The 144,179-nt window shown below is 34.0% G+C and overlaps 7 protein-coding genes, 4 long non-coding RNA genes and 1 pseudogene across 31 annotated transcripts; 5 read left to right on the top strand and 7 right to left on the bottom strand.

Annotated features, from left to right (window-relative positions):
• Positions 1 to 1,845: 1,845 nt before the first annotated feature.
• On the top strand, positions 1,846 to 2,672 carry LOC147382290 (kunitz trypsin inhibitor 5 pseudogene; annotated as a pseudogene).
• A 4,133-nt stretch (positions 2,673 to 6,805) lies between these two features.
• On the bottom strand, positions 6,806 to 10,740 carry LOC147382289 (uncharacterized). Of its 2 annotated transcripts, XR_015174069.1 has the most exons (5): positions 10,328 to 10,740; positions 10,020 to 10,070; positions 8,807 to 8,891; positions 8,592 to 8,637; positions 6,806 to 6,861 (listed from the first exon to the last, which is right to left on the bottom strand). It is a non-coding gene; the product is annotated as an uncharacterized LOC147382289 (long non-coding RNA). The 2 variants fall into 2 exon arrangements; XR_015174068.1 differs by lacking the exon at positions 6,806 to 6,861 and having other exon boundaries at positions 8,432 to 8,637.
• Positions 10,741 to 17,771: 7,031 nt separating this feature from the next.
• LOC147382288 (uncharacterized) lies at positions 17,772 to 21,255 on the top strand. Of its 2 annotated transcripts, none has more exons than XR_015173809.1 (4): positions 17,772 to 18,278; positions 19,488 to 19,543; positions 19,654 to 20,494; positions 20,618 to 21,255. It is a non-coding gene; the product is annotated as an uncharacterized LOC147382288 (long non-coding RNA). The 2 variants fall into 2 exon arrangements; XR_015173810.1 differs by having other exon boundaries at positions 19,488 to 19,572.
• A 677-nt stretch (positions 21,256 to 21,932) lies between these two features.
• Positions 21,933 to 24,134, bottom strand: LOC147382287 (uncharacterized). 2 transcript variants are annotated; one of them, XR_015173808.1, is made up of 5 exons: positions 23,687 to 24,134; positions 23,064 to 23,153; positions 22,817 to 22,975; positions 22,619 to 22,682; positions 21,933 to 22,318 (listed from the first exon to the last, which is right to left on the bottom strand). It is a non-coding gene; the product is annotated as an uncharacterized LOC147382287 (long non-coding RNA). The 2 variants fall into 2 exon arrangements; XR_015173807.1 differs by lacking the exon at positions 22,619 to 22,682 and having other exon boundaries at positions 23,687 to 24,112.
• An 8,037-nt stretch (positions 24,135 to 32,171) lies between these two features.
• On the bottom strand, positions 32,172 to 34,017 carry LOC147382286 (endochitinase EP3-like). The gene is made up of 2 exons (XM_086428209.1): positions 33,483 to 34,017; positions 32,172 to 32,688 (listed from the first exon to the last, which is right to left on the bottom strand). The coding sequence occupies exons 1-2, from the start codon at positions 33,940 to 33,942 to the stop codon at positions 32,276 to 32,278; spliced, it is 873 nt and encodes a 290-aa protein (XP_086284335.1). The 5' UTR covers positions 33,943 to 34,017; the 3' UTR covers positions 32,172 to 32,275.
• Positions 34,018 to 42,713: 8,696 nt separating this feature from the next.
• LOC147382285 (endochitinase EP3-like) lies at positions 42,714 to 44,936 on the bottom strand. Its single transcript, XM_086428086.1, has 3 exons — positions 44,809 to 44,936; positions 44,052 to 44,517; positions 42,714 to 43,305 (listed from the first exon to the last, which is right to left on the bottom strand). The coding sequence occupies exons 2-3, from the start codon at positions 44,506 to 44,508 to the stop codon at positions 42,893 to 42,895; spliced, it is 870 nt and encodes a 289-aa protein (XP_086284212.1). The 5' UTR covers positions 44,509 to 44,517; positions 44,809 to 44,936; the 3' UTR covers positions 42,714 to 42,892.
• A 6,752-nt stretch (positions 44,937 to 51,688) lies between these two features.
• Positions 51,689 to 59,994, bottom strand: LOC147382284 (signal recognition particle 14 kDa protein-like). The gene is made up of 4 exons (XM_086428087.1): positions 59,952 to 59,994; positions 58,634 to 58,727; positions 58,419 to 58,522; positions 51,689 to 52,011 (listed from the first exon to the last, which is right to left on the bottom strand). The coding sequence occupies exons 1-4, from the start codon at positions 59,952 to 59,954 to the stop codon at positions 51,853 to 51,855; spliced, it is 360 nt and encodes a 119-aa protein (XP_086284213.1). The 5' UTR covers positions 59,955 to 59,994; the 3' UTR covers positions 51,689 to 51,852.
• A 23,729-nt stretch (positions 59,995 to 83,723) lies between these two features.
• LOC147382283 (uncharacterized) lies at positions 83,724 to 91,856 on the top strand. 2 transcript variants are annotated; one of them, XM_086428295.1, is made up of 7 exons: positions 83,724 to 84,072; positions 87,005 to 87,076; positions 87,189 to 87,256; positions 87,802 to 87,949; positions 88,038 to 88,121; positions 90,662 to 90,751; positions 91,638 to 91,856. In XM_086428295.1, exons 1-7 carry the CDS (start codon positions 83,815 to 83,817, stop codon positions 91,641 to 91,643), a joined length of 726 nt encoding a protein of 241 aa, XP_086284421.1. In that variant the 5' UTR covers positions 83,724 to 83,814; the 3' UTR covers positions 91,644 to 91,856. The 2 variants fall into 2 exon arrangements, with proteins under 2 accessions (XP_086284421.1, XP_086284422.1); XM_086428296.1 differs by lacking the exon at positions 83,724 to 84,072 and adding an exon at positions 85,539 to 85,825.
• A 16,573-nt stretch (positions 91,857 to 108,429) lies between these two features.
• LOC147382281 (signal recognition particle 14 kDa protein-like) lies at positions 108,430 to 116,179 on the bottom strand. 6 transcript variants are annotated; one of them, XM_086428094.1, is made up of 8 exons: positions 115,780 to 116,179; positions 114,805 to 114,879; positions 114,471 to 114,553; positions 114,107 to 114,315; positions 113,519 to 113,586; positions 112,236 to 112,329; positions 112,020 to 112,123; positions 108,430 to 108,751 (listed from the first exon to the last, which is right to left on the bottom strand). In XM_086428094.1, the coding sequence occupies exons 5-8, from the start codon at positions 113,519 to 113,521 to the stop codon at positions 108,593 to 108,595; spliced, it is 360 nt and encodes a 119-aa protein (XP_086284220.1). In that variant the 5' UTR covers positions 113,522 to 113,586; positions 114,107 to 114,315; positions 114,471 to 114,553; positions 114,805 to 114,879; positions 115,780 to 116,179; the 3' UTR covers positions 108,430 to 108,592. The 6 variants fall into 6 exon arrangements, with proteins under 6 accessions (XP_086284220.1, XP_086284218.1, XP_086284215.1 ...); XM_086428092.1 differs by having other exon boundaries at positions 113,519 to 113,630; positions 114,107 to 114,168; XM_086428089.1 differs by having other exon boundaries at positions 113,519 to 113,599; positions 114,107 to 114,168.
• LOC147382282 (uncharacterized) lies at positions 108,803 to 112,013 on the bottom strand. The gene is made up of 2 exons (XR_015173486.1): positions 110,233 to 112,013; positions 108,803 to 110,151 (listed from the first exon to the last, which is right to left on the bottom strand). It is a non-coding gene; the product is annotated as an uncharacterized LOC147382282 (long non-coding RNA).
• Positions 116,180 to 119,356: 3,177 nt separating the features above from the next.
• On the top strand, positions 119,357 to 123,386 carry LOC147382280 (endochitinase EP3-like). The gene is made up of 2 exons (XM_086429366.1): positions 119,357 to 120,127; positions 122,713 to 123,386. Exons 1-2 carry the CDS (start codon positions 119,893 to 119,895, stop codon positions 123,120 to 123,122), a joined length of 645 nt encoding a protein of 214 aa, XP_086285492.1. The 5' UTR covers positions 119,357 to 119,892; the 3' UTR covers positions 123,123 to 123,386.
• An 8,651-nt stretch (positions 123,387 to 132,037) lies between these two features.
• On the top strand, positions 132,038 to 140,341 carry LOC147382279 (endochitinase EP3-like). 12 transcript variants are annotated; one of them, XM_086427885.1, is made up of 8 exons: positions 132,038 to 132,511; positions 133,417 to 134,519; positions 134,621 to 134,658; positions 136,050 to 136,180; positions 137,969 to 138,055; positions 138,153 to 138,282; positions 139,010 to 139,237; positions 140,068 to 140,341. In XM_086427885.1, the coding sequence occupies exons 1-2, from the start codon at positions 132,094 to 132,096 to the stop codon at positions 133,827 to 133,829; spliced, it is 831 nt and encodes a 276-aa protein (XP_086284011.1). In that variant the 5' UTR covers positions 132,038 to 132,093; the 3' UTR covers positions 133,830 to 134,519; positions 134,621 to 134,658; positions 136,050 to 136,180; positions 137,969 to 138,055; positions 138,153 to 138,282; positions 139,010 to 139,237; positions 140,068 to 140,341. The 12 variants fall into 12 exon arrangements, with proteins under 12 accessions (XP_086284011.1, XP_086284010.1, XP_086284007.1 ...); XM_086427884.1 differs by having other exon boundaries at positions 136,010 to 136,180; XM_086427881.1 differs by having other exon boundaries at positions 135,680 to 136,180.
• The last annotated feature ends 3,838 nt before the right edge of the window (positions 140,342 to 144,179 follow it).

The following is a 144,179-nucleotide window of genomic DNA, read 5'->3' as shown; positions in this document are numbered from 1 at the left end:
GGGGAGGAGGGTCCTATTAAAACCCAGATTACCGATAAAAAAAAGAAAAAGAAAAAGTGATAGCACATTCATCTTAATTATCATTGATACATATAATAACATACATACAAAGTAACATAGAAGATTCACACTAGTGTGTTACACATAAAGACATACATACATATAATGAGGGGACTAAGAGTTGGCTTTTGGCTCTTAAACAAAAACCACTTTTTATGCCCTCTTAAACGTAACCTTAAGTGCTTGATCACTTGTAGCCAAACGTCTCACTCCATTATCAGTATAAATACCAATGTCTGTACAAAGGACTTGAAAGGTGGTGTCACACACAGTAGGACAAAAAACAAGCTTGTAAGCATCCTCGTAGTTCTGAATCTTAAATCAATTGCTCAAAGTTGAGCAACCTGGGTTTCCTTCAACGCCACCCATTGTCACCAATAACTGCCTGATTGATTCATCAAAATCAGCAAGCTGCCACACCGTTGATTGTGTACAGATCGTTGCACCGGAGAACTTGATATTGAGATCGGTGGTAACATGAATGATTCCTTTCTTTGGGTCCACTGGAATGAATGTCAATGGGAGCCCGTTTGATGCCTCGTTTTGATCCTGGATTACATCAAATGGACATGAGCCATTCCTGTTGGGAGCTAGGGTTAACCTACCACTTCTTCCAAGAGTGATAGGTAGTATATAGTACTATAGACCTGATCGGACCTCATTGCCCGATGTGTCATGCACTGCTTCAGGTGCATTATGGGGACAATTTGATCGTAAAGGTTAAGAGTAGCTATGGAAGAAGAAGAATAATGGAAGAAGACTACATTGTAACTTATTATGTGATATGAGTGATGATGATGATGAAGAAATGCTAAGTGATGATGATGAATAAATGAAGGGAACGTCCCCTATTCATAGAGTTTGCAACTTCTTTGCATGGCACATTATTGGGTTTAACACGACAAGTTTCTTTTACCTTCATTCACTTTCATATTGTAAATATTTGATAATGACTTATGAGTCACCATTTAAGTGTACTAGAAATGGATAAGCCCATGTGAAGAATTAGGGCTGGCAATGGATGGATCGGATCAGGTCAACTTGGTATCAATCCAATCTTAATTGGATCGGATCTGAAAATGATCCAATAAGTATTGGACAGACTCTATCGGATTGGGTGTTCATATATCTAAACAAAGATATTTTCATACATTTTATCGGATCACGACATGGTTGATCTAGAACTATCCGATGATATATTGGAACGAATGTGAAATTTGTAATACTTCAAATTTGAAATTTGAATGAAGAAAAATCAACCAACTTAGATTCTTGGACATTATTTCTTATCTTATCCTATAAACCGTGGGATCATGCAATTTCAAGATTTTTACTAGTCAAAGTCATTATTCTTTCGAACATTGTTTTCGTATCAAAGTAGGTAAGTCACCAATTTTGATTTTAAATAATTAAAAATATTTAATTATTAATAAAATATGATTCATCCAAGCTAACTTATAAGCCATTGAGTTAACTCAACTTCATATCTCTCGACATATCAGGTGCTTTCTTCTTGAATCTTAAACATTGATCTAGAACATCAAAATAAGTTAATGAAATTTAACTTCTAGAAATTTGTTCCATATAACACTATTTAATTATAAGCACAATAAAATAAGTTATTTGACTTTGGACTTCTTCAAAATTTTGACTTAATGATCAAATGTTACAATTGTCAAATAAGAAGGCAAAGAAAAGTGTCTCCTTCAACATAAATTTTATCTATTTGTACTTTGTACACGATATGTGTCATGCAAACTCTATAAATAGGAGACGTTCCCCTCATTTCTTCTTCATAACTACTCTGTAACAACTCATACATTAGTTACGATGAAGACATCTTCCCTTCTTCATCTTCTTCTTCTTTCTCTTTTGATCTCCACCGTTACAATCAAAGCATCACGGGTGTTATTAGATGATGATGACTTTGAAGACGTTCATGACACATCGGGCAACGAGGTTAAATCAGGTCAAGAGTACCATATACTACCCTCCATTCGTGGAAGTGGTGGTGGGGTGACACTAGCAAGCACAAGGAATGGCTCTTGTCCATTGGATGTCGTCCAAGATCAAGACGAGCTATCAAATGGTCTTCCATTGACGTTCACTCCTGTGGACCCAACAGAAGATAGCGTTGAAATTAGCACCGATCTCAACATCAAGTTCTCTGCTTCGACGACTTGTGTGCAATCAACAGTGTGGCAGCTTGGCAATCTTGACGAATCCACAGGGCAAAGGTTCGTGACAACGGGTGGGGTTAAAGGGAATCCAGGTCGTTCAACTTTGAGCAATTGGTTTAAGATTGATAGATATGAGGATGCTTACAAGCTTTATTATTGCCCTACTGTGTGTGACATCTGCAGACCCCAGTGTGGTAACATTGGCATTTATATCGAGGATGGAGTTAGACGTTTGGCATTAAGTGATCAACCTTTTAAGGTTGTGTTTAAGAAGGTGTAAACGATGGTTCTTGTTTAAGAATCAAAACCCCCTATGATGTATAAGTTTTATTTAATATAATAATGATAATAAAGAGGGTTCGAATATATTAATTAAACTTTGGAGGATAAACAATTGCAGGAACTATTATTATTTGTTTTCAATAATCTAATTTTTGTTTCTTCTTTATTGATAGAAACTGAAAACTTTGTTGATTGTTGTATGAGGATAGTAGAACCCAATTAGTAGGGTATATACAGAGAATAATTGAATGAAATTATAGTATATATATATCCCACTGAATTGCTGTAAGAGTGTTACTTCTATCATATTTAATCCTCAAAAGCCAAAAGGTGAACAAAATAAAACACGCTTGTGGTTTGGTCCAAAAACTTAGGTTTCCCATGTGAAGATTATTTATAGAGGTGTAGAAAAGGCTATGGGCCTGAAGCCTGACCCATCTGAAAATGTAGGCTTGAGGCCAGCATGACCCATCTTTGGAGTCAATGTGAGGCAGGCCTGAATTTATATATCTTACATTTTTTATTTGAAAAATTAATTTAAAAATATTTTTTTAATAATTATTATTAACAAATCTCTTTTTTATTTCGATTCAAGCGGATACGTCTTTTCCTATATCGTTTCACACTCTTTTTAAAAATTAATTTAAAATTATTTTTTTTAATAATTATTGCTAACAAATCTCCTTTTTATTTCGATTCAAGCAGACACGTCTCTTAAAAATCTAGAAATTGATTCTTATCAAATACATATATAAAAATATACTAAAATTAAAACTCTAAACATCAAATAAATCTTTAAAAAGTCTATAAATTAATTTTTTTTATTTGTATTGATTTTGTCTATTTTCAAATAAATATTTAAAAACTAAAAACGTCATTACATAAGTACCGATTTTAATAAATAAATTCTATTAAAAATTAAAAATAAAAAATAAAAATCAAATGAGAATCCAATTTTAAACTTTAGTTAATAGTTAAATAAAATTTTAGAAAATCTGGAAATTGATTCTTATCAAATATATATAGAGAAATATACTAAAATTAAAATTCTAAAAATCGAATAAATCTTTAAAAAAATATAGAAATTAATTTTTTATTGGTATTTATATTTTCAAATAAATATTTAAAAACTAAAATCGTTATTACTTAAGTACCGGTTTTAATAAATAAATTCTATTAAAAATAAAACATAAAAAAGTTCAACGTGAATCCAATTTTAAACTTTAGTTAACTGAAATCTTAGAAAATCTGGAAATTGATTCTTATCAAATATATATATATATATAGAAACATACTAAAATTAAAACTCTAAAAATCGAATAAATCTTTAAAAAAATATAGAAATTAATTTTTTTTATTTGTATTGATTTTTTATATTTTCAAATAAAATATTTAAAAACTAAAAACGTCATTACTTAAGTACCGATTTTAATAAATAAATTTCATTAAAAATTTAACGAGAATCCAATTGTAAAGTTTAGTTAACTGAAATCTTAGAAAATCTGGAATTTGATTCTTATCAAATATATATATATATATATATATATATATATATATATATATAGAAACATATTAAAATTAAAACTTTAAAAATCTTAGAAAATCTGGAATTTGATTCTTATTATAGAAACATATTAAAATTAAAACTTTAAAAATCTTAGAAAATCTGGAATTTGATTCTTATCAAATATATATATATATATATATATATATATATATATATATATATATATATATAGAAACATATTAAAATTAAAACTTTAAAAATCGAATAAATCTTTAAAAAGTATAAAAATTAATTTTTTTATTTGTATTGATTTTTTCTATTTTCAAGTAAATTAATTAAAATATATTTTGACCTGTAATTTTAATTTTTTTGGTTCGGTTTTAAAAATTAAAAAGTTTAACGAGAATCCAATTTTAAAGTTTAGTTAACTGAAATCTTAGAAAATCTAGAAAATGATTCTCATCAAATATATATAGAAATATACTAAAATTAAAACTCTAAAAATCGAATAAATCTTTAAAAAATCTAGAAATTAATTTTTTTAATTTGTATTGATTTTTTCTATTTTCAAATAAATATTTAAAAACTAAAAACGTCATTACTTAAGTACTGATTTTAATAAATAAATTCTATTAAAAATAAAAAATAAAAAAAATCCAACGAGAATCCAATTTTAAACTTTAGTTAACTAAAATCTTAGAAAATCTGGAAATTGATTCTTATCAAATATATATATATATATATATATAGAAATATACTAAAATTAAAACTCTAAAAATCGAATAAATCTTTTAAAAATATATAGCAATTAATTTTTTTTTATTTGTATTGATTTTTTCTATTTTCAGATAAATATTTAAAAACTAAAATCATTATGAATCTTGAATCCTTTATGTACAACAATCTCCTTATAAAACCCATCAATCTCTCTCTCTCTCTCTCTCTCTCTCTCTCTCTCTCTCTCTCTCTCTCTCTCTCTCTCTCCAGTGGTCTTGCAACCCCATTTACAGATTCTCAAACAATCTCAAATCCCTCAAATAGCACCCAAAAATCACTCCCATTTGATTCTAACAAAGCTTAAAATTCCAAAAACGGAGAAAAAAACAGAGTCCCCTCGAGAAGAACATGTATCTTCTTATTTCTTTGGTTTGCTTATCAAAGGTAGATTAGTATCTAAATATTTTATTTTATCCTCTTGTGGGTTTGTTTTTCTTCCCCTCATTTTATTTTGTGGATAACCAGTTATTTTAGTTCTTGATATCTGTATGGTTTCATTGGGTATGAAATTAGATCCGAATATTATCTAAAAAAGGATCAGATTCTTTAGTTACTGTTTTATAGATTTTTCTATGCTTCATGTATGTTTCTTTATTTGTTCTTAGAATTTAGAATTCACGTATTGTTTTGTTTTTTTTTTCTTGGAATTATGGTGTGAAATATGAGAATTTTTTGGGATATACTTTTATCTCTTTCCAATGCAGATGTCCACTTAAGAATTTATGTTTGTTAGATAATTAATTAGGATCATGATGCTTCTTATTTATATTTGGCATTGGATATTGGGTGAGTGACTCTTATCCACTATGTGAAAAAGGCTCATATTTGACGGTCTTAGCCCATGGTTGATAGATGCTAACAGAATAATTCGGGTAGAGTTGTACCAATTGCAAAAACTTAGATATTTCTTCATAGTGATCAGATGAAGATCCCTTACCATGGACAAGATGTCTGCCTAGCAATTTACTACATTAGGGAAATTGCCAAACATTCAAAAGTATGAGAAGATAATACAATTAATACACGCTTACGTGGAGTGCTAAATAATTGGTTTACTCACTTGATTCTACATTCACAAAATACTTGACTTTGCATACCATGTTAGTATGCAAAGAAATATTGGAAAATGGAATTTGATCATAAAAGATCAACAATCTAAACGAGCTGAATCCCAAAAAGAGTTTTGAAAACTAATTAGAAAATTGATATGAAGTTGAAACATTCTCCACGATCACATGTTTTATGGTTTAACATCCAATATTTTAGTCATTTATCAAGTATTTAAAGGCCATAGAGCAATAAATTGTTCTCATTGGGGAAATCATCACAGAATAACATACAAAACCCTATTTTATAGTTTATCTACTTAAAATCAAACATTCAAAGTGATAGAAACTTGAAGAAAGAGAGGTTACATGTGCTTTGCATTGAAAATATGCTAAGTAACAATAGATCTACAAATAAATTTAACTTTTTTCAATGAATCAAGGACCTTTTCCCATGAAATTAAAGATGATGGCCATGATGGTCTCGATCCAACTTGTTTATCATAATAATAAATCATCATGGTTGCCCAAAGTATTATCAAATGATATTAGCAAGGTCCTTCGTACAATAATAATTCGTTAGGTTAGGGTTTCATTGCAAGTAACAAAGACAATTTTTTACTATTAGAATTTCATTGAGAGAGAGAGAGAGAGATTTGTCTAAGAGCATGGGTATTTTTGCTCAAACAAAGTGGTTATTGTAGTAAATTGCCCGATTTCCCACTTGAAGGCCATTGTAATAATGAGTTTCACAAACTCAGCAGGGTAACCAAGCTTATCAAGTTGAAAATGAAGACATCCTTCCCAAACCAAATCCAAGTTTTCAAAGCCTTGTTCTTATTTGCAAACTCAATTCAATAAGAATAATGAAATCTATAAATAGTCCATGAAAATATTTTTGTCAAAATTAATCTTATATAACTATAGCAATATTATCGTGTGAAGTTACAAACCTTCTATTGGGTCCATCATCCTTAACAAGTATGTGTGTCGCAATGTCAACATCAAGCTGCCAAAGAAAAAGAAAAATGTCAATAAGTCTATTTATGTTGGTAGAGACACTAGGAATGGAAGTAAACATGTGTCTACACTCTACATAAGACTTAAAATGCACAAACAGATGGCTAGGACAAGTGAAATAACTCATCGAACAACTTAACCCGAGCCGGAATTCTAATTCGTGTCAATTTGTTGGAGTAAGCTGAGAAGCAAATTATTTAATTTAACAACTCTAGCGATCAACTCTAGTAATTGAAAAGAAGGCAATTTTTTTTTTTTTTTTTTTTTTTGAAAGGTCAACAGGGTTAAGGCAGACCCAGACCAGCTACAACCTTAAGAACGGAAAACCCCTACGATCCTTATCAATGATAGAACCGAGATTACAAGGGAGAACTCCACTATCTATTTCAGAACAATCCATAGAGTCTTGGGAGGAAGCAAGATAATCCGCTGCTTGGTTAGCTTCCCTGAAAACATGAAAGAAGGAGTACCTGTGGAAACTAGGAAGGAGCCTTCTAATGGCAATGACTAAGTGTATAACACTCCATGGAATACTCCATCGGTTGTTAAGGATATTGACAGCCAATAATGAGTCTGCTTGAACCCGAATGTTGAGGCAACCTTTTGCGATACACAACTTGAGCCCTTCAAGAATAGCTTGTATTTCGTGATAAATGATTGAGACTGGGTTCACTCGGCGAGCAATAGCAGCAATTATCATACCTTCATGGTCTCGAATGATAGCTCCAAGACCACCTCGAGATTCTGAGTATGAGCCATCAGTGTTGAGTGCCCACGTGCCAATGTCTGGTTTTGGCCATGAGCAATAAACTCTCCTCGGCTGAGAGAAGGTCGCATTAAATTCCCAGGCTTGAAGGAAGTGCCTATTGTAGTCTGTATCCTCAATCTCTATCAAGGAGTCTTCAAACTTTAACCGAATTTCTTCTTGGATCATAGAGACAATAGAGTTGTGACTATTAAATTTGTTATGAAATATCCTGTTGCACCTCTCTCTCCACAAATGATAGATGAAGGCACAGAAAATAACTCTTTTGATATCTTGAATGGTTGAGTTGCCCTTGAATTTAGATGCGGCCCACATCACCTCTTCTTCCCAATTGCCCAAGGTACGATTGTGCATACATCTCTTAAGGATTTCAGTCCATAATTGCCTAGAATAGGAGCAGTCATAAAATAAGTGGTTCGTGTCTTCTTCATGGTTGCCACAGAGTTTGCAAGAAGCCTCAACTCTTAACCCCCAATCTTTAAGTTTTCTCAATGTTTTTAGCCTTCCTTTAAGCGCAAGCCATGCTATGAAGCTATGTCTTGGAATTCTAGCTTTGCTCCAAACAAGATGGGCCCAAATGGGCGAGATAGAGTGAGTCATGTAGTTCTTAACAGCTGAATTAATTGAGAAGGTGCCATTGGACTTTCCTTTCCAAACTACAATGTCTTCTATGCCATGATGGATGGGAACTTCATTGAGATAATGGGCGATCTCTTGGAATGAAGCTTCTCTACCTGCTGGAATTCTCCAATTGCCATTTCTAATGATGGCAATTTGTTTTTACAAATTATACATTCAAGAAATCAATCAATCAATGGGGTGTTTGTCGGCCTGACGAGATGTGTAATGTGCAGAAAACAGAAGCAAAGAAACGAAAGCACTGGCTACAAAGATCGCATCCTGTGGTACAAGTCAAACTGAATGTCTCCCCTCAAAACATCAGTAATGATTACCCTGCCAAATTATAGTGTCTGAGGCAAATCCATAAACATAAGAGCCCTACAAGAAATGATTGTATCATATTGTTAGCGTACAAGAGCTTTCAAGTAGGAAACTAAAACCTCTCAAAGGGAAAATAAGAATTAGAACATCAATTCAGCATAGATGTAGTGCTAACAAAAATAAATAAAAAGAACAAAAACAAATATAAAAAAAATCAGTTTATTACCTCGGACTTTTCAATTACTAGGGGATGAAAATCGGTGGTCTGCCACCCAGAAGTGAATGGTGCCAACATGTCATGCCCTTTAAACCTGAGGTTGAAGATATAATTTAACGAAGGAAACAACATTGTATAAATATCATCTGGATATAATTACATAAATAGACAAAAAAAAATAATTTTGTGGTGCCCAAATAGAGATAAGGACTGATTCTTGGCGAGAATCATCTCTTTACCATGGAGATAATACTAACAAAAAATTACCTCATATAGGGATCATAGCAACCATATCTCTTTGTAGGGATCATAGCAACCATATCGATGACTGCTTGGGAAAAGATGGTTTTCTTATGTTCATTGCATATATGACACTTATCTCTGTCAAACTCCTTAATGAATATTTTTTAATTAGCTCTCATTTCTTTACTCTTCAGCAATGTCATGATACCATAGATGAGAGAAAAAAAAGATATATCCTTATTGTTGGGGATATTGGGTGTTCTAAGAATGCTTCACAAAAAAGTTAGGCTTCTTTGGATTATGGTTTCTAAATATATATATATATATAGTTAGCCTATATTTACTCTCCATTCTTACTTTCATTTTCTAGGGTCCACGTAAATAATGTATTGGACGATCCCACAGCATAATGAATTTATGAGCCTCAATGTATCCTTTTGGGTTGCCTTGGATCCTAACCAATACACCCCCACACACATACCACTCATTCATTTTATGACCTAGCTAGCCATGTCTATTAGCATAATGGACCATTGCATTTGAATCGACACAATTCCTTTCTTTGTGCTTGGTTTTATTCAAGAAATTTAGTCCAAATCATCACATTGTTTAAGGCTTGATTGCACATTGGACAAGTGAGACTGAATCAATCCAACACATACTAATGGTCAATTAATCAATCAATATCGGTATGAGATTTTGACAAATAGAAAATGTCCGTCAGCTTTGCAATGCCAAGAATGCATCTCAAAAGATTGTTCAAGCGCACTAAACATAGACAAACAAATGCCCGATTGCGATGCATTAGCCTATTTATAGCCTTACACTTAAACAAGTAAGAATATAAATCATGAGAATCTATATATTAGGTAGAAAAAGAATATCTACTTGTACTTACATCTATAATCTATATCATCAATGACTCAGTTTTTTTAGGTTGTGAAAATAAACTTGATTTTATTCAGGTTGGAGAGTTTACCTGTAATGAGTTCAGAATCCAGTATTTGGTAGAACAAGTAGCACTGTAAGTCTGCACAATCAATCAGAATTAATATTATTAAAAATAAAAACCTGAGATGTTGGTCAGAAACATTAGATCCAAGATTCAATCATCAAATTTTTATTTGTTTTTAGGTTTTGTTTCGTGTAAAATTAACACATTTGGGAAACAAAAAATCAAAATTAATATATTTTGTGAAATCCAAAACCCTAGATCTCATCCTCATCAATCTGAACAACACTATGGATCCATCAACCTGAGAGAGAGAGAGAGAGAAAGAGAGTCACTTTAAAAAACAACAGATCACTCCATCGTTTCCAATCTTGAGAGATCGAGAGATCACTTCGAGCGATCAAATAGAGAGCGATTGAGCGATGACATCGATCCAAAGATGAGATCGATATAGAGATGAGATCGAGGGAGAAGGGAGAGAAATCGATCGACGGTGAGAAAGCAATGGAGAAATCGATTGATTGAGTGAGATAGAGAGAGAGGCAGAGAGTGAGAGGTCGATCGATCAACTGTGAGAGAGAGACAGTAAGATTCGATCGACTGTGAGAGAGAGACAGTGAGATTGAGTGAGATAGACAGAGAGGCAGAGAGTGAGAGGTCGATCGATCGACTGTGAGAGAGAGACAGTAAGATTCGATCGACTGTGAGAGAGAGACAGTGAGAGAGGGAGAGAAACAACTCGACTGTGAGAAAGGGAAAGAGGGGCAGAGTTCAGGTTTAAAATTCGACCAAAAACGAGGTCCATGGGCCGCGGAATTTTGGGTTTAAAATTCGACGGGCCAGGCCCAACAAATTTTTTTAGAAAAATTTGTGATTTTCACGTAGTGATCGTCATACTTTTAAAAATGAGTGGATCTCCACTTATGTATTTGTGAAGTTAAGGATATAAAATAAAGAGGGTATTGGATTTAATCTTCAAATCCAATATTATTTACTTAAATTAAAATCAAGATTGTTTAATTCATAAATGTCTTCACCCTATTAAACATATTGTTTAATTTATTATTTTTCAGTTTGAATTTTGGGTCATACAGCCTGCACGTGCAGGACCCACTAGTATTATAAAAGTAAAATGTGCATAAAATATAATAGAGGTGATGCCAGATGGGGTTGCTTTTATGATTTCCGTGCAAAATGGGTTTTCAAGGTAGATGGTAAGAATTTCAGCAAATTCAATCCTCTTATGACCTCTTTTCAATTAAGCTAATTTGTTTTTGGTTTCTTGTATTTGAATTCAAAAAAAAAAATCTTAGGAAATATTTGAGTGACACAAGGGAATTCTTTGAAATTCCAATCTGCTTTTTTAATCATTGATTGGTGAAAAATATTTAATGTATTGGTAACAATTAATGAAATTTCTTCTAAGAATCTATTTTGTAGTGATAACAATATTTTTCATTATTCCACAATTTCACTATCATTGTCTTTTGACTTCTTATTGCAAGATCTTAAGTGTTTTAGGAAGAAAGAAAAATACTTAATATGATAAATATGGAGTGAGATTCTTCATAAAAAGTGGGTTCCCAATATTTTGGAAACAAAGATTGGAGAAGGATCAACTCTTAAAGTATCAGAGCGAGGTTGGAGTGTGGATGCATTCCTTTAGTCTGAAGAAGTAGACACTAGTCTTGATTACTTAATCAAGGAACCATGACAACAAGTGTACTTTTCAATCGTTGTTTTCAAGTTCGACAACATTCATGAGGATGAGAGAGTTTTCCAATTGCTTCCGAGGACGAGGGTGATCCAAGTAATATTATCATGGATGTTATTGCAAGTGGGTTGGATTTAGAATTTTGTAATTTGATGCAAATCATCGAGATCTTGTAATCTAAGCTCTCAACCTCGACAAAGAATTGAGACATTATTAGTGCTTCCATTAAAGTCCGACCTTTGCACCACTACGCCATCAATGAAGTCACCAAGGAGCTACTCTAGCAAAATGTTAGGATTTCATGAGAGGATAAACAAGATTTGAAAAAAACATAAGAGGATAAGAAAGATTTAGAAAAACAAAACCGTCCGATAAGCATGGAGATCTAGTATAGCTTCCGACAGCACACGTCACAGTGCCAACCATAGTAACCAAGTCCAGATTTGGCAATTATTTGGGAGGGGTCAGTTCGGTTTAATTAAGATAAACCACAAGAAAGTTTCGAAAATTAAAAATTGGGACTATACAAATGATGTTTTGGATTTCTTTTAAAAAAAAACCATCACAACTCAAAAAAAGCCCATATTTGAAGGGCCAAGGCATTGAATTTCATAATGTTTGATGGACCAAGCTGCTGAATTTTTATTGTTGATTTATTTTGGCATGTCGAAATCGTCAAATTAATGGAGGATGGGAGAAATTTGACAGTTCTAAGCCATCGAATCTGGGGAATATAAAAAATTTTAACTGCTCTAGGCCGTCTAAATTCAATTGCTAAAATTCATGGGCCTTGGCCTGTTGAATTTTTCCGTTTTCACGTAGTGCATCAACTTTAACCTCCCTAAAAATCCTATCTTGTTCTTTATATTTAAAGGTTTAAAATATATAATCTTGAGGTGAAAGGCTTTTGGGTTGGGGTAGATTAATTGGCAAATGGTCGATTAAATTGGATGGTCCCTTGTTCAGATATTTTTTTCCAAATGTTGTGATACTGGTGCCAATAGGATGTGCATAGTTCTAAGTTGGAGATAAAAGTAAACTTGAATCAGTCTAAGTTTAGTACACTATGTGAAAAATGAAAACTTCGATGGGCCAAGGTCCTCGAATTTAAGAAACCGGATTTTGATAGTCCAGGGCCATTGAAAATTTTTGTCCCCCTTGTTCGATGGCTTAGAGCCATCAAATTTCTCCCATCCTCCACTAATTTGATGGTTTTTAGCCTGTCGAAAAAAAAAATTTGACAATGAAAAATTCCACACCTTAGTACGTCGAATATGGGCTTTTTTCATGTTGTGATACCAAGTTGATGTGCTCCTTTCTATTGACCCGTAAACCTGTTTTAACGGATTAGTAACTTGGTGCTTGTGGGAATTGAACCCACAAACTTTACCACCAAGCTAAGACACAATATCTAATTGTGTTACATGAAGCACGTAAAAGGATCAAATGTTGGTCAGCACAACCTAACATTACATTGGGAATAGCTAACAATTCAACCCAACATCTATGATAAATAGTATAACAATAGAGAAAGAGACTTGTAAAGTTAGCTTCCATTATATTGTAAACAAGTTTGATTTTCTTCTGTACCTCATAAGGTTGGGATGGTTATGTTCATACATTAATGGAGGAATAACATCAGTTCCCCTAAACAAAAATGAGAAAGATTTATGAAAAGTTGAGTTTACTATTTGGGTGATGAGCTAATAGAGAAAGGGGTAAATGCAAAACTAGAATTATGGAGGGATGCATGCATTGGAGTTGAAGGGGTCTAAAATAAGTTGCAATAGGACAATATATTAACTTTATTAATGGAAAAAAAAAATGATTAGGCGATCATTTCTAAATATCCTAGTTCAATTGTCTATGGGGAAAAAGAGATCGAGGATGCCGTTGTTCATAGAATTAGAGCTAGCCAACCAAAACAAAAGATCACAATTATATCAAGTGTACTTTTTCGGGAGAGGTGCTGAGTTCAAGCCCCTTCGTTGGTATTGCATGTACCTAGAGGATTTGGGCGAGATTGGGTGCTCTAAGAGGCCAGTTGCCTTGTCCTACTAGTCGAACTAGAGCCCTCATAATAAATAATAAATAAATAAATAAATAAAATATGATCATAAAATGTCAATAACTATGATAATTGTGGAAAGGTTTTTTATACATTTGCACTCCCTCAAGATATACATTAATGCAGATGATGTTGATGATCTTAAGTGCAATGTTAATGTTGATCAAGATCCTCCTCCTTGACTCTTCTTGGATCCTAGTAACTTAAGATGGCTATAGAAGGACAAAGGCCTCAGAATAGTGCCTACCAACATTCTTTCGACAATCTTGTTAGTGTTGTAATGTGAAAAAAAAGATATAAGATCGAAAAGAGAGAGAAGATATGAATAGTCAAATTTCAATGTATTTATTCTTGGTTCTCTATTTTTTTTTTTTTTGTTCAACCCTCTCTCCTTATACTTATTGTCTCTTTATAGGCTTACTTACTTGGATAGGTGTTACCACATGACTTACTTAGATTAGGTGGGGATCAACTGACATTTTGGGAACGATGCGAATATCTTCATTAATGCTTCTTTCATATTAATGTGTAGCGTCCTACTCTCATTAATGTGGAGTGGGTAAGATTTCACTGTTTGGCGGTTGATGCGTTAAAAGAAATTTCACTCGTTCCCTATGTTGATAAGTGTCTTTAGATCTTGCGTTTAATGACAAGATTTCTATACAGAAGAATGCATATTGCATTTAATTTTTTGTTTTATTAAGAGATAGGCTCTCGACCCGAGCTACCTTTAGATCGGCTGGTAGGTCTGTAAACAAAGAAAGTTCCATCGAGCTTACACATAATCCATTACATCGAGCTTCGACCCCAACTTCTCCTTTTAATTTTCATTGTGATACTCAAATGCGTGCTTATAATCGCCAATTTTTTTCATTCATTTTTGAACAAACAAACAGAGCTGGTGACTCCATTAACTCTCCTCAATTCGTCGCCATTAATTTACTTCCTCTTCTTAGAACAGTGATGTCTAACGTCCAAACTCAAACTTTTTGAGTACCTCGTGTTTTGTACTCCTGATGTTGAAAAATGACACTTTTCTCCTTCACTGCTATATCATGTCTTGCTTTAGACACGTGGCTCGATCGCCCCTTGCCATCGGGTCTTATCCTTTTGATTGATTTATTTTTTTGACATGTGTCCATATCGTATGACTGAAATTGCCTCCACAATAATGATGTTGAGATATGCTTTTAATCCGTAAAACACTACATAAAAACACTAGACCAAGAAGCAAGAATTCAAACTCCGAAACCAAAGATCTCCTATCATGCCAAAAAATACCTCTATTTTGTACAACATATTTATCGAGAGGCAATGTCATCAATTTCCCAATCCTTAGCATTTCACTTAAGATGTGATTCTAGGAATTTCACATTCACCCTCGTGCAACAAGGCCACATTCTTCTTGGATATCAACCACTCCAGCTATGAATTGTGTGCATTTCTTTTAATAGATTTAACTTTAAATCACATGTCTTTTTAGAAAACATCTCCAACCTTGGAGGCATGGGTGGAGTTATGATTTTTTTTTAGTGGGGGCAAACTTATAGTTAAATGAAGGGGGAGGGGGTAAAAATTGGAGGAAGATGAGGGGGAGTGGAGGCAACAGGGTCAAATGGGACATGTCAATAGTTCAAAATGTAGGGGTATCTCAAATTTAAGCATAAATTCAAAGGTATCTAAAATGCTCAAAAAAGTTGAGTGGGGGCAACTGCCCCCAATGTCTCCATACTAGCTTCAACCTAGCTTGGAGGGCAACCAACCCAAACAACGGACACCATACTTTGACTATAACACTAAACTTTTCATGAATACTAAGTAGACAAAGTACTCGTGTAATCAATACGAAATTGTAATCTTAGTGTTATTTAGTGAATCAAAATTGTTGAAAATAAATTGAAGCAATTCCACAAAGATTAGTTGGTACCATGTAACACAAATTAGAGTTTCAGATCAAGTTAAAGAGTGGGGTATTACCAGTACTTAATTATGCCATCCCAACAAGAAGTTGCCACTTTACTCTACTATAGCGGATGCCACTCGCACCCAATGCCAACACCTTCATGACACATTAGAGTTCGAGAAGCTGTGCAACTCTTTCAATTCCAAAACCAACACTTTCCTTCACCATCTCTTGACATTACATATTGTTCTTCTGGAGAGATTAATTTGGCATGCATAACCCACGGTTATTTACCCCGCAAACATCTTCTTCTTGTTTAGCTGAAACCTTTTCCTCGTACTACATATAAGAATCTGATTATCTAAACTTTGTGCAGCAAGCCAATTCGAATTGTGGTGAAGTAGGGCTACAACCCATGCCCAACCATCCGACCTAAGCTCCCATATCCAACCTAAACTTGATCTTCCATGTCGGGTTAGCCCGGATTAGGTAATTTTAGACAATTTGGTCGGGTTGGGCTCGTTGAATAATCCCAATTTCATTTTGATTAGCAAATAACTTATATATTTAAAAAAAAAAAAAAATACAACATCAAAAAGAAATCATTAGTAAATAGAATCGCATCAACCTTCAAATCCATCATTAAGATCATATTTAGGCAAACCATACTAAACCAAAGCTATATTAATAATATTCAATTGTCCACAAACCATAATAATAAGGTGGAATAAAAAGTTTAAAAAAAATCTATTTCAAATATAAAAATATTTATGTATTAGGACGTAGCATCTGGTTCGGGTTGAGCTGGGTTGCCCGAACCCTCAACCCAAGGTCAACCCTTATTGAGGTTGGGTTGAGATATTCTGACCCAGACTCAACTCATGTTTTACATAACCTAGCCTAAAACTCTCACCCATTAATTGGGTTGAAGCCGATTTGAGTTTGGGCCAACTTGCCTCAGTCCTAGGGTGACGTGCAATTGATGGCATCGAGTGAATTTATTAAAGGGAAAATTGTGGAGTCTTGCTATAATGGTAATCTTCATGGTTGATTTAGATGAAAAAAAATATTCATTATTCTCTTGTTATAATAGTACATACATTTCCACATGTTTTCTTAATTTCTGTCCTCTTCATGGTTGTGCCTATTTTCTATAAATAGATATATTTATAGAAAGAAATCTCAAATAACTAAATATATTCTCCTTGGAAAATAATTAAAGCCTATGCCCATTGCTTGGATCTAGGGTTGTCAATGGATCATGTTCCAATCAAATTGGCACCAATCCGATAAAAAATTATTAGACCTAGACCTAATCTAAACCTAATCAAACATGTAAATTTTAAGTCCGGAGCAATCCAACATGATATTATTTTTCTAGATCTGGCCGGATCAATTCTACTCCAATCCAATTTGATAAATCTATATATATATATATATATATATATATATATATATATATATATATATATATATAGGGAAATGTTCAGCAACAAACATTTTGACAAACATTTTGGCAAAACATTTTTCAAAATATGGGTTAGAGGTTTTGGAATGGGCTGATTTTTGGTGAGGATGATCTCTACGGTGAGGAGATCATCATCACCAAAAATCAGCCCATTTCAAAACCTCTTACCCATCAAAAATGGCTTACAAAAAATGGACGGTCCACGATTTCCCAACTTGTAAACATGGGGTTAGAAGTTTTGGAATGGGCTGATTTTTGATGAGGATGATCTCCTCACCATAGAGATCATGCTCATCAAAAATCAGCCCATTCCAAAACCTCTAACCCATGTTTTGAAAAATGTTTTGCCAAAATGTTTGCCAAAATGTTTGTTGCTGAAAGGGACCCATATATATATATATATATATATAGGGAGGCGTTCGGCGCAAAACATTTTGACAAACCTTTTGGCAAACATTTTAAATCCGTCGGATATAACGCAAATGAACGGATCAGATTCAATCTTCTCGATTTAACGTATAACTTATCTATTTTTAATTAATTACAGCGCCATCCTTATAAGTTTAATTATTTAGTGTTACCTCCCTCTCTCATTAAACATAAAAAACAGAGTGAGACTCTTTCCCTCTCTCTCGAATGAACTCTCTCCCTCTCTCTCTCAAACCCTCTCGCTCTCGACAGAATTCGACAGAGAGTGAGACTCTCATTCTCTCTCGAATGAACTCTCTCTCTCAAACCCTCTCGCTCTCGACAGAATTCGACAGAGAGTGAGACTCTCATTCTCTCTCTCGAATGAACTCTCTCTCTCTCTCTCAAACCCTCTCGCTCTCGACAGATTACGATAGAACTCTCCTCTTTCAAACCGATCGAACGAAATAAGGTTAACTGAATCCTTTCTCCTCTGTCGAACCCCTCTCCCATTCTCACTCTCGGGTCTCAACAGAACCCCACTCTCTCACTCTCACTCTCTCTCTCTCTCACTCACTCTCTCACTCTCGCTCGACCTCTCTCACTCTCGCAAACCCTCGCTCGAGCTTTCTCTCGCGAACTCTCTCGGTTTGATCTCGCTCTCGTTCTCAGTCTCTCATCATCGCTCGCACGAACGACGAAGACTCCATCTCCCTCGCAGACAGGTACTCTCTCCCTCTCTCTCTCTCTCTCTCTCTCTCTCTCTCTCTCTCTCTCTCTCTCTCTCTCTCTCTCTCTCTGTTTAAGCTTTATCTCCTTGGATTAATTTGAGTTTCGATTTGGTGAAGACAAAAAATCTGAAATTATTTAGGGCTTTTTTATTCTGATTTGAGAATATTTCATCTGTGAAATATTTCACATAAAAAATTATAAGGATTTGTTGTTGTGTTTCTTGATTTTAATCTCGTGAGCAGGGCTAGTATAAAAAATTCCGGCTTTTTTATTCTTCACTTGGTAAAGTAACAATAGACTGTGAACCTGATTGAATAACAATTTAGGTATTAATTTGAGTTTCTGTTCTTTGATTTGAGAATATTTCATCTGTGAAATATTTCACATAAAAAATTCTGATTAGTTGTTGTGTTTCTTGATTTTAATCTCGTGAGCAAGTGAAATTTTTTAGGTTCTCTATTGGTCCCAAGTAACCAACCAACAAGATCACAAACCCACAAACATAAATTTGAATTTAGTTTATCTACCAGACTCATAACTAAAACACATGAGAAATTCATGACATACTGATTTGGAATAGCAGATGTGCACAAAAATAGTAACTTTATGAAATTGGCACCCACCATGCCTAATTCCATGTTTACCATCCACACACATCACATTAACTGTTTTCAACTTATTTTAATTTAATTACACTTCTCAAGATCAGGCAATAAAATTAAGCTAATTTACTCTTGTGATTTTCAATTAGTGTATACAATTCTTGCTTGGCATGACTAGATGACTTGTTTCAGATATAGCTCATTCTTTGGAAAACTGAGCAACTATAGCTCATTTTGATTAGGTTTCAACTTTAGAATGCTTGCTTTGTGGCCCAAACTTTTTTCATTTTCCAACTACTTTGAGTTTATCGAGTATTTGGCTGAATGGGGTTTAGTGCACACTGAATGGTTTAGTTTATCGAGTTTATATTCTTACGGACTGCTTTGAAGTTATTAGTCGGAGAGGATCAAAATTTGATACACGTAATTCTCATTCTCCTTGGCTGCCATGAAGAATATATTTCTGAAGGAGTATTTGGCTGCCAAGAAATTATTAATATCAATGGGATCAATAATATGTTTGTCCTTGGGACTTGTATTTGGAATTCATATCCACGGAAGGAGTGAAGTATTTGATGTCTAGTTCTCCTACTCTTGCAGCAAATACAAGGATGAGCAGCAAAAGAAGAAGAGAGAACAACAGAAGAAAAGTGCTGGTGAATGTCTCTTCCCTTTGATATTTTTGGTATATGCAATTGCACTTGTTTGGGTGTTTAAGTTTTATCTGTGCCATGAGCATGGCTTATATGTGCTTTCGGTTATGCAGCCAATCGTGTGGATATAAAGGAGCTCAAATGGGGTATTATTATGTTCCTGTACCATTTTCCTAGATTTCCTAACTTTATCATTGGCTTTGGTTTTCAGACTCAAGTTTAAATCTTAAATGTCATATTATATTTTGGAAAAGCTCGAGCACCTCCTTTAATAATATTATTTTTAAATTGGAAGAACATTACTAAGTGACATGAGTACTTGAATAAGGTGTTATTTGACATGGAATGGGTAGCTAAAGGACATGCATGTTCATGCTTGTTCAAGCAAGTATGAACAATGTGATTCTCTTGAATAAAAGTTACACTTCAACTGACTTCATCCGTTGCACTTCAACTCACTTAATCTGTCACTGGCCAACACCATTATGACCGACTTTTCACCCGTTAGTATTTTCATTCTTTACATCTACACCAGATCAGTCATTGTATACCTTGTCCATGGCATGATCCTCTTTAAAACAGATATGTGTTAGATATCTAAATCTGACCTGATCCATTTCATATGTGTTGGAAAGCTTGCTTTGTGGCCCAAACTTTTTTCATTTTCCAACTACTTTGAGTTTATCAAGTATTTGGCTGAATGGGGTTTAGTGTACACTGAATGGTTTAGTTTATCGAGTTTATAACTCTTCAGACTGCTTTGAAGTTATTAGTGGGAGAGGATCAAGATTTGATACACGTAATTCCCATTCGCCTTGGCTGCCATGAAGAAAATATTTCTGAAGCAGGAATCAAAGCACCCAAGAAACCTCGACTAAAAGTTAGGAGATGCTCTCAAAGTTAATAAAGCAGGAACCAAAGCACCCAAGAACCTCGACTCAGGATCAGAGAAAGGTAAAATTTTAAGAAAACATGTTCAATTCAATTATCCAAGTTACTATTATACATCAATTTTGTACCTTTCATGGAAGTCGAACTTTATAGTATCGAACCTTGATTTAATTGTTTCATGGTTAGTCATCGATAGGTTCCGTCTGTTGAAACTTGGGGTTGGAGCTTTTCTCTTCTTTTGCGCTTGCTATGACATTGCATTTGGGAAGAACCATTACTCCATATACCTTTACCTACAAGCCATGGCATTCTTCATCGTGGGGTTTGGTTACGTTGGCACCTTCGTCCTCAGCTCTTAGCAGGACCCGTGTCTGTGGTGGTATCTCTCTCTTCGACAACGTATATTAATGATATTTTAGAAACATTTATGCCGAGGGGACGCACTCATCTCGTGCCTCAAAGAATTCTGTGAATACTCGAGAAGTCAAGAAGATACACAAACTTAAGAAAGAACACATCATATAGAAGCAAAGAAAGAAGCATGCATAAGCAGCATATGGGTTTTGACCCCCAAGTGGATGTGACATCTTTGAATGGATTGCTTGTAATTGTTGGATTTGTAGTTTTTTCTTTTTTCTTTTCTTTTTTCAATCCCTTTTGTTGGGTTTTGTTTTGGAGGGATTCAATAAGCTGAAATTATCTTTCCTTCCCTTTACACTCTGTACACATTAAAGTAAATGGAGAATGAAGTTCACAGCAAAGTTGTTGATTTGCTTTGACAATGTATTAATTAGAAAACTATCATGGAGATCTTTCCAATGCTATTTTTTCTTAAGTATTTCTATCATTACATATGCATATTTCATTTTAAGTTGCAATTTTGCATTTCTTAACATGCAGTTCCATTTATTTAATCTCAAGAGCATCATGCATGCCCTCGGGTGGTTTATGTGTGTTATGCGTTTGTATCTAGTTTTGGCAAAGGCATGGGTATAATGAAAGCACCACATATCGATATATGCAGCACTTCACAACCTTTAGAATTCAATGACTAAAACAGCCTTAGTGAATAAAAGTGCTTTGTTTGATAAATATTAAAATTAGTTCCTACAAAAGTGAGAAGTCCAAAACATATCCGATTTTAGTTTCTAGATTATGTGGATATTCTTTTGGAAGATAATGTCCTCACATTTTTTATTCAATGACTAAAACAGCCTTAGTGGTTGTTTCTAAGTGTTACTTTAATGATCACTCACAACAACATTTACATCAGAACTCAAACTGTCACACTTGGTGAAACAACCTTTCAAATACATACAAATGCAATAAGCGTTGATGCCAAACAATGATCCTTTATAACATAACATCTCAATGAAATTGAGGATAATTATTTGACATCATAGAGTGATAGAGATACCACACGACATCAAGAAATCTGAAATTCCAAAACACCTGGTTGAGAATGGTTACTAGCTTGAAATTTACTTCCCAAAAAGCCGGGTTGAAAATAACTAACCAACAATCCTTCCTTGGTGCACCTTATAATATAAGCTTATACAAAAGTCCAGAATGAAAAGCTGACACTACAACTTAAAAACTGATGGACTAAATCCACACCTAATACACAAAATACGAGGGAACAATTTATTTCCACGATATGTTAGCCACGCCTTGTTGGTTGTTGTTGTTATTGCAGGCTCCCATGCTCTAGTTGAGGGGGCTGCCAGGACCACCAGATGACTCACTCATGGTCCCTCATGATGGTGGACTACCAGACCCCACCATTCCACCGCCACCCGATCCATGCTTTGGCACTGCAGAAGAATGCTCTGATCGGTTTAACTTTGACTATTTGCGCCCATCAGCAATAAAACTACCCACAACTACCTGAAATGAACCAAGCAGATCAAGTAAGCAAACATATACATGATTTTCTCCAGCACATTTAAGCAAAACATATACAAAAATATAAGGAGAGACGAAGTAAAAAAGAATAATGTTGAAGTTACCTCAAGATTGTACCTCAAATATCATGTTCAATATGTTTTATAAGTAAAGCAAAATAGACAAAATAGATTAAATTTCTATGTTCCACGATACTATTTTTCAGGTTTGTATACAATATAGTTTGGTTCCCAAATTGATTGAAACTTATACATAACAGAAATTTACAACCTTAATCCTTACTTGCAACTTGGACTTCAAAAATTGTTATCATAACCATCAAAAAATTTCAGCTCACATTCAAAATCTGGTAACAAATGAAGGTATCAGCTTTTGAAATAGTGCAAGCCTTCAATGATATCAGATGTATTCAATAAATCAATTCCCTTTTGAAATAGTAAAAGAGAAAATAAAAATGTGCTAATAAAATCATGTGTGTACCTCAATATTTGGGATTTGGGACAAGCTAAAGAATGCACATATTAGCACGTACACCAGACAAGCTTTTCCAACTGGATTCACTAATGTTCCTTAATAAGAATGGATTGAAAATGTCTACATTCTGCAGTATCAAGATTTGGGCTCATGCTTTCCCTCTCCCTGATTGTTAACACGTCACAAAGAAATATTCAATCGTATTCGATGCATACTGAAACTTATGAGATTGAGCTTCATATCCAAAGCCTACCTCTGCTAACGCATGGGCAGCCAAAGCCAACATTCTAGCAAATATAACTCTTTGGGGCCTTTTCCCTCTAGCAAACTTCCTCCATTCTCTCTGAAATATAACAAAAATAAGAAGTAAATAATCACCTTATTAGTGCCCTCTCTAGTATGCAGCAATGTTCAAATTAATTGATAACATATGCAAATACAAAAGAAGCACTGTGTTTTTTTTTTTTAAAGATGAGTACAATTTATGGCAAGGTGAGATGTAATTATGAAAATGGTTTTCCATTCTACTACAATGAATCTAAATGGATCATTCTGCCACTCTGTAATCTATGATATAAAAAGAGTATCCTTAAATGTTTCCAGCAATTTTACAATCATTCTGCCACGAGATTAAAATAAAAAAACACAACTAATCGGATTTTTTTATGTGAGATATTTCACAGATGAAATATTCTCAAATCAAAGAACAGAAACTCAAATTAATACATAAATTGTTATTCAATCAGGTTCACAGTCTATTGTTAGTTTACCAAAGTGAAGATAAAAAAAAAACCCCTAAATAAATCCGGATTTTTTTTCTTCATCAAATCGAAACTCAAATTAATCCAAGGAGATATATATATAGAGAGAGAGTACCTGTCTGTGAAGGAGATGGAGTCTTCATCGTTCATGCGAGAGAGATGTAACTTAAACAGTGAGAGCGAGGGCGAGAGGGTTTCAGATCGATGGAGCCGTCGAGTATTGATCAAGAGTGAGAGAGAGGGTTTGAGAGAGTGAGAGAGAGGGCACGAGAGTGATAGAGAGGGGTTCTATCGATCGCGAGAGGGTTTGAGAGAGTGAGAGAAAAGGGCGTTTGTCGAGAGAGTTCAGTTCGATGGAGTCGTCAGATTTGATCGAGAGTGAACGAGAGTGAGAGAGAGGGTTTGAGAGAGTGAGAGAGAGTGAAAGAGAGTGAGAGAGATGGGTTATGTCGATCGCGAGAGGGTTTGAGAGAGTGAGAGAGAAGTGCGTCTGTCGAGAGAGAGAATGAGAGACTTCTCACTCTCTGTAAAAATATGTTGGTTTTAAAGAAGAGGGATGGGGCACTAAATACAAGAAAGAATAAGGGTGGCGCTGTAAATATTATATAACTTATGATTTATACATTAAATTGAATCTGATCCGTTCATTTGCGTTATATCCGACGGATTTAAAATGTTTGCCAAAATGTTTGTCAAAATGTTTTGCGCCGAACGCCTCCTTATATATATATGGGAAATGTTCAGCACCCTAAGTTTTACCACACACTTTAACAAACGTTTTTTGTCCTACATGGGTTAGAAGTTTTGGAATGAGCTGATTTTTGGTGAGGATGATCTCTATGATTAGAAGATCATCCTCCCCAAAAATCAGCCCATTCCGAAATGTTTAGCCCCATGTTTACACGTTGAAAAATCGTGGACCGTCCATTTTTTGTAAATCAATTTTGATGGGGTTAGAAGTTTTGGAATGAGCTGATTTTTGGTGAGGATGATCTCCTCACCATAGAGATCATCCTCACCAAAAATCAGCTCATTCCGAAACTTCTAACCCATGTAAGACAAAACGCGTTTGTTAAAGTGTGTGGTAAAACTAAGGGTGGCGAACATTTCCCATATATATATAGGGAGGCGTTCGGCGCAAAACATTTTGACAAACATTTTGGCAAACATTTTAAATCCGTAAGCATGTGATACTGTCCACTTTAAGTGTATACAGCAAGGCTGTGTGTCCATAAGTGAAATCCTTTTGAGTGTTATATTATTTGGTAATGTTGAGATAATAATTTTAGACAAATCTTTTTAATGTTTGAAAAGTGTGTTTTAATAGTTAATTGGAGTGTGATATATAGTTGAAGAAATTATGGTGTAATAAGTAAATTTTGAGGTGTCAATAGCGATTCTTTGAATTTTTTTTTTTTTTAAAGAGAATTTCTATTGATACTAACTTTTAATTATAACACATCAATTTCGATATAAACAATCCTTCAATCTCAAAAGAATTGGTGAGTTATAAGTAAAAGTTGGTGTGCCAATAGAATCTCTCTATTTTCATCCCTAAATAGCCAGGACCATGTACATCAGGGAGGAGCATTAAAATCTGCTTGCCTCACGCCCGATCTTGCCACATATGTATCTAAATTTCTTTTTTCCGACGCATTTAATGAGAGATCTATGTAGCAAGATCTAAAGCGTGGGAAGCGAGTTTTATATACGTTTCGGACTCTTTCGTAAATTCAAATTGATGTTCCATATATGATCTCAAAAATAATAAATAGCTATTGATTTTTTTTATTTTATGGAAAACTGAAAATTTTGTGAAGATTAATAATAGACCAAGAACAATCAAACACACTTGGAAACCTTTTGATACAATGTGTTAGGACAACCAAGCGGACGAAGACTTCAAGAAAGTACAATCAAACCTTGTCTATTTACCTTCATTTTCCTTCCACTTCCACAAACCGTGTTGCAATTTTCCTTGACTTTAAGGGTTTGGAAAGAGACTTCAAATGGGTTGAGAATAGTTGCAAAATGGATCCCCCATGAAAGTGCCCATAATTGTTCCTTGACTTCAAATGGGTTTGGAAAGAGAATTCAAATGGGTTGAGAACAGTTCCAACTTTAGGTTTACGTCGGGGTGGGAGTTGATCCTGGACTCCATGATCTTCGATAGTTATCTCTTTCTACACCCCACCTCACAAGTGATACAATTTCGGGTAGGTTGACCCTTGAAATGTTTGACTCATCTCATGATGAATATATTAATATTAATTGTTCAAATGGAAAATCATTTTTGAAAAACATCAATATTGGGGTTTGATGTTGTGTATGTGAATACCTTTATGAAACTCACTTAGTAATTTGATCAAACACCTTATATGTCACACCTTCCAAAACATTGTTTGATAATGATAATGAAGAATAACTCAACTAATAGTAATAAATACAAAGAAGATAAATAACCACACAAAGAAAGAGTAAGAATACAATACTCCTAATATGAGATTTTAGTAGAAAATTAGGGGTGTAACTTGATTCGATTTGGTTTGGTTTGTGGCTAAATAAGAACCGAGCCAACATAGGCCGGGTCCACTAAATAAGAACCATAACCGAATCAAAATGCCAATAGAACTGAACCAACCCAAATCAAACTAACGTCAATTTGTTTCGGTTTAGTTCCATGATTTGCCAATATCCTATAAACTTAGTTGGAAACGACATATTTTCATTAAAATTAATAATAATAAACAAACAAAAATTGTATGCTAAATCATTAGTCTATTTATAAAAATAAAATCATTAATTTACCCTTAAAGAAATCATTAATCTATGTCCTACCTCCTAAAATAATTCATATAATTGAATAAATTTATTTATTTGTTTATTTATAAGGTTCAGTTCATGGTTTGATTTGGTTATTTACAAGTCTTGAATTGGAACCAAACCAAATTGATTAGTTCTTCATTTTCTAAACCTAGAATTGAATTGCAACTTGTTCCAAATTGAACAAAACCAACCCAAAACTATCGGTTTAGTTCGATTCTCAATTTGAATCGGACCAAATTGCATCCCTATAACAAATGTAAAAAAGATAAACAATCACACGAAGAACAAGTAAGAACACAATACTCACAACACGAGATCTTATGTGGTTCATTCAAAGATTACGTCAACGGAGCTATAAATGTTGAAGCTAAATTTCACTGTGAAAAAAACAAGACAAATCGATACAAAGAAATATCTCTATCACTTAGCTTCACCTTGTTCTACATCTTAACCTTCCTAAACCTCTTAACCTCTCCTCTCTTAAGTTTTCTCTTTTCCATTATTCACTTCTATAGAAAAGATTTAGACTTGAATTTAGACTTTCAATAAATAAATAAATAATCTCTTTTTAGAAACACCATATAAGTGGGTCACTTACATAAATTACAAGTCCAACCCAAAATTATCATGGACCAACCCAAAAAACACACATACTTAGATCGATCGAGCTTAATTGTTTTGAGCCATACTTCAACACTTATATTAATTATGTCATCAATGACTCATATAAAATCTGATTTATCACAGTAGAGATTTGAGAATTTCAAGCGAGTTTTAAAATTTCTGCACAAGTCGACTAGTTTGTGATATCCATATAAAAACTAAATGTATTTTTCAGGTCCTTTAATTTTACTTGACCCTTCCATCTTGATTTTTCTTTCCAGTACTTTGAATCTCCAATCAAATTATCGAATTTGTGAATATATTTCAAGTCTCAAACAATCATGTCATATATAAATCTGATGAAGTTTTAATTGGAAATAATGTAAATTGTGTAGCTTTGCATTTGTTGATTAAGTCGTTATCCCCTAACAGTATCCCGTTCCAATTAGAAAATACAATGTCTATGTGACACATGTTTATTAGATAATAAACACATTGGGGTATGTGCCATATAAAAAAACGACTTGGTTAGGAGTCCAATCTCTCTTAAAACTCCAACCAAAAACGTCTCATTCTATATCAGAAAATGCTGATTAACCATTTATACTCTTGGAGCCTTTGATTTTAGTGCATGTTTGTTTGACTGTATCAATTACAATGATGTCGACAGGTGCTCGCTTGTAGATTTTTCATCATCTTTGTGGTGTGTCGGAAACCTGGCCTATCACTCTGGCACACTCAAACTCAAGAATTGTTCAGATTTGACAATGAATCAAGCTGTGTATTCACTTAGGGTCCATATGGTTATGTATGAACTACAGGCCAAGGCCCATAAATTTTAGAAACTGAATTTTAACTGTCTAGGATCGTCGAAATTCTTGATGTTCCAAATTTGACGGCTTAGAGCTGTCGAATTTTTCTCTCATCCTTCATTAATTTGACAGTTTCAACCTATCAAAAAAAAATGACAATGAAAAATTCGACACCAATTTGACCTCTTGATCCGTCAAATTTGGACTTTTTCACATTGTGGAAAATGGCTAAACCAATATTAATCTCTTGTGAGATTGTATTAATAATCTTGTGAGATTGTATTAATAAAGATAGGTCACACAAGTAGTTACATAATTTGATACATAGCCGCATAACTACATCACCTAATCCTAAAATAATGATCATGTGCATCCATGTACACAATAATACAATACATCCTATGCTAATGCTCTAATACCCTCCCACAATCGAATGTTCCTCTAAATAAAAAATGATCAATTGATTACATAATTTCAATACACTTGATTGTGCTTGTTGAAGATCACCACCAAATTGTTGACGAACATGATTGTCAATTGCATGTTAATGAAACGAAGAGGTCCTCTCTATTGTTGTTTGAGACGATAAGTCCATGCACATAAAAGATGTGGAGCATTTTACTCAATTTTGATGGACCTCGATTGGCCAAGATCAGTTTAGGCTAGACTGAAACTAGGCGGATGTTAATCCAAATTGATTTGGCAAAGAGAGTGAGAAAGAGAGAGAAAGAGAGAGAGAGAGAGAGAGAGAGAGAGGGAGAATCGACAATGAGCAATGTGCTCAACTCAGATGGGCGTCGATTGGGCCAATTGTCGGTTTAGGCTGGATCAAAACCTAGTGGATTTATTTATTTATCTGAAAAAATCTGATGATCAAGGTCTATAATGGAGTAATAAATATGCTCAATGTCGACTCTATATGGGCTCCATCATTGGCAATGACTTCTATGGGCCTTGAAAAAAATTAGAACCATCATGAGCCAATTGGACTCTGGGTTATTTTGTGATTCTCAAAAGCAGTAGTGGAAATCTATCCAGTCTGTTTTTTACAAATAAAGGTAGGGATAATTTCACCATTGGGCCCACTAGTTATGAAACTGGTAACTGAACATACACAAGTAAATCAAATTGGGACAAAGGACAGAGCTTAGGACCAATTCAAGAGTGGGTATTCACAATTGGGTAAAATGGACCTTTAACAAAATTAAGTAGGCTTTGATTTAAGAATAACTCGTATTCTCAAACTCCTAAGGATACACATGTCGAATATTTTAAAAATAAAATTTACATTTTTGTGGGTTGATATTTTTTTTTTTTCTTAAGTTAGATTTTGCATATATAAGATTTAGTCCCACATTGCTCACAAGTGAAAAAGTGAAGTACCTTATAAGAAGAAACCAACATGATTAGTTGTATTTGTGTCACATTTTTAAGGTTTTGATCTAATGTTTCGAGATAGTACAAAACACTACCCATGCACTTGTATCATGTTAAATGACGATTGGGAGATGGTGGTGAAAAGGTTGAGAGAGTGAGAATGAGTGAGAGAGAGGAGAGGTCGAAATTCTTTTTTTTTTTTTTTAATCGTTGTTTGTCAGAGACAAAGAAAAAGAACTCTCTATTGTATAATTTTGTTTTAGGTTTTAAGTAATTGAGGGAGGTGGAACTAAATACATTAAATGTAAAGGAGGGCAGTAAAAAATGTATAATTTTTTTACTTAAACGAAATCAGATTTGAGTCGTTAGATTGAGCATGATCTAACAATTGAGTTCGTTTGTGTGGATTTGAGTTAGCTTATACATCTGTGAATCTCGAGCGATCAGCAACCAATGTTAAGGATCCCACATTGGGAGTAAAAATTTGTCCTATATGACTTAAAAGTTTTAGATTGAACTGATTTTTGTGAAGAAGATGTATGCGGTGAGGAGATCATCCTCACACATCATCAATTTTTTATCATAATTTGTAAATCACTTTTGATGGAGTTAGAAGTTTCACATTGAGCTGATTTTTTGTGAGGATGTTTTCTTCAAGAAAGAGATCATTCTCACAAAAAATTAGCCCATTTCAAAACTTCTAACGCATATAGGACAAAGGCGTTGGCTCCTAAACGTTGGCTAGTGAATTTTGTACATTTTCCAATCTCAACCTATGATGCCTTATCACAATATCATTCAAGACTACTATTTTTGTTTCTTTTACATTTTAGCCTAAATAATGTTTCTAGCTTTCCATAAAACATACATTGACTATAATTGCTCCCCCAGCCCACCCCACCCCTTCTCAAAAAAAAAAAAAAAAAAAAAACATATATCTAGATATATATATATAGGGTAGCGTTCAAGGGCAAACTTTTTGGCAAAACATTTTTCAAAACATAGGTTAGAGGTTTTGGAATGAGCTGATTTTTGGTGAGGATGATCTCTACGGTGAGTAGATCATCCTCACCAAAAATCAGCCCATTCCAAAACTTCTAACCCCATCAAAAATAGTTTACGAAAAATGGACGGTCCACGATTTTTCAACTTGTAAACATGGGTTAGAAGTTTTGGAATGGGCTGATTTTTGGTGAGGATGATCTCCTCACCTTAGAGATCATCCTCACCAAAAATCAGCCCATTCCAAAACCTCTAACTCATGTTTTGAAGAATGTTTTGCCAAAAAGTTGGCCATTGAACGCCCCCCCCCCCCCCCCCCATATATATATATAGGGAAATGTTCAACAACAAACATTTTGGCAAACATTATGGCAAGACATTTTTCAAAACATGGGTTAGTAGTTTTGGAATGGGCTGATTTTTGGTGAGGATGATCTCTACTGTGAGAAGATCATCATCACCAAAAATCAGCCCATTTCAAAACTTCTAACCTCATCAAAAATGGTTTACAAAAAATGGACGGTCCACGACTTTTCAACTTGTAAACTGGGGTTAGAAGTTTTGGATTTTTGGTGAGGATGATCTCCTCACCGTAGAGATCATCCTCACCAAAAATCAGCCCATTCCAAAACCTTTAACCCATGTTTTGAAAAATGTTTTGCCAAAATGTTTGTTGTTGAACGGGACTCATATATATATAAACATTTTTCAAAACATAGGTTAGAAGTTTTTGAATGAGCTGAATTTTTTTGTGAGGATGATCTCTATGATGAGGAGATCATCCTCACCAAAAATCAGCCTATTCCAAAACTTCTAACCCCATCAAAAGTGATTTACAAAAATTGGACGGTCCACGATTCTTCAATTTGTAAACTAGGATTAGATATTTCAAAATGAGCTGATTTTTGGAGAGGATGATCTCTTCGCCGTAAAGATCATCTTCACAAAAAATCAACTCATTCCAAAGCTTCTAACCTATGTTTTGAAAAATGTTTGGCAAACTTTAGGGTTGCTAAACCGCTATATATGAGAATCCTAGCTCTACCTGCTTGGATGTATTTAGGAGTGTCAATGGGTTGGTTCCGATTCAGTTCCTATGAATATTGGAACCATAACATTTATATTTTATCGGTTTTGGTTTTAAAATAAGTGGAACCAGAACCATAAAAAATCACAGGCACCTGTCGATTCCGGTTCTCAAGAATTGAATGAGAAAAATTATTTCAAAATTATTATTAAAAAAATCTCTTTAAAATATAACATATTATTTGTAAAGTATCTACTTACTAATAATTTCTTCCACTAAAATGATGATTTAATGACTTTTATTTTTAAATATTAAAATTTATTTCATTTACAAGTAATAAATTTAAAAAGAAATGACTCATCTTAAGCTCAAATATTTAGTTTATATGAAATTTGAAGAACTTTATATTATATATGTTAACTTTAAAATATAGGATTACCTTGAATCATGCATAATGTAAAAAATAAATGACAAAATAAATCGGTTTTGGGTACCCACAGGTACCCATTGTATAGAACCTAATGGTTCTAGTTCCTATCGGTTCGCTTCTATTTTAGACCCGACTCTAATTGGTTCCAATAAAAAGGGAACCGGAACGAGGGTTTTCGGTTTCGGTTCCAGTTCAGTTCAATTCCAGGAAAATGGGTACCCATTGACACCCCCAAAATGTATTGTTGTTGAGATAAGTGATTTTTTGCTCACAGTCCTATACCCATTTGACATGTGGTGCGAATAACATCAGCAATAGAGAGAGAGTTTCTCTCTTGTGCCCAAAAGTCCTCTGTTCACTGATTTATTTTTTAAGATTTCAAATCATAAAAAACGGTTGTTGGGCTGCCCACATTGATTATCACATTGCCAATCCATCAACACAACTTTCTAAATATCATGAAAATATTCATATTCAAAACAAGAAAAAAAAATTTTAAAAACTACTTTAGTTATACATATCAATGTGAAGACATTATTCTTGAACTATACAACTTTAGTTAAACATATACTACTCTTTATCATGCCTCATAAAGAAAACAAACATTTAGATCATTTTATCCAATTTCTAGCATCTAAGGTTGTTACCTGGTGACACACCCAACTTGTCACAATAATCGGTATAGTATTGAACCCTTGCATCAATAGTTTCAGGGTTTCCACCATTACATTCAATAGCACCACTGATCGGTTGAATTGTAGCACCAAATCCTTTGCCCGATGTTATGCTTGAATGAACATACTTCATCCAAAACCACAAGGCGGTCTTGAACGAAATGATGGGATCGTTGGCCACGGTTTCTGGAGCATTTAGGCCATCAAATCCAATGTCGTTTCCTGCCGCACCATAGTTGCAGTTCCCTGTGAGTTGAAGCGGTCCTCGGCCGTAGTAAGCCTTTTTGGCTACACATGGGTACTGAGTACAGTTCTGATCACAGTTGTTATTAGATGCACGATGTATCGCTTCTATGAAGCAAAAGCCTACACAAATAGAAGTTTTCAAAGGCCATTTTAGTCATTTACAACTGTTATAATTCATCAACTTGACTAGGATTGATTGAATTTAGAGTGGACTTGACTCTAAAACTCATTTAAACAAACTCGAATGGGTTGACTGTTCAATTGATTGAATTAATTCCGATTGTCTGGATCCTTAAATTTGTTTGAAGAAACTCAGCTGAGTCAATTGGGAAATATACTCAGTTGGATTATTAGATATCCAATCGAGCTAGCTATATATATAATGTGGTCTAAGAAAAAAAACAGAAACAAAAAATATATAATTTTTAGTTTGAAGATATTGATGGACATCTGAACCGAGTCAAGTTTTAATGAGTTTCAAAACTATGGTTCTAAAAATCGATGAGTCAGATGGAAGCACATCTAAGTTAACGACATTCAATAGAATTCTGAGGTGAATCTTCACCGAATTTGATCAGTTGTAAAATCTTATTTTAAGTGATAAAAACATTTTAACTCATTCAAAAATCAATTAATTATACATTTGAGATAAAAAAAGAATGTAAAACTTTATCTACTCTTGATCGAGTTTTTACTAACTCAATCAATAATTTCAAAATGTTGGATGACTAGACTAGTTATCTTGGATATTGAATGAGTTAATGTGATAGATGATCCACACTGATAATCTCGTTCAGTTCCTACCGAGACTGGGATTGCTTGCCTATGTTAATTATCTAAGTCTAGGAAGAGTACTCTTCAAACAATAACACATTCACATCTTTACATGGCTATAATAAACAATTTCAACTTACTTTCAGTCACATAGGAGACATGGGCAAAGAAAGCTGCAATCTCGCGCTTTGAGTCATCTAGGGATCCGACCATACCAAACTGAGGGTATGAATTTAGGGCTTTTATGAATCCCTCCCTCGAGTAGAAGTCCTTGCCTGCACAACTCCCATTGGCTTGATTAATAATCCCATCAAAGAACTTTGACGTTACAATGTCACTGGCAGAGACCACATTGACAGAGCCCACAGAGCAAGAAAAAGAAAATAGGAACGAGCCATCGTTGGTACCGGGCGGATTGGGGGGGCCGTCACAAGGGCCCTGCTGACACCCAGTACCACAATATTCCGAGCCATTGCCGCAATACCCGAACTGACTGCAGCATAGGTCTTGAGGACAACCACAATTCTGACCTACAATGGATTCCGGCAGAATGGTGAAAATTAGGGTTACCAAGGTCTTCATGGTAAGAGGGGATACCATTTTTTGAGTACTAATGGTAAGGTCTTGGTAGAAGAATGAAAATATCGAGTTATGAGAATGTGGAAAAAACGATTGGAACTTGGAAAATAGTTGAAAAATTAATAATAGTTGTTATAAAATCAAGAAGGTTGACTTTATCGCTTTAAAGTCATAATAGTAGTTACGGAGGAAAGACGTTTCTTTGATTAAAGTGGCATCTATAAAATTATAAGAATTTCCTACACGTGTCACGTTTTTATTGGATGAAAACAAGTGCGACAAATGTGTATAAGATGCTTTGTTTTTAGAGCTGCTATTGCCACCCAAACTTTAACTTATTACACCCAATTAAAAGTAAAGAAAAATAATTGAATGATCAAGAATAAATAAAAGTTGGGGGGGGGGGGAGATTTTTTTTTGCTAGATTTTTATTTTTGGGTTAGGATTTTATATGAGCCTAATCATAATTGTAAACAACTATTGAAATATTTTTTAGTGTTATATTGTTTTGTAATATTGAGATAATAATTTGAGCCAAATCTTTGTAATGTTTGAATAGTGTGTTTTAATATTTAATTGGGGTGTAATAAATAATTTAAGAAAATTGAGGTATAGTAAGAAAATTTTGAGATGAAAATAGTAGTTCCTTTTTTTTTTTATAAAGAGAACTTGTATTGCTACTCTTACTTTAACATATAACACATCAAATCCGATATAAACAATCCTTCAATTTGAACAAAGATTGGTGTGTTATCGGATCTAATTTTTCTTTTTTTTGGGAGTCGTCACTTAATTTTATGATCTAGGAACCAAATATGACTTTAAAGAGATAAAGAACACTAAACTACGAATAGATTATGGGTACGTTAATCAAGTTACAAGATTAAAAGGAGTTAAGCACCAATCTCGCCTAGCAAAAGTCAGTCTCTACTTCTCTCAAATATTTATATTGCAAAAATAACTTAAATCTATAATAAAGATAATAAAAAAAATTACATTTGTTTTTATCAAAGTGATTTGAGATTGCGATGATATGTTCCCTCAAAAATTGGTGGTGAGCATTCCTCGTATGAATCTTCTCAATTTGTCTTTGTTTCGAGATCTACTCTTGATTTTTGATATGAGACTTTCTTCTTCTAAATCTGAATGTTTTTCTGACTTTTTGAGTTCTTTTTTAAATTGAAAATTAGGGTTTGGAGCTAGGTATTGACTTGAGACTCCAGATTTAAGGTTTTAGAAAAGTTTTGGAACGTTTTTTACTTTTATTTTCTAGAGTTTCTCTAGACCTATGAAATCATTTATTAAAAACATCAATATTGGGACTTGATGTTGTGTATGTGAATATATTTATGAAACTCACTTAGTAATTTAATCAAACACCTTGTATGTCAAACTTTTCAAGACCTTTTTTGATAATGACAATAAAAAATAACTCAACTAATAGTAACAAATACAAAGAAGATAAATAACCACACAAAGAAAGAGTAAGTACACAATACTCACAACATGAGATCTTCGTAATAAATTAGAAGTGTAACTCGGCTCGATTTGGTTTGGTTTGTGGCTAAATCAGAACCAAACCAACATAGGCCGATTCTACTAAATAAGAATCAGAACCAAATCGAAATGCCAATAGAACCGAACCAACCCAAATCAAACTAACGTCAGTTTGTTTCGATTTGGTTCCATGATTTGCCAATATCCTATAAACTTAGTTGGAAACGACATATTTTTAATAAACAAACAAAAATTGTATAATAAATCATTAGTCTATTTATAAAAAGAAAATCATCAATTTATCCTTAAAGAAATCATTAATCTATGTCCTACCTCCTAAAATAATCCATATAATTGAATAATTTATTTATTTGTTTATTTATAAGGTTCGGTTCATGATTTGATTTGGTTATTTACAAGTCTTGAACTAGAACCAAACCAAATTGATTAGTTCTTCATTTTCTAAACCCAAAATTGAACCGCAACTTGTTCCAAATTGAACCAAACCAACTCAAAGCTATCGGTTTAGTTCGGTTCTCGATTTGAATCAGACCAAATTGCATTCCTATAACAAATGCAAAGAAGATAATCACACAAAGATCAAGTAAAAGCATAATACTCACTACACGAGATCTTATGTGGTTCACTCAAAGATTACGTCCACGGAGGTATGAACGTTGAAGCTAGATTTCATTGTGAAAAAAATAAGGCAAATTGATACAAAGAAATATCTCTATCACTTAGCTTCACCTTGTTCTACATCTTAACCTTCCCAAACCTCTTCTCATTTAAATTTTCTCGTTTCCATTACTCTCTTCTATAGAATAGACTTAGACTTGGATTTAGACTTACAATAATAATAAAAATCTTTTTTTAAGAACACCACATAAGTGGGCCACTTACATAAGTTACAAGTCCAACCCAAAATTACCATGGACCGACCCAAAAAAACACACATACTTGGATCGGACTTAATTGTTTTGAGCCATACTTCAACACTTAGGAGTTCTATTAATTATGCCATCAATGACTCATATAAAATCTGAGTTATCGTAGTAGAGATTTGAGAATTTCAAGCAAGTTTTTAAATTTCCACACAAGTCGACTAATCTGTGATGTTCATATAAAAAATAAATGTATTTTTCAGGTCCTTTAATTTTAATTAACCCTTCCATCTTGATTTTTCTTTCCAGTACTTCTTGAATCTCCAATGAAATTATCGAATTTGTTAATATATTTCGAGTCTCGAACAATCATGTCAGATATAAATCTGATGAAGTTTTAATGGGGAATAAAGTAAATTGTGTAGCTTTGCATTTGTTGATTGTGTCGTTACCCTAACAGTATCCCGTTCCTATTGGAAAATACGATGTCTACGTGACACATGTTTATTAGATAATAAATACATTGGGCTATGTGTCATATAAAAAAAAATGACTTGGTTAGGAGTCTAATGTGTCTTAAAACTCCTACAAAAAAATGTCTCATTCTATATGAATTCTTGTTGATTAACTATTTATACTCTTGGAGCCTTTGACTGCAGTGCATATTTGTCTGATTGTATCATTTATGATGATGTTGACATGTGCTTGCCTATAGATTTTTCATCATCTTTGTGGTGTGTCGAAAACCTGGCTTATCACTCGGGCACACTCAAACTCAAGAATTGTTCAGATTTGACAATGAATCAAACTGTGTATTCACTCAGGGTCCATATGGTTACGCATGAAAATGGCTAAACCAATTGGTTTTCCCCAAAAAATGTGAAAGTTTAGGTGCATCATTTTCATAAGGAAATGCACAATTTTGCACCTAAAATTCACATTTTCCACCTACTAATATCATTCTCTCATGATTACCCCTATCCTCAAAACTAAAAACGATTGAACTACCTTAATTATTAAAACAGCGGAATTCATTCTCATCTTTCATTGAAAACAATTTTCTTGCAATCATACTGGCCCTTAGTACATTTTGAAGACATGATCATACGTGCAAGAGTAAATGCATGTCCACTTAATTACATACATTTATTTACTTCTACCGTAATACATACACCATTACCAAAGAAAAATTAACATTTAGATCATTTTGCTAAATTTCTAGCATATAATTTTCTCACCCAACTTGTTAAAATAATCACAATGTGAAAAAAGCCCAAATTTGACGGTCTTGGGCTGTCAAATTTCATAAAATTCGACGGACCAAGAGGTCAAAATTTTCATTGTCAAAAAAAAAAAATTCGACTGACCAAAATTGTCAAATTAATGAAGGATGAGAGAAATTCAACAGCTCTAAGCCGTCAAATCTGGGAACATCAAGAATTTCGACGGTCCTAAACCATCAAAATTCAGTTTCTAAAATTCGTGGGCCTTGGCCCGTCAAATTTTTATGTCGAATTTTCCAATTTTCACGTAGTGAATCAACTAATCATTCTGGAACGATCTGATAAGAGTCCGATACAACCTGAAAGACTTTCAAAACTACTGAACAACTTAGAGAGTTTGAAATGAACTGAAATTCCCATATATATTCATCTCTTGTGAGATTCTATTAATAAAGATAGGTCACACAATTAGTTACATAAGTTGATACATAACCGCGCGTAACTACATCACCTAATCCTAAGATAATGATCATGTGCATCCATGTACACAATAATACAATACATCCTATCCTAATGCTCTAATACCCTCCCACAACACAATCGAATGTTCCTTTGAATAAGAAAAGATCAATTGATTACATAATATCAAGACACTTGATTGTGCTTGTTGAAGATCACCATCAAATTGTTGACGAACATGATTGTCAATTGCATGTTGATGAAATGAAGATGTCTCTCTTTTGTTGTTTGAGATGTAAGTCCATATACGTATAAAAGATGTGGAGCATTTTACTCAATTTTGATGGGCCTCGATTGGCCAAGATCAGTTTAGGCTAGACTGAAACTAGGTGGATGTTAATCCAAAATGATTTGACAAACAAAGAGAGAGAGAGAATAGACAATGAGCGATGTGCTCAACTCAGATGGGCATCGATTGGGCCAATTGTCGATTAAGGCTGGACTGAAACCTAGTGGATTTTTTTTTAAATCTGAAAAAAAAAATCTGATGATCAAGGTCTCTAATGGACCAATAAACAGGCTCAATGTCGATTCTACATGAGCTCGATCATTGGCGATGACTTCTATGGACCTTGAAAAAGATTAGAACCATCATGAGCCAATTGGGCTTTGGGTTATTTTGTGATTCTCAAAAGCATGAGTAGTTGAAATCTATCGAGTCTTTTTTTTTTTTTTTTACAAATAAAGGTATGGATAATTTCACCATTGGGCCCACTAGTTATGAAACTAGTAATTGAACATACACAAGTAAATCAAACTGGGACAAAGCAGAGAGCTTGGACCAAAATTCAAGAGTGGGTATTCACAATTGGGTAAAATGGGCCTTTAAAAAAAATTAAGTAAGCTTAGATTTAAGAATAACTAAACCCAAACAAAGACATGTTGGAATCCCCCGACCCACACATAAACTTTTGAATTATGTATGTGAGACGCATTAAAGCATATTTGGCATTCTCAAACTCCCAAGGATACACATGTTGAATATTTTAAAAATAAAATTTAGATTCTTATGATTTAATTTATATTTTTTTTCTTAAGTTAGATTTTGGGGATTTTTATATGTATGTTTAGTCCTACATTGTTCACAAGTGAGAAAGTAGAGCACCTTATAAGAAGAAATCAATATAATTAGTTGTATTTGAGTCACACCTTTAAGGCTTTTATCCGATATTTCGAGATAATACAAAGCACCACCCGTGCATATGTATCGTGAGAAATGATGATTGGGAGATGGTGGTGAGAAGGTTGAGAGAGTGACAATGAGTGCTAGAGATGAAAGGTCAAAATCGATTTTTTAATCTTGTTTTTTGTTCGTCAGAGACAAAGAGAAAGAACTCTCTGTTCTATAATTTTGTTTTGGGTTTTAAGTGATTGTGGTGAAACTAAATAGATTAAATGTAAAGGAGGGCAGATCAAAAAATGTATAATTTTTTCACTTAAACAAAAATCAGATTTAAATCGTTAAATCGAGCGTGGTCTAACAATTGAGCTCATTTGTGCGGAAGTAAGTTAGTTTATGCATCTGTGGATCCTGACCGTGTATATATATATATATATATATATATATATAGGGGGCGGTTAGTGGGACGTCCCATAAACCAGCTGAGAAACAAATGATTAAGAATTGTTGGATATGAGGAAATCAATGGTCAGAATTGCATGGGACGTCAAATCATTTCTTTTATAACAAATATAACGAATTTCAAATACCTCCTATTTTTTAATTGTTCTTTTTTTAAACCCTTTTCTCTTTCTCGCTCACCGTCTTACTGTGTAACACTAATGACGAACCCTCTCATACCTCCTTCTATTTTGTTTTAATTGTTTTTTTTTTTTAAACCCTCTTCTCTCTCTCACCGTCTCACTGTGTAACACGAATCGACGAAGCCCTCTCTCTCTCTCTCTCTCTTGTCTGTTTAATGTTTATGTGAGCAGATTTATTTAGCAGTTTCTGTTCAACTACCCAAAAAACACACCCTTCTTAGAACATCAACAGCTCCATTTTCCTATTTTGCCTTCTTCAATGGATGTGAGGGGAGCCAAGTATGAGGAACTTCTACAGTATTAAGATAGGACGCATTGCCTATCATCTCCTTATCTTGTACTCAATATAGCCTCTTTACTCTGCCCCCCCCCCCCCCCCCCCGCCATAGCTTTTTTTATTTTTTTTCTTTCTTTCTTTCTGGTTTTTTAGTTTTATCTTTTATTGGATCCCCACTTATATGATCTAAAATGTTGGCAACTTTGTTTTTTGATTAAGCAAGCTTGAGACCCCCCAATGAGGAACATCTATGCTTAAAGTCATTTTATGTAGTCTTCATGATTTCAACACTTTTTTCTTCTGAATGGGTTAAATTAAGTTCAAAGGCTTTTTATTAACTGTAATTGTTTAGTAAGATTAGTTTCAAATCATTTGTTTAAGAATTAAAATAAATTTTAAGTGTTCTTGCTTTTTATAAACATGGAGACAGACCAAATGCTATCATACGCAACCTCGTCCACGTGCTAACATACACCCTGTGTTCACTTTTTACATGATAACATCGTACATGAAGTGAGGTATTTTGTTTGGATGGAGAGGAACCGTGAATGGAATATTGTTTGATAGAGGGAATAAAGGATAAAGATTGAAAGAGATCAGTAGAGAAGAGAATGAGGAATGAGAGGGCTTCGTCATTCGTGTTACACAGTGAGACAGTGAGAGAGAGAGAAGAGGGTTTAAAAAAAGAACAATTAAAAATAAAAGGAGGTATTTGAAATTCATTATAAAAGAAATGATTTGACGTCCCATGCAATCCAAACCATTGATTTCCTCATATCCAACGATTCTCAATCATCTGTTTCTCAGCTGGTTTATGGGACGTCCCACGAACCGCCCCCATATATATATATATATATTGGGTAGCATTCAACAACTAATGTTAAAGAGCCCACATTAGGAGTCAAAATTTGTCCTATATGACTTAAAAGTTTTGGATTTGGTTGATTTTTGTGAAGAAGATCTATACAGTGAGGAGATCATCCTCACACACCGTCGATTTTTTATCATAATTTGTAAACCACTTTTGATGGGGTTAGAAGTTTCACGTTGGGCTGGTTTTTTTTTTTTTTTTTTTTTCTTTTTATGCTTTTTTTCAAAATAGAGATCATCCTCACAAAAAATCAATCCATTCTAAAACTTCTAACCCATATAGAACAAAGGTGTTGGCTCCCTAACGTTGGCCAATGAATTTTGTACATTTTCCAATCTCAACCTATGATGCTTTATCATAATATCGTTCAAGACTAGTATTTTTGTTTCTAGTACATTTTAGCCTAAATTATGTTTGAAGCTTTCCATAAAACATACATTGACTATAATTTGCTCCCTACCCCCAATATATATATTGAAAATCCTAGCTCCACACCTGTTTGGATGTATTTAGGGGTGTCAATGGGTCGGTTCCAATTTGGTTCCAATGAATATTGGAATCATAACCTTTATATTTTATCAGTTCTTGTTCTTGTCGGATTCCGATTTTAAAATAAGTGGAATCGGAACCATCAAAAATCACCGGTACTCGTCGATTTTGGTTATCAAGAATCGAATGAGAAAAATTATTTCAAAATCATTATTAAAAAAATCCTTCTAAAAAATAACATATTATTTGTAAAATATCAAATTAATAATAATTTATTCCACTAAAATGATGATTTAATGGCTTTTGTTTTCAAATATTAAAATTTATTTCTTTTACAAGTAATAAATTTAAAAAGAAGTGACTCATCTTAAACTCAAATATTTAGTTTATATGAAATTTGAAGAACTTTATACATGTATGTTAATTTTAAAATATAAGATTACCTTGAATCATGTATAATGTAAAATAAATGACAAAATAAATCGGTTATGGGTACCCAAGGGTACCCATCGGATAGAACCTAATGGTTTCGGTTCCATATTAGACCCGACTTTAATCGGTTCCAATAAAAAGGGCACTGGAACCGGATTCGGAATGGGTACCCATTGACACCCTAGATGTATTGTTGTTGAGACGAGTGATTTTTTGCTCACAATCCAACAACTGTTTGACATGTGGTGCGAATGACATCAACAATAGAAAGAGAGTTTCTCTCTCTTGCACACAAGTCCTCTCTTCATAGATTTGTTTTTTAAGATTTCAAATCATAAAAAAGGGTTTTTGGGCCACCCACATTGATTATCACATTAACAATTCAAGAACACAGCTTTCTAGATATCATGAAAATATTCATATTCAAAACAAGAAAAAATAATTTTTTTTCAAGCTTAATCCAAAGTATTGAAAATAGATGGTTACCGAGCACCCAAATTTTAAAATAAAATTCTACGGTGAAAAATAATAATAATTTTTTTTTTAAATTCATATAATTTTATCATTTACAACCCCATTTTATCAGAACATGTTTTTGAATGTTAGAAGGTGATAAGAACAGAAAATTTTCATTTTGTCACTATGGTAAGAGAGAGATTCTCTCTCACTCACTGCTGATGTCCTTCGTGCCACATGTCAAACTGCTGTTTGATTATGAGAAAAAAAAAATCACTCTTGTTGAGACGTGGAAATTATATTAAACAGGTGAAAATCACAAGATTGTAGGAAATTTGTTTTTCCAAAAAATAAATGCATGTCCACTGATAGATTTGGACTAATTTAAAATTCAAACACTCTTCCATTAATTTGTCTTGTAACATAATGAGGGATATCTCATAATAACAAGATGATGACATTATTCTTAAACAATACAACTTTAGTTATACTAATTTTCTTCTAACTCAATCTCAGGCACCATAAGGAAAACAAACATTTAGATCATTTTACCAAATTTCTAGCATCTAAGGTTGTTACCTGTTGACACACCCAGCTTCTTACAATAATCGGTATAGTATTTAACCCTTGCATCAACAGCTGCAGGGTTTCCACCGTTACATTCAATAGCACCCATGATCGGTTGAATTGTAGCACCAAATCCTTTGCCCGATGTTATGATTGAATGAACATTGTTCATCCAAAACCACAAGGCGGTCTTGAATGAAATGATGGGATCCTGTGCCACAGTTTCTGGAGCATTTAGGCCGTCGAATCCAATTTCTTTTCCTGCCGCACCATAGTTGTAGTTCCATCTGATTTGAAGCGGTCCTCGGCCGTAGTAATCCTTTTTGGCTACACATGGGTACCGAGTATTGGTCTGATCACAGTAGTCCCTAGATGCACCATCTATCTCTTCTATGATGCAAAAGCCTACACAAATAGAACATTTCAAAGGGCATTTTAATCAAGTTGCCTTGGATTGATTGAATTTATAGAGTGGACTTGACTCTAAAACTCATTTAAACAAACTCGAATGGCTCGACTGATCAATTGGTTGAATTCCATTGTCCTGATCCTTAAATTTGTTTGAAGAAGCTCACCGATCCAAGTCAGAAACTCAGCTGAGTCAATTGGGAAATATACTCAGTTGGATTAGATATCCGAGTCATATATATAATGTGGTCTAAGAAAAAAAAAAAAGCATATCATTTTTAGTTTGAACATGTTGAAAAATATTTGAATACTCGATGATTTTTTAAAACTATTTTTATCATATGCATTATGCAAGGCCTCATCTAAGTCAACAACATTCAATAGAATTCTGAGGTGACCTTCACCGAATTTGATTAGTCATCAAAATCTCATTTTTAAGTGATAAAAACATTTTAACTCATTCAAAAATCAATTAATTATATATTTGAGATAAAAAGAATGTAAAATTTTATCGACTCTCGATCGAGTTTTTACTAACTCAACCAATATTTTAAAAATGTTGGATGACTAGACTAGTTATCTTGGATGTTGAATGAGTCAATGTGAAAGATGATTCACACTGATCATATCGTTCAGTTCCTACCGAGACAGGGATTGCTAGCCTATGTTAATTATCTAAGTCTCAGAAGAGTACTCTTCAAACCATGACACCATTCTCATCTTTACATGGTATTTAAACTTACTTCCAGTCTCACGGCTGGCATGAGCAAAGAAAGCTGCAATCTCGCGCTTTGAGTCATCTTGGGATCCGACCGTACCAAATTGAGGGTACGAATTTAGGGCTTGAATGAATCCGTCCCTTGAGTAGAAGTCCATGCCTGCACAACCCCCACCGGCTTGATTAATAATCCCATCCAAGAACTCGGATGTTACAATGTCAGCAACAGAGACAACATTGACAGAGCCCACAAAGCAAGAAAAAGAAAAAAGGACCGAGCCATCGTTGGTACTGGGCGGGTTGGGGGGGCTGTCACAAGCGCCCTCCTGACACCCACTACCACAATATTCGAGGCCATTGCCGCAATACCCGAACTGACTGCAGCATAGGTCTTGAGGACAACCACAATTCTGACCCACAGCTGATTCCAGCAGAATCGTGACCAGAATTCCTATGGAAATTAGGGTTACTAAGGTCTTCATGGTAAGGGGCAGGGGCGGAGCCAGGATTTTCTTGTAGTGGGGGCAAACTATGGTTAGTTGTATAGTTGAAGAACTTGAATGGTAGGAAATTTATTTGTGCTGGAAAATACCATTGGAGGGAAGTGAGGGTGTGGGGGCAAAAATTGGAGGGAGATGTGGGTGTGGGGGCAGATGGGGAGAGAGGTGAGGGAGTGGGGACAAATGGGGCATGTAAGTAGTTGAAAATATAGGGGTGTCTCAAAGTTCTGTGGGGTCAATTGCCCCCACCAACTCCTTACTAGCTCCGCCCCTGGTAAGGGGGATACCATTTTTTGAGTAATATTGGTAAGGTCTTGGAAGGAGAATGAAAATAATGAGTTATGAGAACGTGGAAAACAGGTTGGAACTTGGAAGGTATTTCAAGTCAAGAGGGTTGTCGGCAACCATTGATAAGGTATTTGAAATGTCTTCCTCTTCTAGACATGTTTGCTGCGTTTGTTTGATTAAAGTGGCATCTATCAAATTAAAGAGATTTCTTACACGTGTCAAGTTTTTATTGGATGAAAACAAGTGCAAGAAATGTACGACAAGATTTTTTTTTAGAATTGCTATTGGCACCCAAAATTTAACTTATTACACCCAATTAAAAGTAAAGAAAATAATTAAATGATCAAGAAAAAGTAAACGTTGGGAGGCCAATAGAAATTTTCTCAATTTTTTTTTTCTTTTTTTGCTAGATTTTTATTTTTGGGTTAAGATTTTATATGAGCCTAATCATAATTGTAAACAACTATTGAAATCTTTTTTAATGTTATATTTTTTTTTTTCAAATTTTATTATAAATTTTTTCCACTTTCTAGTGGAACCCATTTTGGGACTGTTCTCAACTCAAGTTTATTTTCTAGTGGGAATAAGTCAACAAATTGTGTTGACTTTTTCCCTTGACTTTGAAGGTTTGCAAAGAGAATTCAAATAATTTGAGAGCAGTCGCAAAATAGGTCCCACCAGAAAGTGGAGACAATTTATAATAAAATTAAATAAAAAATACTTGCAATTTATTTGAATTATTCCACAAGTTCAACTTTATTGGCCATGTACAAATTATTCATTATCTGAAATTCGAAATAGAAAAAAGAGAAAACGAACTCGAACTAAACCAAAATAGGCTGAACCACCCAATTCGAAAGGTTTCAATCTGAGTTCAAGTTCTACCATTGCTGGTCCGAACCAAACTTCCAAAATAAATCAAAATCACAAAACTCTCTCAATTTTAATCTCTCATTAGTTCTCAAAGTAATTCTCACATTAGTTGTCAAATTAGTTCTAATTTTCTTTATTATCCTTAATTTTTCACAATTTCATCAAATTAGTGTCTCAATTTTTTCAAATTAAGCATATTGCTCCTCCTCTTTTACACGCATGAACATATTGTCAATTTTCTCTCTTAGGCAACAAGCAAGGAGAACTCTTCTTTTGATCAATTTTCATATGCATGTAAATGTATTTGTATGAGATTTATTTTTTGTTAACAAATATCCATGTTATCATAGTAAGTAGTTCGTAAGTTAAAATTTTATTTGATGAAGGTTATTTTTTATAATTTTAATATATCTTTGAAGTGGGGTATTTTCCTAAATTTACATGCATATTGCAATAAAAGTAATGAGAGTATTTTCTAATTTAATTAAATTTCTTTATAATGGATATTTTAATAATTTTGATATGCATATGTTGGAGTTAAATAATTTTGTAAATGATTTGTGATACTTTTTGTACCATAAATTATTTATTGAAATTTATTAAGAATTTAGGCGATTAATGCAAATCATTTGCATTGTGCAACCAAATAGCCATATAAAATTAATTTCAAAAAATTATTTGGTGTATTGTATTAAGATGTATATTAGATACACTTAGATCATTATCTTTTAGTGTTTAGGATTGGATCAGTTGGTTATGTAATTTAACCATTTCTACTTTTAGTAGATCTGATCAAGATCAACATGATTTGGGAATAGGGGCGGAGCTAGCAAGGAGCTGGTGGGGGAAATTGCCCCCACAAACTTTCAGACACCCTCATATTTTCTACTAATTACATGCCCCATTTGTCCCCACTCCCTCATCTCTCTCCTTATTTACCCCCACACCCTCACCTCCTTCCAATTTTTGGCCCCCCAAACTTTGAGACGCCCCTATATTTTCAATTAATTACATGCCCCATTTATCCCCATTCCCTCACCTCTCTCCCCATTTGCCCTTACACCCTCACCTCCCTCCAATTTTTGCCCCTCATAGAATTTTAAGACACCCCTATATTTTCAACTAATTACATGCCCCATTTGTCCCCACTCCCTCACCTCTTTAATTTTTTGTGGATGACATTGCCTCTTGACCGAGACTTCTCAAATATTAATTGGAAATGATCTAAATATCATTTTCTTCAACTTCTAACCAAAAACCTCTTAATTTTTCCTTAACACCATTCATCTTTATTATACTTAATCATAGTTTGCCCCCACTATAGGAAAATCCTGGCACCACCCTTGTCTCTATCTTATTAATGTTTTATAAGCTTCACCAGAATACTTTTTTAATTAGTTGGATAATTCGAATCAAAACACACATCTAAAAATACATACAATGTCTTGGATTATTAAGCCACAAATCCACCTATGGACAATTACATCACTTTCATTTTTAATTTTATTATTTTTGAAAACGCTAGATTCCAACTCCTCCATCAAACAAACAATTGTGATAAGAGGAATAACGACTATTTCCTAAAAATCAATATTGATCGCCTAGGAATCAATACAATGTTTTTTCTTCTAGAAATACATTTTTCTTGAAAATCTATATCATCTCAATCGTCTGTTTGACGGTGAGCCTCAACGTGAGGCTAAACTTTTATTTGAAAATATGAATAACATGCCTCATTTATCCCCACAGAACTTTGAGACATCCTTATATTTTTCAACAAATTCAATGCCCCATTTGTCCCCACTCTCTCAGCTCTTCAATTTTTTGTTGATAACATTACCTCTTGACCGTGACTTCTCAAATATTAATTAGAAATGACCTAAATATCATTTTCTTCAACTTCTAACTAAAACCTCTTAATTTCTCTCTAAAACCCTTCATCTTCACTCATGGTTTTAAACTCGTCTGAGACCTAGACGTATCGCCAAAGTTAAATCGGTATTAGAACTGAACGAGACCAACTCACAAAGTCATTTTTTGATCGAGTTTTACATCTCACGTTCAATTTTTTGAGTTGTCTCACGAGACGTCTCAAATGTATCGGAAAACTCGTCTGAGATGACTCGGTATCTGAGTTGAACGAGACGAGACGCAATACTGAGTTTAAAAATCATGTCTTCACTATACAACTAACCAAGATCAACATGATTGGGAAGTCTAGTTTATCTTGAATCTTTTGACAACCCTTATCAATTTGGTACCAAATTGACCCGACCTGATCCATTAACAGTCCTACTATATCTTCTGTTGAATTTAATCCCACATCGAACACTCATTACCTTGTCTCTCTCCTTATAAGTTACTGCGCCTCTCTACTCATTGTCAATTGATTTTAAGTTAAGACTCCCAAATTTATCATCTTCTATCATGGTAAAAGTTTGTATGAGCAAAAGAAATGTTAAAGGGCATTTTAGTCATTTATTAAAAATACATTGTTGTCATAAATTATGTTTTAAAACTCATCGAGTCAATCCAAAAATTGAACGAGTAGACTCAAATTGATTGACTTTCAAGTGGACTCGACTATAAAACGCATTTGAACAATCTTGAATGAGTTTACTCAAATTGATTGAATGCCGATTCAATTCTATTCTTAAACTCCTTTCAAAAAACTTGGCGATCCAATTAGTTGGAAACACACTTGAGTTACAGGTAATGTTTTCTTTAAAAAAATGGAAACAAATACATAGAAAGCTTTGCTGCTTTTTAGTTGACTGACCAGGTCGACTTGCAACTCAGAGAGTTAACTTGACTCGATGGACATTTAACCGAGTTAAGTTTACAAATTTTAAAATTATATGGTTCTCAAAATTGACGAGTCACGTAGGAGCTCGCCTGAGTCACAAAATCTTATTTTTATACATATAACAAACATTTTAATCATCATTATAAAAAATTTATTTCTTTGATATAAAAAATAAAGAGAGTTACTATTGCCACATCAATTTTTACTAATGCCACATCAATTCCTCTATAAATCATCAAAGAATTGCACAAAGTTGGTGTGGCGTTAGCAAATTTTGTTGTGGCAATAGAAACTCCCAAAAATTAAAAAACTGGCTGACTCAGTTAAATTTTCATTAACTCCTATGATATTCTAAAAATGTTATCTTAGACCACGGACGAGCCAATATAATGGATTATTCACACCAAGTGGGATTGCTTGCCCAAATCATTTCAATCTCGAACTAACCCCTGACAAAATAAGAGTACAGATTTAGGGTTTGAATGGACCTGTCATGTGAGTAAAAAATTATTAATAATCCCATTAAAGAGTTTTGGGGTTAAAATGACAATAATTCGAGCCACAAAGGTGTCGATATGTTAAGTTGGTTGAAGTCGTTGAGCATTGATAGCACAACTTATGTTCAAAACCCACCTTCACCTACTATTTACCGATCACTACTTTGGCTTATCTAGCCAAAAAAAAAAAAAAAAAAAGAACCAATTGAATCATTGTCGATACTAGGCAGGACGTCACATGGTCCCTCCTTACATTCGGTGCCACAATAATTGGGCGTGACACCACAATATCGTGCACAACCACAATTGTGATCCACATCGGATTTTGGCACAATTAATTACGACAAAAATTCCAATGGAAATTAGGGTTCATAAGGTTTTCAAAGTACAAGGAGATACCATTTTGGAGTAGAAATAATGAGGAGTTGTGAAGGAAGAATGAAAGCAATTTATGGCAACTGTTTTTTTTTTGGGAGGAAATTAATTTCTTCCTCACTTAAATTGACATCAATTAAATTAGGGATCAAATAGTTGCACACCACCCACTACCAATTGCACTCCGTCACTTAAAATTTTCCCTTTTGGATGATTGCACTCAAAATAAAAATATTATTTTTTATTTTATTTATTTATTTATTTATTTTAACCATGTTCACATAAAATCTTAATAATGAAGTGCAATTAGTAGATTAAAATATAGGTTATAAAAATAAAAAATAAAAAAGGTAATTTTTCAAGGTTGGTGTGTGCAATCAACTACTTAGTGGAGTGCAACTACTTGATCCCTTAAATTAATACCATTTTTTCTTTCTGCACGTGTCACATTTTTATTGGATGATAAGCAAGTTCAACAAATGCTGCATTTATATTCCATAAAATCAAATTGATGAGTTATACATGGTCAAGAAATCCCAGTGCTTTCATATGTTTGTGTACATTAAAATTGAATATTAAAAAATTCGGTTCGGTTTAGGTCGAACTAATGTACACTCAAACTGAGACCAATTGACCCAAAATGTTTGGGTTTTATTCGGTTTGAGTACATATTTTGAAAATATGTACCACAAAATTCCTTCTATAAAAATATAGACTCTTTAATACCCAATTTATCAAATATTAATCTAAAAAGAATTTTTGAAGCGAAAATATCATAATTACTCTTTCAATGATTTTTTAAGTTTAAAGAAACATGTTTATTTTAGAATATTTGAATTACTCCTATGTTTTATAATTAATGACATGCCTTTTAACTATGGTCATCTCTTATAAATCAATTTAAAGAAAAAAAAACTTGTTTCACTTACTAAAATTAGTAATCTTTAAATAAAATAGATGATGATGACTACACCAATGATGATGATGGAGATGAGTACAATCAACATCAAACTGATTTGGTCTATAAACCTATATATATATATATAATATAATTTTAAAACTCGATTTAAATGTTCATCTAGTTGATTCAACTCAAAAATTAGCAAATCGACACAAATGTGTCAAATAAAATTATATTGAATTTAGTTTTTAATAAATAAAATATTTATTTTTTATTTTTCATAAAAATATTAATAACTAAATAAATTGATCGAATTTTTTAATTAACTCCCTATATTTTTATATCAAAGACTTTGTAAAATTATTAAAAGGGTATTTCAAGTAGTTTTTTTTTTTTTTTTAATCTTCAAAAGATTTTTAATAGACTAAAATGTTTTATTAAGAGGGATTCAAATGGTCCGTATTCTTTATTAAGGGACTATTCGGTACGTATTCTCAATAAAGAGTCCCTCAAAGTCATTCTCCCTAAATAAAAAACCTAAATGGCATTAAAAAGCCATAAAATCTCATAGAAATTGTTAAAATTTTGGGAAAATATTTTTAAAAAGTAATCTTTACAAAGATGTGAGGGAAGGGAAACCTTTCCCTCCCGCCCTACGTCGGCTTGACTAAAAATCCCATTGAAGAACTCGGGTGTCAAAATGTTAGCAGCTGAGCCTCCATTTGTTGTAGGTGGGGTGTCACACAAGCCATGCTGACATCCGGTGCCACAATATTCGGGGCCGGTGCTACAAATCTGGCCCACGTTATGCATTTATAATAAAAGGGTTCACCCAAAATAAATAATCAACTTAATGTGATATACCCACATCCAACTGACTTTGGTTTACAATAATAAAAAATAAAAATAAAAAAAATTTGAGAGTCTGAACGATTTTACAAAAACACTCTATTGTTGTCAAATTGATTCAAAAAATTTATCTTTTTGGAATGTTTCAGCAGATCATTGATGGTTTTGGCCGACACTGAAGCAAAGCATTGATCCTGAAAACATTGCGTGTTCGTCTTACCAACTTAGCTAAGTAGGCATTTCTGATGGGATAATCAAATTTATTCCAAACAAATAGAAGTTTTGGTAACTTTAATATTTTATTGATCAGTCGAGTGATGCATATTTATATCGATATTGGATCAGGTCCTTATGGGATCCTAACCCAACAACACAATCCCTTGATAGCCCATGCTTTAATAGAGATGTTCTATCACCAATTGGATCAAAAATCGTTTTCTTTGGCCATTGCTACCAACACGAACTAAGTCATCGTGGGAGATCTATTTTCTATAACTCGGTTGTGTTTGATACGTATGATGCATCCCGATAAAATCACATATTCACAAGGAATAAAACATAAAAAGGTATATATGAAGGAAAATCCGGAAAACGCTTAGATTGTTTTTCATTTGAAGAATTTTTTATAAAAATAAAATAAAAAATCCCTCAATCAAGGTTTAATATTCTATCAAAATAGGGAAGTCCGAGAAAAAAGAAGAATAATAGACATAACGAAACCTGGGTTAAGGAGAAGCTTAGGTAGAAGAAGGCAGCTTCTTCAGACCGACTTTTTTTTTATCTCCCTCAGCAGCTTTTTTCCTATCCTTTCTCTCTCTCTTCTTTAGTGCATGCATGTGTGCCTTAAGAACAGTGGCGTAAGAAGCTTGAAATCGTTGGTGATCCTTTGCTGAAACCTTATGCCCCCAAGAGGAGAAGAAATATAAAAATCCAATTATGGTAGGGTGTCAGCCACAATTCCAAAGCGCACGCAAACATGCACACGGGCACGCACACACACAAAATAACAAGCAAATGATCATTCTAACAATATTCCACAGATTACTATTATGTATCACTAAATAAAATATTAGTGGAAGTCGTTTGGCTACTCATATCACCTTGGCAGTTATGAAACACATGGATCCTTTTGGGTCTGCCACCTCACCACCCAAGGTGAAAATTGAAAACCATACATCATATATGAGAATTCCATTTTTTAAGTTCATAGATTTAATAATCAATTACAAACCCAAATTCAATCTTCATAGATTCAAGAATCAAAATTATAAACTGAATGAATTCGGAACACGTGTTCAGTTAAATTTGCATTACTACAGTGGAAGATGATGATGTTGTCTTCCAAAGAAGTATGTCTTCCTTAGGATCCACATTGTTGGATGGTTCTCAAGATTTGCCTTCACAATTCCCCAGGAACCATCCAATGGTGTGGATTGTGGACCTAGTAGTACATTTTCCTCGGAAAGGTAAGTTAACTTCTCATTACGACATCACATGGACCATACATGGCAAATATGGGAATATAATCATACTTATATTAGTGGAAGTATTCAGATGGTAACAGGGGTTTATCATACTTTTATATGTGGATGTATTCACCTATAAAAGTGTGGGAGAGGTCAAGTTACTGTACATGTTTCAAACTGGGATGTTTGGTCATGGAAATATGACTCAAGCAAAGAACTCATGAGTATCAAATTTTCTTACAATAAAAAAAGAATAAATAAATAATTGAGAAGCCAGCCTATGGAGAGCTCCATGTAGTACTCTTTGTGACAATAAACGAAGCACAAACACATAAGAAGCCTGCCTAATGGAGAGCTCCATGTAGCAATAGAGTCTACATGATATTAAAACTATGCACAAACATAGCTTAATAGAAAGTCGGCAAGTTAAATACTTGCATTTATTAGCTAAAATTGCAATGATCATGGTTTAAAGACTTGACTATGGGTCCAGATCATTGGCGCCAGGACCAAGTTGAGTTGGACTAATTGCAATCAAGTTGAAGCAAGTCACAACCAAGACAAAGAAAACAGAGAGGAGTAAAGAATGGAAGGAATGAAGAAAAAGGAGGTTATGCATCACAAAACATGAGTTCTTAGAGTTTTCTTTTTTATCTTTTTATTTTTTTTATTTGTGTTCTACGCTAATTTTTGGGAGTTTTAAAGTATTGGACAAAAGATATAAAAAACCAAGTCATCAACATTTTGACTATCCCATGACTTCCATTTGTTTCTTCCTATACACGTGTCATTTCGTCATCTACAATGGGTCAAATTCCACTTGGATAAATATGTGATCTTTAGGAAAACATAGACCAATATACAAAGCAATATTTCATATGTGAAGCAATGATTGATAATAAGACTGTAAAATGCTGTTGTATCGTATGGTAAAATACAACATGTTATTTGCAATACATAATATTAAATTTTGGCACATTTCCACAAGGTCTAACACAAAATTTAACCCACGGTTTCTTGAGGCATATACTTCAGTGTAAACACTGTACATCTCGCAAAATATTTCAACAAATAGTGAATTTTCGACCAAAGCAATCAAGTTTTAAGTATAAAAATGTAAGATTTGGGTAGAAATATTTCAATGAAAAATACACTTAGACCCAAATATTATTTTTTGTAAAAAAAAGATATTGACAAAGATTATAAATTGTTTATAGAAAGGACTTGTCTATTGCACAAAATAATAATATTCACTAGTGAAAAATTGTACATATATATTAGTATAAATGAATAATGATTATTTTGGTGTATCATGGACACCGATATCAAAAATTCAATACCTTGTTCCAAGGTATTATCTTACTCATCAAGTTTAGAGTGTAAGAGGTATCAAGCGTCTTTGCCACCAAAGGCAAACATATGCACTTTGTTTTTACCTTTTTCACAATTTCCATAACAATACGAAGCAGGTTTGTATAGGCATTTGATTTTTAGTCCACAAATGTAAGTTGTATAAACAAGGACTAGCAATCTTCAACCAATGGAACCTTTAGATAGTAAGCAGGAACTGACCCCATGACAAATGAAATTTTCAACTCCTTTTGATCTTCTAACACCCAAACAAGCTCAGAATACATCCCAAATTGTTTTGGTTCTTATTCCATATATCATCCAAAACAAGTAAAGAATGTTCACTAATAATCATAATAAATTGCATATTCACAGCTAGGTTTTCCTTTCCTAAATTGTAAGCGGGTTCTTTGGAACTTAGTGCCATTTGCGATTGTTTGAGGAATTTGGAAAGACCATAATAGGAGAATCTTTGATGACGAGGAATGATCTATGGAGGCTATCATTACTTCTATCTTATATTTGTTGTATTTTTGGAGCAAATTTTTAAAGGAACTTAGGGGGGTATTTCTTTGAAGATTTTTTGTTTAGATGGGACGACATTTGTAATTTGGTGTTGGATCTGTAGTGCTTATTTTTGGCCATTTTCGGAGAGGTATGCCTCTTATCTTCTTGTAATCTTTTGCCAGTCATCTCAACTGGTTCTTTTATAATTTTAAAAAAAAAAATCTTTTGCCTACCAAAAATAAAAAAATTGCATATTAGTATGTTCATATAAGCATACACAATCATTCATATTGTAATTTGTTGTATACATTAGTAATTTATTCATAACTATTTAAAAAATAAAATATATGTTAACAGAAGAATGCAATACTAGCAAGTGTTTTACATTTTAGTGTGCCATTATATTGTCATTTTCATATAGAGTATTATTGTTTTTCACTATTGGGCTATCAAATTCTTTGCACATAAGTGTATAAGAATATTGTTGATCTTCATTTCCCATTTTATATTGTTTTTTGTATATTCATGGCTGTCTGGACAAGAACCTTCATGCTGGTTCTTTGTAGGGTAGGGTGCATACCACTCATGGCCTCAATTGGGGCAACGATGCTTCCAACAAAAGTCCATTGGAATCACACACGTAAAAAAATCAGGTATCATTGGTTTTTGGATAAACAATAAATAGCGATAAGTTAGGGATGATAAAAATCAGTGATGCAGGGCGATGAGGAAAGAAAAGGAAATGTGGCGGGTGGGTGGTTAGGGAATTTGATTTGGTATTTTGGTTAAGAATCTAGGATTTGCTTAATGATTTGGCTACAATAAGGTTACCTCAAAGAAAAAAATGAAGAACAAAAAATGATACCAAAATCAACTTAATAAAATAAATTTTGACCACTCAAAATAAGGTAAAAGTGACGTGAATAGTACTTAAACTTAAAATCAAATTCCTAAACTAACCTAATAATAAACTTCTAAAATAATTAAGACTAAAAAAAAGAAATAGGCCCATAACTACAGCCCAATAATTAAAATAAAATAAAATCCTAAAACTAAAACATGACCCAATAGATTAGGCCCGTGAACCCTAATGTCCCCATCAATAAGTTAAACCCAATGCAATAATGAGCAAGTTCCAAGGGTTATTTGTGGATTTTAGCCTCTATCAAATCTCTAGCATCAGCCATGCAATCAATAATACTGACGAAGGAATGGGATGAGAGGAAATAAGAGGGACACCGAAGCAAGTGAATCAACTCCAGAAAGTAGGTTGGTTGAATGATCAATGCCTTTGCTCTTGGGTCCAACCTCATGATTTTGATGTACTATATAATTTGCTATGGTGCATCTCATCGCATATCTTAGAGATTTAAGAATAGTCAAATCTTATTCTCCTACATGGTGTTAAAGCCTAAACTCTACTGAATGCACAATCTTGGTATGCCGCTCCAACGACGGTGTCACAAGGTCATTGAACCTAAATCAATTTTTCCTTCATTACTATTTCACTTTCTTTAAATAAAAAATATTACCTTTATGTTTCTATGGATACCATTTTTGTTCCTACCAAAAATCGTGACACATGCCTCCAAATATGAAACTGCTCTCATGTGACAAGACTTGGTCCGAGCTCATTTAAATCAAATATATTAAGCAATTCATGTCTGCATAACCTACGGAATGTCCATATTCCCGATCTTCAAAGCACATTTGTTTATATGTTGAGCAATATCATGACTAGGCAATAACACCTAGCTCCATTCTTCCGAGCACATTTGCTAAGCAATATCATGACTAGGCAATAACACCTAGCTCCATTCTCTCAAGCACATCTATATACCCGAGCACATTTGTTGAGAAAATATCATGGTTGGGCAATAAAACCTAGCTCCATAACCCGAGCACATATGTTGAGCAATATCGTGATTGGGCAATAACTCCTAGCTCCACTCTCTCGAGCCCATTTATTGAGCAATATTGTGACTAGGCAATAACACCTAGCTCCATTGTGCCTCAAAATCATAGCATTAAATGAGGGGGCAGACCAAATCTTATCAAACAAGCAAAGGACGGGACATCCCATGTTAGAAATACAACTTTTTCTACTTTACATTTAAAATTTGAGGCCCTTACACATCAAATTCAAGTGATTGTATTAAATGCGATGGATGCATCTTCCCAAGCACTCAAGTACTTCTCAACCCCTCATTTTCACAGCTCATCATCCAACTCATTATACACCTAGTCCATTCATGTGATAATGCTTGTCCTCCAAATTTTTCCCATAAAAACACACTCTAGAGACTAAAGGGAAGAGGAATTTTAGCCTTCCATCTCTCTGAGTTATTCATCTTCTTCTTCATATATCTTTTCCTAGCTGAGTACTAACTTGATCGCTAGAGCATCCTTGGCAAGTCCCACATAGGTATCCTAGTCGCCGAAGAAGATTAGAATCAAATTATCTTGCCTAAGAAAAACCAAGGTCCAACTGTCTCACGTGAGAGAAATAATCAAATCTCTTCAACTTCTAACACACATCTCGAGGAAGGATATTCATTATCATGGTTAGTACACAAATCTCGAGAAATGGAAGGTCCCAAAAAACCTACATAGCTTTTACAAACCTCCCTACTTCCCAAACTAATGTTTCAAAATCTCAATTTTTTCTTTATCTAAAATCTCTCTAAGGAGCGTTTTTCTATTTAAGTCGCATGAACCTAATTCATATAATTCTAGGAGAGATCATGGCAGACTTTATCTAGTGTACTACCAACTCCAACAACTAAAAAATGAGTTAGATACGACTATGATGGACTTCATAGATAGGAGGTGAACACCATCAAACATGATCATTTGTTTGCAAGTATCCATCATCAACTTCTTCATGAGATCAAGAGCTAATATTCGACGTAATCAGTTGTATATTCCTTAGGATAATGCAAATGTGGGAGAATAATAGAGACAAATTAGGGTTGATAGATAAGCTAGATGCAATATAATAATGTGCATAAGATGTACTATACGGTGCATCTCATCACACATCTTAAAAAATTATATTTGCATCGATTAGGATCAATTTGATATATTAGATTGGAATGATTGATTGTCTATCCGTATTGGTGGAACTTTTAAATCTACATAACCCAAATCACACAAGACTTTATAACATTGGTTTCCACTCCACTTGTAGGCCTTCATTCCCATTCCTTGGTTGCATTACAAGGGGTGGGAGCATGTGTGGAGGGAACTCGGGTGTGGGAATAAGGAAGCACTTTTACATACCAATTTTAGGATAATTATTTTAGAAAGTGTTGAGAAAAATTTTAGAACGAGAAAGAGAATAAAATGGTATTTAGGGTAATACTAAATCAGTTTATAATACTTCATTCTTTAAATACAAGAAACACATATCCTAAACTTCATCAAGAACAAACCTTTTTTTATTCCAAGCCACGATCTATTGTTTTCATTCAAGGAGTTAATGATAGGATCTTCCAATCAAGAAAGAAAAGGATAGATCCCTCTAAAATTCTTAAAAAACTAAAATTCCAAGACATATTACTCCCACTTAGGATCATGAAGTCCTTGATCGAATCCCTTTTCTTGGTTGAAAGAGAGAAAAGGAGTGGGAATTCCTTCAAAGATCTATCCTCCAAAATCTTGCCCTATTACCTTCCAACTAAATGACAAACCCATTTAAGAACTCCTATGAAACTAGGAATACATATAAGATATATATGTGTATACACACATCATTATGCATGTCAGCATGCCCAAGTACATCGTTTAGCATGACATGTATACTTCTATTGTTTGTCTGAATAATATATGGGCATGTTGCAATGACATAGTAATAATGAATGTAACGTATTTAGGTGCAATGTTCTCAAATAAATTTTCAACCAGCTATGAATGACATTTATGCATAAAAACAAAGCATTAATACTATAAAAACACAGATCGGTAGATAGAAACCATACCGAAGTGGAGATGGTCTTTTTACCGTCTGTAGCACGAACAAGGCATCTATATTCAATGGCTGCACTTTCCATTTTATTCCTTTCTGCCTTAGACTTCATGGATGCTAGAGAGTCAAACATAAATCAAAACTGTATTAAGAAAACCCTGACAGAAAATTCATTGATTCAACAGGGAAAAAAAAACAAAAGAAAGTAGTCAGGATAAATTATTTTACATCGTTTGAAGGTGACCCAAACAGAGCCCTTCTCTGTGCTGTGCTCGTACATGCTTGTGAGCTCATTAAGAAATGGGTCCGGTTGCAAAAGAACCTGATAAAATCAAAACAGCAACAAAAAAAAAAAAAGGTGTGAATTATACAAAATTTTATTTGTTGAACAAATTTTAAATCAAAATAACACAAAAAGAAATGGTGAAAACAAAGGGAGCAATTGGATTCCAGGTAATAAGGGTGCACAACTATAACACATGCTTTGTCGTATTTACCTATCAATGTGCATCTTATACCAGAAAATATCTACCATGTCTTGGAGTACTCGGAATAATACACATAGGGGAGTATTATTATTACAACAAAAACAAAGCCTCATCCCAAATATTTGGGGTCAACTAAACGAATCATCATGATATAAGTAATTTCCAATGCATATTAGTTTTTTTCATCACCAATAAGAAACATAAGAACGAACTTTGCTACAGTTAAACAAAAGTAGAAGTAAGGAAAAAAAAAACCAAAAACTATAACTGATATTTACGGTTACAAAGTAGACCCAAAATCCGGATCAAAAGCATTATTTGATTGCAATGATAATATATATATATTGCTATCATAAAGCATATTGGTGCCCCAATCCAACTTTAGTGTAACCCATGTGTGAAAACATATGACCTCTACATATCACTCCCTATACTTCCCACAATGGTACTTATTGTAAAATAAATTATGTATCTTGTTACAATCCCAAATGGTTATGAGCTTAACTTTCTACACCTATATATACGAACCCAACTAATATACAAGAAGCAACTTAGGGATCGTGGTGGTTTGGTACGACGCTAAGGTTAACTTTCTGCATCACTAACATCTAAGTATTTTTAGTGTATTGGTTGGGTTTGTATCAATGTTATTGAAATTTAATACTAACTAGAATCTTTAAAATAAAAAATAAAAAATAAAAAAACAATGATCCGAAAAAGATAATTTTGGAGACATGAAATTGAGCTTACTTTCATGCAATAGAGTCAAATAAAGAGCATATAATCGTGCTTAATTTCAGTCATGGAATGCTATTAGATGCCAAATTAATAAACATATACACACAAAACCCCAGATAATATTTTTGGATTCAAAGAAGTTTTGGAGGAAAAAAAATGGGAAATGGACAAATTTCGGATATCAAACCTCGTTTAAGAGATCAAAAGCAAGAACAGAATGGAAATAAAGGAAAACCCCATATGAATTTCAATGTTTAAAATTAGATTAGAAGCAATAAAATCAAAAAACCAGAAAAGATTTCGATCTGGAAGGAACTTACCATGACTTAGCTCTCTCTCTCTTTCTGTCTCAATTTAATTTTTGAAGGGTTTCTTGTTTGGGTGGGTTTTATATCTGAGTATGCAGACCGAGTTGATGCGCCTGAGTCATCTCTTCTCGCTGAGTCATTTAACTCGGTTTTTAATTATTTATTAACCTGTATTTACATTCAAACAAGAATCTTGATAATCCGACTACCCCACGTGGCACACTCAATCGACTCTCCTGGCGTGACACATTCAGGAACCGTGGATCTGTATGTCTTGGGATACAAAACTGCACTTCCCCATAAAAATGTGTATCTCAAAGAAACCATGTATCTCGAGACATACATATCCATGATTCTTGAACTTGTCACATCAGGAGAGTCGATTGAGTGTGCCACGTGGGGTAGTCAGATTATCACCACTCTTCACATAAGAATCGTAATTTTAGTATAAAATAGGCACGATTAGTCATTGATAGTCACATTATCATATTTGTTAGATAATAAATATTTAAATTATAAAAAATATATATAAAAACCTAATTGACTTGACCGATTCTTTCAACTATTTGAGGAATCAAATCGAATCTTAAACAAGACTGTGACGAATGATTTATATCGAACATCCCACTCATTCGTTAATGATTTTCAGATAAGTCTAGATGATTTTTAAAATTATGATCCAAGGGAGGGTGTACGACAAGGTTGTCAACAGATCGGATTAGACTTGAAGTCCAATCTATCGTGATCAAATAACTATGAGTCTGGATTAATCCCAAGGGGTTAACCTAGTGGCAAGCCGAACCTTCATAAGCTCATCAAGAAGAGTAGGCCAAGTGTTCGAAATCCCACAAAGCCAAAGTCTGGTTGACCCTCGACTCAACCTATTGCACGTAGGACTTTACGAGGGGGCAGTGCGTGTGATATATATTAAATGCGAAAAATAAAAACAATAGGTGTGGAATCTGGATCAAGGATTTAGGTAGGAAGGACCCAATCCAACTTATCAGATTGATTATATATATATATATATATATATATATATATATATATATATATATCACATGTTTGAATTATATAAATGACTTATATTTATATTTTGTGTCTTATATTTTATTTAGATTATATATATAATTTATATATTTTTATCAAATTGGATTGGAGTAGAATTGATCCGGCCAGATCTAGAAAAATACATACCATGTTGGATTGGTGCGAATTTAAAATTTACATGTTTGATCAGATTTAGATTAGGTCTAGGTCTAATATTTTTTTATCGGATTGGTGCCAATTTGATTGGAGCATGATCCATTGACAACCCTAGATCCAAGTAATCGGGCATAGGCTTTAATTATTTTCCGAGGAGAATATGTTTAGTTATTTGAGATTTCTTTCTATGAATATATCTATTTATAGAAAATAGGCACAACCATGAAGAGGATGGAAATTAAGAAAACATGTGGAAATGTATGCACTATTATAACAAGAGAATGATGAATTTTTTTTTTTATTATCTAAAATCAACATTAGATAAAAAATTTAATTACAAAAGTACATTTTGATAAATTCATTTGAAATAATCAAAAATAAAATAATATATTTTAAATTTCTCTTTACAAGTGCAAGACTCCGCAATTTTCCCTTCAATAAATTCACTCGATGCCATCAATTGCACTTCAACCTAGGACTGCAACTTAGCACGGGTTGGCCCAAATTCAAATCGGGTTTAACCCTATTAATGGGCGAGAGCTTGGGCTGAGTTATATAAAAAATGAGTTGAGTCTGAGTTAGAATATCTCAACCGACCTCAATAAGGATTGAGCTCAGGTTGAAGGTTTGAGCAACCCAACTCAACCCGAACCAGATGCTATGTATTAATACATAAATATTATTATTTTTGTAATAGATTTTTTTAAAATTTTATTCCATCTTATTATTATGGTTTGTGGACAATTGAATATTATTAATATAGTTTTGGTTTAGTATGGTTTGCCTAAATATGATCTTAATGATGGATTTGAAGGTTGATGCGATTCTATTTACTAATGTTTTCTTTTTGATGTTGTAATTTTTTTTAGTCGTGCTAGGGTGACACAAACAGAGACACAAAGGTGACAAAATGATGTGGTGGCACGCACATTACCATAGATGCTTTTTTGTGAGATAAAAGCATCTACGATAATGTGCACGCCACGACATCATTTTGTCACCTTTTTGCCTCCCTTTGTGTCATTCCAACATTTTCCATTTTTTTGAAAATATATAAGTTATTTACTAATCAAAATGAAATTGGGGTTATTTAACGAGCCCAACCTAACCAAATCGTCTAAAATTACCTAATCCGGGCTAACCCAACTTGGAAAATCAAGTTCAGATTGGGTTTGGGAGCTTAGGCCGGATGGTTGGGTTGAGGGTTGAGCATGGGTTGTAGCCCTACTTCACCCCAATTCGAATTGGCTTGCTACACAAAGTTTAGATAATCAGATTTTTACATATAGTAGGAGGAAAAGGTTTCAGCTAAATAAGAAGAAGAGGTTTGCAGGGTATATAGCCGCAGTTTATGCTTGCCAAGTTAATCTTTCCAGATGGACAATATGTAATGTTAGGAGATCGTGAAGGAAATTGTTGGTTTTGGAATTGCAAGACTTGCACAGTTTCTCGAACTCTAACATGTCATGAAGGTGTTGGCATTGGGTGCAAGTGGCATCCGCTAAAACAGAGTAAAGTGGCAACTTGTGGTTGGCATGGCATAATTAATTACTAGCAATAACCCACTCATTAACTTGATCTGAAACTCTAATTTGTGCTTTATGGTACCAACTAATCTTTGTGGAATTACTTCAATTTATTTTCAACAATTTTAATTCACTAGATAACACTAAGATTACAATTTCATATTGATTACACGCGTAATTTGTCTACTTAGTATTCATGAAAAGTTTAGAGTTATAGTCCAAGTATGGTGTCCATTGTTTGGGTTGATTGCCCTCCCAGCAGAGGCGGAACTAGTAAGGAGACATTGGGGGCAATTGCCCCCACTCAACTTCTTTGGGCATTTTAGATACCCTTGAATTTATGCTTAAATTTAAAATTCCCCTACATTTTGAACTATTGACATGCCTCGTTTGACCCTGTTGCCCCCATTCCCTCATCTTCCTCCAATTTTTGCCCCCTCCCCCCTCCAATTAACTATAAGTTTGGCCTCACTAAAAGAAATTCTTTGCTTCGCCTATGCCTCCAACGTTAAAGATGTTTCCTAAAAAGGCATGTGATTTAGAGTTAAATCTATTAAAAGAAATGCATACAATTTATAGTTGGTGTGGTTGACAACCAAGAAGAATGTGGCCTTGTTGCACGAGAGTGAATGTGAAATTCTTAGAATCTCATCTTAGGTTAAATGCTAATGATTGGGAAATTGATGACATTGCCTCTCTGAAAGCGCCCTCGATCCGCGGGGTGCGCGGATCCGCTTTTGACCCTTGAGGTTTGGGAGTCGCCACCTAGTTATTAAGGTCTAGGAACCAAACTGACTCTAAAAAAGACAAACTAATCTACGAAAGAAAAAAAAGGTCCGGGGATCACGTTACGGGGTTGGAAGGTTTTAGGCACCAACCCCGCCCGGCCAAAGCCGGTATCTACTAACTTCCCAAATAATTTACATTGCTAAAAAAAACCTAGATAATGATTAAAAAAATAAGAGATTATACATTTCCGATAGCAAAGACTTTGTTCCCTCAGATCCGATAAAAATTGCTCCTTGTACCGTACTCCCTTGCTTCGTTCTGTCTCCGGATTTGATTTCGAATCTCTGAGGCAAGGTATCTCCTTTTTTTGATCCGGACTCTTCGAGTTTATGATGGGTTTTGAAGTGTTTTTGGAGGGCTTTTGGGTGTTCTTTAGGTTAAAATCGAAGGAGGGATGTTAGGTAAGGAGTTGGGACTCCAAAACTAGGGTTTATGAGAGGCTAGGGGGCTTTTAGACCTACTTCTCTTAGGGTTTATGATTTGATACGAAAATAGGGTGTGGGCACCTCTATTTATAGATGTTTTTAGGGGTTGATTTGGATAGAGTTAGTATTTAATTAGAGTTCTTTTAATTAGAGTTGTGTTTTAGTTAGACTTGTTTTAGGTATAATTATGTTTTAATTGAAATTATTTTAGGTAGAATTGTTTTTAGTTAGAACTCTATTAGATAGAGTTATTATTTAATTAGAGTTCTATTATGACTTTTGATCTTATTTGATTGACTTTTAATGTTTTGACTTTAGTCTTAATTGATTGACTTTTAATATCTTGACTTCAGTCTTGCTTAATTGACTTTAATTTTGACTTCAGTTTCACTTGATTGACTTTAATACCTTGACCTCAGTCTTGCTTGATTTACTTTTAATCTTTGGAGAACCCCCCTCTAAAATATCTTTAATTCTTTGGACCCCCAAATGGAGGGGTCCTTAAAGAAATATCTCACGAACCCTCAATAATTTTACTTGAAAACCCGATTGATCGATTTCTTCGGTTCAAATTTTTTAATTAATTTCATTAATGTTTCACTTTAATTATTTAATGTTTTATTTATTAATTTCGAATTTTTTAATTATGAAAATTATGAAATTACCGTTTTGCCCCCGGAGAGGACTTTTCACGTTTTAAGTCGATTTTTAATGTTCTAGGATGTTTTAGAATCGATTTTTCGTAAGGAATTTAATGGAAATATTAGTTTGTGTCATTTATGAAATTTTTTGTGTGAAATGATTGTGAACTTTATGAGGGGCATTTTCGTAATTTTGTCAAATTTTGTTAAAATTGGTGAAATGATTTATTTGACTCCGATTTGTTATTTTATGTGTTTGAGAGAGTTTTTCTAAGCGTAACGTAAGCTCTAGGGTTGTTTTGAGGTTAGGGGTATTTTGGTAATTTAGTCATTTTTATCGTGAAGCTTCTTTTTGGTCTGCAAGATGATGATTTCTATGTTTCTGGGGTCGTATTTTCCTAGCATAGCGTGGTTTCTAAAGTTTTGTCAATTCGAGATACCTCATCCGGATTTCTGAAACACATTTGGTAACAAAATAAAGCAATGGAATACACATCCATCATTGGGAATCATTGCGATCGGGTTGACGAGTTGATTAATCAGGCGAGTGCAAAAATGAGGTGTCTACACTCTCCATGAATATATTGTACAAAATAGAGGTATCTTTTGGTGTGATAGGAGATCTTTGGTTTTAGAGTTTGAATTTTTGCTTCTTGGTCTAGTGTTTTTATGTAGTGTTTTATGGATCAAAAACATATCCCAACATCATTATTGTGGAGGCAATTTCAGTCACACCATAAGTTATGAACACATGTCGAAAAATAAACCAATCAAAAGGAAAATATTTGATAGCAAGGGGCGACTGAGTCACGTGTCTCAAGCAAGACATGATATAGCAGAGAAGGGCGAAAAGTATCATCTTTCAACATCAGGAGTACAAACATGAGGAAACTTAGAAAGTTTGAGTATGGACGTTAGACATCCACCATTTTGAGAAGATTAATGGTGATGTATCGAGGAGAGTTAATGGGGTCACTAGCTCTATTTGTTTGTTAAAAAACGAAAGTAAAAATGGGAGATTATAAGGATGCATTTGAGTATCACAATGAAAGTTAAAAGGCGAAGTTGGAGTCGAAGCTCAACCTAATGGATTATGTTTAAGCTCGATGGAACTTTCTTTGTTCATAGACTTACCAATCGATCTGAAGGTAGTTCTAGTCAAGAGCCCAACTTTTAATAAGATGAACAATTAAATACGATATGCACTTTTCTGTATAGAAATCTTGCCATTAAATGCAAGATATAAAAACACTAATTAACAGAGAGAACGAGTGAGACTTCCTCTAACGCATCAACCCCCAAACAATGAAATCCCACTCACGCCACATTAATGAGGGTAAGACACAACAAATCAATCTAAAAGAAGGATTAATGAAGATATTGGCATCATTCCCAAAATGCCGGTTGATCCCCAACTAATCTAAGTCAGTTGTGTGGTGACACTTGTCTAAGTAAGTAAGCCTACAAAGAGGCTGTAGACGCGTGATTTCGTCATTATGATGACTACATCTACAATGATTTGGAGTCGCCACCATTCAAGTTGGAAGTGGGTGTGAATGGTCACCCGGGGTACATTTTCCAAAAGATGAGATTTTTGGCATTTTAGTGACTCACGATGGATAAAGGGGTAGTCAAACCTCGAGATTTGGGTAAGCGGCTCGGTTGAAGAAAAGGGAAGGTGTTAGGCACCCTTTCCTCCCCGCCACGTGGCGGTAACCTCAAATAATTCGATCATTTTGATTTTTAAAAGAAGGTGAAAAATGTGCCACGTGGGTGCATTTGTTCCCTAAGTAGGGATTCGTTTTCGGCTTGATCATAGGATCATTTCATTAATGGAAATGACCCATATGAACCTTAGCCTTGGGGCCCAATCATCAAAAGGGGTAAAATAAAATAGAAGAAGGGGGTGTTAGAAGAGGGAAAGAGTAGAAGGTTAGAGAAAGAGAGGGGGGTGTGCTTCAAACCCACCTTGTATCTTGTTTCTTCTTTTCTTCTTATTGCTTGAGTCTTCTTGAGTCCTTAGTATAATATAGGAGTATGAGAAGGGGAAGAGGTGATTAGAGAGAGTAGGGATTTCTTTTGTTTTAGTGAGACTTGTAGAGGATTTGTGAGAGAGAGTTGGTAAACTTGGTGAGAATTGGTGATAGTTGTTAGTAGAAAGAGTGTTGGGGAGAAGTTTTGTAATGAGAAGTTGGGGGTCATTTTTGGGAAGAGGAGGAGGGTATTTATAGATGTTTGAGGAGTTATTTTAGGGATATAATGGGGTGAAGTGAAGAAAAAGGGTAGAATGGTTATGAGTTTGAGAGAGAAATGGGTGTAATTTAGAGGAGATTGGAGGGTATTTAAGGAAGGGGGGTTAAATGGGTGAGTTTTGACCCAAATGGTTTGGATCATACCCAACCCATTTGGGTGGAGTGTTTGGTGAGGTGAGTTTAAGATGGTGGTTGTGATTAAATGGTATTTGATTTAAGAGAATGGAGGATTTAAAGAGGTGGTTGATGATATTTTGGGAGGGTGAAGGAGATGATGCCATGTGTTAAAGTGGGTGGAAATGAAGGGTTGGGATAAGTTGATGGGAGAGGTTGAGTGTTTGACTTGAGAGGATGGTGTAGGTTTAGGTTGTAGATGTAGGTTTTGTAGGGAATGATGAGGGTAGATTAGAGGAGGTATAGGTTAGGGGTGTGGGTAGATGTGTTTGATTTGAGAGAAAAGGTGATGGGTTGATGTGTGGGTAGATGGGATTTAAAGCAAATTAATGGGGTAGGTAGTTGGGTGAGGGAGGTGAGATGGGGTGATGACATGTGTCATCTTTTGATGATAAAAGAGTGATTGGTTGATGTGGGTTGTGGTTTATGGGTTAGGGTTGTGGGTTGGATAATGAATTGGATATGGTTAATGATTTGTGGGCTTTGTAGTGTTGGGCTTGGGTTTTAGAAATGGTTTTGGGTTTTAGGGTTTGGTTGAGGGTTATTTTAGAATGGGTTTTGAGGGTATAGGTTGGTTTTAGATTTTAGGTGATGTGGGATTGATTTTAGGCTAAGGGTAAGATGAGAAATCGATTTAGGAAAGTGTTGAGGGCTCATGGGCCTTAGGTGGGCCTATGGTTTTTTGCGGATTCGGAGGCGGAGCGGTGGTAGTAGAGGAGGGGTAGGCATCTCAAGTCTCACCTTTTTAATTTTAAAATTTTTTTAGATTTTTGCAATCATTAATTTGATCAAAAATGCCACGTGTTGGCGAATCGGGCTTTTTAGGCCCGTTGGTGAAATTTATCGAAAATTTGACGTTTTTTATTTTGGAAGCGGAGCGGTGAATGTTGGGAAGTCGTAAGGTAGGCCGAGTCCTTTTGGTGGCCTCCTAAACCATTGAGAGGTCTTAGGGGCCTCGGTTTGGTAAAAATGTCCCTTTTCAATGAGTTGGGCCCTTAAGGCCCGTTGGCCCATTTATTTGGAAAATCGATATTTTTGGACCCTTTCGAGAAGTGGCCCGTTCAAATTGAGGTGTCTACAGAGGCAAGAAGGATAAGAAGAGATGTTGAACAAATAAAATAAAATAAAACAGAAAACAAGAACAAATACATTGTAATATAACTATTCATCATCTTTTCTCTCTTTTCCATCTTATATCTCTTTTATCACATTACAATACTAACAAAATCGTCGGAGGAACGTTGGTAGGCACCATACCGAGGCCTCTGTCCTTCTATAGCCATCTTCAGCTCCTGGGATCAAAGAGGAGTCAACAAGGAGGATCTTGATCAACATCAACAGTGCAACTAAGATCATCAACATCATCTGCATTAACGTATATCTCGAGGGAGTGGAAATGCATAAAAAACCTCTCCGCAATTATCATGTTTATTGTCATTTTATGAACACATTTTATTTCTTTTTTCTTTTCTTCTTTTAATGATGGTGGCTCCAGACCCGTAGGCCCCACTAGCAGGGCAAGGCAACTGGCCTCTTAGAGCACCCTATCTCGCCCAAATCCTCTAGGTACATGCAATACCAACGAGGGGGCTTGAACTCAGGGCCTCTCCCGAAAAAGTACACCTGATATAATTGTGATCTTTTGTTTTGGTTGGCTAGCTCTAATTCTATGAACAACGACATCCTCGATCTCTTTTTCCTCATGAACAATTGAACTAGGATATTTAGAAATGATCGCCTAATCATTTATTTTTTTCCATTAACAAAGTTAATATATTGTCCCATTACAACTTATTTTAGACCTATTCAGCTCAAATGCATGCATCCCTCCATAATTCTAGTTTTGCATTTATCCCGTTCTCCATTCGCTAATCACCCAAATAGTTAACTCAACTTTTTCATAAATCTATCCCATTTTTGTTTAGGGGAATTGATGTTATTCCTCCATTAATGTATGAACACAACCATCCCAACCTTATGGGGTATTGAAGAAAATCAAACTTGTTTACAATTTAATGGAAGCTGGATTTTCATGTCTCTTCCTCTATGATTATACTATTTAATCATAGATGTTGGGTTGAATTATTAGCTATTCCCAATGTAATGTTAGGTTGTGCTTACGTGCTTTGTGTACCACGATGAGATATTTATTGTCTTAGCTTAGTGGTAAATTTTGTGGGTTCAATTCCCCCAAGCACCAAGTTACTATTCCATTAAAAATAGATTTACAATTCAATAGAAAGGAGCACATTGACTTGGTACCACAACATAAAAAAAGCCCATAGTGGACAGACTAAAGTGTCGAATTTTTCATTGTCAATTTTTTTTTTCAACAGACCAAAAACCGTCAAATTAGTGGAGGATGGGAGAAATTTGATGGTTCTAAGCCATCGAATAAGGGGGACAAAAATTTTCAATGGCCTTGGGATGTCAAAATCCAGTTTCTTAAATTCGTGGGCCTTGGCCCATCGAAGTTTTCATTTTCCACATAGTGTATTAAACTTAAGACTAATTCAAGTAGACTTTTATCTCCAACTTAGAACTATGCATATCCTATTGGCACCAGTGTCGCAACATTTGGAAAAAAAATATCTGAACAAGGGACCATCCAATTTAATCGACCATTTGTCGATTAATCTACCCACCCCAAAAGCGTTTCAACTCAAGGTTCTATCTTTTAAACTTTCAAATATAAAGAACAAGATAGGATTTTTAGGGAGGTTAAAGTTGATGTACCACGTGAAAACAGAAAAATTCAACAGGCCAAGGCCCACGAATTTTAGAAATTGAATTTCGATGGCCTATGGCCGTTGAAATTTTTTATGTTCCCCAAATTTGACGGCTTAGAACTGTCAAATTTCTCCCATCCTCCATTAATTTGACGATTTCGACATGTCAAAATAAATCGACAATAAAAATTCAACAGCTTGGCTCATTGAATATTATGAAATTCGACACCTTGGTCCTTCAAAAATGAGTTTTTTTCAAGTTGTGGTGGGTTTTTCTAAAGAAATCCAAAAAATCATTTTTATAGTCCCAATTTTTAATTTTCGAAACTTTCCCGCAGTTTATCTTAATTAAACCGAACTGACCCCTCCCAAATAATTGCCAAATCTGAACTTGGGTACTATCGTTGCAATTGGCACCATGACGTGTGCTACCGGAAGCTATATTAGATCTCCATGCTTATCGGACGGTTTTGTTTTTTTAAATCTTGTTTATCTCTTATGAAATCCTACGATATTGCTAGAGTAGTTCCTTGATGACTTCATCGATTTGTTAATTTTCTCTTCTCGGGCTTTTAGGCACTAGTTTCTTTTCAGCTCTATACTGCGATGATGTTCGAAAATGGGTTGATTGACTTCATCCCAGACCACTCAGATGTAGGGATAAAAGAAGAATATGTGTACTAATTAGGGCCATGTTTTAATGTGGACTTTTAGAGATTTTGGTGCAAATCTGCTATAAATATTGTAACATATATGGTCAAGGTTCTCATGGTGGATGGGTTCAAACCAGTCCGGCGAGTTTGTTTCTTCTTTGTAGTCACGAGCATTATCATCAAAAAAAATTACTAACCTCGTCGGATGGTGATTCAACAACTCTCCCCCTATGCTTCTTGGAGATGTGTAGTGGTGCAAAGGTCGGAATTTGATGGAATGACTAATAATGTCTCAATTCTTTGTCGAGGTTGAGAGCTTAGAATACAAGACCTCGATGATTTGCATCAAATTACAAAATTCTATGTCCGACCCACTTGTAATAACATCCACGATAATATTACTTGAAAACAATGATGGAAAAGTATGCTAGTTGTCATGGTTCCTTGATTAAGTAATCACGACTATTGTCTACTTCTTTAGACTAAAGGAATGCATCCACTCCAACCCCGCTCTGATACTTTGAGAGTTGATCCTTCTCCAATCTTTGTTTCCAAAATATTGGGAACTCACTTTCTGTGAAAAATCTCACTCCATATCTATCATATTAAGTATTTTTCTTTCTTTCTAAAACACTTAAGATCTTGCAATAAGAAGTCAAAAGACAATGATAGTGAAATTGTGGAAAAATGAAAAATATTGTTATCACTACAAAATAAATTCTTAGAAGAAATTTCATTAATTGTTACCAATACATTAAGTATTTTTCACCAATCAATAATTACATTGATTAGAAAAACGGATTGGAATTTCGAAGAATTCCCTTGTCTCACTCAAACATCTCCTAAGATTTTTTTTTTTAAATTTAAATACAAGAAACCAAAAACAAATTAGCTTAATTGAAAAGAACTCATAAGAGGATTGAATTTGCTGAAATTCTTACCATCTACCTCGAAAACTCATTTTGCACGGAAGTCATAAAAGCAATCCCATGAAGATGGTTGTATTGTACATCAAACTGACCTTCTTGACACCCCATATCCTTAGTGATCCGAGGTACGATGAGAATGCAATTGTCGGGGTTAGATTTTTTTTTTTAGGCATTCCCACATATCATCTTGAAACTCGACGTTCAACAATTGGACGATAAGACTCACTCGACCTTATATACCTTATATGTGACCAAGGGAGGCACCTTAGCCTTATCAAGCCAAGGTGCCCTCCCTAAAGTAGTACACCAAGTCGAGGTGACACCCCTAGAAGTCAAAAACATCCTTAGAGATCGATATTGATCTATTAATCAAATCGTTGGAGAGAAAGGATATGTTTTCGAATCGTGCTACAGTAACCTCAAAATTGTACCTCATATCGCACATCCTGACGTGAAAGTATTTGGGAATCATAGATGCTTTTTTTATCTCAATAGTGTATGTTATCTCCAATAATTCTCCCCCCCTTGTACCTTAATTTAATTCTTTATTATGTTATTTAATATACTATTTTTATAATTTGGTGTGTAATAAATAAATGTTAAGTTTGACCATGAAAAGTCAAAAAAATTCATTTCTCAGGTAACACGTGCATGCACGTGACTCACATCCTCTTCCCACGTGTCTATTTTCTACTTTCAGCATTTTGGGATAGTGGTGGGTAGTGGGTACAGCTTCAGCACACTAACACATTATATAATTAGAACTATTAGACAAAGAGACAAGCAGAGAAGATACTTGATCGTCCAAGGGTTGGCTTTGGACCACTTGGTTCGGGGTTTGCTATGGTCACCTACAGCAAAATTCTGATATATACTTTTGCTTAAGATACCACGTGGCACATTCTTTCTAATCAATACTCCCCACTTGATAGACATCCATGATTTAAAATATCAAAATGCATCGGTTGATACGTATCAATATCAGCCAAGACCAATACGAAACATTTAATCGATACGATATTTTAAACAGTGAACACACTAACTTTTACTTATAACACACCAATCTATATGTAAATTAAAATTCTGAAACTATCATTAAATATCAGAATTGCCAATGGTATCTCTCGAAATCAATCTAATTAGTAAATTTTGTTGCCCGAGAGTTCGAATTTTTTCACTCTTGGGCTTTGAAATAAAAAGGTGTGCCACTAGGTTGGTTTTATTTCTAATTTGGTTCCTTAGGTACCTAAAATTGGAACCATCATATTTTTATTTGTTTCAGTTCTTATCGATTTCGATTATAAATTCAAAATAAGATTAATTAAAATCAAAACTAACAAGGATCACGGATACCTCATTGATTGGAATCTCAAGAATCAAAATATGATAAATAAATAAATAAATAAAAACAAAATTTAGGATAGTGTTCTCCACTTTATTTTAGGTCCTACATATATAATTATTATAGTACTATGTTCAAGCTTTATATTGTGATGTTATATGCTCCCTAACTTTAAACAGAAACACAACCACTACATTTGTATCAAAAAGTTAAAATTCAATGGTGGATGGGCTCCATGTCTCATTAGTCCTCACAATCATAAAAATTCTATAGGTTTATAGCAATGACAAAAAAGGATCACTTTTTTTTTAAGTGTGATAATTTTTTGACGCCCCCCTCCTCTCTGACACAAGCCCCCTATGCCCCCGCGATAGAACCATAAATCAATTGCATCGGGATACGCACAATTAGAAATCTTTTTTCTTATGTATCCAGAGGAAACTGGTCTACAATCCTGTGATGGGGGCATAGGGGACAGGCGTCAGAGGGAGCATCATATTATCACGACTCTTTTTTTAATACTTAAAATAGGGTTATTTGCTACAATAACTCATATTTTTGGACATAAATACCCTCACCTACAATTTATCTAATAAATCATTAAAAACTAATCTTCAAAATTATAACTTGCTCCCTCTCAACAGTTTGTACCATCGGAATATATAGAGATCTGTTCTCTCTACCAAAACCTACCAAAATATCATTGGAGTTCACCTAAGAGGCTATGTGCTACAATAACTTATATTTTTTTACATAAATACCCTCACCTACAATTTATCTAATAAATCCTTAAAACCTAATCTTTTAAATTGTAACTTGCTCCTTTTCAACAGTTTATACCATCAGAATATATATAGATTTGTTCTCTCTACCAAAACCTACCAAAATATCAATGGAGTTCACCAAAGAGGTTATGTGCTACAATAACTCATATTTTTGGACATAAATACCCTCACCTACAATTTATCTAATAAATCCTTAAAAACTAATCTTCTAAACTGTAACTTGCTCCTTCTCAATAGTTTATACCATTGGAATATATAGAGATTTGTTCTCTCTACCAAAACCTACCAAAAAATCATTGGAGTTCACCAAAGAGACTATAAATTTGAGGAACAATAGTGAATCTTGTAGCTCTCCTTTATCTCTTTCATTTTTTTTTAAAATCATTTATATATTTTCTTTATATATTTCTCTTCCATAATTATAAAAATGAAAAACTATAGCAAAAAATAAAAAAATGATTTTAAAAAAGTTTTATGATTTTGTTCATAAAATTTACCCAGTGTCGAACCTCGACGTTGGAATATATTATAGCGTCGAGGCTCTACGATACTTATTGTTGAAGCTCAACAAAATTGTCCAATAGAAATTTTTGTAAGTGAAAAATGTCAAACCTCGATAATAAGTACCGTTGAGCCTCGACTTTATAATACATTCCAACGTTGAGGTTCGACACTAGGTAAATTTTATGAACAAAATTTAAAAATTCCGTGAAATAAAAAAAATGCTATTATGTTCTATTTATATAATTATGGACGAGAAATTTACCAAGATGATAAGAATATATAAATGATTAAAAAAATGATAGAAATAGAGGAGAAATTGATTGTCTTTGATGGAAATCTTCGTTAGATCGGGAATCGAACACGAGAGAGCGTAGATCTACACTATCTTTCCTCAAATCTAGAGCCTATTTGGTAGAGAATGATTATCTCTCTCTCTCTCTCTCTGGTATAAAATATTGAGAGGGAAGAAGTTATACTTTAAAAGATTATCTTTCAAGTGTTTATTAGAGAAATTATATGTGACAGTATTTCTGTCCTAAAACATGAGTTACTGTAACAAATAGCCCTATTTTGAGTATTAAAATAAAAAGTGGCCGTTTTTTACCATTGCCATAAACCTATGGAATTTTTATGCTAAATGTCTTAATATTAATCCAAACACCAAGTTATGGTGTTTCTTTTAATCACCAAATCATTAATGCTACCATGGAAATGCATAAATGACTTGGAATTCTGATAATGAAAATTAAAAATTGAGAAAAGAGATTGAAGAGAATAAACCAACAAGGTAGAATCGAATGCTTGGTTAAAACCGAATTGTTTCCTATTAGTTTGGTTCTTTTTAAACCCAACTATAATATAATAAAGAAAAATGAATTCAAAATCAAGGTTTTTGGTTCCAATTTCGATTCGATTTTTCAACATATTTGAATGTTTCAATGGAGATTTGCTATCCATTTTGAGAATTTATTAAGGTGAATGAATGATGAATAGATGGAAATTTTGATCTATTTCAAGGATTTGTGACCATGAATGGCCAATGAATAACAATATATTTATAATTTTGAAGATTTAGTCATAATGTTTTATCCAAGCATCAGTTTTGATACATGTATTTTTTGGTATTTAGGGAAGATCTACAGTGTTGAGCTTGAAAATTTGAAAATTTGAAATATTTGAATTATCGAGGCTAGACGATTAAAAATTTTGAATTTAAACCTTGACAATGGATAAGTCTTCTTGAAACATCCAAATGCATATATTATAATGGCGAAATGAATACTTGGATCAAACATTAAGATTAATTCTTCAAAAGCATATGTAAATCATTCTCTATTCGTCATTCATTTTCATAAATCGTTGAAATAGATCAAAAGTTACATCTAAATCTTCAAAATTATATGTAAAACATTCTTCATATATCATTCACCTTCACCAATTGTCGGAATGGATTGCAATTGTGTTGAAAAATTCCATGATTTTTTTTTTCAAAACTCCCTTTAATTAATTAGAATAATTATACTTTCTTATTAAAGATCACCTTAGTTGTAAAAGCGGTTTTTTTTTCAAGGGTAGTTGGTGGTAATAGAGTAGGTAAAGTAAAAGAAAAAGATTTTTTTTTCAAAAGACACCTTGGATCCTAATATATATATATAATCGTGATAACCAAAATACCTCACGTGACAAACTCAATCCACTACCCTGACGTGATAAGTTTAGGAATCGTAGATCTATGCTCCTCAAGATACATCGCTGCACTTTCCAATTTAAAAAGTGTATCTCGAGGGAATCGTGTATCCTGAGAAGAGAAAATCTACGGTCCCAAATTTGTCACGTCAGGTAGTCAATTGACTATGCCACGTGCGGTAGTCAAATTATCATGCCTCATATTTATATATATTTTTTGAATTTGATGCTCTATTGTACCTCATTTCTTATTTAACCCAATATACATGATTTAGATAATGGAAATATCATTATTTTAATCATAATGAAATGTAACATTAGATTCTAGAATTGGATCATGCGTAAGAATCTGATTCTAGAATCCAAATCCAATACTCCTAATTCAATTAAAGAATTAAATCAACTTCTGAGACATTTAATAAATGTAGGATCAAGATTTGGTGACTCGTGATAAAAAAAATATGAAAATCTGACCATTAAAACACAAAATCAACTCGAGTTAAAATTTGTATCCCAAGGATATGTCGTGTATCCCTAGTACTAATTTCGATTGTTGAATTTCATGTTTTAACAATTGAGTTTGTACATGAACTCGGTTACTTCGTGTTGATCATTAACTACCCTTGCTTGCCTAGAAAAATATATTTGATTACTTGAGTCAACTTATCATCTTCATGATCATCTGAGTTGACTCGAGTTTCCAAGTTTTGAAAAACAAATATAAACTTATGCACATCTCAATGAAGTACAATCCGATGGATATGTCTTAAGGTGCACCACACCACAACCATGGACTTCACTTCTACAATAACACTTCCTCTTTTGAGAAGACTTCCCCACATTTTATTATTCTTCATCATAACTGAACCAACAAACCCACACAAAAAAATATCTTATTAAATATCTTATCTCTCGAGAGAGTTGACATGTCCATTATTTTCTTTTTCAAACCAATCCTATTTTCCCAACTAGTCATCCCACTTCATACTCTATGTCCCACTCTCCCTCCATAAATCCATTTTTTTTCCTTTTTCTATAATAATCTCCATAATTGAAAGTTTTGTACCATCTCAAAATATCTCGATCAAGAAATCTTGGGCTCAACAAAAATCAAAAGATATTAATTTAAGGATTTTCTCAGATTATTACAAAATGTCTCAGTTTGTTTTGATTGAGTAGAACCCTAGAAGGCGAAGCTGACAAACTGAAGAGAAAGAAATGTGAGAAAAATGGTCGACTAGACAGGGTGATCGGGCAAATCTTTCTCCTCTAAAGCCTCATCTAAGAGATAGTTTAACATCTGACAACAACAACATTGATTTTTAAGTTAACAAGTATGCTTCCCAGCCTTTGATCTTGCTTGCGTACTTGTTATGGGGATTGATTGTTCTTCTATCCACGTGCGAACCCATTTCAATTTTGTCCTTATCGAGAAAATGACTCCGAACAATAGTTTAAACCTTAAGAAATAAAATAAATAACTTTCATTTTAATCTTTTATATTTTTTCGGGTGAAAAAATATATTGAAATTCAATTGATCCGAGAAGTAAATCAAAAGTTACGGGTGTAATTTTTTTTATATCTAAAAGTGTAGCTATCACATTCATCCAAATTCCCTTGATAAAGGAAGTTCTTTCATTAAAGTAGTTAGGGAGAGTTCAACATGACACAATGTAGATCATTACGAAACGAATGCTACTTTATTGTAGTGATTGTTACGTTTATTTATTTTAAAAATTAATGTTAAAACATTTAAACCTATTTTAAATAATTCAATTTGTATTAAAATTGTAATCGTCATTAGGTTTCATCGAAATCTAGATATTTTCACAATTATTCTTTGCTTTAGGAAATAATTTTGGGGCTTCGACCATGAAAATGATTATGTTTCCAATAACTATAACAGATTTCTTATAAAGAGATTTAATATAAACTTCATTGCAGGGGAATTGCAAAGATAAAAAATGATAAAACTAAACGGGTGAAACTTGAAATGCAAAAGTCATAACTAATAGTCACTTTTATTGATAGTAAAAATAAGGGCGATTTAGACATGCCCCCTAAGTTTTGCTAAATATTAGAGATACTCCCTATGTTTGAAATTGATGACATGCATCCCTTGACCTTAGTCTTCTAAATAGACTAAAAGGATAAGACTCAAATGCCCTCATTTTCAATCTCTAGCTAAAAACTTATATTTTTCTTCTTATAACCAATCATCATCAAGACTTCAAATTCTCCAACCTTCATGGTATATTTACTCAACTTAATCTTCAATTCATCATGTTCTACCTTGAGCTAACTCTTTACATGAAATCTCATATTTTTCTACCTAAAATCTCATCATTTTCAATTTTTTCAAAAATATATATATATTTTTTTTTCCTCCCAAAGTAAGTCATCTTCAAGCTCTTTAACTTCTAGGGTAACTTTAATCTATTTAACCTTATTTTAATGCATCATTTTCTACATTGCCCCTTTTTTTTTATATAGAAAATCCTAGACTTTTTAACCCCAAATTTCATCATTTTATACTTCTTAAAAAATTCTATCTTACCTTAAAATTTGAAGGTTGAAGATCTGAAGTTAATAAAATCTTAAGGTAGTTGATGAGAGTTAAAAATTTTATCCAATGTGGTTGAAGATGATTGATTTTTAGAATAAAAATCTGTTTTTTTTATTTTTATTGAGTCATGATTTCCAACACCTCCTCTAGAATGGCCGGACTAGAACCATACAAATTTTCCCTCGTGATACACAATTGTACATCCCCATAAATATGTGCCATTATCTTTCCAGAGGAAAATAATCTATGGGTTTAACATATGCCAAATCAAGGGACGTGTGTCAAAGGGGGGGTGTCAGAAAATTATTATTCTTTTTTATTAGAGGTTGCAGATGAGGGTGTTCGCATTTTTTTTCTTTCCCTTGACCTATATAGAAAACTGAGGTCAAGGGATGCATGTTATTATTTTCAAAATATAGGAATATCTCTAATATTTACCAAAACATAAGGGGGTATGTCTTAATCACCTTAAAAATAATTGTCATTTTCTTTAAATAAAAGCTGATGCGGCAAAAACCCTCATTTAGAATGAATGAAGACCAAAATGGCTCATTTAGGAATTCGAGGAAGACTAAACACTAAATAATCCAAAAATAAATGCAAACACAACTCATCTTATTAAAATCTTATCCTTCCAAACGTTGACAAATCCATTTTTTTCTTTTCTTTTATCAAAACAATCCAAGTTATCTGCCAACCCATCTTGTGATGCCACCTCATCCTCCTTGTCCCCTACCACTCCTTATAGTGATCTTCACATTTTCTTTCCCTTTAATTTTTCTTCAATTTACCAAAATACCATTTCTTTATAGTATCCTATGATTTAGTGTTTTGTCTCATCAAGAGATCTTGAGTTTGATTTTTTACCCTTAAAAGAGAGAGTTTCTATTAGCACATCAATTTTTATTAATAACACATTTCATATGTAAATAAGGGTGAATTTCCTTTTCATGAGTTGAATATGACGAAATTCTAATTTTGATACACTGTTCATATTAATTCTTAAAATTTACAATGAATTTGTCACTTTTATAATATACAAATTTGTTGATTATAAAAATGACGAATTCACTAGAAAAACATGTTTTGGGAATTAAAATGAACAGTGTAACGAAACAAGAATTTTGACATAAGTAGCGCACATTTTAGAAAAAATCCCTGTAAATACTTTCGAAAGAATTGTTGAGTTATGAATCAAAGTCGATGTCCCAATAGAATTTCTCATAAAATATAGGGTTTTGATAGTGTCACACATTATGAGGCTGTGATTTTATTTCTATGTTAATTATAACAAATTAATGATGGATCCCTTAGTTATGAACTGAAAGGACAAGTGGTTTATTTAAATAACAAATCTTAATATGAATTTGGTATAGTATTTGAGACAAGTCATTTTCATTTAATTATAAATACCACGTTGATGTCTTATAATTTGCACTTTAAAATGGTTATGAGCTATACGTCAAAAACATGTTGTTGATGTTTACCATCTTCTTACATGAGGCTATGATTTTGTTATCACTTTCTATCTGTTTTTCCATTTTTCACTAGCAAACGAGTTATTGATCAGAAAATAGGAGGCAAAATAGGTTTTGAGCCTAGGTTGTTAAGTACTATCATGTATTATATTTTTAGGAGTTATATTAGGATTGTATTCTATTCTAGTTATTTCTTATAGGGTTTTAGAGAGAAAGCGAAAGGCATGTAGAAGAGGATTTGGGTTCTTGGTTAAAACCTTGAGTGATTATTTCTTGTATTGTTCTCCTTTGATTTCTTAATGAAGAAGATTGGATCTATTTATGAAAAATTCAACGAAAATAGTAGTTTCAATCTGTGACAAAGAAGGGGAATGGTGTTTTTTTTCAACAAGACCTGGCTAGAGTATTGAAAGGGAAGTCTAGTAAACTAGAAAAGATGATGGATGCAGATTGAGAAGACATCGAGACGATAATGATTAGTATGATTAGACTTTGTCTTATAGACAATGTTTTGTTTAACGTTATGGAAGAATAATTTACATCAGAAATTTGGAAGAAGTTGAAAAATCTTTACATGGGTAAGAGATTGACTAACAAGTTATTTCTGAAAAGGAAATTATGTGCCTTGAAGATAGCAGAGGGTGCAGATCTCTTGAAGCACATTAATGTGTTCAATTAGATCGTAGATCAACTATACAAAGTTGATGTTAAGTTGAATAAAGAAGACAAGGCTCTTATGCTTTTTTATTTTGCTTTCAGATTCCCACAACAGTCTGGTGACAACATTTCTATACAAGAAAGATTCAATGAAGTTGAAAGAGGTCAAAACAGTGCTCATATCTAATGATATTAGAAGGAAGCCCAATCTTGAAAGTAATGGTTAAGGGTTGATTATTCGTGGAGGGAATCAAAGAGAAAAAACTTTGGATAGGAGATCTGAAAATAGTAGGAGTAGATCCAAATTGAAAGGAAATGGCAACATACAATGTTACTAATGTAAGGAATATGATCACATCAAGAATGATTATCTAACTCGTGCAAAAAAAAAAAAAAAAAAATAGAAAGAATATAAGAATAGTTATGGTAGTGCAACTATTGCAGTGAGAAGTGAAGATGGACATGAAGATTACTGTGGAGATGTTCTCACAATCTCCAAGGACAAGCACAGTTTCTTTGATGATGAGTGGATATTAGATTTAAGTTGTTTTATTCACATATACTCAAGAAAAGAATATTTTGATGCATTCCAAAAAAAAAGACAAACATGATTTTCTTGGGTGATGAATCGATTTGTGATGTTACAAGAGTTGGTATGATAAAAAATTAAAATATTTGATGGAGTGATATATACTTTGGGTGGCACGATTTTTATTCCAAGATGCTGAAGAACCTAATATGACTTGATAGGTTGGACTCCATGGATTGTAAGGTATTCAACTGGAGGTGGAGTTATGAAAATTACATGTGGTTGTATGATCCTAATGAGGGAAGAAAAATGTGGTGAATTGTATCGTACGTCTGATGGGAAATCCATTAATACATGGTATTTCCAAGATCTCGACTAGTGGTTGGAAATGAGGTATGCAGAGTAGTAGACATCTACGGAGAGTCTCTTTCGTAGATAGGGCAAAGACGGATTTGAGTTTCCAAATTAGAGATGATTGTGAGGAAGTTCATATAGTTTGAGAGGACAAATCGAGATCCCTTTCTAGAGTTGACTAAGTAGTCAGCTCGGGGCAACCACACATGTGCATTGACCGAGTGATTGAGTCAGGATGGATCAATGATGATTCGATAGTATGTGTAGTTAGTGGTTTCAAAGGTTAATGATTGTTTCCGATGTTAGTAGACAGATGACTAATTCAGGTTGATTCAAGTTTGAAGTGGAGTTATATCCTAGGTATAAGTGATACAAAGTTCATCGTGAAAGATATGTACAATTTATCTCCAAATGATTCTGGTATTTCAGTCAAGGTGGAGTGACAAACACGTTTGACAGGTTATTGTCTCGGGTTTTTGGTGTAATAAAATTCAAGTCATTAGATCTCTATGTGAGAGATAAACATCTTTGTCGAACCACATAAATCTTGGTGTTCTTTGACTTGCTTTTTAATTTTCCTTGCTAGTTTTTTCATAAACGTATTGAATAAGAGTATCCAAATTCACAACATAAGTTTGATATCAACACTCACAAACTTTAATCAACTTAGTAACGATTTCATTATTTTTTTTTAAGATGATGGGGGTGTTCGGACTAAAAGGCTCGACTAGTGGGGCAAGACAATTGACCTCTTAGAGCACCATATCTTGCTCAAATCCCTCTATACATGCAATACCCTACAAACTCCATATATCAAGTAAGTTGGGATAAATCTCCTTGGGTGGCCAAACCAGCAAGGGGGCTTGAATTCAAGACGTCACCCTTTTTAGAGGGTGGCCCTGGGCTCTATGTCGAACACTCGTTGGTTAGAATTTCATTGTATTATGTGTAAACATATTACAATTGCAACAAATTATATTTGATTTCTACTCTTTTGATAAGGATCTCCTAAAAATCCATGATAACAGAAAAATTCAATCACAAGTTGTTGTTCTTAGAAAGACAACTACCACTTTAATCTAATCGATAAAACCATTTTAGTGAGATTAAACTAATGAAGGAAAAGATATTCAGATACCTTGTTCGGTCATTTAAAGAAAATGGATTTTAGTATGACATAGAGCACCATGAAAATGGTTACTCAAAGCATCATGGATTAGGGTAAATTACACTTTGACCCCTTATGGTTTAGCATAATGTTATGTTGACACCCAAACATTTTGATAATTGCACTTACCTCCCTTACATTTATCTAAGAGGCTCATTTATGCCAAATCCATCTACTTGCTGACAATCAAATAATTTGAAAATTAATATTATTTTTTATAAAGATCATTTTACCCTTTTTAAAATATTATTCCTCTAGATAAACAAAAAAAAAAAACAAAAAAACAAAAAAACAAAAAAAACCAATGAAAAAATGGGTTCCCACGTAAGTGTGTGAATGCTTAGATGAGGGCATTTTTTAATTAACATTTTAAAAGTTTTTTGTAATAAAATAAAATGAAATAAAAGGGTAAAATAGTAAAATAACATATAGAAGATCAAAGTTTGAAAGCACGTGCGTGTCTCAAATATTTCACCCGGAGGAATACGTTTAAATCAAACCTGAAGAGTGGTCTTGATCAAGGCTGCTCATATTATATTTGTTTTTGTCTTTGAAAGTGTTAAATAATATTTTTTTGTTTTGCAAAAAGGATAAAATTGTTATTTTTAACCAAATGAAGGGCATTCTAGGCTACATACCGCTCCAAGTCACCAAATCCATATTTCCTTGTTCAAGCAAAACGTTACAATCCAAATGGCCAACTTGTCTTCCACCAAATTGGTAAATTACTAAGAAACCCCCCTCCAATTAACTTTCTCTTAATTTTCCCCCCTCTGGTTAGTTGTCAGTCACCTTAGTATCATCAAAGCAAATTCTCCTACTTAGGGACTATTCTATTAAATCTATAAATTAACAAATTAATTGATAATATATCAATTAATCATATAATATAATAATAATTTGAAAAATATTGAAATATAAAATTAACATTGATTCTCACATGAATGACATGGATATATGTATGGAATCATAGATATTTTTCATTGAGATACGAGTAAAAAGCATCTATGATTATTTGACACCTCCACATCAGCAATGGGAAAATCAATGTCAATTTTAATATAACTTCAGTGCGATTAATAATTTTTATCTTAAATCTTCAAAATTTTATTTTCTTTAATATTTAAGTCTCAATAATAAGATATAATTTAACAGATCTTGAGATTGATAAATTTTGATTAAAATTTATAATTTTTTTATTTTATATATTTTTCATTTTTTTTTAATTTATCCGAAATAACCATATTGAACCCCACTATTATTAGCATCCAAACTTGGTTACCACCAAATACATTGAATGTAATTTAAATAGTTAAAGAGGGGTATTTTAGTCCAAATAAACAAAAAGGTTAGTTTTTTCTGTAAAATCCGCCCCGACCATGCAGAGCTGTAGTTAGTTTAATTATTTTTTCTCTCTTTTTAAACAAACAACTTCCTTTCTCTGTTTTTCTTTTTCAGAGAAACAGAGAAGAGAGGACAAGATGGTTGATGATTTCATGGTGTGTGTTGATCGGATTATAGCTTCAGCTTGTTTTCAATCCGTTAATGAAGGTGTAGAGAGGATAGAGAGAGGTGCAATAACAGAGAATTTCTCTGTTTCTGTGAGAAACAATGATGAGGGTTGTTCCAAGAAATCAGAGAAGAAAGGAGGGGGAGAGATGATTGAGTGTAGGATTTGTCAAGAGGAAGATGAAGAGGATGCAATGGAAGCACCATGTGCTTGTAATGGTACTTTGAAGGTCTTGGCTTTTCTGGGTTTCTCTTAAAACTTTGATTTATGTGTGTGTGTGTTTTTTTTTCTTGGGTCTTTGAGTGCTTTAGGAACCCATTTTGTAGTTTTTGTTGATTCTGTTTCTGGATTTTTCATTGGGATTTTGGGTTTTGTGGCGAACCTTTATTCCTGAAAAAGTGTTTTTTTTACTACAATATCTTTTATTCAATTTGTCCTCCAGTTTATTTTGTTTTGGGTTTTGCATTTCAGGTATTGGGTTTGTTTTTGTTTGTTTTTTGGATTTTTATTCTCTTTGTTTATCTCTGTGGTTGGTTCCTAGTTTTGGGTTTTGCTTTTAGGGTGTGTATGGTTTTGGATTTAATGTGATCTATTTATTTATTTATTTTTTTCATTTTAATTTGTTTTGGGCTTTGCAGTTCAGGTATTGGGTGCTTCCTGTTTTGTTTTGTTTTTTATTTTGGATTTTTATTCCCTTTGTTTATCTCTGTGGTTGGTTCCTAGTTTTGGACTTTGCATTTAGGGTTTGTATGGTTAATCTATTTTTTTTTTTCCATTATAATTTGTTTTGGGTTTTGTGTTTTGGGTTTTGCACTTCAGGTATTGGGTGCTTCCTTCTTTTCTAATTTTGGATTTTTATTCCCTTTGTTTATCTCTGTGGTTGGTTCCTAGTTTTGGGCTTTGCATTTAGGGTGTTTCTGGTTTTGGGTTTACTGTAATCTATTTTTTTTTTCCATTTTAGTTTGTTTTGGGTTTTGCACTTCAGGTATTGGGTGCTTCTTTTTTTTTATTTTTTTTATTTTTATTCCCTCTGTTTATCTCTGTGGTTGGTTCCTAGTTTTGGGCTTTGCATTTAGGGTGGGTATGGTTATGGGTTTACTGTAATCTAATATATATATATATATATATATATATATATATATATATTTTTTTTCCATTTTAATTTGTTTTGGGTTTTGCACTTCAGGTATTGGGTGTTTCCCTGTTTTTTTTTGGATTTTTATTCCCTTTGTTTATCTCTGTGCTTGGTTCCTAGTTTTGGGTTTTGCATTTAGGGTGTGTATGGTTTTGGGTTTTACTGTAATCTATATATATATATATATATATATATATATATATATATATATATATATATATATATATATATATTTTTTTTTCATTTTAATTTGTTTTGGGTTTTGCAATTCAGGTATTGGGTCCTTCCTGTTTTTTGTTTTTGGATTTTTATTCCCTTTGTTTATCTCTGTGGTTGGTTCCTAGTTTTGGTTTTTTGCATGGTTTTACTCTTATCTATTTATTTTTCCATTTTAATTTGTTTTGGGTTTTACACTTCAGGTATTGGGTACTTCCTGTTTTTTGTTTTGTTTTTGTTTTGGGATTTTTATTCCCTTTGCTTTCTCTGTGGTTCGTTCCTAGTTTTGGGTTTTGCATTTAGTTAGGGTGAGTATGGATTTGGATTTACTGTCATCCTTTTTTTTTTTTTTGTGGATTTTTTAATCCTTTTATTCATCTCTATGGTTGGTTCCTAGTTTTGGGTTTGGCATTTGGGGTGTGCATGGTTTTGGTTTTTCCTTTTAAGATTCATTTTCTTTGTTATGATTCATTGAATGAAGGCTTTGGGTGTTTTTTGTTTTGTTTTGCATATGAGATTGAGATATTGGTATCCATGTTTTCTGTGGAATTTCTGATATGAGTTCTGCATTTAGTGTGTGTATGGCTCTGGGTTTTTATTTGAGACTCAATTTATTATGTTTCCTTCCAAGGTAAGAATAATAATTTAGTTGGTGAAGTAGTGCAAAAGCATTGATAGTAGGGATAAGTAATTGCATTATATTTGGTTCAAATGGTACAATAGCATTAGGATTAGTATCCCGTAAATATCAGTTGCGATCAATTTCTTGAATCCATAATGAATCAACCTAGATCAACGTTAGGAGGTTTTCCCACTTTATATCAAGATGCCATAGGAGGTCTGATTTCTTCAAATTGAATCATTTTGTCATCTTCTTGTTTTATTATATGTTTTGATAATTAATCATCGAGTTACGAATTAAGTTCATAATGAATTTTATTTGCTTCGATTCCTCGAAGGTTTTGGGTCTTTGGTTTTTTGGTTTTGCATTCAGTGTATTTGGCATCCACATTCTCTATGTAATTTCTTATATGGGTTTTGCATTTGGGAGTTCTTGGGTTTTGAAATTGCCTTAAATGCGTATCCTTTGAAGTTTTGATAGGAATTATGTTTTGATTTTGCAAGCGTTCAATTTTGGACTATGGGTATTACAATAATACCTTGCAACACCAATGTTGCTGGTGGATGTGATTTTGAAAGATAGGGCTACTTTTATTTATATATTTATTTATTACTTTTTAAATTTTATAACTTTGTGGCCCCTAGAAAAAGAACCATTTTGTGTATACACTAATCCTAAAAAATACCCATTTTTTGAGGATTGTGTTCAATATTAAGATTTTTGGGGTCCATGAGTTAATTCTGAAAGGATTTATTACACTTCGTGAAGAAAGGTGTAAATTCGACAGACCTTGGCGCCGAATTTACCCCTTTTTTCATGTAGGGTTAGTTCTGCAAGCTAACTTCTACTCTACATTGTACACACCTAATGAGCCATATAAATAATTTTTTTTTGGTTATTATTATTCATTATTTTCTTTTATGGGGTATGCTGATATGTATTCTTTCCTCACAATTCAATCAGTGTTTTTGTGCCTCTTGGGTTGTTCTAGTCTCCTCGAGCTCCGTTTGAACCTTCCCTTTTGTTTGTGTATTTGGTTCCCATTTCAATGAAATCTTTAAATTTTATAAAAATAAAATAAATTGTATGGCAAAATGGGACTCATGAATTTCTTCTTCATCTTTAGTTCCTCTGAATTTTATGCTTTAAGGTATCATCTAGTGACTTTTTGTTTTCTTTTTTATGTAGTTTGCTCATAGGAAGTGCATTCAGAGATGGTGCAACAAAAAAGGTGATATTACCTGTGAAATCTGCAATCAGGTTGGACTTTGCCTTCTTGCCTAGTGTTCTTTCTTCCATGTATTTATATTTATATATGCATTTGTGTCATATTTGAGGTACAAGGTTATTGTTTTTTTTTTTGGCATGATAGGTTTATGCACCAAATTACTCTCTTCCACCGGCCATAACTAATCCTGATGGTTTGGTGATAGATATCAGGTATCTTCTATGGACATAATCTTTTGTTTGGCTTCATTTTCTCATCAATCGCTTCATTGCTATATGTCCAAGTTTTGCGACTGATTGCGCATTTTGATTTTTCTTAGTTTTAAAAAAAAAATCTTTTCTAAAGATCAATTCTTTTGCTACATTACGGGAAAAAAAAATTGGTCGTAGAAATATATAGTACCTAGTTCTTTGAAACAGATCTTTTTCTATATCTAATTTTTATGGCTTTCACCTTTAATAATGAGCTCTCATCTAAACACAAAATCCTAAATATCAACAACCAACAACAACAAACCCTTATCCCAAAGATTTGTGGGATTATGCCGATTTGTGCCGTATACAATTGATCAGAAAAGTTAAAACCAAATGCAATAAAAATAAGGGAAGTTCGATTTATTAGATAAGTTGATCTTGATGAACAGATGGCAGAGATGGGGGGGGGGGTAAAATGATAAATAAAGGAAAATTACAGATATGTATCTAACCTTGTCAACATATGTTCATATCTGATATGTTGGCTTCTTCTCTATAAGCAGACAAACATGGGGCACACGAATTGATATACGCGATCCCCATTTTCTGGCCCTAACTGCTGCGGAGCATCAGCTACTACGTTCAGAGTATGAGGATTTTGCAATTGCAAATACTGGTGGAATGGCCTGTTTTCGCTCGGTTGCTCTCATTGTAAGTATTTCGTTTTTTATGTTTCTTAAAACTATCAATTTTCTCTCGAGTGGATGCCTGAAATTGTGTTTTTTGTTAATCTATGCAGTTGATGCTAGTCCTACTTGTTCGCCATGCTCTGATGTTCACAGCAGACTACGGGATGGTTCAGGAAACATCAACCTTCTTTAATGTATTAGTCCAATATCCGCTATGATGTTTATAAATGTTTGACGAATTCACATACGCATACACGTGCATATATTCTTAGACAAGTTACATGTGCATATATATCCGTGCACGTATATATATTTGATAAGCAAAAAATTTATTGCAAGGAGGACAAGGAGTCCTTACAGAAGAAACAAAAACAAGAGAGGAAAACCAAGGAAAACAAAAACCAAAGAGCGTACCACCTGGGGATCACTCTTTACTTACCATACAAAAAGTCGTCAAAGAAAAATTCTCTAAACTCTTTGAACTGCTTACACCAATAAAAAAGAAAGCCCACATACTAAAGATTGTGCCTTCCCTTGGGAGACTTGCTCATTCTTTTCCTTCCAGAATCCACAACAAATAGCCTGGGGGAATGAAGTTCCAAAGTTCCTCTCCCTTCCCAAGAAGATTGTGGACTTCCAACTTTTGAGTAGCATCCTGACCGAACAAATGGCGCACCAAGAGACATTGAACAAGGAAAGAAAATAAGACCACAATGAATAAGGAGATGGTCAACCGAATCCCCACTCAATTTGCCAAGGAAACAAAAGTCCACAGGACAACACCCCTCACCTAAAGGTGGTCAGAAGTAAGCAATTTATCCAAAGAAGCTAAGCATGAGAAAAAAGACACTTTTGGGAAAAGAGGGAGACCAAATCACGAAAGCTGGTGAAGGAACAACGGTGGACATGTCGAGTAAAGAATAGAAAGAACTCAATGTAAACACCCCATTCTTACTACCTTCCTAGGCCTAGGAATCTTCTGGATGGGTAGAAAAGGTAAAAGAGGATAAGAGGCTAGAAACAGAGGCCATCCAAGGGATTTCCCAATCATTGAAATTTCATCTGAAACCAAAGTCCCAAACATATCCTAGATATATTTAGAATAATTGATTATAGGATTTCTGGATATATTTTAGTAGTAGTGTAGGAATAGAAGTGTTTAATAGGGGATGTCTTCTATGTATTTTTATGATCTTCAAATCAGAATAGAGTGAAATTGAGCTGTTTTGAGTATACTCAAAGTTAGAACAAATTCTAATTCTAAGCCTTTGTATCTTCTTTTCTTCTCTAGTGTCTCCCTTTTCATATTATCCTCCGTGTTACTCTAATCTATATAACCGTTAACCTAATAGTTTTGTTCTAATCCTTAAACTAAATGTCTGTTTATCTCAAACAACCTTAAAACCAGTCCCTAAATAACTTTAGTCAATCCCAAAAGAGGACCTTAAACTCTTCTGAAACTGTTCTATGAGCAAATTGGTAACCACACCAATTTAACCCTTACCCACCCAAAAACCCTTTTTCCCAAAAAAAATTAAGCATTTATTTGGGTCTGGCTTTTGAATATTTTGACCTATCTAAACAATCCAAAACCTAACCCTAAAGGTCAGTCTTAGTTTTTACCCCAGTCGTTCCCATCAAAATCCCAGGTCGAATCTCTTTAAAATAAGGGACATGGAGGAAAAACCTGTTGGTCCTATCACCTGGCATCACTTCTATTATATTATATACACATTTGACTTTTATAATAGCCTTCATTTTTTGTTCCTTCCTTTCTTATTAATCTATATGTATTGTTCTTAAATTTATTTTTTTATGCTAATTCTGTCACCGAACCTGAGTTAACCCGACTAGTGATTGTGCTCTAGAGATGAGCAGCTTGGTTTGGTTGACCACTGATCCAACCTGCACTACTTCTTGCAGTTTGGAAATTGGGTCTGAACACGAAGAAATTTTTTTTTTCTCTAAGTTGACAATTTCTGCTCCCCAAGTCTCTTTTTATTTTTTTGGTCTGATTTTCTGTTCTTTTTATTTTTTATTTTTTTATCTTACTTTTACTTTGAATTCAATTTTTTTCCTGTTAAATTTGGTAATTTATGGATGGTACCAACTCAAGTCTAAACCTGAATGCTGCAAGTGGGGGGCTGTTCAAGACGTAAGTGAGTCTCTTGTATGGTTGGGTATTGGGTATTTGTTGGGTTGGGTTTGGAGTGACATTCTTCAAGCCTTGACCAATGTATGTGGTAGTCTCTTTCTGAAATATACTGGTATCTTACCCAAACCTGACGTATATATTCCTCTACCCAATAACCCTGGAAAGCACATTGTAGTTATAACATGTTCTCGAAAGAGACTACTTGAAGAAATCATCATCTTCATCCATGCTTTATCCCAATTATTGGGAATGGAGTCTACATAGACAGAGAACTTCATTCTTAAATGGATGCTAGTTCATGAAAGGTGACATATAGAAACATACTACTAATAGATACACATAAATACAAAGTTATAAAACCAGAACATTGTGCTTAGTCAAAATGCATTTTCTCTTGAAGTGTGGGTCATTGGTGCATTAGTCATAAATAAATTCATGATGTATGTGTGCACAAATATATGCGTATGAGTTGGAACATAATGTACTCCACATAAATACATGTTCACATTTGTAGTTGTTTTTTTTTTCTATTGATAATGAAAGGCAGTAAAACTTTAACAGAGTAAATTTCATTTCCAGGTTTCCCTTCTTCAGTTTGTCGGATTTCTTCTGCCATGTTACGTGATGGCCCGTTCGTGGTACATTATGCAGAGCCGAAGGAGGAGGCAGGTGTGTTTTTTTACATAAATTATTTTGATGAGGATGAATGATTTCCATGCCACTGAGTGAGGAGTAAATGCAACAGACTTCTCAATGATTCAAAAAAACAAAAAGAATGACCACATGGGCTATAGGTCACTACTTCGGATAATTTGTCTTAGTGGGTCTAAACTCAAAAACTTATATGTCCAACACCATTGTTTGTAGCGTTTTTAAGTCATATGAGGCTTACACCTTGAAGCTTGCCTCAAAGTGAGGTTCATTAAAAATGCCCTGAGATGCAAGGGAGAATCGTAAAAAATAGTTCGGAACACATCAGACCAAGATACGCTCGGAAGGCATATGCCTTAGTGTGAGGCATGACTATAAGCCGTACATCTCACGTGAATTTTTAATTTTTACACTATATATATTAACTGTATTTTCTTTCTCTAATCTTCTTTCCTTTCCTTTCTTTCTTCTATTTCTTTGTTGCTGTTGGCATATATGCAACATAAATGGAGCATTTAAAAAGAAATTCAAATAAACAAATACTAGCATATGCAGAGTTTTTTCATAACTCAATTTTTGTGATATTTAGTACTATGCATGAACGTTCATAGAGTATTATTTTCAATTGAAATATAAAATAGTAATTTTTATGCTATTATTATGGTAAAGGATTTAAACTTTACATTTGAATCTAGATTTGAAACTTGGAATTTAAAAATATGTGTTTGTTATACTAATTTATTTATTTATTTATTTTTTAAATATTAACTATTTAGATGGAAAAATAAATGTACTCCCTATTAAGACAATAATCTATTAAGTGTTTATTTTCATAATTGTACTTCTTGATTTTTCTTTCCCCGCTATTTGATAATGGGTTCATTTATGTTGTTTTTGTTTTCAGGGGTAGAAGGCCATTGCTCTACTCTTTCGCAACAAAGCTGAGATCTTGTTTTTATGCTCTTAGCAGGCAAGCTCTTCTGTAAATCACATTTGCCAAAGTTGTATTTAAATCAAATGTGCCAAGATTGGCTAAAAACTTGTGTTGAAAATCCCAATGGCTTTCTCTTTAAGCCATTCAAGAAATCAAAAAGAAGAAACAAATACACAAATTTCTATCCAATTCCCCTTGTTGTTTTGCATGGCACTTTAAAATGAGTAACTCTGTCTGTACCCTCCAACCCGGGGTCGTGAACTTATAAAAAATAAAAAAAAAAAAGATTTTCTATTAACATTAAGTGATAAATGGGTAAATTGGGATTGGGTCTGGCTTGAGAGATCGAAGCCGATCGAAAGAGTGCTGTGGGTCAGGTCACAGATGGTGATGAATGTTGGTAAAAAGAGCTAAAACTGAGCTTAGGAATTAGAAGTAAATCCATTATGTGATGTTCATGTGTGTTTGTCTTTGCAGTCTTGGGGATACTTGTTTAATTTATTTTCTCAGATTAGGATCTTACTAGTCTCCACAGATAGTTTGGGAATTTTGAAACTCCAATTATATTGTTGCATAATATGATCTATATCTTTGCATGTTGGTGTTCTAGATTTGCAATGGACCAAATCATGTAAATTTACTACGAAATGGCTGCACTTTCATGTAGCAGTTGGGTTGAGAAAGGGTTGCATCTCGAATCATAAATTTTAAGACTTGAATTCAAGTTGATTATGTTTTGCTTTTTTTACTTGGATGATAGAACAATTTTCAATCACGATCTTTGTGGATTGGATCATCCTTGTGGGTTGCATCTTAAATCGTAACTTTTAAGTAATCATGCTTCACATTGAACAATTTTCAGATTGGACTAATCTGTCTAGGATACAAATTATATTTTATTTATTAGCTTTTACCTCCTTATTTAAGTACATGGGTGTAACATGTAATAGAATTCGTCGAAAAGGGTGTCTATAGAAAAAAATGGGTACATTATTGGATAAGTTGGAAAAATCGGCCTCAACATTTTTTCTGAAATTTTACCGGATTTATTTAAATTAGTTGAACTGACCCTCACCAAATAATTTTCATATGTTATTGGGTGCAACTTGGTCAAGCTAAACTCCAAAGACCAATCTTGTATTTTTCATCTTAATCAAGATTGGCCCAAAACCCATTGAAAGTGGGTTTGGGCTGACCCATTGATACCCGTGGAATGCATCTGTCAAGTAAAACAGAAGTCCAAAATGGGTTTTAGGTTTCATTTCTATGATACTTAATGGAGCCATGATTATTAGTGCAAAATATTAGTTAAATTAAGTCAAAATTAGAGGATTTGTTGACCGAATTCGATTTAATTTAACTTCTTTTTGACCCAAAATTGAAGTTATGAAATTAGATGTTGGGTTGGTCAACCATTAATATCATTAGTGCTGTCAATGGCCGGGTCGGGTCGGGCTTGATCGACCTCAAACCCGGCCCTAAAGAGGCGGGCTTTACCCATGGCATTTTTCATTTGTGGGATCGATGGGCTTAAGAGACTTAAGTTAGGGCAGTAGATGGATCGGATCAGACATGAAAGTCGATCCTTTCAATTGATAACTTGGGGTTTGGATCAAGGATTTGGATTCTGGGTTCTAATAAGGACCCAATCCGATAAGAATCAGATTTGATCGAAAGATCACTTATGGATCAAACATGTAAATATATGAATTACACTATGTATTTTATTTAGATGTATGATTTACATTTGTATTTATATGTAAAATATGATTTGATCTAAATCTGGACATGATCCAAGTGTCGATGGATGGGATCGGATTTGGAACCAAATATTATGAGCTAATAAAATATGATCCCATAAGAATCCAAACCAATAACTTTTAGTCATCTTTGAATTGGTTCCAATCTCATCATATCCAACTCTTGGATTGGTTGCAGAGTGGCCCAATCTGATTCGAACCCCATCCATTGACAAGGGAAAAAATTCGTTACATGGGAAAAAGTTCAGAGTTTTATTCGATTTTGGGTTGCAAAAATTTGGTCAAACATTTGCTAAACGGGAAATGTGCAGTATAAACTTCGTACGTATTTTATATGTCCCACATAAAAAATTTGGTACATTATGAAAGAGAGTCAACCTATATAGTAATATAATTATCATAATCCAATGGTTTTCAAGTTAGGAAGTTTTCAATTATATGAGCTATAAACATCTAGAATACAAAATAATTAATTCCTTCTCCACTTAGGTAATTCAACAAACAATTAGAATGATTTAATTATCAATCAAAAAATCAAATTAAAGATTTACAATATTCTTGTAAAATTCTTAATCATATAATTTATAGAGAAGATTTGAACAATCATAAGCATCTAAACTTGATTAAAAAAGTTACAACTTAGATCTCGAGCAACCATCTAAAAAAAATCCAAGACATAATAAACTAAAAAAAATAAAATCCAACAAAATAAATTAACATCCTTTTGAGAGAGAGAGAGAGAGAGAGAGAGAGAGAGAGAGAGAAAGAATATAAAACAAAAATATTCTAAAGAGTTGCATAGATTGATTTGATTTTAGTTCTTCTCTACAACTTGCAGAGATTAATTTGATTTCAGATCTACTTCTTCGTGGTTTTCAAGTTTGATTTTTTAGTTTCTTTTGATCAATGTGCCAAAGAAAGAATGAGAGAGAGACCTACTTGAATGGGCTGTTGGAGAGTGGAGACGATGGCGAGATTGAGAAGTCCAATCGATGAAGGAGATTGGAATTTCGTTAATAACTTGCGTTGGTGTTTTTTTTTGTTTTTTTTGTTTTTGTCGAATAGCCCAACCCAACTAAGAAGAACCGAACTCGACAAACACATATTTTTCTTTTTGGGAGGGTACTTCGAGTAGTGGGTACCTCGTAGGACCTTGACCTGCCTATTTGGGTCTTGTATGGATATGCAGGAAGGGGTGCTCCTAGGTGTGTGTTTGTTCGCAAGAATGGATTCCTCGTCAAGTCAATTTGGGGGGTGTGGACACACTAGTGCGAATTTGAGTAACGACTATAAGGGAGAAATTGAAAGGAAATTGTACCCGACCAGGGATGGACGTAAACTCGAAAGCTATCGAGGGTAAAGGATAATCGTCCAAGTCTTATAGTGAAACAAAAAAACCGCCTTGCCACAACAGGCGGGTTGGTTCCTCTGTCGTTGCTGGGGAACTCTTGGCGAGGAGACCGACGATTGTATATTCATAAAAAATTAGTCTGATTCGTTTTCTCAAAAAATAAGTTTTCTCGTTAAAATACATGAAATTTTTGTGTCATTCAAATATTTAGAAGAATAATATTTTTATTGAAAAAAAAAAACAAACAATTCATGAATTTTTTGCGAATAAAACGACAGATTACAAACAAGGGCTTATTAATTAGTGTTTGGAGAAATGGACCAAATGGATTTTACAAGAAATGTAAAATCCGGTTGGCTCCACATAGAAACTTGGTTCAATCATCAAACCTAGTGAACCACTGGTACATGTGAACCAATTTAAAAAAGGATTTTAAAATCTCAAGTAAAATTTTTATTCCGAAGAATATTTTATAATCAAAAGTTAAGTTTGCAGATTTAATTCTATGTTTTAATGAAAAATAAATAAATTAAAATCATTTTATTGGAAATTAGGGTTAGGGAAAGGTGGATCACTATAAAAACTTAATCCAAAAATAATTTCAAAATCTACTATTAGGATTCATATTTTAGGTTAGTACTGTTGACACTCCAATTTGAACGGACCCCCTACTCGAAGGGCCTCAAAATGTCAATTTCCTTAAATACCATAGTCAACGGGCCTCAAAAGCCCGAATCACTAAAAAATGACATTTTATCAAAATTGAGGGCCCCTAAGACCCCCTAACAGTCTAGTGGGCTCACCCAAAAAGATTTGGCATATCCCCACCTTCACCGCTCTACTCTACCCAAATAGACTTGGGATACCCACCACTTTTCCTACCTTTCACCGCTCTGCTCCCGAATCGAAAATATCCCAAGCCTATTTAGGGCCTACAAACTCTCAACACTCACAAAATGCATTTCTCACCTTACCCCTCCTAACCTAGATTTAATCCCACATCACCTAAAACATACCCACCCTCAAAAACCCATTACAAAACGACCCTAACCAATTCCAAATAACACAAAACCCTTCCTAAAACCCAAGCACAATACTCCAAAGCCCAAATTCATATCAAATTCACATCCAACCCATACCCTAACCCATAAATCACTATTCACATAAGCCAATCACCTTTTGATCATCAAAGGGGACATATGTCTTCACCCTCTCTCACCTCCCTCATTCAACTACTTACCCCCATCACTTTTCTCTAACAATCCATCTACCCACATCACCTCTCTCTAAAAATCACATCAACCCATACCCTTCCCTGATCTACCAAATCATCCATTTTCTAAACAAATCATCTACCCCCATCTTAACTCATACCCTTCTCTAACCTACCCTCATCATCACTTACAAATTCATTCTTACAAACCAAACTCACCCCTCATCTCCAGTCTCACACTCCTTCTCTCTAATTAACTCATCTAATCACCTCATCTTTCCATCATTTTGACACATGTCATCATCTCCTTTACCCTATCAAAAACCCAAACACCTAACTCCTTACACAACCCATTCTCTTAACCTAAACACCATCCCCTTAAACTTACCTAACACTTCATTAGCACATCACTCCCTTACACTTTTATTCTCTCAAACCAAACACTTATTATCTCATCTCACCAAACACTCCACCCAAATGGATTGGGTAGGATCCAAACCATTTAGATAAAAAATTACTTATTTACCTTCATTTCACAACTACCCTCATTCCAATTCTAAATTTCACACCTCTCACCTTCAAAACCTATGTCAGTTTCTACTCTCCCAATACTTCACCTCATTATATCTTTAAAGTAATCTCCAAACATCTATAAATACCCCCCTTTCCTTTCCAAAATGGATACCAAATCTCACACTAAAAATTCTACATTCAACTCAATTCTCTACTCATATCTTCTCTACTCCTTCACTTTATACATTAAAAAAAGATTACATTATCATAAAGTACTAAAAACTCAAGAAGACATAGAAGAAAAAGAAGAAGGAAGGGAAGAAAAGAAGACTCTAAAATTTCAAGGTGGGTCAAAGGATCAATACCTCCCCTCTCTCTCTCTCTCTCTCTACCCTCTTCATATCCCTCTTCTACTATCCATTTTCTCTATTTAATATTTATTTTATGAGGATTCTAAGATGTAATGTTTCCCTTCCCCTATCTCCAGTAAATCGAATTTTGATTCGGTTGAAAGTATAGGGGTTGTAATCCCTTTTAAAAGCAAAATTGATTTTAGCCCCTAAATTGTTTTGAGACAATTGATATTCGAATTTTTCTCAACAATGAGAATGGATCCGTGACTTTAGCCAACACTTTTCAAATGTGGGTTATGTCCAAGGCAAAACGATTTATAAAGATCATCTCCTTTCATGGGATGATCCTATAATCAAGTCAAAAATAAATCCCTACTTAGGGTACAAGTTATCAACACATGACACTTTATGTTATTTACATTTTTATGTAAAAAATGACCGAGTTGAGTTAAGGTTACCACTATTTGGTGGGAAGAAAATGGTGCCTAACACCTTCCCTTTTCTCCAATCGAACTGCTTGTCTCGATCTTAGGTTGGATTGGTATATTATCCATCGAGAGTTACTAAACGTCAAAAATGACATTATTTCAAAAAATGCACATTCCGGGTGACCATTCACACCCTCTTACAATACAAATGGTGACGACTCCAAACCTTCATAGAAATAATACTCATAATCGAGAATCACGTATCTACAAGTACATTTGGAACTTAAAATATTATTAGAATCGAAGGATTATATAGAACTTGGATTGGAGGTTAACTAATAGGTGTTGGTCATAGTGGCCAGGGCCTCCCTAAAAAAAAAAAAAGAAGTCTTGAGTTCAAGCCCCTCTTGTCGGCTACTTACAGGGATTTTTCATGTCTTGTTGGGTATGTGTGGTTGGTGGGGGTATTGTTTGTAACTGGGATCAGCATGCCATGCTAACCCAAATGACAACCTTTGTACTTTAGGGTTCATTCTTTAGATTATTTAAAAAAATGAAAAATGAAAAAAAGATAATAATAAATTTTGGCTTGGTAAATTTTTTTGAAAAAATAGACGATAACTAGACTCCCAAATTTAAATGTGTTAACCATTAACAAATATCTTTTTTTTAATATTTTTTTATTATATAAAATTCTTAAATATTTTTTGTTTTACATCTCCTTGCAACACCTGATTATATTTTTGAGTGCCACATGGACATGCAACAACCTATAGGTGGTTCTTTGGTCCATTCAACCCAATCTTATATATTAGTGAGATGATCATCTAAACCAACGATGGATACAATGGCCCATGGAGACAAGGGTTTCAGGGAAATTATGAGATGTGTCTCGGATTAAATACTTTTCGAAACGCAAAGGCACTAGGTACAAAAAGGCAATCATTGATAGTAAGCAATCGGTGGCGCGATGAAGGCCTACTGTTGCCTCAATGCCTATTGGTGTCCTAAAAAAGGGAAGTCCTCTGCCGAGACCGACAAGTAGGTGGGGAATAGTTGAGGCATGCTATGCTATACTGTGACGATGACTTCATACGGGAGGGAATCAGGTATAGAAGGGATATTTGGGTTTATCTTCAGGCTCCTACGGCCTAAATGAAGGATTCTTCAACGTCCCCTCCATACCCCCCGGAGGTGAACTAAAGATGGAAGACAACCCTCACCCCTTCAGGGGGGAATTCAACTGCTTCATTGCAGAAATTCCTAAGATGCAGTTCGGGTAGCTCGGCTTGCCTTGCGATTGTTATAAATAAAGATTCTATTCTAGTTCCTGCCTTGGAGCTTGAAAGAGAGAACTAACGTACGCCGCCGGTACTCCACTCACTTAGTACACCTTTAGGCCGTTAAGGCTAATTACATGAAGGGATCCAAGAGAAGCCCGACCGAAGCGATGAAACGATAGGACAAGAGTTGGCGAAGCTTGCAGGCAGGAAGATTGGAGCTAGTCTTTCTCCCTCAAGCAAGCAAGAAGATCTGTCTTTTGATTAGAGCTCCTCTCTGAAGGAGTTGCCCATCCTTCCAAACTTGGGGTTCTTCGAATCAACAGGTGGACCCGCTTCCTCTCCCCAGCTACATCTCCCTATCGGTAGAATGGTCTCATCAGCCTAAGCTACTTCCCATTACTTATATCGTGGCAAAAGTCTGCATGAGCCAAAAATGTTAAAGGACATTTTAGTCATTTATTAAAAAGACATTGTTGTAATAAATTATGTTTTAAAACTCATTGAGTCGACCCAAAACTCAAATGAGTAGACTCAGATTGGTTGACTTTCAAGTGGACTCGACTATTAAACCCATTTGAACAAATTGGAATGAGTTGACTCAAATTGATTGAATTTCGATTCAATTCTATTCTGAAACTCCTTTCAACAAACTTGCCGGTCCAAGTAGTTGGAAACTTAGCTGAGACAAGATGGAAATACATTGAGTTGCCTTAGAAACACAATTGAGTTATAGGTAACGTTTTCTTTATAATTAAAAAATGGAAACAAATACATAGAAAGCTTTGTTGCTTTTTAGTTGACTGACCAGGTCAACTCGCAACTCAACGAGTTAACTTGGCTCGATGGACATTTAACTGAGTTAAGTTTACATATTTTAGAATTATATGGTTCTCAAAATTGACGAGTCACTTAGGAGCTTGTCTGAGCTAACACTCAATGGAAGCTTGACATGACGGGATCGTTCACCGAGTCACAAAATCTTATTTTATACATGTAACAAACATTTAAATCATCATTAAAAAAATTAATTATTTGATATGAAAAATAAAGAGAGCTACTATTTCCACACCAATGTTTACTAATGCCACATCAATTCGTATTTAAATCATCAAAGAATTGCACGCAGTTGGTGTGGCAATAGCAACTCTCAAAAAGACTCAGTTAAATTTTCATTAACTCTTACGATATTCTAAAAATGTTGGAAGAGTTATCTTAAACCTCGGACAAGCCAATATAATGGATTATTCACACTGAGTGAGATTGCTTGCTCGAATCATTTCAATCTCGAACCAACCTTGACAAAATAAGAGTATAGATTTAGGGCTTGAATGAAGCCCCTTGTGTGAGTAAAAATTATTAATAATCCCATTAAAGAGTTTTGGGGTTACAATGTCAACAATTTGAGCCACGAGGATGTCAATATGTTAAGTTGGTTGAATTCATTGAGCGATGATAGCACGACCTTTGTTCAAAACCCACTTTCACCTACTAATTACTGACCACTACTTACATAGAAAAAAAAACAAGCAACCGAGTCATCATAAATACTAGGTAGGACGTCACATGGGCCCTCCTTACATTCAATGCCACAATAATTAGGTGTGACACCATGATATCGTGCACAACCACAATTTTGACCCACAACAGATTTTGGCAGAATTACTGTTGGAAAAATCTATAATTTTTCTAGATTTTTGTAACCAAGTGGGTCTTTTTGAGCTACAATTTAAGTGGGTCCCACAATTTATTTGAGGCAGGACCACTTGGAAAATTCTTCTTCTCATTGAAGAGAATAATTTTATGTATTTACTTATCAAAAATTCATTTTGGGTGAATGAGAAATTGACTCCAAACAACCCTTACTAACCATGGTTTGTTGTACGTGGATCGTAGAACTATTGAGTTTATAAGTGAAACTCTTTAGTCCCACATCGGATAGGAATAAGAAAATTGCCTAGTTCTTATATAGAACTTCTCATATCACTTAAGTGAATATGAGAGAGCGACTTGGATAAGCTTACACACACGCACAAGGGGCCCATGGGCTTAAGAAGGATTTAATCCATTTGTCTAAAAAAAACTTAATGTGTGTGCGGGCACACAATGCGCACGCAGGGGGGTGCAAATTTTGAGAATTTGGCTTCACGTGGATGTGAATGATAGACCCTTTTACTAATTAAATCAGAATTTTCTTTTGCAAGGGCACACCCCTTAATTTCTACCACCGTCTAGTTAAAACACCTCTTGATTTCCATGGGTACTTGTTTGTCCGGTAAGGACACTTATTTTAGGTTGTCTCTTAAGAGACACACATTTCCTTTTCCAAAAGACATTGTCTCTTAGAACATTTTTTTCTCAGGAGACACCATGTCTCTTAAAATTATATAAATAGGTCATTTCAACCTTAATTTTTCTCTTCTCTGTTGTTTTAATCTGATTGCATTCTAATTTCTCGTCTGTATTCTTTAAGAGTACAAACTTAGCGTTCAGTTCGCTAGATGTGTAGATTGAAATACTGTTTCTACATGTGTGATCGTTGTATCGTAGGAGACAATTGTTCATTGATCCGTGCGCACCATATTGAGGGAACAAAATTGTCTTAAGGACATTGTGTTTAATACAAGCCTCGATCAATCTCTATTTTGTTCATTTCTTGGGTATCTACCGGATAACAATCTTTAGACATTTTTATCGGATTTATTTTATTCTGTTTTCACAGATTAAAAATAAATAAATCACTAAGAGGAACTTGAGAAATTCAATGGCTCGGATTTCAGGCGTTAGCAACAAAAAATGTTGTTTTATTTGACAACATTAAATTTAACAAAATTCTTTCAAGAAGATGCTCATATTCTTAAGGATAACGAATCAGCTAGCACAACTGTTGCTGCTATTGAAGCATGAAAACATTCTAATTTCCTATGCAGGAATTATATCCTCAATGGATTGGATAACACACTATATAGCGTATACAGTCCAACCGCCATTGTAAAAGAGTTGTGGGAATCCTTAGACAAAAAATATAAGATAAAAGATGCCGGACAAAAGAAATTTGTAGTCGACAGATTCTTAGATTATAAAATGTTGGATTCCAAAATAGTAATAAATCAAATTCAAGAACTTCAGATTTTTTTGTATAAAATTCATGCAGAAGGCATTTCTATTAGTGAATCTTTTCAAGTGGCACCGATAATTGAAAAATTACCGCCATCTTGGAGTGACTTCAAAAATTATTTGAAGTACAAACACAAGGAAATGAAATTCGAAGACTTGATAGTGCGCTTAACGATTAAGGAAAATAACAAAATGAGTAAGAAATGGGTGAAGAATAACTACTTCAAGTCCAATGCCAATGTGGTAGAAGTTAAACGGCCCAAGTCGAACTCTCACAACAAAAAGAGTAAAATCTCTATTCTACGTCCTAAAGGCAAGGACTTTAAAAAATTCAAGGGAACCTATTTTGTTTGTAACAAACCATGACATCGAACCAAGGACTGTCGCAAACGCAAAAATCATAATTCATTGAAGAATAAATTGGTTCAAGCCTAATTGTCTGAAGTAGGGAACCTTGTTGCATTTGATCTGATACCAACCTCTCTGCAGTTGTCTCTGAAGTAAACTTAATCGAAAATACTAAATAATGGTGGGTAGACACTAGGGCTTTTCGACATATATGTTTTGACAAAAATTTATTTTTAAAATATATTAAAACGAGAAGGATGAATAACTCTTTATGAACAACTCTTCAACTTTAAGAATTGAAGGTCAAGGGAAAATAGTGTCGAAATTTACTTCTGGGAAGAATCTTACATTAAATGATGTGTTGCACGTACCAAATATCCGGACAAATCTTGTATCCAGATCTTTACTTAGTAAGAAGGGTTTTGGATTAGTATTTGAATCTAATAAATGTATACTTATTAAAAATGGGATGTACGTGGGCAAAGGGTATTTGACCAATGGTTTGTTCAAACTGAATGTAATGACGATTGTACCCAAAAATTCAACTATGAATAAAGAGAATTCTTCTGTTTATATGCTTAAGTCTTTCAATGTGTGGTATGATATATTAGGTCATGTGAATTTTAATATCTTGCGAAGATTAATGAATTTAAATTTACTGCCTAAATTTCATATTGATCAAAATCATGAATGTGAAACATGTGTGGAGGCCAAACTAAACAAAACACATTTTCATTCTGTGGAAATGAATTCTAAACCTCTAGAATTAATTCATAGTAATATATGTGATTTAAAGTTTGTGGAAATAAGATATGGGAAAAAGTATTTCATTACTTTTATTGATGATTGCACAAGATATTGTTATGATTATTTACTAAGAAGTAAAGATGAAGCCTCGAAATATTTAAACATTACAAGGATGAAGTTAAAAATCAACTCAATCAAAAGATAAATGTAGTAAGAAGTGATAGAAGAGGTGAATATGAAGCACCCATTGGTAAGTTCTATTTCGAACATGGTATTATTCACCAAACTATCGCTCCTTATTCAGCATAATTTAATGGTATTGTTGAACGGAAAAATCAAACCTTAAAAGAAATGATGAATGTTATGTTAATAAGTTCTAATTTACCCCAGAATTTGTGGGGGGAAGCAATCCTTTCAGCAAATCATTTTCTTAATAAAATACCTTACAAGAAATTAGATCAAACTCCATATGAGTTATGGAAAGGTTGAAGACCATCTTATAAATATTTAAAAATGTGAGGGTGTTTGGCTAAGGTAATGGTTCCTAACCCTAAAAAAGTTAAGATAAGACCAAAAACCATTGATTGTATATTCATTGGTTATGCACATAATAGTAGTGCATATCGATTCCTTGTGCACAAATCTGACATTCTTGACATTCATGAAAATACTATTATTGAGTCTAGGGCTATTAACGAATAGGTATCCAATCAGATACTGCTATATCCGAATTCGAATCCGATCGGATATCCCAAACAAACATTCGAATTCGAATTCGAAAAATATATCGGATATCCGATAATATTCGATCCGATCGGAGTTCGCACAGTCGAAACCCACAGATTTCATTTGAAAACTCCGGTGGGTTCAGATCGTAAAGAGAGAGAAAGAGAGAGAGAGAGAGATAATATATACCTAGATGCTTGTCGGCGGGAGTAGACATGTCGGAGTTTACATAGTTGAAACCCACATATTTCCTTAAAAAAATCACTCCGATTGATTAGATCGGAGAGAGAGAGAGAGTACCTAATGCTCGTCGACCGAAAAAAATCGTGGTCACAAGGTTCGATCGAAACGGTAACCACCATTAACGTCGTCTGTTGAAGGTGGGTTTGAATCTTTGAGAAGATAAAGATTTGAACCTTAGTTTTGATGTATAACACGAATATATAACACTATATATTTGCATATATAAAGTTTTGTTGTAAAACATAAATACCTAATATATGTATTACTATTGGAGTAGATATTATCGAATCGGATATCGTAATATCCGAATGGTTCCATGGACAAGTACAAAGCAAGACTCGTTGTCAAAATGTTCAAGCAAAAAGAAGATTTGGACTATGTTGACACCTATTCACCAGTTACATGAATAACTTCCATTCACATATTAATAGCTATTGCAGCGTTACATAAGCTAGAGATACATCAAATGGATGTTAAAAAATCTTTTTTAAATGGTGACTTAAATGAGAAAATATATATTGGACAACCAGAAGATTTTACTGTCAAAGGACAGGAAAAGAAAATATGTAGACTTATTAAATCACTTTATGGATTGAAACAAGCACCTAAACAATGGCATGAAAATTTTGACAGTGTAATGTTGTCAAATTGTTTCAAAATAAATGAGTGTGACAAATGTGTATACGTTAAAAGAATTGAAGATGTTTATGTCATTGTTTGCATTTATATTGATGATATGTTAATTTTAGGAATTAACAAAAATATCATTAAGTCAACAAAGAAAATGTTGACCAATAAGTTTGAAATGCAAGACTTAGGTGTTGCAAATGTTATACTCGGAATAAAAATTAATAGAACATCAGAAGGACTTGTATTATCTCAATCACATTATATTGAGAAAATGTTTAAGAAATTTAATCAATTTGATTGTAATCCTGTTAAAACACCAATAGAAGTTAATTTTCATTTGAAGAAAAATATTGGCAAAAGTATCTCTCAATTAAAATATTCTCGTATAATTGGCAGTTTAATGTATCTCATGAACTGTACAAGGCCAAACATTGCCTACTTAGTTGGCAAACTAAGTAGATATATAAGTAATCTAGGATCAGATCACTAGAAGGCATTAGTCATGATTTTAAGATATTTAAAATTTATGGGTTGCACTATAGTAGGTATCCAATGGTACTTAAAGGATATTGTGATGTCAATTGGATATCAGATTATGAAGAATCAAAATCTACAAATAGATATATTTTCACACTTAGAGGTGCAGTCGTTTCTTGAAAATCTTCTAAGTAGACGTGTATAACCCAATCCACCATGAAATCATAATTTATAACGTTAGATAAAACAGGAGAAGAAGCTGAGTAGCTTCGACATTTTTTAGAGGATATTCCATTATGGCCAAAACCCGTGCTGACTATCTGTGTACATTGTGATAATCAAGTAGTAATAACAAGGGCACAAAATAATATTTACAATGGTAAATCTCGACATATTCGTCGTAGACACAATATTGTTAAGCAGTTGCTCTCAAATGGAGTTATTTCCATTAATTATATAAAGTTTAAGGACTACCTCGGGGATCCGCTTACCAAAGGTTTAATAAGAGAGCAAATATACTGTACATCGAGGGGAATGAAATTAAAGCCTACACAAAAGGATCATCACAATGAAAACCCAACCTAGTTGACTAAAGATCCCAACACCTAGGTTCAATGGGACAACTAGTTGTGTGTGACTCACCAGTAGCACTGAGGAGATAAACCCTCATATCCATTCCCATGATGTAACGGTATTGCCTATAACGGTTTTTTCGGGTAAGCTATGATTTTAATGATATTTATAACTTAATTCTCAAGTGGGGTACAACAGGGTACTCTTAATAGGAATCACCTATATGAGTGTGAAGTTGGATCGTTTCCATGAGAATTTATAAAACTAAAATTCTCTATAGCATTCATGAATCCAGGATTGTTCAAGGTCAAAATGAACATAACCATGAGAACCGACTTTGTTAGGAAAGGAACTATGTGAATTCTATTATCTTGATTTACATTTAAGGTTGAACAGTTCAAGACATTGTGTTCATTGTTTAGCTAGTAAATCCTATAGTTTTTACTAGGAAAGGTTCAAAGCCACAAGCTATTATCCCGATGTAGTATATTTCCTTTTTGTACTCTCTTTATTTTCTTTTATCATCATTTTTAGTTGTCACCATTTTCATTCATGTAGGGGATTGTTGGAAAAAATATGTAATTTTTTCAGATTTTTGTGACTAAGTGAGTCTTTTTGAGCTACGATTTAAGTAAGTCCCACAATTTATTTGAGGCGAGACCACTTGAAAAATTATTCTTCTCATTGAAGAGAATAATTTCATGTATTTACTTGTCAAAAATCCATTTTGGGTGAATGAGAAATCAGCTCCAAACAATTCCTACTAACCATGGTTTGTTGTATGTGGATTGTAGAACTATTGAGTTTGTAAGTGAAACTCTTTAGTCCCACATCGGATATGAATAAGAAAATTGTCTAATTTTTATATAGAACTTCTCATATCACTTAAGTGAATATGAAAGAGAGACTTGGATAAGCTCACTCACGCGCATAAGGGGCCCATAGGGTCAGGAAGGATTTAATCCATTTATCCAAAAAATCCTTAATGTGTGTGCGAGCACACAATGCGCGCGTAGGAGGGTGCAAATTTCGACAATTTGACTTCACGTGGGTGCGTGCGACAAGCCCTTTTGCTAATTAATGTGTTGGGGTACACCCCTTAATTCCTACCACCATCTAGTTAAGACACCTTTTGATTTCCATGAGTACCTATTCATCCGGGTAAGGACACCTCTTTTGGGTTGTCTCTTAAGAGACACATCTTTCATTTTTCAAGAGACATTATGTTTCTTAAAACCTTTTTTTCTCAAGAGACACCATGTCTCTTAAAATTCTATAAATAGGTCATTTCGACCTTAATTTTTCTCATTCAAAAATTTCTCTTCTCTGTTGTTTTAATCTAATTGCATTCTGATTTCTTGTATGCATTCTTTGAGAGTACGAACTTAGCTTTCGGTTTGCTTGACGTGTAAATTAAAGTGTTTCATCTACACGTGTGATCGTTGTATCCTGGGAGACAATTATTCATTGATTTGTGGGCACCATATTGATGGAACAAAATTGTCTGAAGGACATTATATTCAACACAAGTCTCGATCAATCTCTATTTTGTTCCTTTCTCGGATATTTACCGGATAATAATTATAACGAAGATTCCAATGGAAATTAGGGTTTATAAGGTCTTCAAGGTACAAGGAGATACCATTTTGGAGTAGAAATAATAACGGGTTGTGAAGGAAGAACGAAAACAATGTGTTATGAAAATGGGGTATAAGGTTGGGAGGTATTTTTATTGTTTTATGGAGCAATACTAATAAAAGCAGTGGTTCTAAAGTATGGGACCAACTAGTTGCACACCACCCACTATCAATTGCACCCCATCACTTAAAAATTTCCCTTTTGGATGATTGCCCTTGAAAGTAAAAAAAATATTATTTTTTATTTTATTTATTTATTTTTAACCATGTTCACAAAAATTATTGTTTATTCAATAAAATTTATAAGAAATATTTGATTGTATAGCAAGCATGTTTACAATGTATAGAAGTAGAGATGACAAAGTAAAATCTAAACATCACTGATAATGAAGTGCAATTAGTAGATTAAAATAGAAGTTATAAAAATAAAAAAAGGTATTTTCAAGATTGGTGTGCAATCAACTACTTAGTGGAGTGCAACTAGTCAATCCCTTAAATTAATACCATTTTTTCTTTTCTGCACGTGTCACATTTTTATTGGATGAGAAGCAAGTTCAACAAATGCAGCATTTATATTCCATAAAATCAAATTGATGAGTCATACATGGTCAAGAAATCCCAGTGCTTTTTGGAGGAAGAATGAAAGCAATAATGTTACCACATTTTCAATATTATAGCATGAAAGGAAGTAATATACTGGTTTTTGAAATTGAAAGGAGTGGTTCTAAAGTCAAGATTGTTAACTACAAGTTTTATTTCACTCTGAATTTTCAAAATGGAAAGTCATATTTGATTGTGAAATCATTTATATCAATCAATTTCCAACCAAACAAGAGATTTTTTTTTTCTTCTCAATTTCTTATCATCAAGTTTTCGACAATCGGATTCATGAGCAAGGGAGTTCTTAGTGGTTCCAATTCCATTTATTTTAGACTAAAAGCAACAAGAACCGGGCAGGTTGGCCGTTCTAAAGTTTTATCCAATAATAACATCTTGCCCCACATGTCGGGGTGGACCTATACTCCAGGAAATTCGATAATATCTGACTCAGTCTCTCAGAGTGATGCATATTTATATCGATATTGGATCAGGTCCTTATGGGATCCAAACCCAACAACACAATCCCTTGACAACCCATGCTTTTATAGAAAGATGTTCGACCACCAATAGGATCAATTTTTTTTTTTTTAGCCATTGCTACCAACGCGAACTAAGTTATCGTGGGAGATCAATTTTCTATAACTCGGTTGTGTGTGATACATATGACACATCCAGATGAAATCACATATTCATAAATCATAAACAATGGAGACAGATATTCACAAGTTCTCCGATTTGCAAGGAATAAAATATAAAAAGGTCGATATGAAGGAAAATCCGGAAATCGCTTAGATTGTTTTCCATTTGAAGAATCTTTATAAAAATAAAATAAAAAATCCCTCAATCAAGGTTTAATATTCTATCAAAATAAGGAAGTCTGAGAAAAAAGAAGAATAATAGACATGATGAAACCTGGGTCAAAGAGAAGCTTAGGTAGAAGAAGGTGGCTTCTTCGGACCAACTTTTTTTTTATCTCCCTCAGCAGCTTTTTTCCTATCCTTTCTCTCTCTCTTCTTTAGAGCATGCATGTGTGCCTTAAGAACAGTCGCGTAAGAAGCTTGAAACCGTTGGTGATCCTTCGCTGAAACCTTATGCCCCCAAGAGGAGAAGAAATATAAAAATCCAATTATGGTAGGGTGTTAGCCACAATTCCAAAGCATGCACACGCGCATGCACACGGCCGCACGCACACACACAAAATAACAAGCAAATGATCATTCCAACAATATTCCACAGATGAATATTATGTATCACTAAATAAAATATTAGTGGAAGTCGTTTGGCTACTCATATCACCTTGGCAGTGATGAAGCACATGGATCCTTTTGGGTCAGCCACCTCACACCCCCAGGTGAAAATTGAAAACCATACCTCATATATGAGAATTCCATTTTTAAAGTTCATAGATTTAATAATCAGTTACAAACCCAAATTCAATCTTCATATATTCAATAATCAAAATTATAAACTGAATGAATTCAGAACACTGTTCAGTTAAATTTGCATTACTGCAGTGGAAGATGATGATGGTGTCTTCCAAAGAAGTATGTCTTCCTTAGGATCCACATTGTTGGATGGTTCTCAAGATTTGCCTTCACAATTCCCCATGAACCATCCAATGGTAAGGATTGTGGACCTAGTAGTACATTTTACTCGGGATGGTAAGTTAACTTCTCATTACTACATCACATGGACCATACATGGCAAATATGGGAATATAATCATACTTATATTAGTGGAAGTATTTAGATGGTAACAGGGGTTTATCATATTTTTATAGGTGGGATGTATTCACCTATAAAGGTGTGGGAGAGGTCAATGTGAAGAATGCCTTCCTGGAGAGGGCAACTTCAACAGTATGATGTGAAGAATGCCTTCCTGAATGGTGACCTAGAAGAGGAAATTTACATAAGCATTCCACCAGGATTTGAGGGAAAGGGAACAACTAACAAGGCATGCAGACTGAAGAAGGCCCTATACGAACTAAAACAGTCACCCAGAGCTTGGTTTGGGAGATTTGCTAGAGTAATAATGAAAGCAAGAGAATACAGACAGAGTCAAGGAGACCATACCCTTTTCATCAAACATTCGGCAACAGGGGGAGTGACAGCCCTCTTGGTATATGTTAATATTATTGTCACAAGAAATGATGAAAAGGAGAAAGAAGCTCTGAAAGAATGCTTGATCAAAGAATTTGAAATAAAGGAGCTTGGAAGACTGCAGTATTTCCTTGGAATTGAAGTTTCATACTCAAGACAAGGAATTTTATCTCATAGCAAAAATATGTGATGAATCTCTTGAAGGAAACCGGAAAACTCGATTGTAAACCAGAAGCAACACCTATTGAGCCAAACCAGAAGCTAGGGGAAGCAAAAGAAGAACCAGCCATTGATAGAGAAATGTACCAGAGAGTGGTAGGAAAGCTCATCTACCTTGCTCATACTCGAGCTTGATTAGTCGGTTCATGCATGATCCGAGAAAGACACACCTACAAGAAGCCTATCGTGTGTTACTACTTGAAGGGTAGTCCGGGAAAAGGAGTTCTATTCAAAAAGAATAATGAACTCACATTGGAGGCCTACACAGATGTAGACTATGCAGACTCTTCAGTAGATAGGAGATTGACATCTGGTTATTGCACATTTCTTGGTAGAAATTTGGTAACCTGGAGGAGTAAAAAGAAGAATGTTGTGGCAAGGTCAAGTGCCAAATCAGAGTTCAGAGCGTTGGCCCAAGGAGTGTGAATTACTGTGATTGAAGATCATCTTGGATGATTTGAGAATCAAGTGGGAAGGTCCTATGAAGCTATATTGTGACAATAAGTCAGTAATAAACATTGCTCATAACCCAATTCAACATGACAAGACAAAGCATATCGAGATTAATAGACACTTCATCAAAGAAAAATTGGAAGGAGGTCTGATTTGCATGCCTTATGTGCCTTCAGGGAGTCAACTAGCAGATGTCTTGACCGAAGGACTCAACAGTGCAACTTTCCATGGAATTATTTCCAAGCTGAAAATGGAAGACATCTATTCTCCAACTTGAGAGGGAGTGTTGAATTATACAGTTGTCATGGTTGACTTGTATAGTTGTCAAAGACTAATTGTTAGGAAAGAAATAAGGGTGTATATTTAGTTAAGAAAATATTCTGATCCCTTGAATCATGGGATTTGTAATGATAGGAATATTTTTTGATTAGGGAAGATTAGTTTCCTATTTATCTCCCTAGAATAGTCTATATATTTTTGTGTACCAATTATTCTAAATCAATGAGAAATTATCATTCTCTATCCATTTTTTACAATATAATGCAAATGCGGGAGGATAATAGAGACAAATTAGGGTTGATAGATAAGCTAGATGCAATATAATAATGTGCATAAGATGCACTATACAGTTGTTATAGTGCATCTCATCACATACCTTAAAAATTTATATTTGCATCGATTAGGATCAATTTGATATCTTAGATTGGAATGATTGATTGTCTATCCATATTGATGGAACTTTTGAATCTACATAACCCAAATCACACAAGACTTTATAACATTGGTTTCCACTCCACTTGTAGGTCTTCATTCCCATTCCTTGGTTGAATTACAAGGGGTGGGAGCATGTGTGGATGGAACTCGGGTGTGGGAACAAGGAAGCACTTTTACATACCAATTTTAGGATAATTATTTTAGAAAGTGATGAGAAAAATTTTAGAACGAGAAAGAGAATAAAATGGTATTTAGGGTAATACTAAAACAGTTAATAATACTTCATTCTTTAAATAGAAACACATATTCTCAACTTCGTTGAGAACAAACCTTTTTTTATTCCAACCCACAATCTATTGTCTTCATTCAAGGAGTTAATGATAGGATCTTCCAATCAAGAAAGAAAAGGATAGATCCCTTTAAATTCTTAAAAAACTAAAATTCCAAGACATATTACTCCCACTTAGGATCATGAAGTCCTTGATCAAATCCCTTTTCTTGGATGAAAGAGAGAAAAGGAGTGGGAATTTCAAAGATCTATCCTCCAAAATCTTGCCCTATTACCTTCCAACTAAGTAACAAACCCATTTAAGAACTCCTATGAAACTAGGAATACATATGAGATATGTGTATAAGCACACATCATTATGCATGTCAGCATGCCCAAGTACATCGTTTAGCATGCACATGTATACTTCTATTGTTTGTCCGAACAATATATGGGCATGTTGCAATGACATAGTAATAATGAATGTAATGTATTAAGGTGAAATGTTCTCAAGTAAATTGTCAACCAGCTATGAATGACATTTATGCATAAAAACAAAGCATGAATACTATAAAAACACAGATTAGTAAATAGAAACCATACCGAAGTGGAGATGGTCTTTTTACCGTCTGTAGCACGAACAAGGCATCTATATTCAATGGCTGCACTTTCCATTTTATTCCTTGCTGCCTTAGACTTCATGGATGCTATAGAGTCAAACATAAATCAAAACTGTAATAAGAAAACCCTGACAGAAAATTCATTGATTCAACAGGGGAAAAAAAAACAAAAGAAAGTAATGAGGATAAATTATTTTACATCGTTTGAAGGTGACCCAAACAGAGCCCTTCTCTGTGCTATGCTCGTACATGCTTGTGAGCTCATTAAGAAATGGGTCCGGTTGCAAAAGAACCTGATAAAATCAAAACGGCAAAAAATAAAAAAAGGTGTGAATTATACAAATTTTTATTTGTTGAAGAAATTTTAAATCAAAATAACCCAAAAAGAAATGGCGAAAACAAAGGGAGCAATTGGGCTCCAGGTAATAAGGGTGCACAACTATAACACATGCTTTGTGGTATTTACCTATCGATGTGCATCTTATACCAGAAAATATCTACCATGTCTTGGAGTACTTAGAATGATACATAGGGGAGTATTATTATTACAACAACAACAAAGCCTCACCCCAAATATTTGAGGTCAACTAAACGAATCATCATGATATAAGAAATTTCCAATGCATATTGGGTTTTTTTCATCACCAATAAGAAACATAAGAACAAACTTTGCTATGGTTAAACAAAACTAGAAGTAAGGAAAAAAAAACCAAAAACTATAAAGGATATTTATGGTTACAAAGTAGACCCAAAATCCGGATCAAAAGCATTATTCGATTGCAATGATAATACATATATATTGCTATCATAAAGCATATCGGTGCCCAAATCTAACTTTATTGTAACCCATGTGTCAAAACATATGACCTCTACATATCACTCCCGATACTTCCCACAATGGTACTTATCGTAAAATAAATTATGATATCTTGTTACAATCCCAAATGGATATGGGGTTAACTTTCTACACATATATATACGAACCCAACTAATATACAAGAAGCAACTTGGGGATTGTGGTGGTTTGATACGACGCTAAGGTTAACTTTCCGCATCACTAACACCTAAGTATTTTTGGTGTATTGGTTGGGTTTGTATCATTTTTATTGAAATTTAATACTAACTAGAATCTTTAAAAAAAATAATTTTGATGAAATGAAATTGAGCTTACTTTCATGCAATAGAATTAGATAAAGAGCATATAATCATGCTTAATTTCAGTCATGGAATACTCTTAGATGCCAAATTAATAAACATACACACACAACCACCCCAAATAATATTTTTGGATTCAAAGAAGTTTGGGAGGAAAAAAAAAATGGGAAATGGACAAATTTCGGAGATCAAACCTCATTTAAGAGATCAAAAGCAAGAACATAATGGAAATAAAGGGAAACCCCATATGAATTTCAATGTTTAAAATTAGATCAGAAGCAATAAAATCAAAAAATCAGAAAAGATTTCGATCTGGAAGGAACTTACCATGACTTAGCTCGCTCGGTCGCTCTCTTTCTCTCTCTCTCTCTCAATTTAGGTGGTGTTTGTTTCAGCTGCCAGAATCTGCTGTAAGAAGCTGTTGTTAGAAGCTGAAACACTGAAAAGCTTGTTTGTTAGAGTTTTGTAAAACTGCTGTGCTAGTTACCAGAATCTGGTAATTATTGTTTGATACAGCTTCTAGAATCTGCTGTATTAGGGTAAAATGACCAGAATACCCTTAAGGTTGATAATGCACCCAGAATGCATAAAAAATTATCAGAATACCCTTATAAATATATAATTACATTAAATATGTATAAATACAATAATTTTATATTAAAAATTTATAAAAATAATTATTTTAATTTTAAAAAAAAATTATAATTCTATAGAATTTCGACAGCATCTCCTCTTAAAAATGGACATATGAAATTTCCCTGAAAAACAAAATACCTGCATACAACGCATGTATCATAACTAAGACCCTACTAACATTGTCAAATAAGAAAGTTTACTAGATTCACAATACGAAAAGCAGCTTAAGTTGTTAATCAAGGACAGATGAAGAACCAACACAAGGAAGCAAATACTTACATGAGACGTATTCACCAGCAAATTCAAATTGTCCTTCTTTAACAAACTCAAATCCCAAACACCTTCAAGATTGTATTGAGAATCACATGTTAAAGTCACTTCAATCAAATCAACACTTAAAAATTTTATTGTGCTTTTAAGATCAACCATTGAACTTTAAACACTATTGCTGAAAATATCAGGCAAATTTTTGTGTGCATCAACATGACCTGCAAGTTTGCAACCATAAAGACTAAAGATTCTCATAGAATGGAATGTCATTCCAGCCCTACAAATTCTGAAAAGCTTTGAAACAATTGAGATACTTAAACCCACATTGAAATATAAGATGCAATTTAATATGAATTATATAACTTTGACATACCAAATTATTCCAAGAAATCCAAATGAGTAAAAAAAACAGATTCCCAGCCAAAACTCTGGATGAGGGAAGGAGCCAAGAGAAGCCTGCAAAAATTTTCCATGTAGAAAAGAGCATAAAAAAAATCAATAAGGTGTAAAATATGAAACCATATATAAATGATGAAGAAGAAGGTAAATACTACAGTAAAAATATGATGTATGACATTATATTTCACAAGTTTTTGGGATAGATGATATATGTTTCACAAAATTACAAGGGTATCAAACACTGACCACAAAGAAAAACATAATTCATTGTGTATCATTTGTACCACTATAGTAAAAAAGGTACGTACCCTACAACACTTCCTACACTCAAACCACCGAAAACAAATGCCACTGCTTGTGAGCGCTCTTCCAACGGTATTGTCCTGCATTTGACGAATGATCAGTAATTAAGCAAACAGAAAACTATATGTGAGCTACCCAAAAAAAAAACACATTTCAATCAGCAAGTACAAAACATAAACTTCTTTTTTGATAGGTGTAGAAAGCATAAACTAATATTTAGGGTAAAAGATAATATAATAATTGTGCAGAAAATCAGACACCAGCATTGGGTGCAGATGTGGTAGCATCTTGGAGTCATATATATCATCATTCACAAAGTCTTTTTCCAACTGTTTGGGGTCTGCAATATGAATCCTATTCCCTTAAAAGGATTGGTTAAACATATCTATATATATATATTTTTTGTTAAATGTTTAACCAATCCAAACTTAATTAAAAGCATTATAATTCCTAGATTTGTTGTTGTTGTTGTTGTAGAAACAATAGTTAGCTAGGATTTCCTTGTAGGATGGAAATACTTCGGTAAAATTTTCCTAGAATTTCAGACGTGAGTTCCCCCAATTGTAACCTTATTTACTAAAAAACTAAAATTGCTCAAATTTCTTTGTTACTATACCTTTAGAACCCTAATCGAACCCAAAACCAGTTACTCAGATCAAACTTTTCCATAATTTAACTCATCTAAGCAGCCAAAATTCTACTTTAACCCTAGCCTTAAACCCATCTTTAATGAACAATTTCCATCAAAACCCTAGCCCTAGAATAGAATCAAACAGAATACATGATATGAAAGCAAGAATTATAATACAAAAATCCAGAGACGTACTTTTCAAAAAAAAAAACAATCATCATTTCAACTTATTAACATAAATAAAGATGAAAATTTTAACCTGACTCATTGAATCCAGAGACATAAAATTCAGTCTACTTTTCAGGAAAAAAAAAATCACAGATCAGAGGAAGGTCGTATTTGATCGTACCTGCCGTTAGATCTGAGTGTTTGGTGTTTGAATATTGCAGTAGATTGTGAGAGAGATCAGAAAGAGATTGCAGTTGGTGTTTGAAGCTTGTGAGAGATCGGAGATGGATTGAATCAGATCTGCAATTTTGGTGTTGCTGCCGTAGAGATCAATCGAGAGAGAAGAGAGGTAGAGATCGATTGAGAAAGAAATGGGTTCCGTTTGGTTGGGTAGGGGTTGCTTTGTGTGAGATCGAGAGGGAGAGAATGAAAAGAGGTGTGATGGTATCGTCAATGGCGTCGATCGGAGATGCGTGCTGTCGAGAATAACAGGTGTGAACGGATGTGCGAGGTTTGGTTTTTTCGAGAAGAAGAGAAGACCAAATTGCAGACCGAGTTGATGCGCCCGAGTCATCTCGGATCGCTGAGTCATTTACCTCGCTTTTCAATTATTTATTAACCTATATTTATAGGGAAATGTTCAGCACCCTAAGTTTTACCACACACTTTAACAAACGTTTTTTGTCCTACATGGGTTAGAAGTATTGGAATGAGCTGATTTTTGGTGAGGATGATCTCTATGATTAGAAGATCATCCTCCCCAAAAATCAGCCCATTCCGAAATGTTTAGCCCCATGTTTACACGTTGAAAAATCGTGGACCGTCCATTTTTTATAAATCAATTTTGATGGGGTTAGAAGTTTTGGAATGAGCTGATTTTTGGTGAGGATGATCTCCTCACCATAGAGATCATCCTCACCAAAAATCAGCTCATTCCGAAACTTCTAACCCATGTAAGACAAAACGCGTTTGTTAAAGTGTGTGGTAAAACTAAGGGTGGCGAACGGGACCCATATTTATATATACATTCAAATACGAATCATGCTAGTCTGACTACCCCACGTGCCACACTTAATCGACTCTCCTAACATAACAAGTTCAGGAATCGTGGATCTGTACATCTTGGGATACAAAATTACACTTCCTCATAAAAATGTGTATCTCGAAGAAATCATGTATCTCAAGGCATACAAATCCACAATTCTTGAATTTATCACGTCAGGAGAGTCGATTGAGTATGTCACATGATGTAGTTAGATTATCATCACTCTTCACATAAGAATCGTAATTTTATTATAAAAAAAGGCACGATTAGTCATTGCTAGTCACATTATCACATTTGTTAGATAATAAATATTTAAATTATAAAAAATATATAAATAAACCTAATTGACTTGACCGATTCTTTCAAACTATTTGAGGAATCAAATCAAATCTTAAACAAGACAATGTGAACGATGATTTATATCGAACATCCCACTCAGTTGTTAATGATATCCAAATGAGTCTAGATGATTTTTAAAATTATGGTCCAAGGGAGGGTGAACAACAAGGTTGTCAATAGATCGGATTAGACTTGAAGTCCTATCTATTATGATCAAATAACTTTGGGTCAAGATTAATCCCAAGGGGTTGACCTAGTGGCAAGTCGAGCCTTGATAAATTCATTAGGAAGAGTAGGTCCAATGTTTGAAATCCCACGGAGCCCAGGGTCTGGTTGACCATCGACTCAACTTGTTGCATGTAAGACTTTTCGAGAGGGCAGTGCATGTGATATATATTAAATAAGAAAAATAAAAACAATGAGTCTGGAATCTGGATCAAGGATTTAGGTTGGAAGGACCCAATTCAACTTGTTGGGTTGATTATATATATCACATGTTTGAATTATATAAATGACTTATATTTATATTTTTTGTCTTATATTATATATGGGAAATGTTCAGCAACAAACATTTTGACAAACATTTTGGCAAAACAATTTTCAAAACATGGGTTAGAGGTTTTGGAATGGGCTGATTTTTGGTGAGGATGATCTCTACGGTGAGGAGATCATCATCACCAAAAATCAGCTCATTCCAAAACTTCTGACCCCATCAACAATGGTTTACAAAAAATGGACGGTCCACGATTTTTCAACTTGTAAACTAGGGCTAGAAGTTTTGAAATGGGCTGATTTTTGGTGAGGATGATCTCCTCACCGTAGAGATCATCCTCACCAAAAATCTGCCCATTCCAAGACCTCTAACCCATGTTTTGAAAAATGTTTTGCCTAAATGTTTGTTGCTGAACTGGACCCATTATATATATATATGATCCCGTTCAGCACCCTAAGTTTTACCACACACTTTAACAAATGTGTTTTGTCTTACATGGGTTAGAAGTTTTGGAATGGGCTGATTTTTGGTGAGGATGATCTCTATGTGAGGAGATCATCCTCACAAAAAATCAGCTCATTCCAAAACTTCTAACTCCATCAAAAATGGTTTACAAAAAATTGACGGTCCATGATTTTTTAACGTGTAAACATGGGGCTAAACATTTCGGAATGGGCTGATTTTTGGGGAGGATGATCTTCTAATCATAGAGATCATCCTCACCAAAAATCAGCCCATTCCAAAACTTATAACCCATGTAGGACAAAAAACGTTTGTTAAAGTGTGTGGTAAAACTTAGCGTGCTGGACATTTCCCATATATATATATATATATATATATATATATATATATATATGTGGGTCCCGTTCGCTGGCTAATGGTTTGGCAAACATTTTTGAACCGTTCGATATAACGCAATCTGACGGATGACATTTAATCTAGCGAAATAAAAACTTATACAGTTATTTGCAGTGCCGTCCCTCAAGTTATATTCATTTTATTTTGAAGCCCTCTTCTCTTTAGAACACTGCTGTTTTCGAACTCCAAACCCTCAAGTTTCGAACTCTCTCTCGCTCTCTCTCTTCTCACTCGCTCTTGCTCTCACTCTCTCGCTCGCTCTCTCTCTCACTCTCTCACTCACTCACGCTGCCTCTCTCGCTTAAACCCGATCGAAACCTCTCTCTCACTCTCTCACTCTCTCACTCACTCTTTTATTTTATTTGTTAATTTTATTTTCAAGCCATCATTATAGCAAGATCAATTGGAAACAGAATCATATTTGATGATTGCTTTCTACATTTGCAAATATAAGTTTCACATCACATTGATCGCTCTACATCTGCTAATACATTTTGGGGGTCATTTAGTTCTGATCTCCAGCTAGTATGAGAGACGTGGTGGGCTCTATGAAAAATCCACACAAACACAAACACACAAAACAACATAGAAACTAATGACGAGGTGTTCATGACTTGCACCGCTGTATCTTGCACAAGGGTTTCCAATCAGAAATTATTCATGATGTGTGCTCCGTCTCAATTGGGCTTGGATTCAATTGTTTTTTATGAAAAGTACAGGTCTCATCGCATTACTTTCCTTTGTACACAATATCTTCATTCTTCCACATCAAATGCTGGATTATAGAGGCCTCTAAGGATTTAGTTGCAGCTAGAGAGCTCGAGTGAGCGAGAGGGTTTCGTGAGAGAGGAGGGTTCAGTTCTGTCGAGAGTGAGAATCACTCTCTGTTTAAATCGATAGGGAGGACGCACTAATTTATAGATTTTTGAGGGATGGCGCTGTTGATAAGTATATAATCGCTCACTTAAACCGTTCGACTTTAATCTCAACCGCCCGATCGCTTTTAATTAGGGGTGTCAATGGATAGCCGAAATCCGAATTCGAATTCGAATTCGAATTCGAAAAATCGGATATTATCCGAAATTTTCGGATATCGGATTCGGATTCGGATATCATTTTAAAATTCGAATGAGTTTCGGATACGAATTCGGATATCGCGATATCCGATTCGATAATATCCGCTCCGATATAGTATATGTATTATGTATTTATGTTTTATAACAAAACTTTTATTTATGTTATATATGTTATTGTGTATTCGTGTTATATAACAAAACTTTATTTTTTAAACTTATCTTCTGTCTCTCAAACCATTTTAATGGCTAAAACGAAGAATCAGTCGTCATCGTCGTCTTCAATCATCCGTCGTCGTCTTCAACCATCTCAGGTAGCGGCTGAACTCTTCCTCTTCATCGCGGCGTCGCCTCACGACCTCAACCCTCGCAGTCACGAACTCAGGCAGCGGCGAAGCTCAGATCTACAGATCCGTCGTCGTCTTCAACGAACTGTCGTCGTCTTCAACGATTCAGGCAGCGGCTCATCTTCCTCTTCATCGCGGCATGGCCTCAAGACCTCAAACCCTCGCCTTCACGATCTCAGGCAGCGGCAAAGCACAGATCTACAGATCTGTCGTCGTTTTCAACGATCTCAGGCAACGGCTCATCTTCCTCTTCATCGCGGCAACGGCGAAGTCACAACCTCAACCCCTCGCAGTCACGATCTCAGGCAGCGGCGAAGCCCCTCATCGCCTCACCTCTTCCTTACGACCTCAACCATCGGGATATTTTTCGAATGGTAAAAAAAGTTTCGGATAGTTTTCGAATCGGATAATATCGGATATCCGATAATTTATTCGGATACGAATTCGGATATTAGTTAGTGATATCCGATCGGATTCGGATTCGAATTCGGATATCACTAAAAAATTTCGGATTCGGATTCGGATACACCACTATTCGATCGGATACCTATCCGTTGACACCCCTAAAAGCCAACGATTTCAATACATTTGCTAAAGCATAGGGTAAAACGTTCGGCAGCGAACCGGACCATATATATATGGGTCCCGTTCGGCACCCTAAGTTTTACCACACACTTTAACAAACGCATTTTCTCCTACATGGGTTAGAATTTTCGGAATGAGCTGATTTTTGGTGAGGATGATCTCTATGGTGAGGAGATCATCCTAACCAAAAATCAGCTCATTCCAAAACTTCTAACCCCATCAAAAATGATTTACAAAAAATGGACGGTCCACGATTTTTCAACTTGTAAATATGGGGCTAAATATTTCGGAATGGGCTGATTTTTGGGGAGGATGATCTTCTAATCATAAAGATCATCCTCACCAAAAATCAGCCCATTCCAAAACTTCTAACCCATGTAGGACAAAAAACGTTTGTTAAAGTGTGTGGTAAAACTTAGGGTGCTGAACATTTCCCTAAGTTTTACCACACACTTTAACAAACGTTTTTTGTCCTACATGGGTTAGAAGTTTTGGAATGAGCTGATTTTTGGTGAAGATGATCTCTATGATTAGAAGATCATCCTCCCCAAAAATCAGCCCATTCCGAAATGTTTAGCCCCATATTTACAAGTTGAAAAATCGTGGACCGTCCATTTTTTGTAAATCATTTTTGATGGGGTTAGAAGTTTTGGAATGAGCTGATTTTTGGTGAGGATGATCTCCTCACCATAGAGATCATCCTCACCAAAAATCAGCTCATTCCGAAACTTCTAACCCATGTAAGACAAAACGCGTTTGTTAAAGTGTGTGGTAAAACTAAGGGTGGCGAACGGGACCTATATATATGGGTCCCGTTCAGCAACAAACATTTTGGCAAAACATTTTTCAAAACATGGGTTAGAGGTTTTGGAATGGGTTGATATTTTGTGAGAATGATCTCTACGGGGAGGAGATCATCCTCACCAAAAATCAGCCCATTCCAAAACTTCTAACCCCAGGTTACAAGTTGAAAAATCGTGGACCGTCCATTTTTTGTAAACCATTTTTGACAGGGTTAGAAGTTTTGGAATGGGCTGATTTTTGGTGATAATGATCTCCTCACCGTAGAGATCATCCTCACCAAAAATCAGCCCATTCCAAAACTTCTAACCCATGTTTTGAAAAATGTTTTGCCAAAATGTTTGTTGCTGAACATTTCCCATATATATATATTGGGACAGTTCAGTAGCCCTAAAGTTTGCCAAGTTTGGTGCCAAACATTTTTCAAAATATGGGTTAGAAGCTTTGGAATGAGCTGATTTTTTGTGAGGATGATCTCTATGATGAGGAGATCATCCTCATCAAAAATCAGCCTATTCCAAAACTTCTAACCCCATCAAAAGTGATTTACAAAAAATGTTTGGCACCAAACTTGGCAAACATTAGGGCTGCCGAACCGCTCCCTATATATATATAATAAGTTTTGCTGTGTACATGAATACGTAATACATATATTTAAATCGGAGTGGATATTATCGAATCGGATTTCGTAACATCCGAATTCATATCCGAAATTCATTCAAATGTTAAAACAACATCCGAATCCGAAAATTTCGGATAGTATCTGATTTTTTGAATTCGAATTCGAATTCGGATTTCAACTATCCATTGACACCCCTAGATAAAGATCCAAGATGACTAGTACAATCATCCAACATTTTGAAAATATCGATAGAGTTAGTAAAACCTAGGTTAATTTAATAAAGTTTTATATGTTTTCATATCAAATAATTAATTTTTTTAATGAGTTAAATATTTGTCATCATATGAAATACGATTTTATGATTAAGAATCTACTAATCCAATTTGGTGAAGGTCACCTCACAATTCTATTGAATGTTGTTAGCTTAGACGAGCTTCGATGTGAGTTGTTAATTTTTAGAACCATAGGTTTGAAACTCGTAAAACTTGACTTGGTTCGAATGTTCATCTAGTAGATTTAATATGAGTCGAACAAACACCAGCGACAACAACAAATGCTTGCATATAATAAAATTGTTTTAAAAATACTGAAATATTCAAATATTTTCAAATTAAAAATTATATGTTTTTTTTTTCTTAGAACGAGTTATATATGATTCAATTAGATATCTAATCCAACTGAGTATATTTCCCAATTGACTAAGCTGAGTTTCTGACTTGGATCGGTGAGTTTCTTCAAACAAATTTAAGGATCGAGGCCAATCGAAATTCAATCCATTTGAGTCAACCCAGCCATTCGAGTTTGTTTAAATGAGTTTTAGAGTCAAGTCCACTCTAAATTCAATTAATCCAAGTCAACTCAGTCAATTTTGAATCAACTTGATGAATTCTAACATTAGACACCTTTTAATTAAATGACTAAAATGCCCTTTGAAATGTTCTATTTGTGTAGGTTTTTGCTACATTGAAGAGAAAGATGGTGCATCTAAGAACTACTGTGATCCGAATGATACTCAGTACCCATGTGTAGCTGGAAAAGCTTACTACGGCCGAGGACCTATTCAACTCACAGGGAACCACAACTATGGTGCGGCAGGAAATAGCATTAAATTCGATGGTCTAAACGCTCCAGAAACCGTGGCCAATGATCCCATCGTGTCGTTCAAGACTGCCTTATGGTTTTGGATGACCAACGTTCATTCGATCATAATATCAAACAAAGGATTTGGTCCCACTATCGAAGCGATCAATGGTGGTGAATGTAATGGTGGAAGGTCCGACGCTGTGGAAGCTAGGGTTCGATACTATACCAATTATTGTAACCAGTTGGGTGTGGCACCAGGTGACAACCTTAGATGCTAGAAATTTGGTAAAATGATCTAAATGTTTGTTTTCTTTATGGTGCTCAAGAATGAGTTAGAAGAAAATAAAGAGTAGTATAGGTATAACTAAAGTTATATTGTTTAAGAATAATGTATTCATCTTGTTATGAGATATCCCTCATTATGTTAGAAGACAAATTAATGGAAGAGTGTTTGATTTTTAAATTAGTCCTAATCTATGAGTGTGGACATGTATTTATTTATTTTTGTGTGTGTGTTATAGTCAATGTCTGTTTTATGGAAAGCTTCAAGCATTATCCAGACTAAAATGACCAAGAAACAAAAATACTAGTCTTTAAAGATATTGTGATAAAGCATCATAGGTTGAGATTGGAAAATGTACAAAAGAATCTAAATATATATGAGTCTCATTCACCATAAAACGTAAGAGAGCCAACAACTTTGTCTTATATGGGTTAAAATTTATGGAATAGGCTGACTTTTTGTGAGGATGATCTCTATGGTAAGGAAATCATCCTCACAAAAGATCAGCCCGTTAGTTTGTAATCACTTTTTATGGGATTAGAATTTTTGTAATGGGCATATTTTTTGTGAGAATAATCTCTTCACTATAGAGATCATCCTTGCAAAAATTAGCTCATTCTGAAACTGTTTAGTTGTATAAGACAATGAAAGGGTTCGATACTATACCGATTATTGTAAGAAGCTGGGTGTGTCACCAGGTAACAACCTTAGATGCTAGAAATTGGATAAAATGATCTAAATGTTTGTTTTCTTTATGAGGCATGATAAAGAGTAGTATATGTTTAACTAAAGTTGTATAGTTTAAGAATAATGTCTTCATCTTGTTATTATGAGGTGTCCCTCATTATGTTAGAAGACAAAATTGATGGAAGAGTATTTGAATTTTAAATTAGTCCAATTCTATAAGTGGACATGCATTTATTTTTTGGAGAAACAAATTTCCTACAATCTTGTGATTTTCACGTGTTTACTACGTCTTAACAAGAGTGATTTTTTTTTTTCTCACAACCAAACAGTTGTTTGACATGTGACATTCAAAAACATGTTCTGATAAAATGGTGCTGTAGATGACAAAATTATATGAACTTTAGAAAATAAAATTGTTTAAATTTGGGTGCTCGGTAATCATCTATTTTCAATACTTTGGATCAAGCTCAAAAAATAATTGTTTTTAAATTTTTTTTCTTGTTTTGAATATGAATATTTTCATGATATTTAGAAAGTTGTGTTGATGGATTGTCAATGTGATAATCAATGTGGGCAGCTCAACAACCCTTTTTTTATGATTTTAAATCTTAAAAAATAAATATGTGAACAAAGGACTTTTGGGCAAGAGAGACAAACTCTCTTTTTCTATTGCTGATGTCATTCGCACCACATGTCAAACGGGTATTGGATTGTGAGTAAAAAATCACTTGTCTCAACAACAATACATTTAGGGGTGTCAATGGGTACCCATTTACCAGGAATCGAACCGAATCGGAACCGAAACCAAAAACCCCCGTTTCGGTTCCCTTTTTATTGAAACCAATTAGAGTTGGGTCTAAAACGAAAGCGAACCGATAGGATCTAGAACCATTAGGTTCTATCCAATGGGTACCCAAAACCGATTTATTTCTACATTATGCATGATTCAAGGTAATCCTATATTTTAAAATTAACATATATAATATAAAGTTCTTCAAATTTCATATAAACTAAATATTTGAGCTTAAGATGAGTCATTTCTTTTTAAATTTATTACTTGTAAATGAAATAAATTTTAATATTTAAAAATAAAAGTCATTAAATCATCATTTTTGTGGAAGAAATTATTATTAAGTTGATACTTTACAAATAATATGTTATTTTTTAAAGAGATTTTTTTAATAATGATTTTGAAATAATTTTTCTCATTCAAATCTTGAGAATCGGAACCGACGAGTGCCCATGATTTTTTATGGTTCCGGTTCCACTTATTTTAAAACCAGAACCGATAAAATATAAATGTTATGATTCCAATATTCATAGGAACTGAACCGGAACCAACCCATTGACACTCCTAAATACATCCAAGCAGGTAGAGCTAGCATTTTCATATATATATATGGGGAGCGGTTCAGCACTCTTAAAGTTTGCCAAACATTTTTCCAAACATAGGTTAGAAGCTTTGGAATGAGCTGATTTTTTGTGAAGATGATCTCTACGGCGAAGAGATCATCCTCTCCAAAAATCAGCTCATTTTGAAATTTCTAACCTTAGTTTACAAATTGAAGAATCGTGGACCGTATAATTTTTATAAATCACTTTTGATGGGGTTAGACGTTTTGGAATAGGCTGATTTTTGGTGAGGATGATCTCCTCATCATAGAGATCATCCTCACAAAAAAAAAAAAAATCAGCTCATTCTAAAACTTCTAACCTATGTTTTGAAAAATGTTTGGCAAACTTTAGGACTCTTGAACAGCTCCTATATATATATATATATATATATATGGGTCCCGTTCGCCACCCTTAGTTTTACCACACACTTTAACAAACGCGTTTTGTCTTACATGGGTTAGAAGTTTCGGAATGAGCTGATTTTTGGTGAGGATGATCTCTATGGTGAGGAGATCATCCTCACCAAAAATCAGCTCATTCCAAAACTTCTAACCCCATCAAAATTGATTTACAAAAAATGGACGGTCCACGATTTTTCAACGTATAAACATGGGGCTAAACATTTCGGAATGAGCTGATTTTTGGGGAGGATGATCTTCTAATCATAGAGATCATCCTCACCAAAAATCAGCTCATTCCAAAACTTCTAACCCATGTAGGACAAAAAACGTTTGTTAAAGTGTGTGGTAAAACTTAGGGTGCTGAACATTTCCCTATATATATATATATATATATATATATATATATATATATATATACATGGGTCAGGTTCAAGACACATGTGAGAAAACATATGTAAAAACAATGTAAAATTAATAAAATTTTAAAATATGGGTTAAGAATTTCGGATTGAGCTGATTTTTTGTGAAGATGATATCTATGATGGGAAGATCAGTCAAATTTGAAACCTCTAACCCCATTAAAAGTGATTTAGAATGTGGACTGTCGATTTTTTGCCAATTTTTGTCAATAATTTGTAAATCACTTTTGATGGATTTATAAGTTTCTGATTGAGCTGATTTTTTTGTGAGGATGATCTTCTCATCATAGTGACTATCCTTGCAAAAAATCAGCTCAATCCAAAACCTCTAACCCATATTTTGAAAAACCATTGTTTTTTCATATGTTTTTACATATGGCCCTTGAACCGCCCCTTGTATATATATATTTTGAGGGGGGGGGGGGGAACTAATTATAATCAATGTATGTTTTATGGAAAGCTAGAAACATTACTTAGGCTAAAATGTAAAAGAAACAAAAATAGTAGTCTTGAATGATATTGTGATAAGGCATCATAGGTTGAGATTGGAAAATGTACAAAATTTACTGGCCAACATTCGGGAGCCAACGCCTTTGTCCTATATGGGTTAGAAGTTTCGGAATGGGCTGATTTTTTGTGAGGATGATCTCTATCTTGAAAAAACATCCTCACAAAAAATCAGCTCAATGTGAAACTTCTAACTCCATCAAAAGTGGTTTACAAATTATGATAAAAAATCAATGACGTGTGAGGATGATCTCCTCACCATATACATCTTCTTCACAAAAATCAGCTCAATCTAAATTTTTTAAGTCATATAGGACAAATTTTGACTCTCAATGTGGGATCCTTAACATTGGTTGCTGAACGCTCGGGATTCACAGATGTATAAGCTAACTCAAATCCACACAAATGAGCTCAATTGTTAGATCATGCTCGATCTAACGACTCAAATTTGATTTTCGTTTAAGTGAAAAGATTATACATTTTTTATTGCCCTCCTTTACATTTAATGTATTTAGTTCCACCTCCCTCAATTACTTGAAACCTAAAACAAAATTATAGAGTGGAGAGTTCTTTCTCTTTGTCTCTGACGAACAAAAAAAGAATTTCGACCTCTCCTCTCTCTCACTCATTCTCACTATCTTCTCACCACCATCTCCCAATCGTCATTTAACTTGATATAAGTGCGAGGGTGGTGCTTTGCACTACCTCGAAACATCGGATCAAAACTTTAAAAGTGTGACACAAAAACAATTAATTATGTTGGTTTTTCTTATAAGATACTCCACTTTTTCACTTGTGAGTAATGTGGGACTAAACCTTATACATACAACAATCCCCAAAATCTAATTTAAGAAAAAAAAATATTAACCCACAAAAATGTAAATTTTATTTTTAAAATATTCAACATGTGTATCCTTAGGAATTTGAGAATACGAGTTATTCTTAAATCAAAGCCTACTTAATTTTGTTAAAGGTCCATTTTACCCAATTGTGAATACCCACTCTTGAATTGGTCCTAAGCTCTCTCCTTTGTCCCAATTTGATTTACTTGTGTACGTTCAGTTACCAGTTTCATAACTAGTGGGCCCAATGGTGAAATTATCCCTACCTTTATTTGTAAAAAACAGACTGGATAGATTTCCACTACTGCTTTTGAGAATCACAAAATAACCCAAAGTCCAATTGGCTCATGATGGTTCTAATTTTTTTCAAGGCCCATAGAAGTCATTGCCAATGATGGAGCCCATATAGAGTCGACATTGAGCATATTTATTAGTCCATTATAGATCTTGATCATCAGATTTTTTCAGATAAATAAATAAATCCACTAGGTTTCGATCCAGCCTAAACCGACAATTGGCCCAATCGATGCCCATCTGAGTTGAGCACATCGCTCATTTTCGATTCTCTCTCTCTCTCTCTCTGTCAAATCATTTTAGATTAACATCCGCCTAGTTTCAGTCTAGCCTAAACCGATCTTGGCCAATCAAGGTCCATCAAAATTGAGTAAAATGCTCCACATCTTTTATGTGCATGGACTTATCATCTCAAACAACAATAGAGACGACCTCTTTGTTTCATCAACATGCAATTGACAATCATGTTCGTGAACAATTTGGTGGTGATCTTCAACAAGCACAATCAAGTGTGTATTGATATTATGTAATCAATTGATCATTTTTTATTCAAAGGAACATTCGATTGATGGAGGGTATTAGAGAGCATTAGCATAGGATGTATTGTATTATTGTGTACATGGACGCACATGATCATTATTTTAGGATTACGTGATGTAGTTATGCGGCTATATATCAAATTATGTAACTACTTATGTGACCTATCTTTATTAATACAATCTCACAAGAGATTAATATTGGTTTAGCCATTTTCCACAATGTGAAAAAGTCCAAATTTGACGGCCTTGGACTGTCAAATTTCATAAAATTCGACGGACCAAGAGGTCAAATTGGTGTCGAATTTTTCATTGTCATTTTTTTTTTTTTGACAGGCTGAAACTATCAAATTAATAAAGGATGAGAGAAATTCGACAGTTCTAAGCCGTCAAATTTGGAACATCAAGAATTTCGACTGTCCTAGACAGTCAAAATTCAGTTTTTAAAATTCGTGGGCCTTGGCCCGTAGTTCATGCATAACCATATGGACCCTAAGTGAATACGCAGCTTGATTCATTGTCAAATCTGAACAATTCTTGAGTTTGAGTGTGCCAGAGTGATAGGCCAGGTTTCCGACACACCACAAAGATGATGAAAAATCTACAAGCGAGCACCTGTCGACATCATCGTAATTGATAAGAGTATAAATGGTTAATCAACTAGTGCTGATTGGAGTTTTAAGAGAGATTGGACTCCTAACCAAGTCGTTTTTTTATATGGCACATACCCCAATGTGTTTATTATCTAATAAACATGTGTCACATAGACATTGTATTTTCTAATTGGAACGGGATACTGTTAGGGGATAACGACTCAATCAACAAATGCAAAGCTACACAATTTACATTATTTTCAATTAAAACTTCATCAGATTTATATCTGACATGATTGTTTGAGACTTGAAATATATTCACAAATTCGATAATTTGATTGGAGATTCAAAGTACTGGAAAGAAAAATCAAGATGGAAGGGTCAAGTAAAATTAAAGGACCTGAAAAATACATTTAGTTTTTATATGAATATCACAAACTAGTTGACTTGTACGGAAATTTTAAAACTCGCTTGAAATTCTCAAATCTCTACTGTGATAAATCAGATTTTATATGAGTCATTGATGACATAATTAATATAAGTGTTGAAGTATGGTTCAAAACAATTAAGCTCGATCGATCTAAGTATATGTGTTTTTTGGGCTGGTCCATGGTAATTTTGAGTTGGACTTGTAATTTATGTAAGTGACCCACTTATATGGTGTTTTTAAAAAGAGATTATTTATTTATTTATTGAAAGTCTAAATTCAAGTCTAAGTCTTTTCTATAGAAATGAATAATGGAAAAGAAAAAATTTAAGAGAGGAGAGGTTAAGAGGTTTAGGAAGGTTAAGATGTAAAACAAGGTTAAGCTAAGTGATAGAAATATTTCCTTGTATCGATTTGTCTTGTTTTTTTCACAGTGAAATCTAGCTTCAACATTCATACCTCCGTGGACGTAATCTTTGAGTGAACCACATAAGATCTCGTGTTGTGAGTATTATGCTCTTATTTGATCTTTGTGTGATTGTTTATCTTCTTTGCATTTGCTATAAGGATGCAATTTGGTATGACTCAAACCGAGAACCGAACTAAACCGATAGCTTTGGGTTGGTTTTGTTCAATTTGGAACAAGTTGCAGTTCAATTCTAGGTTTAGAAAATGAAAAACTAATCAATTTGATTTGGTTCTAGTTCAAGACTTGTAAATAACCAAATCAAACCGTGAACCGAACCTTATAAATAAACAAATAAATAAATTTATTCAATTATATGGATTATTTTAGGAGGTAAGACATAGATTAATGATTTCTTTAAGGATAAATTAATGATTTTATTTTTATAAATAGACTAATGATTTATTATACAATTTTTGTTTGTTTATTATTATTATTTTTAATTAAAAATATGTTGTTTCCAACTAAGTTTATAGGATATTGACAAATCATGGAACCAAATCGAAACAAATCGACATTAATTTGATTTGGGTTGGTTCGGTTCTATTGGCAATTCGGTTCGGTTATGGTTCTTATTTAGTGGACCCGGCATATGTTGGTTCGGTTTTTATTTAGTCACAAACCAAACCAATCGAACCAAGTTACACCCCTAATTTTCTACTAAGATCTCGTATTAGGAGTACTGTATTCTTACTCTTTCTTTGTGTGGTTATTTATCTTCTTTGTATTTATTACTATTAGTTGAGTTATTCTTCATTATCATTATCAAATAATGTTTTGGAAGGTGTGACATATAAGGTGTTTGATCAAATCACTAAGTGAGTTTCATAAAGGTATTCACATACACAACATCAAGTCCCAATATTGATGTTTTTCAGAAATGATTTTCCATTTGAACGATTTATATTAATATATTCATCATGAGGTGAGTCAAACATTTTATGGGTCAACCTACCCGAAATTGTATCACTTGTGAGGTGTGGTGTAGAAAGAGATAACTATCGAAGATCATGGAGTCCAGGATCAACTCCCACCCCGACGTAAACCTAAAGTTGGAACTGTTCTCAACCCATTTGAATTCTCTTTCCGAACCCATTTGAAGTCAAGGAACAATTATGGGCACTTTCATGGGGGATCCATTTTGCAACTATTCTCAACCCATATGAAGTCTCTTTCCAAACCCTTGAAGTCAAGGAAAATTGCAACACGGTTTGTGGAAGTGGAAGGAAAATGAAGGTAAATAGACAAGGTTTGATTGTACTTTGTAGAAGTCTTCGTCCGCTTGGTTGTCCTAACACATTGTATCAAAAGGTTTCCAAGTGTTTGATTGTTCTTGGTCGATTATTAATCTTCACAAATTTTCAGTTTTCCATAAATAAAAAAAAATCAATAGCTATTTATTATTTTTGAGATCATATATGGATCATCAATTTGATTTTACGAAAAAGTCCGAAACGTGTATAAAACTTGCTTCCCACGCTTTAGATCTTGCTACATAGATCTCTCATTAAATGCATTGGAAAAAATAAATTTAGATACATATGTGGCAAGATCGGGCGTGAGGCAAGTAGATTTTAATGCTCCTCCCTGATGTACATGGTCCTGACTATTTAGGGATGAAAATAGAGAGATTCTATTGGCACACCAACTTTTACTTATAACACACCAATTCTTTTGAGATTGAAGGATTATTTATATCGAAATTGATGTGTTATAATTAAAAGTTAGTATCAATAGAAATTCTCTTTTAAAAAAAAAAAAATTATAAATAAATTCAAAGAATCGCTATTGACACCTCAAAATTTACTTATTACACCGTAATTTCTTCAATTATATATCACACTCCAATTAAATATTAAAACACACTTTTCAAATATTAAAAAGATTTGTCTCAAATTATTATCTCAACATTACAAAATAATATAACACTCAAAAGGATTTCACTTATGGACACACAGCCCTGCTGTATACACTTAAAGCGGACAGTATCACATGCTTACGGACCCCAATCCACAAAACTTAAGAATTTTTTTAGATCGAATTTGGTGTCTTATAAGTAAAAGTTAGAGTGTTAATGGAAGTTCTCTAAATAATGGATCTTATCATACATTTGTTACAGTTGTCTAAATCCAATAAAAAATTGACACGTGTAGAAAGGAAAAAATCACACTAATTTTTTAGATGCCACTTACAGCAAACAAACGCAGCAAACACGTCTAGAAAAGGAAAAACTTTTCTCCACAAATGGTTGCCGTAGTCAACAATCTTCTTGACTTAAAACCACTACTTTTATTACTTTTTCCCTCCAAACAGCAATATAAATACCTCCCAACCTTATACATATTCTCATAACACATTCTTTTCCTTCTTCCAAGACCCAACCATTATAACTCAAAAAAATGGTATCCCCTCCTACCATGAAGACCTTAGTAGCCCTAATTTCCATCGGAATTCTGGTCACAATTATGCCGGAATCCATTGTGGGTCAGAATTGTGGTTGTGCTCAAGGCCTATGCTGCAGCAAGTATGGGTATTGCGGCAACGGACCCGATTATTGTGGTACTGGGTGTCAGGGAGGCCCTTGTGACCCCCCGCCCAGTACTAACGGTGTCTCTGTTGCTGGCATTGTAACGTCCGAGTTCTTTGATGGGATTATTAATCAAGCCGGTGGAGGGTGTGCGGGCAAGAACTTCTACTCCCGGGACAGCTTCATTCAAGCCCTAAATTTATACACTAATTTTGGTACGGAGGGATCCCAAGATGACTCAAAGCGTGAGATTGCAGCTTTCTTTGCCCATGTCACACATGAGACTGGAAGTAAGTTTTAAAGATATATTATGACGACGTAAGGATGAGTATGTGTCATGATTTTCAGACTCTCTCGAGACTGGGATGACCTGGGTAAGGAATCCCAGTCTTGATAGGAACTGAGCGAGATAGTCAATGCAAATTATCTATCACATTGACTTGATACAGATCCAAGATGACTAGTTCAATCATCCAACATTTTGAAAATATCGACTGAGTTAGTAAAACCTAGGTCAATTTAATAAAGTTTTATATGTTTTCATATCAAATAATTAATTTTTTTAATGAGTTAAATATTTGTCATCATATAAAATAAGATTTTATGATTAAGAATCTACTAATCCAATTTGGTGAAGGTCACCTCACAATTCTATTGAATGTTGTTAGCTTAGACGAGCTTCGATATGAGTTGTTAATTTTTAGAACCATAGGTTTGAAACTCGTAAAACTTGACTTGGTTCGAATGTTCATCTAGTAGATTTAATATGATTCGAACAAACACCAGTGACAACAACAAATGCTTGCATATAATAAAATAGTTTTAAAAATAATGAAATATTCAAATATTTTAAAATAAAAAATTATATGTTTTTTTTTCTTAGAACGAGTTATAAATGATTCAATTAGATATCTAATCCAACTGAGCATATTTCCCAATTGACTAAGCTGAGTTTCTGAGTTGGATTGGTGAGTTTCTTCAAACAAATTTAAGGATCGAGGCCAATCGAAATTCAATCCATTTGAGTCAACCCGGCCATTTGAGTTCGTTTAAATGAGTTTTAGAGTCAAGTCCACTCTAAATTCAATTAATCCAAGTTAACTCAGTCAATTTTGAATCAACTTGATGAATTATAACATTGGACACCTTTTAATTAAATGACTAAAATGCCCTTTGAAATGTTCTATTTGTGTAGTTTTTTGCTACATAGAAGAGATAGATGGTGCATCTAAGAACTACTGTGATCCGAGTGATACTCAGTACCCATGTGTAGCTGGAAAAGGATACTACGGCCGAGGACCTATTCAACTCACATGGAACCACAACTATGGTGCAGCAGGAAATAGCATTGGATTCGATGGTCTAAACGCTCCAGAAACCGTGGCCAATGATCCCATCGTGTCGTTCAAGACTGCCTTATGGTTTTGGATTAACAACGTTCATTCGATCATAATATCAAACCAAGGATTTGGTCTCACTATCAAAGCGATCAATGGTGCTATTGAATGTAACGGTGGAAACCCTGCAGCTGTTGATGCAAGGGTTCAATACTATACCAATTATTGTAATCAGTTGGGTGTGGCACCAGGCGACAACCTTAGATGCTAGAAATTTGGTAAAATGATCTAAATGTTTGTTTTCTTTATGGTGCTTGAGATTGAGGTAGAAGAAAATAAAGAGCACTATAGGTATAACTAAAGTTGTTTTGTTTAAGAATAATGTCTTCATCTTGTTATGAGATATCCCTCATTATTTTAGAAGACAAATTAATGGAAGAGTGTTTGAAATTTAAATTAGTCCTAATCTATGAGTGTGGACATGTATTTAATTATTTTTGTGTGTGTGTGTTATAGTCAATGTCTTATGGAAAGCTTCAAACATTATCTAGACTAAACTGACTAAGAAACAAAAATACTGGTCTTTATTAAAGATATTGTGATAAAGCATTATAGGTTGAGATTGGAAAATGTACAAAAGAATCCAAATCCAAATATGACGAAAAGATTTATGTTTTCAAGCCGTCAAATTTTTTTTAGATGAATTCGTGGGCTTTATTTAGGCGGCAGTTTTTTATTTTTGTAAATAGAACAGAAAAAATAAATAAAAACCACACTGTTTGGTGTGGGGGAGCTAAGGAGAGGAAGGTTCCCTTTCTCTCTATCTTTCTTGATCGATTTGAGATTAAAAACCCTAACCTACTAAACAGGGGTTTCTCTCTCGATCTCACATCTCTTCAATCTCTCGATCTCTATTGATCTCACATCTCTTTCGATTTCGCTCGATCTCTTGTTTTCTCTGGTAAATTCTCTCCATCACTCTCGTATTTTTCTTCTCTCTCACTCACATCACTCTCAATCCTTCAATCAATATCTGATTCGAGTTTAAACAACTGGATTAAGGTTACAAAACCAATGAAGGACACAAAGACCGCGGTCAGGTATGAATCTAGGTTTTCTTAATCTCCCAATTTTTTTTCTCTGCAGATGTTCTGTTTTTAACTCTGAAATTAAACCAATCCTTCATCATGCACGCTGATTTGATTGAGAAACGAATGGATTTTTACCACACAAAACCTAAATCTAAATTAAGAGAAACCATTCCAATTTTAAATCTCTTATCTCTTTTCTTATCTGTTTGTGTGAGAATTAGATTGAATCACAAGCCACCTTTTACTTAGTGTTTAACTTGAATTTTAGGATTTTATCCCAAAAAATTGTGGATTTCACATTGTATCCAAAAACCTACTTATTTCGATACTAAAATATGTGTTAGTTCAGATATTCATGCTGTGATTTTGAATCCCAAATATTTCATAAGTGTAGGATTTAGAGTTTTATTTTCAATCAAAAACACTAAAATGGATTATTGGTAAGTCAAAATAAATATTTTATAGCTCTTGATATAATGTAGTTTAGGGTGTATGAGGTGTATCGAATCAAGTCCTTGTAAGGGAAGAATAGTTAGAATAGGTGGAGTGCATAGGATCATAGTCTTGTTGCAAGAGAAGTTGAGTTATGTGTAGTTCCTTGAATGCGTAAGATAGTAGGTACTTTAGAATAATGTTTTACGGTGTAATTTACATCTTGTATTTAAAATTTATATTGCTTTTGAGCTTAAATAAATGAAATTATGCGGATTAAATACTTATTGAATCTTTTGTTGGATTTTGGAGACTGACTATCTTGAATTGGTTTATATTCTTTGTCTTTCATTATATTCTATGATCTAATCGAATTACGTATGTAACACCTCTCAATTGTATTGAGAGAGAGAACTTAAGTTTAGGTAGGAACCACTTAAATATACCACATTGGTTCTGGGCAATTCTTTAACCCAAATTAGAAGACTATATGTGTAAAGGAAAACACTACACAAACTATACAAGTAGGCTTGTAGTTAGAAATTCACTCATTGGAAAACTTCTGACCATTTTGTGATGACATTTTTTCTTTAATCAGGAGTTGAAGGGTATTGCTTCTGAGAAAAGGTTAACCTGTTATAGAACTGTTTGTGCATTGAGAGAATGATACCTGTTAAAAGTTGAAGGAGAAACTATTGAGATGATGAGATTAATTTTATTTCAAGTACATTTTGGTGGTTTTGTGTGCATTGGCTGTTAGGGAATCCTACTAAATCGGGATACCTTGGATGTTTCAGACTCGGACTTTTTAAGATTCTATCTGGTACAGCAGGTTCAATATCTATTGTTTGTTCCCTACTACCTTGGTCCAATATGTGTTTGGAATGTCCCATTTATCTCATCGAAGATTTTTTCATTTGTTTGCCAGCATTTCAGAAAATCTTAACCGTGGATAACTTTATGGCTAGGGGTGTCACTTCAGTCAACTTCTGTGTTCTATGTTAAGTCTAGTAGGGAGTTGATCAACCATTTGCTTAGTCATTGTCTCTGAGATGCAACTAGTGTTGGTGATGAAGGTGGCTTTGCTCCTAACATTCAGGTCAGCAACTGCTTTAATTATTTGTTCCCCTTTTTTGCAAGGATTCTCATTTTGAGAAACTTGGACGACAATTTCTGTATATTTTTTGAAGATGCCATTGCATCCAATGGCTATTGTGAACTTAATGAGAGCTTGCATAGCAAAAGAAACCCAACAGTGATTGTTTTTTGTAACTTCCCACGCAGCGCATTGCCCTTCGATGTCTAAAATATCCCTCACTCCCTTGTTTAGGAATGAGGCAAACATTTCTTTAAGATTCACACAAACATACTAGTGAGCTTCTTAGCACAATTCAGAGCCCAATTCCCACACACGACCACAGTTGTGAACTCAAGGCAACCTCGATCATTGAACTCGTTCAAAACTTAATTCCAAAAATCCTAGAATTAAGCAATGCAAATTATCATACTAGTTAAGGGTTGCACTAGCTAGGCCACTGGTAATGCACCTTACCATAAACCCCTCCCTTTACTGTCTAATTCCTAGGAGCATCACCCAAATTATTGGGGAAGGAAACATGAATGATGAATCCTCTATCTTGAGCCACTAGCCTACAATGTACAATTTTTATAAATCCCTCATAGCTAGCTTGTAGAACTGCCTAGAGAAACACTAGAAAACAAATAAAAGCACTCATTATCAACATTAATAACAGCTCATCAAAATCAGGGAAAAAAAATAGATGGAGAAAAAAAAACAACTAATTCACTCTTTTTTTTATTAAATTCAACCCTGTATAAGCCCTTTACAGCTATCCAACAAAAGATAAACCTTTCCACTATTAAACACAGATTATAAGCAATGTATCAAATTGAAACTCCAATTCTAGAGACTATTATATAAACCATACAAGCAAATCAAAATTACTAAATATGCCGCAAAACAACTCTATTAATAACCAAAGCATGAATCAAAGTTCCATCTCAATGACAGAGGATAATTCAAATAAGACGTCTTAGCAACCATCTTATGCTTTTTCATTTTGTAAATTTAGATTTGTATTTGTAAGTGTTTGTATCAGCAGCAGCATACTTATTTGCATCGAAGCCTTATCACAAATACTTATATGTGTCTGTATATGGTCGAGAATGAGGGGTTACAATAAGATGATGGCCATTGTTAAGGCTTGAGTTATTTTTATATGTTCTGTTTGTAGTAACTGGGTTCCCTCCCTGCTAGGGGTGTAGACCAAAAGATAAAAATCTATTAGATGAAGTCCTCATTTATGATAAACATTGGATCCTCTCTAATTATCCTAACGGATGGCATGTCCACGTTGAAGGTCTTCTCTAATATTTTTGTAAATCAGAAATACCCTCTAGTATTTTGAGATTGATGACATGCCTCTCTTGACTTATGACTTCTCTTTGAGACTACCATAAATGACCTAAATGCCATCATTTTCAACGTCTAGCTGATTTTCTCCCCAAGACACAGTCATCCACTACATGAAAATCACAAAATTTGACAATAGTTCTGGTTACCATCTTTGTTTTTTTGTTTTTTAAGCTTTGTGATTTATTTTGGTAACTATATTTCTTTGAAGAGTAAGGCAATTCAATGTTTCTGGTTGGTTTGAAATAGCTCACTATGAAATTAGAAAGTCTAAGGCCTAGGGCACATGGACTAGATGTATGAAATTTTTATTTGAAAAATTGAATTCCATGATTTTAAGTTCAAGTATATTTGTTAATAGGTCTTGTAACCTTATTTGAAAATGAGGAGTTTGTGACTATTATGTCATTGTTTGGGTCTTGTGCTGATGAAATGACTATATTAATCATTCAGATGGATTATATGAACACTTCACATCTAAATTTTATTGGTGGAAGCAAAGCTATGGAGGTTGTGATCCAGCAATTGAGATCTTCAAAGGTATTTGCAACTATTTCATTGAAACCAAAGGTGTTACGGTAATTGTAACTATTAAAATGATTTAGTGTAGTCACATTTGAATAACATTATATTTCAGAACAGGATTTTGTAACCTCAGCCATTGAAAGCATGGTGTGGATATTGAAAAGCTGACCACATCTAAAAGGGTAAAAAATCTCGAGCAAATCTTGTCAAGTCTATTGCAAATGGAGTTATGTTTGACAAAGGTATATTTTTTCATCCTATTATTGTCTATCTTCTCTGATTTTGTACTTTGTTTAATATTTGGGATTCTACTTATGGAGAGAGTGGAGAAAAATCTCTAGCTTGGTTGCATATGTTCAACAATTAGTTGGTTACTTTTTTGTTATAATTGCAATTCACTTTTCTATTTACGATGAGTTTTGGTTGAATATATATCTTAAAAGTTCAAGTACACTTTCTATAATTTTTTGTGATTGATTCAAGTTGTTGAATTAGAAGAAGGTTCATTCTATGAGCCTATTAAAATGTGACTCTATTGTGGTAAGTAGAAACTGACTTAACATTGTTAAGAGATTATATTTTTCTTTTTGATAGTATAAGATTCATTAAACCAAAGCAGAGAGAGAAATGAGGTCAAGGATACCTTAAATGCCAAAGATCTTTACTTGCTTTACTTGCAACCTCCCACCCGAAGATAACACCCTAAAAAAGAGTTTCTTGAAGTCATTAAAAGAAATTGCACCATAAGAAAATGAAGCTTTGGGTTTAAGGAAATTTTGCACTTTTTCTCACATAGACCTCTTACTGTTTAATCTTGAGTTTCAACATGATTCACCTTGAACATACATGGATTAAGGACAAACCTATGCTTTGAATCTCACTTGAGAAATTAATTATGAGTTATGACTAGCATCCCCAAACTTTGTATCTTTATCATTTGATATATATCTCATTTCATTCTACTTGTAGAACATACTATGGAATGATGATGTGAAGGAAAGAATGCAGCGGCGAATAGAACCATGGATTCGAAGGGAATTGCAGGCTAACCTTTAGGACTCGGATCCATCGGTTATTGTTAAGCCTTGAAGAAAAGGTCAAGTCCCAATCAGAGCACCTTGTTGTTGAAGATAAATTCTTCGAACAGTTGAGACCTTTCTTGCATGATCGGACTGATATATTTTGCCATGAACTGAGGTATGGTACATGTATATTCTATTTTCTTGATTTTTTATTTATTTATTTACTCATGCTGAAATTAATTATTGTTGATTTTTCACTTGCATGCTTAATATTATCTGACACTCACTCCATTCCATCATGAATTTTAAGTTTCCGTTTCTCAGTTGCTCGCAGTAATTGTCTATGCACAACTCATTCCAACTTGTTGCATATCGTGAAACTGCTTTCAAATGGAAGTTTAGCTACTTTTAAAGAGAGAAATAAATACCCAAAAAAGCATTTTAAACTACATTTTAAGTTATTTATCCCTAAGAATTTGGCTTGAATCATTTGAAATGAGACAAAGCCGATAGTCGTGATTGACCAAACGTCAATCTACCCACTAGATTAGGAATGTTTAACCATATTGGGAAAACGATTATTCGTTGAGTAGTCAGGCAAGTTGACTCATTAGTCATCGGGCAATTTTACTCATGAGTCTTCAAGAGATCATATTTTTACTCATTCTTGAGTCTTCAACCGTTAATCTCACAAACACTACAACTCCTTCACCTAACGATGATTCACATTCTCTCGATCAATTTTCCATGTTTTTTAGGCAGTCTTATCATGGGGACTTACCCAAAGCACAGTTTGATTGGAACCCGTCTCACGATAGAGCGTCTATGGTTTTCAATGCGACACATAGGATACAACTATTTTGTTTTCGATTTAACAAGACACGATACAATTCAAATACGGGTAATTCATAGTTGTTAAATAACATTCTATAACATATTTTGATGGCTTGATGTTTTGACATATAGTCTGTTTGAAGTCTTTCATATTTTGGATATTGTTGATAGATACATGGTGAGTTAGCACGAGGAAGAATACTGCATGGGAACTCACCTTCGGAGCTCATTGAATGATTCACTGAGACCATTGGGAGACCTCCCAAGCTTCCCAAGTGGATAATCTCCAGTGTTGTGGTTGGAATGCAAAGTGGAACAGAATCTGTACACCGTGTTTTTAAGCAATTATGTGACGTAATTTCATTTCTAAGTGTCAATTGCTTCAATTAGAGCTTGTTTAGTAATGGAATTTCAATATATAATATGAATTTTGAGTTTAATTTAATTTGGAGCTTGTTTTATGATTTTTGTTTTGTTTTTTATATTTTTCTAATTTTTTTTATTACTATTTCGTTTTTTGTGATTGGTAAATTAAATGATCACCCTATTGTTTGTTGAACCTCCATATTCGACGGTCATATTCTATGATTTTTTTTTAAAGCTCATTCTCCAATAATTCGATAGTTTAGGGCCGTCAAAAAAAAAAAAAAAAATTTTACAAGAAAATATTTGACGAGCATATTTGACAGGATGATCCGACAAATTTTTCAAAATTTGACGGGCTACGACCGTCAAATATGGGCTTTTTTCACATAGTGAGAGAGCCAACAACTTTGTCTTATATGGGTTAAAATTTATGAAATAGGCTGATTTTTTGTGAGGATGATCTCTATGGTAAGGAAATCATCCTCACAAAATATCAGCCCGTTAGTTTGTAATCACTTTTCATGAGATTAGAATTTTCGTAATGGGCATATTTTTGTGAGGATAATCACTTCACTATAGAGATTATCCTTGCAAAAATCAGCTCATTCTGCAACTTTTTAGTCGTATAAGACAAAATTTTGTCTAGAATATTATCTACCGAATGTTGTCTATATATATATATATATATATATATATATATATATGTGGGAACCGTTCGGAAGCCCCAAGGAAAACCAAGCTTTGCATCAAGTTTAATGAACCATTAGATCTAGCAAGATCCAATGGTCTAGATTTAATTTGATAACTGTAAAGCACTTTTGACTTTTGAGCATAAAATTTTTGAAATTAAAGTTAAACCCTTCAAAATTAAAAACAAGCCCCTCTCTCTTTTTTACCTCCCCGTCTCTTTCACTTCTATTGCCTTGCCCACAAACAACGAGAGCCGAAACCATCTCACATTTGTCTTCTACAAAGATCTCTCCCCTTTGTTTCTTCACTACTTCTTGTACTCACAAGAATTTAAGTCAAATTTTGACTAATTTACTTTGGATTGAAAAGAAATCAATCAAGATCCATCTATGTTTCTTCTTTTATTATGCAATAGAGTGATTTCCCTTTAATTGACTTGATCACTTACCTCAAGATCAATCACCATGGATGAGAAATATGTGTTTTGTTTCTTAGTTGCAGAGTTTCCATTTTCACTACATTGAAGAATTTTAACATCAATTGGAAATGGAGTTTCTTGAAATAGCTCATAAGGGAATGAATAAGGAAAACAAAAGGAGGTGGAGGGGGAAGAAGATGATGATGTTGGAATTCGAGCATATAACTTGATTTCTTTGAAAAAAACAAATAAAAAATTATAATTCTCTATCAAATCAACTTGACTATGAGGCGCGTAAACACTTCTTAGAGATAGTCGAAGCCTAAAGTTTGTACAAGGGAACACGACAACACTATCTTTGGGATTCAACTTAGTCTGAACTCTATGCTGTTCCTCTACAAATTTGTATTATTCGATAGGAACTTGTATTTTACCTCTTTAGGATGCCCAAAAGAAAGATGGAGAAAAAATTCTCATAAATAATAGAGTGAAAATTGAGATATATAAGAAAATTGAGTGAATTGTAAAAAATCAATGGGATTAGGAGTTTATATAGTAGTAAAGATGAATTTGGAGAAATATATCACAATAAATTTATATATATCCCACAAAATCTCCTAACTAAGATGCATTGCACGAATCATTTATGACTCAATTAAAATAACTCTCAATATTGAAGTTTTTTCATAAATGATTTTCCATTTGGATAATTAATATATTCATCACGAGGTGGGTAAAGCATTTTAAGGGTCAATGCACCCAAGAGTAAATTACTATCACTTGGGGTGAAGAATTTGAGATTTAGAGTCAGTTAACTATCCAGGTTTGTGGAGTACAAGATCAGTGCCCCACCGCACGTAAGGGTAAAGCTGGACTTATGGAATTATTCTAACAAATTGCAATTATTATTATTAGAGTCCTGATAATATCACTCGCGAGGTGGCATACCCAAATGACAACATGACTTGGACAAGTTTGGTATCATAGATCTGTACACCTCGGGATACACATTTATCCTTGAGACACACATTTTAATGGAGAAGTGCAAGTGTGTATCCCAAGGCGTACAGATCTTACTTATTTGATTTTTCTTTCCAAACATTTCATATATTTCCTTTTACCAATACAATTATATTAGGGGGAGGGGCACTGGAGCACTATGGCCCCCACAAGAATTTTCAAAGTCTATGGACTAATGAGCCATTGCGACAGATTTTAGCGGTTGATAATAGAATCGGCCACTATTACCCTTACAAAAAAAATTTCACTCTTAACCATCCTCACAAATATTATTTTTCACTCTTAATTGTCCCCACAAAAATGTTTCTAGTCTTGATTGACCTCACATGGGTAAAATCCTCGCTTCGTGTTGTTTTACAATATATATATATATATATATATATATATATATATATATATATATATATATATATATATATATATATATATATATTTTTGAAATAAATTCAAGTCAATTAAAAAAAATTTGTAATCCATATGCAGGCACTTGGTTGTCCTAACACATCATATTAAAATTATTAATCTTAACAAAATTTTTACTTGCCCATCCCAAAATCAATAGGGATTTATTGTTTTTGAGACCATTTATGGGTAATCAGTAATAAAAGGCCAAAATACCATTAATTTTATAGATGCCACTTTAAGCAAACAACGCAGTAAACAAGTCTAAGAGGAAAAATCTTCTTGACTTTAGAACCACTATTTTTATTAGTTTTTTTTATTTTATTTTATTTTATAGCCATCTAGGATTACAACTCGGGTGGGTTGGGCTGGGTTGGGGATCAACCTGCGTCCAACTCAAACTTGACAAACACCAATCCGTGCCCTTACCTACTCCGACGTCGGGCATGGAATGCTCAACCCAAACCCTAGCCAAGTCGGATTAATTTATTTCACATTAATACTAGGTAATTTAGTATTTGTGAGAATTTTTGTAAAGATAAGTGCCATGTAAAAGAATTTAAAATTTACAATTTTCTTTTGTGTTTCAAAAGTTTATAAACATAAAATTATAAGTACATTTAAAAGGAGAGGAAAAATAATAAAATTAACTAAAATAATAATTATTTTTTTATTAATAATTATAATTTTCAAAAAAAAAAAATTTAGGTTGTAAAATTTGTATGACAATGTAGAATTACACTTAAAACATACAAAACATTAATAACAAATCAATTATAAATAATCATACATTAGATTTGATATGTAGATAAACAAAAGCATACATATTGAAATATGAATTATGAGTGAAAAAACCAAGACAAGAAATATTTTTTAAATTATAATCATATTAAGTTCGGGTTCAGGCAAATCAGGTTAAGAAATATTTCATTCTTCCTCAAAAACCCTATTATTATTATTATTGAAATTGGTATCTCCTCTTACCATGGGGATCTCAGTAACTCTGTAAGGTCCATCCAAATTCTGATCACATTTATGTCGGAATCCATTGTGGGTCAGAATTATGGTTGTGCTCAAGACCTATGATGCAGGAAGCACAGGTATTGTGGCATTGGCACTGAGTATTGTGTACTGGGTGTTAGGGAGGCCCTTGTGACACCCCACCCAGTATGACTAGTGACTCAGTTGCTGACATTGTAACATCCAAGTTCTTTGATGGGATTATCATTCACGCTGATGGAGGGTGTGAGGGCAAGAACTTCTACTCACGGGACAGATTCATTCAAGCCCCAAATTTGTACTCTCAATTTGGTATGGTCTGATGGAGTTTTTTTCTTCTGCCACAGAGAGGGCTGCCATTGGTGTTTCTAATTTTTTATTTTTAAAA

Source organism: Akebia trifoliata, chromosome 16 (assembly GCF_017979445.1).
Source record: "Akebia trifoliata isolate Shusen 1 chromosome 16, ASM1797944v1, whole genome shotgun sequence".
Classification (NCBI taxonomy): Eukaryota; Viridiplantae; Streptophyta; class Magnoliopsida; order Ranunculales; family Lardizabalaceae; genus Akebia; species Akebia trifoliata.
Note: the sequence above shows the minus strand (reverse complement) of the source record. Positions and strands in the feature narration are given on the sequence as shown.

What these genes read in the sequence shown, in the direction of transcription:
- LOC147382284 (XM_086428087.1), bottom strand. An exon ending in TTGGGTCACCTTCAAACGAT is followed by an intron (nt 58,523 to 58,633) that starts GTAAAATAATTT and finishes TTGACTCTCTAG; the next exon opens with CATCCATGAAGTCTAAGGCA. An exon ending in AAAAGACCATCTCCACTTCG is followed by an intron (nt 52,012 to 58,418) that starts GTATGGTTTCTA and finishes TGGGGGCATAAG; the next exon opens with GTTTCAGCAAAGGATCACCA.
- LOC147382281 (XM_086428094.1), bottom strand. An exon ending in TTGGGTCACCTTCAAACGAT is followed by an intron (nt 112,124 to 112,235) that starts GTAAAATAATTT and finishes TTGACTCTATAG; the next exon opens with CATCCATGAAGTCTAAGGCA. An exon ending in AAAAGACCATCTCCACTTCG is followed by an intron (nt 108,752 to 112,019) that starts GTATGGTTTCTA and finishes TGGGGGCATAAG; the next exon opens with GTTTCAGCGAAGGATCACCA.
- LOC147382283 (XM_086428295.1), top strand. Translation starts at nt 83,815, where the DNA reads ATGGTTGATGATTTCATGGTGTGTGTTGATCGGATTATAGCTTCAGCT. An exon ending in CTTGTAATGGTACTTTGAAG is followed by an intron (nt 84,073 to 87,004) that starts GTCTTGGCTTTT and finishes TTTTTTATGTAG; the next exon opens with TTTGCTCATAGGAAGTGCAT. An exon ending in TTCGCTCGGTTGCTCTCATT is followed by an intron (nt 87,950 to 88,037) that starts GTAAGTATTTCG and finishes TAATCTATGCAG; the next exon opens with TTGATGCTAGTCCTACTTGT.
- LOC147382280 (XM_086429366.1), top strand. Translation starts at nt 119,893, where the DNA reads ATGGCCTCAAGACCTCAAACCCTCGCCTTCACGATCTCAGGCAGCGGC. An exon ending in ATCGGGATATTTTTCGAATG is followed by an intron (nt 120,128 to 122,712) that starts GTAAAAAAAGTT and finishes CTATTTGTGTAG; the next exon opens with GTTTTTGCTACATTGAAGAG.
- LOC147382285 (XM_086428086.1), bottom strand. Translation starts at nt 44,508, where the DNA reads ATGAAGACCTTAGTAACCCTAATTTCCATAGGAATTCTGGTCACGATT. An exon ending in TGCCAGCCGTGAGACTGGAA is followed by an intron (nt 43,306 to 44,051) that starts GTAAGTTTAAAT and finishes CTATTTGTGTAG; the next exon opens with GCTTTTGCATCATAGAAGAG.
- LOC147382279 (XM_086427887.1), top strand. Translation starts at nt 132,094, where the DNA reads ATGGTATCCCCTCCTACCATGAAGACCTTAGTAGCCCTAATTTCCATC. An exon ending in TGTCACACATGAGACTGGAA is followed by an intron (nt 132,512 to 133,416) that starts GTAAGTTTTAAA and finishes CTATTTGTGTAG; the next exon opens with TTTTTTGCTACATAGAAGAG.
- LOC147382286 (XM_086428209.1), bottom strand. Translation starts at nt 33,942, where the DNA reads ATGGTATCCCCTCTTACCATGAAGACCTTGGTAACCCTAATTTTCACC. An exon ending in TGTCTCCTATGTGACTGAAA is followed by an intron (nt 32,689 to 33,482) that starts GTAAGTTGAAAT and finishes CTATTTGTGTAG; the next exon opens with GCTTTTGCTTCATAGAAGCG.